Source organism: Taurulus bubalis (assembly GCF_910589615.1).
Source record: "Taurulus bubalis genome assembly, chromosome: 14".
Lineage (NCBI taxonomy): Eukaryota > Metazoa > Chordata > Actinopteri > Perciformes > Cottidae > Taurulus > Taurulus bubalis.
Window position 1 is genome coordinate 15,574,486 of NC_136602.1, and position 144,179 is coordinate 15,718,664.

General features: G+C 40.0%; 5 protein-coding genes across 5 annotated transcripts in view; 2 read left to right on the forward strand and 3 right to left on the reverse strand.

The window, feature by feature from the left end:
* Positions 1-1,444, reverse strand: part of thbs2a (thrombospondin 2a) — a 17,192-nt gene extending 15,748 nt beyond the window's left edge. Inside the window, exons 1-3 of the mRNA XM_079229401.1 lie at positions 1,408-1,444; positions 998-1,069; positions 172-725 (exon numbers count right to left, since the gene is read on the reverse strand). Of these exons, the coding sequence (XP_079085527.1) occupies positions 172-725; positions 998-1,064 (621 nt within the window). The 5' untranslated portion in view covers positions 1,065-1,069; positions 1,408-1,444. The remainder of the gene's footprint in view (positions 1-171; positions 726-997; positions 1,070-1,407) is intronic.
* Positions 1,445-20,171: 18,727 nt separating this feature from the next.
* Positions 20,172-59,697, reverse strand: wdr27 (WD repeat domain 27; the record flags this gene model as incomplete). The annotated part of the gene is made up of 24 exons (XM_079229703.1): positions 20,172-20,285; positions 30,440-30,538; positions 33,494-33,596; positions 40,610-40,707; positions 42,737-42,858; positions 43,664-43,761; positions 44,790-44,923; positions 46,359-46,480; positions 47,299-47,388; positions 47,964-48,067; positions 48,158-48,226; positions 48,447-48,516; positions 52,690-52,763; positions 53,797-53,909; positions 54,415-54,479; positions 54,684-54,775; positions 56,721-56,823; positions 56,996-57,110; positions 57,189-57,259; positions 57,466-57,517; positions 57,642-57,755; positions 58,068-58,192; positions 58,847-58,988; positions 59,560-59,697. 24 exons carry the CDS (start codon positions 59,695-59,697, stop codon positions 20,172-20,174), a joined length of 2,427 nt encoding a protein of 808 aa, XP_079085829.1.
* Positions 59,698-61,182: 1,485 nt separating this feature from the next.
* On the forward strand, positions 61,183-84,724 carry psme4a (proteasome activator subunit 4a; the record flags this gene model as incomplete). The annotated part of the gene is made up of 48 exons (XM_079229726.1): positions 61,183-61,379; positions 62,452-62,592; positions 62,836-62,952; positions 64,243-64,299; positions 65,694-65,738; positions 66,700-66,849; positions 67,498-67,561; positions 67,647-67,721; positions 68,102-68,224; positions 68,325-68,417; positions 69,663-69,928; positions 70,092-70,278; positions 70,391-70,480; positions 70,572-70,636; positions 71,168-71,318; positions 71,400-71,498; positions 71,596-71,665; positions 71,782-71,849; positions 71,956-72,171; positions 73,779-73,936; positions 74,026-74,121; positions 74,333-74,388; positions 74,506-74,562; positions 74,699-74,754; positions 75,172-75,270; positions 75,444-75,506; positions 75,586-75,681; positions 75,850-75,981; positions 76,095-76,304; positions 77,485-77,621; positions 77,828-77,881; positions 77,963-78,092; positions 78,214-78,295; positions 78,393-78,546; positions 78,688-78,757; positions 78,880-79,005; positions 79,100-79,252; positions 79,431-79,535; positions 79,626-79,717; positions 79,800-79,931; positions 80,048-80,256; positions 80,428-80,513; positions 80,614-80,742; positions 81,355-81,510; positions 82,849-83,011; positions 83,097-83,230; positions 83,391-83,530; positions 83,660-84,724. 47 exons carry the CDS (start codon positions 61,183-61,185, stop codon positions 83,523-83,525), a joined length of 5,544 nt encoding a protein of 1,847 aa, XP_079085852.1. The 3' UTR covers positions 83,526-83,530; positions 83,660-84,724.
* A 1,441-nt stretch (positions 84,725-86,165) lies between these two features.
* On the forward strand, positions 86,166-87,809 carry gpr75 (G protein-coupled receptor 75; the record flags this gene model as incomplete). Its single annotated transcript, XM_079230034.1, has 1 exon — positions 86,166-87,809. The coding sequence occupies one exon, from the start codon at positions 86,166-86,168 to the stop codon at positions 87,807-87,809; it is 1,644 nt and encodes a 547-aa protein (XP_079086160.1).
* Positions 87,810-89,483: 1,674 nt separating this feature from the next.
* erlec1 (endoplasmic reticulum lectin 1) lies at positions 89,484-94,278 on the reverse strand (the record flags this gene model as incomplete). Its single annotated transcript, XM_079230176.1, has 14 exons — positions 89,484-90,194; positions 90,811-90,886; positions 91,023-91,100; positions 91,196-91,320; positions 91,770-91,829; positions 91,914-92,075; positions 92,159-92,300; positions 92,437-92,660; positions 92,767-92,813; positions 92,914-92,977; positions 93,077-93,154; positions 93,348-93,428; positions 93,874-93,978; positions 94,141-94,278. The coding sequence occupies 14 exons, from the start codon at positions 94,276-94,278 to the stop codon at positions 90,123-90,125; spliced, it is 1,452 nt and encodes a 483-aa protein (XP_079086302.1). The 3' UTR covers positions 89,484-90,122.
* Positions 94,279-144,179: the final 49,901 nt, after the last annotated feature.

Genomic DNA, 144,179 nt, shown 5'->3' on the forward strand with positions numbered 1-144,179 from the left:
GTTGTTTAAAATTAGCTTTTGTAACTTCGTTAAACAGTTTCTTGAAAATGATCAGAAGTGACACAATATTGTTGGGCCATTAAACTCACAAAAGCACTGGAGGGGAAAGACTTAAGTTTCCAGATCCTGGTACATTCTTGTCCTACCCATAATCCATAGTCTTTGTCTTACCCTGAAGTGGTTCTCCCGAATGGATCCCTTTGCAACATACATGCGGCTTCCCTCAGCCGTCAGGTGCTCGTAAAAAGGCTCATCCAGGATGAAGCTGTCTATCAGGCTACAGCCCACAAACAGGTTTGCATTTTCCCCATGAACATGAAGTGTGATATTCTTCCACTGGGAGTCAGACAGGTCCACATCCTCAAAGGAAACCACATTTTGAGAGCCGTCCACCCAGTATACCAGGTCCAGAGTGTTGGCCCGTCCATTGGACACAATCTCAAACTGCCGGCGGCCATCCGGGCCCTCCAAACCAATCAGGGTGCCCCGCGAGGTGCGGTCTTGGCGCATGCTGGCCACAAACACAAAGCCCTCATTGTTTTGAATCTGACGTAGTATTTGCTTTAATATGGGGGGGCTCACTGGGGGCAGGTGGTCAAAGCGAATGAAGCGATAAGCGGGGGCATCTGAGTTTTGGCCCCGAAACTGTTTGGCCCCGAGTGTCTTGCGAGTGATCTGGGTGATTTCAAACAAGTCGAATGACGTCTCGTCCTCCTGCTCACCATCTAAAATTAAAACCAGAGGAAATGCAAATAGACAGTTACTTCAGGGCAAAAAAGAATAAGAGTCAATAAGCTCTATTGTTCTTTCAATAAAATAAGTATTTTCAAAACAAAGAACAAGGGCAAATGGCAAATATATTTAGAGGATTTAAAAACTTCACTGGAAGTTAGTGGGGCTTCTAGCATTGATTTAGTTGCAATATTAATAATACAAATCTAGTCAAAAACCTTTATTATTAGTCAGCATTAGAATTATTTACAAGTTCTCCACTTACCTTGAGGTAATGCGTGGAGGAAATTACAAGATAGGAGCAGCAAGAAGAGACTTCTCCTGAGTATCATATCTCCTTTAAAAAAAACAGGAATGTGTTTTTCATTAGTTTTCATGTCCCTTTTTTCGACATCATTGATCCATCTCAAATGTATTATATTTTGTTTCACTTGATCCTCAGTGAATATTTAAAATAAACAAACAAATCCAGCTTTTCAGCTACAATACGCTGTTTACAGCCTCAAATGCATATTCGCTTTTAATGCCAGCAATCGTTTAATTGCTCTGAAAAGTGTTTTCATCATCAGGTAATGAATTACTTAAAGTGCTGAGGTAAACTCCTCTCGTACCGTATACCTGCTCTCCACACAGAAAAGTTCCACGATAAATAGGCTACGGTGCCGCGTAACTTACCTGACGAATGCAGTCTTTATTTTGCAAATCAATCAGATATCCGACAAACAAGAGAATGTGAAAGAATGAAATCAGAATAAAAGGCCGATGATTAAATGAAAGAGAAGTGGTATCTCCTGCACACCTCGTGCGTAAAAAAGCGTAAAGTCCACTTTGGTTCACTGCATCCACAGTCCGCAGGACGTTATGCACAACAGTGACTGAGGCACCCACGTCCCTCCTCTTATATAGAGAGCATGTCAATCAAACTATTTTGGGTATGAACCGTTTGCAGCCGGTTGTTAAGAGACAGAGTTATATAATTATCTTCCGATGGCGTAATTTTCTTATCCGTGCTCGCGCACAGAGGCTTGGTGGAGCGGGGGTAGAGGGGTTGTGACGCCTCCCCTTCTCTCTCTCACTCTGTGATGCCCACCATCCCCTCCCGATAAAACCCACCTACTGTGTTTGGAGTGTATTCACTTTGGGGAAGAGAGATGGAGGAAAGTGGGTTGTTTTACACTGGAGGGACAAAGTCATGATGAAAAAGAAACCAAACATATGTTTAATTGCTATAGCAGATGTAGGTGCACTTGAAAAATACAACCACACAGTAGAACAATGTATACATTCAGAGATGTGTGATGTATTAAAACAGAGCTTTATAATAGATACTTTGGATGCTTTCACTTTGCTGGCAAGTAGTGTCGTGTGCGCCTGAAGTCAGTCCGGTTTTTGCCAAGGTTTCCCTCTGCGGTGTCAGGGAAAGAAAAGCTGACACAACCTCTTATTCTTGGAGCCCTGTAGTGGGATCACAGCTTTGGCAGAGGGCAGACCGTTGTGTACCAATAGGATCGTTTCCAGGATGGTTTGCGTATGTGCATTCCACTTCAAGGAAACAAGGGGGTGAAGAATAGACAGTGTCTTACCACATGGGGCAATTGCCTGTATCAACAACATGGGTCATTAACCTGACAGTAATTAGAAACAGTAGTGAACAGTTAGCTCATTACTGACGATGCTCGCTGATGATAAAAGCATTCTGCAGTGACCAGAGAACATCAGATTAAAACTGTCAGGGGTGGAAAAAGTAGAAATGCTCCACAGACTTGCACTCATTAAATGTGGTAGTGCAGCTGTCAATTGTAATCTCTCAAAATGGGTTTTAATCAGATTTCTTAAAATGTTTCTTTTAAGTCAATAATAATCAAAGTTATATGGGCTATGGAAGCACAACTTATTCAATGGCTGTTTTACTATAAATCTATTATATAAGCATTTAGTATTTACAGCTTTTAGTATGAACTAATCTTTCTATACAATGAGCATTATTAAATTAATGTAAATACTATCATCATAGAGCACCCACCTCTCATTTCTCAATTCTACATCCACCCACTATTACTATTACTACTTCAAACAGTAGTTCTCTGTATTGAGGCTACCAGAGGAGTTCAGATAAAAAGTCAACTTTGTGGGCAGAGTGCAGAGCAGAGCTACTGTTGGAAGTGAAATCATCATGTATTTTTATCCCTGCAAATTTAAGTAATATTTATATATGGGAGGAGAGGAATAAATGGCAGCAACAAATTCATGTCAGACATGTTTATACCAAACTGTGACATAAACAGAGCATCAAGAACACACTGGCCGAACATCTTGCTCAATACACCGAATTTGCACAGTCCAGGTTTCCATTACTTTTATGATATCACTGAACACTTTCTGGGTTGTTTGAACCACACGACAATCCAAGGCTTATTACGCAGCAGAGATCCACACATAAACCTGCTCCTCTTTTGATGCTACGAACACTAGAGATCTGGATGAGTCATGAAATGAAGATGATGGATGTCTGTTTGGTTGATAAACAACTAGTTTCCAGCTCTCTTCTCCAAGCTGTGACTTCACCGTAGAGGTTTATGTGTTTTTAACACAAAAAATGGGTTCAGTGTGACTCAGGAGCACAATCCAAAAAGGAAATCTGGCAACTGAAATGTTTAAAGTACTGAGAACTGGAGAGAGTGACACTTTTCAAAATCCACGTCCTCTGTAAAATACAATAGTTCTGGGAATGACAACAATACAGAGGTTGGCCTTTTCAGTTAGGATTCATTTAAAATAGCCAATTTAAATTGGTCATGCCAAAAGTTGAGTAATGGCAATGAAACAAATTGGACCAGAACAGCTGGCATTGTAAAACATCATAATCTCCCAAATGGAATGACATCTCTGTTTGCACGGTAATGTATATTATGCATTTAATACCAGGGGGGCTGCTGCATCTTCTTGGGATGTTACTGCTCTCATTTGCTCATTACTTACTATAGTAGAGTACCTTTGTAGTTAGAAATCACAAGCTTGTTTGCTTGTGGTTATGGTAATGGAAATGGCAGTGTTGTTCAGTAGGCCCATCACCGACTGTAGGAACTGACTTTTCCGGTAGTGCCACCTTGAGGTTGACAAGTGTTGTTTTAGGTGAAGTTCCTTGACAACTATCGAATAGATTGCCATATCATTTTGTTCACACAATTTTCTCCCTTCAGGATGAATTGTAATAACGTCTAGCGCCATCACCAGGACAAAAAATAAATGTGTCCAATGCTTTAGTTTATGACCAAATACCTGCAAAACTAATGCCATTCCCATCAGCCTCAGCTGCAGTTTGTGTTATGTGCTGATAAGCAAATGTTAGCATGCTTCCACAGTAAACTAAGAAGATGAATAATGGTAAACATGATACCTGCTAAACATCAGCTTGATAGCGTTGCCATTGTGGGCATGTTAACATGCTTAAATTTGCATTTAGCTAAAAGCACAACTTTGCTGTGAGTCCAGCCACACAAAGTTGCTAGCATGGATGTAGACAATTGTTCAGTGATGCTGCCCAAAAAAGAAAGACTGGAGTTTCAGACGTTTTTTCAAGAGTAGAGGAGCAATTTTCACTGTCAAAATATTTCAGTGTTTCCTTTGCCAAACACAGGTCACTTAAATGTCAGTCACTGACTTCCTTTGTTTTTGTCTCTTCCCTGAATCTAAACACTTGTGTGAGCTAGCTTATTTTCTTTCTGCAAACTATAGACAAGATTTATCCTCCTACCATGCATTGTAATTATTATAGCTGATGTATGGAACCACATCAGAGCAACCATCAATCAAAGCCTCTGGGCCGCAGAAACACATGGAAAACAGAGGCCGTTCTTGTGCAGAAGTAGCAATGTTGTTGTTTGTCACTTTGCATGACATAAGTGCCAAATGTTTGCATTCATTGGCTCCTGTTGTTATTATTGAATACGTCAGCCTCAGCTGTTCTTGCATAAAATGACACCATATGATATATCCCCTCGGCTTATGCCTAAATATCCCCTGAATGTTCTGCCTAAAATCCTGACAGAAATTCTAGTTCTTATTTCAAATGAAGGACAGAGCATTCCTTCTCATGCTGAGATGGATTGTTACAGGTAGTATTTCACATTTTACAGAACAGAGCACCATGAATTGTTCTGAGGCAACTGAGAAGTCGACAGGGGAGCAAGAAAATTGCGGAAAACATTCAAGCTGATCTGTACAAACTGTTAATCATTAAAATCCGACGCTGCAGGACTTCCAGTTTGACTTTCTAGCTTCACAGTAAGTTCTAACTGGGTATTGACACACAATGCAGTCCACTAGTCAGTATACACTTTCAACAAACCAGCATCATCAAAGTGTGCACTTTTACAGTATAACAACTTGCAAAAAGAGTACTTGTTTCCAGGAAACCACCTGTTTGTTCTCCAAATAAAAATAAAAATAAAATAAAAATGTCTCACACACCTTGGCTAAGAAAAGGAATGACATCAAAGTGAGATAACCAGTGTTTAACTTATAACTTATTTATGTGAGTGGGATTTGTTGATACATGATTTGTAAATTCAACACAACATAATATTCCCTGGGTGATATTAAGCATGATCATAACAGCTTCAGGGGAGCACTCCAATGTTATTGCCACAAAGAGTACAAAATCTCAAATTGTCGATTTGCCAAACCTTTGTTTATGTGCTTCGCCAATATCATAAGCGGAAGGATGAACAGAGGGAATCTTGTTGCTTTGTTGCCTGCAGGAACGTTGGAGGATGGCAGGCTGTGAGAACCCCATTAATTGCCTGCTGGCTGTTTATGTTTAGTGAGGGTCAAATGCTGCCAGCTTTATGCAAAAATGCTTGTGATGGTGATGTAATCAGGCCTCCAGTCAATCGTAGTGGGCTACGATGTTTCCCCAGATGTGTATTTGGACTTGTAACTGTTAGACACACGCAAAATGTCCTCAACTTAAAAGTCTGAAAAATGAAGTTGAGGTTGAGTTCTGAACTTGAAATAATTGTGAGATGCTTTATGAAATTAAAGAAAGTACTTGTCTTATGAATGTTTCCCTACATTTAATTTGACTCCTACTTATCTACATTTAGGTTAAGGGTAACGTTATTCACCATTTCACTTCCACCCTCTTTTCTCACAATTGCATTTTCATTTCTGAGATGGAATCATTTGGTAATGACTTCCAGATTCCCATTTTCCGTCTTGTGCTGATGAGACGTGTAGAGTTATGGCGGAGCAGTAAGATATAGTGAGCAAATTTATAAGAGTTCAAGAACTGGGAGAATTTGGGCCTATTTTACAGAAAACGTGCGCAAGTATGAAATCTAGAGGGAACGAGAGAGAGAGAGAGAGAGAGAGAGAGAGAGAGAGAGAGAGAGAGAGAGAGAGAGAGAGAGCTCTTCAGCGTAGAGGAGAGGAAGAGGAGGAGGAGCTCTGGCCTTGGGTCCCTGGGCACAGAAGGTGCTGCAACATAGCTGGAGCTCCACTGCCGACAAACTCTGAACTTAACATGTATTGTTCACGTTAATATGTTCCAGTACAACATCTATTTCACATCAAAGCTCCCTGCACCAGTGATGGAGGTGCTTTATACTTTTACTTGCCTACATTTCAGAGGTACATTATACTTTTTACTCTTATGGACAGTTGACTTTTCAAATTAAAATTTCAAAACAATCTTCTTCTTCTTTTTTTTACAGTAAATAGGTAAAGTAACCATTTGTCTATTATTTGACCTAATGAGTCGTGCTAATGTTGCTCTGTATCTGCTAGCTATGTCAATAAGCAACTTTTATGAACGTATAAAATTCACAAGGTGTAAATGTTGTGTTTTCAGCTTGTTGGGCTGCCACTAGGTGGTCAATAAATCAATTAATAAAGGTTTAAGTCTTGTACATTTTACAGCTCAACCCATTGCTCATCCCTCTGACATACACAGGATCCAACCCACTGGTCAGCTCCACGGCGCCCATGGAATAAATGCACAACTGCTAGAGTGATCAAGTCAGGAAACTACCTATGATTACCTAAACCACTACTTACCAGCTCATATTCAAACCAAATTCTGACTAAATTCTGTCAGAAAGGCAATTCATTTTGATGAAAATAAAGTTACCTCTTACCAGTCAACGGCCATACTGAGCAAATTTCAAAATCAGCCTGCCATCACCTTAACAATATATCAAGAAGATTTGTGTCTCAGAAGGATTTAGAAAGACTTAAATTCCTCTCCTGTAATGCAGTCAGCTCGATCAGACAGGTGCTTTTAAATCAGAGTCCTCGCTAAGACCACTCTGATGGTTTTCACATTGAGAGGGTCACATCATATAAATATCTTGGCATCTGGCTTAATAGGAAAATCACATTTAAATATCACATAGCGATGTTTAAATGCTATGCCAGAAGCTTGGCTTGTTGTGCAGAAACAAACGTATTTTCCCCCGGTTCTGCATTATGAGATGCCATATATCAAAAAGGAATATCATCAGACTTATTCTTTAGAGGTATTCATTATCATTTCTGACCATGAATCCAAGCGATGATGGCATGAATGTATTGTTTTAACAGACTTTACTGTTGGCACACATTGAAGCACCTGCTTGTACGTATTGTCAAATTGAGAAAAGAATGCACTTTGTTCTTTGATACAAGTACACAATCATTGAAAACTCACTGAGGATAGGTGCAGGAATGACATGCTGAAGAATACCAAATGTTCCAAAGGCGAATTTCCTGCTCATTATTAACTCCAGGTTTTGTGGCTGGCATCCTTTCTCTCTCTGTACACCGAGAGTTTTAAGCACTAAATGAGTGTGATGCAGCCATGGTGAAGGAATAACATTTGTCTTCATCACTTTAATATCCAGATATAGAGACATTTTCCTTGCTGCTGAATTGGAGTTCATTTGAGGGTATGAAAACCTGGCACAATATGAAATAGAGTAATGCCACAACCTTAAGTTATTCTTCAAATTTAAGTTAGTCAGGCAGGTGATAGCCATGGTTGGTTGGCAACCACACAACCTGAAAACTAAGTTGAAGTACAGAATCATAGTTGATATATTTGGGATATTATATTGCTCACTTTGATGCATTTTCAAATGCTGCCAGCACTCTAAACTTGAGGATGAAGTCGGATCACATCGTTCTCTTCACAGCTTCTTTTGTTTGCAAGTTTTATCACGAAAGTAAAATATTAAGAACCAAAGCTACATTTTACGTAACACCAGCAATACACAGAGACATGCGTACCAATCACAATCATAAACTGAAGTGAAGCCCAACGCAACCACATGTGCTGTTATTTCTCTAGCATGGTTAAACATGATTAGAGAGGAAAACATTACCTCTTTGAGGAATTGAATGTAGTCGTAAAAACAAAGGAATTTGCTAATGGTAGAGAGGTTGATGTTGAAATGCTATCTTTGGGTCAGAGAGAGGTTGGTTTAGGTTGATGGGGAGAGTCGATGGACCTGAGAAATGTGGAGTGATTTGATGGTTTATACTCAGATGACAAACTATCATCTCATCTCACCCTTGCACCTCGGCTTAATGGAGCTGATTAATTGTCTAAACCTTATGAAGACTTTGAAAGTCTGTGCACTTAGCAAAGTGGTTCTTTGACTCAAATGAAAACTTATCAAAAAAAAAAAATATCATCAAACTGCATTTGTTTGGCTTGGATGGGTATTTGCCAAAGATGACGAAAAGAGGGTCAGAAATGAATGGAGCAAACTTATTATTGTATTTTACTTTTACCTTTAAAAAAAAGATTTAAAAAGTTACTATTTGAAAGGATTTCAAAAGCCCAACAGGGTTCCTGGCCCCCATTCTCGTTGGAGCGCAACATATTTTTTGCTCCTGGCTTTTCCCTGTTTCTTCACTAACTCCATGAGTGTCTTATGTTGATTTATCTGAGTGTTAAGAATTCAAATGTTTATCTCTTGGACTCTGGATGACACCATCTGCTGCTAATCTGTATTTCCGTTGTTGTCTGCACACAGCATCCCAGAACAGCTCGGGACAGTCGAGTCAAGTACAAAGACACTGGTTTCCCGGTTTGACTCTTCCCGTGTGGCTCCATCTGGATATTTCAGTATTTACCAGTCACTCTAACAACGTACTATCCATGTTCATCCTCTACAGCTATCTTGTACACTTTAGTCAAAAAGAGCAACTGAAAGAGTTACTAAACACAGGGCATTTGCTTCATCATTTCAGCCCAAAATAAGACCGTGTAATTTGAGGACCACATAAGGAGAAACCCAGGCCGGTTAATACATGAGCTGTCTCTTCAAGATGTAATAACATATTCACAAAGAAATGTAGTAACACCACCAATGCGAATGGTAAGAAGAGGGAAAATATTCTACAAGCAGACATATAAGGAGAATACATTCATATTTGTGTTCTTCTACCTCCCTGTTACTCATGTAAATTGATGCACAGCAATAAACTAAACAGTGTTTCTGTTAAAAGGAAGGTTATAATAATTATAAACGCACAAACCCACTGAAAGCAATAATTGACACGGCTCACTTGATCTTTTGACACCCATCGCCCACTGCATTTGGAAATACCAAAACCACAGAATCAGCAGCAGTATTTAAGGAAAAGGTTCCTATTTAGGCAATATTTTTGTATACCTTTAAGTACCTCTTAATCTTTTTCTGCATATATTTTTTCATAGTTTCCGGGGGGCTAGAGTCGATCCCAGCTGACACTGCGCAACGGCAGGGTACACACAGGTCGCAGGGCTATAGTATCCAGCAATTTTGTCACTACACCGTGTAGCCATCTTAATCTTTTGACATGTTCTAAATAAGTAAGGTCCTGGTTCAAGACTAGTTGAAGTAGTTGAAGTTGATTGAGATACAATTACTGATATGATATAGATGAAAGTAGATAAGGTCAAATTGCCATCACACGGTATGCTCGATCGAATAAGTATGACTCTGATGGAGTTGTTGGGATTACAACACATTGCAAGGGAAGCTTCTACCTCACTGACCCTGATGTTTGGCTGACACCATCCTGCAGAGAGCACAACAACTGACAGCAGTAGAGTTGTATTTTGGTCTGCCATCAAGTTACAAATATATAAAGTACCGGTAGTCCAAGTAACGGCTGATGTGCCCTACTGCCAGCAATGATTGTCATTTTAACCAGTGAAGACAACAGTATTATTATTGTAAACTAGACAATTCCGCAAGAAATTTTGATGGTGTGGCTGCTACTACTGTAAGACGTTGCAATACATATATACACCAATATTATTAATAATATTAATAATAATACATTTTATTTGTATAGCGCTTTAAACGGTAATCAAGGGACTTTACATGGTAAAGACAAACAATCGAAGCAACAACAAAACAAGAAAGATGACAGTAGTACCAGCAGTATGTATGTGCATGTATGTATATATCTGTATTTATGTATAAGAAAAACTAAAGAGACGCTTTATTTATACATATAAAACAATTTCAATTTTATAAATATTTTTTTAACAGTTTGGGAATTACTGTTCGGGGCCTAATTTAGATAGTGGAGTAAATCATATGCAGTAAATAATACAAAAGAATATCTGCAACACAATCATTTATTTTTATTGTTGTTATTTTAGTCTAATTTAATCATTAAATGTAAGTCTGAAAAGGGAATATCACTGCTTGAGCTGACAAACACAAAATGTCATAAATGCACTGTGACGAGTCACAGGTTAAATAAAAAGAGGAAACCAAGGCTCTATATGAGTCAGACTTTATTGAAACAAATGTAAACATATTAAAAACGTTAGCTAAATATACATGGATGAGAGTAAAAAATGTTATTAGACTCATAATTTAAAATCACAAACTTATTTCCTAACATTCAAAGTTGGAGTTGAAAGTGAATATTTGTTTTCTTTTTGTGGGAGGAAACCTGAGTACCAGGGGAAAACCCACGCAGACACAGAGAGAATATACAAACTCCACAAAGACAGAAAGAGGAAATAATCTGTGTATGGAGCCAAATCCAGGAAAAAAAAAGGTTTTGATCATTTGAAAAAATTATTTTAACCTGAAAAATCAAGTTTTTTAAAAATGTAACAGAAAGAAAAATAAGTGTATTACCCCAAACAGTTTGGGCGGTTAAATGTATGTTTTATTTTATTTTTTTGAAGAAAAATATATTTTTTCATTTTTCAGTTGCAGATTTTATATTTTCAAATTTGAATCTTTTTATAGTTTGGAATCTTGTTTTTTCATTTTCAGATGTTTTCACGTTCAGATTGTATTTATTTGTATTGTCTGAAAGTAAATAAAAATACAATCTGAAAGTGAAAAAAAGATTTGAAACTGGAAAAATTATTTGAACCTGGAATAAAAAGATTAAAAAAACTGCAAAAAAAATAAAAAATAAAAAAGATCAACATTTTAAAATATAAAATATGTAACTGAAAAATAAAAAATAAAAAAATATTCTAAAGAAATCATGCACTGAATCTAAATGATATTTAACCCCAAAAAACTTTTTATACACTTATATTGAATACCTTGTTGAATTTCAAGACCAAAACTTGAATTTTCAGGTTACATTTATTTAGTAAAAGGATCAAAACTATTGCCCTGAATTTGGCTCCATATCTGTGAGGCTGCAGCGCTAACCACTGGGCCACTGTGTCGCCCGGAAGGAGGGAGAGAGGGACATAGAGGGGGAGGGGGATAGAGGGAGGAAAGATGGATAGAGCGATACACAACGTATTGACAATGGGTCCTTGTCGATATGTTGTTTTTACCTGACTCAACAGAGGTCCAAGACAGACCAGGGATGAGGATCTGGCTCCTCCAGTCCTGCCAGCAGGGCTTCCACTTCTTTGGCCCATTCAAGCAAATCATCGTCCAACTGAAATGTATTGAACCAGAGAGGCAGAAACACAGAACATTTATTTGATGTTTAATTTTTTGTATTGAATCTTTGGAGATTGAGGGACAGACCTGAGGACCAGGCGAAAACCCTTTCATGATTCTGATTGATAATCTAGAGTTTCCAATGAGCCTAAAGTGAATATTTTTCCTAAGTACCAGGAAAAAACCCACACAGACACAGAATATACAAACCTCGTCATCCGACTCCGCTGGGGAAACAAGGGCCACCCTCTCTGGGGGCGTTGGCTTGTCATCGATCAGCTCGACGGTAAGATGGAGTTCTTTGACCTCGGCCAACTCATTGAAGTCCAACCAGAAGGACTCAACGTCGTCCTTTAGAGTGGCTAAAACATCTGTGTCAGGACTCAGCAAAGGGATGGTCTGCAGGTTGGATGGCTCCGTCACAAATGTGTTTGTGGGAGCCTCCACCACGTCTGTGGACACTGATGCCACACAACGCTTCTTGGCCTGTTGGGTGACCTCTCCTGATGTAGATGCTGCAGTACAAACAAACAAAAACACTGATCGATCCTCTATAACTTGGTAGAACATGGTAAAAGCTTCTTCTATATATTTTGACTATCTAGGATCTATCTTAGTCCAATATGAGCATGTCATTTCAGTTTACATCCCATTTCACATGAAAACAAGCTGTGATCCTAAGACAGAAATATTGTCTTACCTTAAAAACAAGACTCTTTCAGTGACTTTGCTTCATAAACTCTAGTATTCTGGCGTTAACATGAGTTGTACATACGTAATTGCTGCCGGGGGTCCAGCCCGGGTGGCACTGAGCGTGGCGGTGTTTCTCTCCGTCGGCCTGCTCGTAGTATTTGGCCTGCTCATCTTTGGACAGAGAGTTTCACTGTGGAAAGAGGACAACATTAATGAGAGCGGGCTCCCACAAACTCTCACGGTGCATTTGTGTGGTAACAATTTGCATTAAAACATGTTCTCTAGTTATTAGACAATAACTGAAAATCATCAAAAGTTGCTGTCAAGATGTGAAGATTTAGAGTTAGAGGAAAACGTTTTCTTGGACACAGATCATTGAAGAACAAGCACATCTGCAGAGTCTTCTACCAAACTATCATGAAGGTTGTGTAGCATTGAGTGTCTCACAGAGCAAACACATGTACCACTGCACACCCGCTGGTCTTCATTTCGGCCGCATAATTCGGCATCTGCTCCTTCATGAATAGGGTGAAGGCGTTGGGCGGCTTCTTTATGTAAGGCCCATCATGGTGCTGCTCCACACACTTTCTCTTTCTGTGGGAATACAGAACAGAAACGGAAGCATTTTAGGAAGAAACACTAAAGTGATCAGAATGATACAATACATGGGGGGAAATGCACCCTTGTCTGTGCTGTTGTTCATTAAAAAAAGACTATTATAAAAGACTATTATAATAATACTCATGCATTAATCTTGGAAGACAAATAATAGACACTTCAATCTAAATAAAAGGTGAATGTGGCCAAAACAGCAGAGATCACTTACTTTGTCTTCACGGTGGTCGGTTCAGCCTTCACGGTGGTCGGTGCAGGGAGCAGGTACACCGCCTGTCCATCTGGCCTAGTTCAAAGAAACATTGTGTTTGAAGAAACAAACACAAGCTCAATATCTGTGTGTGTGTGTGTGTGTGTGTGTGTGTGTGTGTGTGTGTTTGTTTGTATTCACATGTGTGTTACTTACAGGTATCCAAAAAGAGGCCGGTTCTGGATCTGCTGTGCTGGAACATTGTTATACTGGAGACACAAACACACACAGAGCAAATGGTTAGATAAGCTGCAACAGTGTCACCAGGAGACACCACTAAAGAAGATCTTACTGGTTCACTGATCAAATTAAGCTTATGTTGAATTACAAGTTGAATTTGAGCTCAGCCTGACAAGTGTAACTCTGACACAGACAGTTCATACATGTATGAATACATAACAAATAAATGCATCTTACTGGCTGAGGAGGAGCTGCAGGGTAACCGGTTGCTGCTGCACTCAGAACGTGCTGGTCAATAGGCTGCTTCTGTGAAGAGAGGGAAGGTTAGCCAGCCATTAAACACTCATCTCAAATGTATGGAAACACATAACAGTAAAACCAATCAAGTAGTATTCTGTTAAGACAATAGTTTGTCATTCCTCAAGAAAAAATAATAACTTGGGACAAACATTCTCTAATTCCAGTTTTCAATAAACCAGTTTTAGATCGACATAAAATGTATGGACTAATCCTTTCAGCTCTGAATGATATCTCTCCCTAACCTCTTCTGAGTATCTTACCTGTCCCTGCCTGTAGGAAGCTGCCTGACTGTACAGGGGACCTGGCTGCATGGGTCCATCATCCTGTCTCTGAGGAGCCATTAATGTGACTGGCAGCTGGACAATAGGAGGTGGAGGTGGAGGTGGATCACCATTCACGTCTCCAGAGATGGACAACAGGTCGTTCAGATCAATTGTTGACATTGAAGTCATGTTGTCTCTCACTTTCAGAAACATTTCTTTTTCTGAAGTAAACTGGGTTCCTGTGACAAATATTAAGAAGACTAATAATGACTAATTACTATAATTATAATAAAATAATAATAATAGCTGAATTTGAACTATCAGTAAAGTAAACGCACAGCTACACAATATCAATCTGTTACTGGCAGAATAATAAAATCACTATGTCTGGAGGGAAAGTTGCCACTGTAAAATACAATGTTTTTTCTACTTCTACATTAGAAGTAGAAAAAAAACTGTTCAAAGGAACACACTGTTCACTTTACTTCACTACACTTATTTGACAGCTACAGTACCTACTTACTTGCAGAGAAACATTTTACACAACATATTTAACGCGTTACTTTTACAAAACATGAAGCATTTTTAAAGAGTGAACAAAGATACCCAACACTACACAGTGTATATTTACTTTCACCTGCACAGCATGCTACATTTAAATACAGCTCACATGTTGATGAATCAGTATAAATACTCCAATATTATAAAATATGATATAGAACTTTGAAATCTGAATGATACGTATTTATTTGACAGTTATTGTACTGATAATACTTCTGAACCTGAGTTTCTTTACTTTATTCAACAAAAGTTGAACAATTTGACAATTCACAGACCAGAGGAAATATGTTTCAGTAAAGTTTAGAGATGATAAAATCAACTTCATGAGTGTTTAACTTGGACTCTGGGTGAAAACACACATTATTGGCTAATAAGCTGGTTGAGACCTTACCTCGTTGTGCACTGAGGGTTGAGTTAGGTTAGCTTGCTAGCTTAGTTGTTGAAGTGGTTTTCTTCAGGAGAAAGTTAGGCAAGCTGTTATCTCTGTGGGGTCTTCAAGTGCAATGAGGAGAAAAGAGGGATTATTATTATTATGGATCTCCACAATGCATAGACCACTAGTCCAATGCATTATAATTAATATTAGAACATTTCACAAGAAATGTTGTTGGTGTGGCGGCTACTGCCTGTAAGACGTTGCATATATATATATATATATATATATATATATATATATATATATTTTTTTTTATATATATATATATATATATATATATATATATATATATATATATATATATTGAGAGCAGCTATTGCTTCATAGACACAGGTCACTGGTTACCATGGTGATTGGGGCACCAGGGTGAAGGGGCAGACAAGATCTTAAGACTGGGAGTGGATTGTCTACAAAACCATCTGTTAAACCCCGGCTTCTGAGGCAAAAACACGGTCAAATGGGAGGCAAAAATCATCCAGCTGTATAACCCTACAGCTCAAATAACTTCTTATATTCTAAAGGAACAAAGGTGGACGTTTGGTTTGAGAGTAGTCTCTCTGCAGTCGCCACGAAGCATCAAGCAACTGGTGTGCATCGACGGGGTGCTTACATTACACTCTTTATTAGCTGAGGTCAGTGCAAGCAGCAGAGCAGTCTTATATGACAACGCCTTCAGAGAGGAGTGCTGCAGAGGCTCGAAGGGATGCTTCATCAAGGCCTGGAAAACAAATAGCAGTTCACATTGAGGCGTGGAGGCATGGATCACTGGGGTGTCCCAGATGTTGCCTCTGTTGACTTGCACGATAACACACTACATGGGATAAGATGAGCAATTGTTTTTTTAATTTTTTTATTCCTGATGCTTCATATCATTCATGGCAGGCCATTAAAGGCATTTAAAAACTTGTTGAAAAGATTGACTATAAGCTGTATCACTGTCAGCAAAACAAACATGCGTCATGTCAAACATTATCACTTGAATATAGTCTGTCTGCTTATTTCGTTTAAATAATTCTATGATTTGCACAAGACCAAGTCACATCTCTATAACAGCAGTTCTTGACATGTGCAGACATATTTGCCTCCCTGAATTATGGGTTCTTGAAAACAAAAGAGCAGAGATCTTCAGAGGTCTTCAGAGGTCTTCAGGGATCATTAAAATACACGTACTTCATGATGTACATCTTGGTTTTCTTTATTTAGAGAGGAAAAGTGAAGCATTTAGAGATTAGGCCACAGACACTTTAAAGCCCCATGCAGACATTATTTGAGATGTAGATGATGCAGGGATGCAAAATGAAGAACTAACTTGTGAGTTCTGCACTATATCTTCCCCCAACGTGACACAGTGTTCTGTTCAGTGCTGACATACAGAGACCTAGTACTCTGCAAAGTTGGACGCAGACTAAGTTCTCTGTGTCAAATTGAATGGCAGAGTATTGTAAACATCAAACTTTGGATCAGATTGCGCTATGATGTATGGGTGTGGCTATCCTGGAAATCCCTTTATTTGCAAATATAAATACATCATTCTTTACTGGTGATATCAATGCAGGGAGTGCCCCAAAAAGTGACCTCACACAGACAAGAAATGTGCGCGCACACACACACACACACACACACACACACACACACACACACACACACACACACACACACACACACTAAATTGGAGGAGGAACAGGGCTACATAAATTTATTTCAAATTACAATTCATTATGTTTTGTTCCAGTAGATCTCTGGTTGTCTCTTCTGCCTTCAGGAACAGTAAAGCTCATTATGACAGGGCATACTCAACCGTGCCAATATATACCTATATTTGTGGTATAAATGTATTCATACTTACATGCATAATGTGGTATATGACCCCACAAATATGTATCACCTCATTAATCCTAGGCAGCCTCAGCTCTGCTTTCTTTATTGTGTAACATCAGTTTTTTTTTATAGGAAACCTGGCAGCTAATATTGTGCAACTTCAAAGCTATATTTTATCTGGCCGAGCTAAGGTTGGTGGTGAGCAGAGAACAATCTTTACAGGCAGTCTGCCTGCCTTGGTAATAATTAAAGTACACCGTCCAAAAAGACAGAGTCAATCAAACACAGGACATTGGACAGGGGATACAAAAAAAAGATGAGCAGTCTTCTGAAAATGTGTCTCTGTCTGAGGGAGTAAAGGCAGCCTATCAGTGTATTTATTGTTCTATCGTCAGCGTCAGATAATGCGTCAAATACAATATGTTTTTCTAATGGATGGGGGGATGAGTGACGCTTGGAATTTCATTCCATTGCAGATAGGTAAAGTTTTCCTTCAGCCTTTTTTGAGACAGCTGTGGGTTAGAACATGTCGTCAGCGATAATAGCAGCGTAGTGGGAAAAAGTAGGAGTTCTTTTCTGTTCATGAAAAAATCATGCCCAGATCCATAAACGTTAAAGAAAATAAAGTGGTTGCCAGTGAAATGTTCCCAAAATATATCAATTAGTTATTAACTGTGGAGCTATACTTACGAAACTAAGAAGTAAAAAAGATTAATATTGAAGCTGAAAGCATATACAATGTACTCTTAAGGTATGTATAGCTTTGGTAACGCATACACTTTTTGATTGATGACATTGTCTCAACCACAAAAAAAAAAGACAAAAACAATTATTATAGTCTATTTTACTTTAAATGGGACCATCATTTACAAATGAAGATAATGTGCATGGAAGAAGATTTGAAACTAGTGATTGAGACCAGAAGATAATAAATAGATAAATATATAGCGAGACTAGCTCTGTGAATATCTAGAGTCCATCCAGATCCATCGAAATAAAAATACTCTCTCATTAACATCTCTGCACGGAGATGTTGAAATGTTGTTTTGCTTCCCGGCATCATTTATTAATCTAGAAGCTTTTTATAAGATTTATTTAGCCAATAACACTGTGTTGTTTTATTTCGAATGAGAGACAACTGTGTACATGCAGAGCAGATGGGATTAAGACAGTTTTCTCAAATGTGCTTTGAAATGAATGTGTGGAAGCAAACCGCATGTTCTGACTGTGCAGTCCTGAAGCTGGAAAACGCACTCGCCAGTTTGTTGAAGATTATTCAAAACGGCAAAGTCAGTTTGGGCCTTTTGTTGTTTCCATGTGTTGAAGGCGTCTCTGCAAATCAAAATAGATGCTTCTTTATTATCTATTAATTCTTATGAGGTGTAGCTAAATGTCACTTGTAGAGAGTTTGATGAGAGGATCCCAACTAGAACAGGAATTATCACCGTGTAGCCATAAACTGATGCAGTGAGGTCATACATGGTAGAGGGTGTGACCCCCACAGCCAACAATGTCAAAGTCCTCAGCTGATTTCTTTTCAACGTTAGGGACTGTGAAGGTTTTGTGGCAGCTGTCTCACTTATAGTGCATGCCATAGATCCACTGTCTACTAATGCTCTGAGAACATGACCGCCATCAGTAGTCACATCTATGTAGAAGAGGCTGTCAGTCTTTGAGAGTTGAGCAAGCCTTGCACAATCAGTGTTTTTTGTGTGATGGCGCTATGCTGCTGTAGGTGTGATACAATGTTTTATAATCATCAATGTCTGTCAAACCAAAGGTGGGAGACTCCCTCACTTGATCTGCGCTGTCCTCCGCTGCTCGCGGATCCTTCAGTTTCCCTGCTGACCGTAGAGAGAAGGACGTCTTCCCTCTGGGTTGCGTCTTGGATGGCCAGGTAAGTGACACAGGAAACAGTCTGTTCTCTCGACAGTGTGTGAGGGCAGAGTGAGAGCCGTCTTTACATAATGTTCCATATTATGGAACACGGCGTCTCATTTAATCCCTCAACTTTTGGAAGCCTATTGTTGTATTGTGGCTTTTTGTTGGCTGGAGCTTAACACTGCTCTTCAAGACAACTCACAGCAACATCAGCAGCTCGGTTCAGTCTACAACCCGTATGGATCCTCCTGTTCTTTTGGCATGGTGGAATAAAAGTCAGCCAGAGGCACAGAGGATGTCTGCGCAGGAGTCCAGAGATGTCCTGGGGGTTATGCTGGACATCAACTTCACCCTTTCTTATTCCACATCTCACAATGTCCTTTGCTCTGCCTCTCCCAGTCAATCCAGTAGACCCAGATATTTAATTTGATCAACTTTTTGGAGAGAGCTACCGTCTTGACAAACTAAAACAAAAAACTTTAAGTGGGAGTTGAGGTTCTGTCTCATACCAAAGACCATTTTGTAAGACTTAGTTTCAATGTATACATCGTAGTACATACAATAGTATGATGGTAAATAATGACAATCAGAAAAAAAAAAAACTATCAGAAATATAAACAAAAAACAGAAACGGTCCTAAAGTAAAACCTGAGACACACCTGACATGTTTCCAAAACAAAAAGACAGTAACACAGCCACATACCTTGTAGAAAACAACAAACAGACAAAAGATTTAACAAAATGGAATTTCCACAAGAATGTAACTATGATATACCAAGTTACTTATACTTGACGTATTACCAATACTGCCCTTTTAATCGTACATTTCACAGTGTCAGAGTCCTACTTTTGTATTCTGTTCTATTACAGTTGCATAGTTGATATCAATTGTGGCTTAAATGTTGTTGCGTTTGTGGGTGACAAGAGTAAATGTACAGCTTAAACAATGCGGATGGGTGTGTCGGTATGAACAGTAGTAGCATCTGTGTGTCTGGCAGCCAAATAGGTTGCACCCAGCTGATGTCATCGCTCCGTGTACTGATCTGTTAAGTAGTTGTCCCAGCCCGTGATGGAGAAGTACATCTGTTCCACGGACTGAACAAAGAAAATGTGATGCTCCGCCATCCAGAATGTGGACGGACAGATGGGAATAACCGCTGATAAAATTGTTTTTGGCAAATGTATATGTAATTATCTGTAATTGAGTACATATCACCATCGTCATCTCATGACAATAATGTGGTTCAATAAATCTGATGAAATATCCCTTTGAATCTCAGTCAAAAGTAAAGTGGTGTAATGATACACAGACCTGAACTTTTACATTAATGAGCTGAAATTAAGCGCAGAGGTTGAAGAACAAAACAGACACATATAACAATAAAAACCAAAACTCTTTAAACTTGTGTCTATTTTTGTTCCTCATTGACAACTAAAAGCAAAACCCTTATTTCTTTTATCCCACTACGATCCTAGCCAGAGGGTTGGAACTGCTTTAATGAAACCTGCATGGTCTTTGCAGCAGCTTGCTGTAATTACACAGTCATGGTGGGGACACTATGCACAGCAGCACTGGTGTCATGAGACAGACGGGCCCCACTCAGGGACTGAAACAGTCTCAGCTTCCCATCCAGGGTCCCAGTTAGCAGCTATGAGAGACAGAGAAGAAAAAAAAACAAGACATTACGTTTAGCTTTTACTCTTGTGGTTCAAACTCACACAGGCTCCGCCTTTTACTAGACCCTCTGAGGTGTTCAGTAGACACCTGCCAGGCCTGCCCAGATTTAATACCAGCAACAGTTTGATCACTTCCCACGCTTTGTTGCGATGCGTCGCTTTGATGAGAGCGAGCCAGAGCTCGAAATCCACACCATCGAGATCCCCCGTCCCTACTGTCGGCTCTCAACGTGTGGCTGGGATTGCACTCCTTAAAACCTGCATTGTCTCTACTGACCAGCAGGGGGCGATGCTTCGGTTAAAAAAATGACTGTACTTCTCACTTGATTTATTAGCTCAGCAAACATTGTGAACATGAGTTTATGGTCTCAATCTCAAGTCTTCTTTAATACAGCATGATGTTCATTTAGTAAATCATGGTCCCTTTTAGAATAAAATAGACCATAAGCAGAGTATGTTTTAGGATGGCCGCTACCAGAGACGTATATTCCTACGCATCTAAATATGGTCAATTCCAAATACCAACATGGCGACAGCCGTAATCCAAGATGGAGACTTTTCATTTAACTTTTCGTTCTATATGGCTGGAATTGTGGAAGACTAACAGTCCTACTGGCCGTAAAAGAAGAACAGTCCAGCGTAAACTCTGCTCTGGTAGCGGCTTCTGTGTTTGCATCCCTAGGTTCATTAAAAACAGTCAAAGTTGATGGACAAAACCAACATGTCTTGTGATGTATATTATAACTAAATATAATGTAGTGTTAAGTGAATCCCTTTTCTTTTAAAACTATTGAGTACTATACTTCCTTTTGTTCAGAAGGAGGATTTTCCATTCAATTCTATCATACAAGTAAGCAGAAATATCTAAAGCATGACTCCCAAAAAATACATTCCCTTCCCTGCATTATTCTCTGCTCGGGTGGACATTACTCCACTATATTGTTACTTAGATAGAATGTTAAACAAAGCTCATTCAAGAAAAAACACAGTATACGAAATGATCAGCGGAGCCCTTCAACGAGGGGGCCCTGTATACACCGCTCGCTGACTGTGGTGTAGGATAGCAGACAGCGGTGTGTGCAGCAGTATATACTGTGGGGTCTGCACGTATTTGGGTAACCTGATCACCTGATTGGCTGGCTACACTTATGCAGATTTCCGGTCGAGGGTTCCGAACTAGAGTTCAAGTATGGTAACCTTCAATATTTTCCAGGAACTGCAGGGGCACTCATCACTCTTGTTTTTACGACTCTATTTAGAGGACCAAGTTGCATAACAGCTTTTTCTTTCTCAAAGAAGACAAGCATCACCAAGGTCAAGATCCATACTGTGTTTCTCGAACAAATTCTTTGAGACTTTCTATACCTGCAATATATCACAGAAAAACAGGAAGCCTCATGGCCTGAACTTTGTAAAATATCTGTTTATTCTCGAGGTTCCTGCCAGTGATAGTCATGGTGAGTCAAATGTTTACACATTAATAAGGCAAAATAAGCTAACATCAACCCACACCCTGCACAGCTATTTAAGCAACACGCACGCAAACACACACACACACACACACACACACACACACACACACACACACACACACACACACACACACACACACACACACACACACTGTAACGGACATGTGGAACAAGCACATACGTACAGAATAATTTCTTCACTATTTCTTTGCGAGAATGGAGCATTATCTCATCTGCTCCCATCAGCCAGAAGAGAAAATATGGGAGAGGGAGCATTACCTCAAAAATCTGACAGCCGCAATAACAACAGGAAACCCTCCATTTGGGGTTCGGAACGAGGCTCATGATATTATCATATTCATATCTGCAGCTGCTCAAAGTAGAGAATATGTCATTATTCAAGACAGTTCTTCACAAACAGCTCTATTTTCCATGTATTTCCAACCTTACGTGTCTTGTAAGAACAGGGAGTGTGACAAACCATTTCAAATCAATTTCCTCCTACTTCAAGCCGAGTTTGTTTGTACGACACTTAATCCCATTTGAAGCCTTGAAGGACTTCACAAATCCTTCGTGATGAAAACTTAAGTGAAAACAACCCCAACAAGTTGCAAACTAAAGGCAATGCTTAGCTAAATGTCCAGATGTGCCGTGGAGCATCAGTCATTTATGGTGATTTGTAGGTGGATATTAAAAAGTTTCTTTTTTAAGTATACTAACAGCGGGAATCTTGGAAAACAGCAATTTGCCAAACAGTGATAAAAAACACATTTGGCACAATAGTCTAACATTTTTTCCAACATACTAAAGCTGTTTTATGCAGGAGGAATCTTTTTTTTTTACCAACAAGCAGATGCCTTTGCGAGGACAGGGAGTCACAATGGCTCAGGGCTGAGGATGACTCAAACACACAAGAGATTAAACACAGGTGAAACTCATCGTCTTTTGACAAGTGAATGTTGCAGCCTCTCTCCGATGGACACACAGAAGATTTGTAAGTGTGTGTGTGTGTGTGTGTGTGTGTGTGTGTGTGTGTGTGTGTGTGTGTGTGTGTGTGTGTGTGTGTGTGTGTGTGTGTGTGTGTGTGTGTGTGTGTGGAGCCTATAAGATATGAGGGGTTGCAAATAGGTAGCCACATTACACCTACAAAAGCATGTGTTAATCTAGTATTTGTTCGCATATAAAAGTGTTTGACGTCTCCCATGAAACAAACCGTTTGACAGCTCATTTCACTGGCTTTTCTATTCTCACGAAGTCTTCTTTCTCCATGACCTCCTGCTTAATGACCTTAACCAACAATAGCCAAGCTGTCTGGGTCTTGCCAGCAAGCTTCTAAAATAGCTACTTAAATCTTAAGAGGGTCAGAGAGCAGCTCCATTAGAAACCATAGCTCTATTCATCAAATACCGTCTCAATGAAAACATGCACTGTAGAGTTGAAGCTACATTATAGATTTTCCAAAAAAGCCGTAACATAAATGGATTTTTAACACCATACGCTAGTAGCAAACATCTGTAATCCGACACATTCCATCTCTGCAACCTTCAGCCTTTGTTCAGTGAGGCTGAGGCAAGCTAAGCTGATGAGGACTGAGGGTTTTGGGTGACCTCGAAGGTCAGAAGTCACTACTTCTTGCGAGCTGATTCACTGCAGACGTGTAGCAAGGTGTCATGCTGGGCCATCACAAGTGAGTTATTTGTCTTTCCTCAACATCCACTTCTAGGAAACAGTCTTCCTAGATTTCTCAGTTTGAAGATGTTTTCACAATGTCAGATGTTCTTATGCATCATTTGACTTTTGACCATTTATTCATAGGTCATGCATGAGAAACACAGCAGACATGTGGGCTGCATCCTATTTTATGAGCTTTTTGTTTATTTGAAGGTCTGTTTAATATATTGAAATCTCATTCAAAACATTATTGCAACTCAGGGATCGTAAATCAGGTTGCAACTTTGCATGACGTGTCTCAAATGTCACATAATCTAAGTTATTGTAAGGCGTGCTGGTTTAAAACCACAGTGGAAAAAAAGACCACAAATCAATAGTTCAAAGCAGGAATGAAAATGACGATTATGAATACAATCTGGGTTGGACTGTGTGTCAAATATTGGCATTCTGGACAACAGAAAGTGACCGTTTGCAGAAACTGATGACAAAAGCTGAGGCTTTGAAGATATGAGGAGCGATGTGTTTCTCTTCCAAAAGGATATCATTCATCAGCGCAGACTGAACAAATGCCAGCATACCAGGATGTTTTGTACTGTACATACTGAGAGCTGAAGGAGGGTCCACATGAGTGATGGAAAAAGGAGCAGACGGTCACAAGGGTCACCTGTTTGATAAGCGTACCAGTACATGTCAGTGTAAAGGAAAGTAAAGTCTGTTACTAGTGATAGTATTGGTGGTGACTTGTGCACAGAGTCTCTCTTTAACCTCCTATACATCATTATTCACAGTGTCCACTATCAACTAACACCAAATAACCATGACCAACTGGGAAAACGCTGTCGACTACATGTCAAAGGCTTGAAAGATTCCTCCTATAACTTTGCAACTGGACCCGAACTCTTTATTTCCTCACTTCCTGTTCCTTGCCGTCCAGCTGTGTTGAACCCGGGCCAGTTGATTTCAGAAAGGCTGTCTCAGCTCAGTCTGTGTCTCACTCTAATGAGACATTCTGGAGCAGACGGCAGAGTCCACCTCTGTATTTGCTGTCTGGCCGCTACAGTTTGAAGAGAACGTTTTGCTCTCTCGGGTCCGGCAAAAAAGGAAACAAAGAGATAAAATATTAAAAAGGCTTCGGGTGTGTGGATAGCTTTTTCTAATGCCAAATGGCCTCAAATGAGAAGATACAGTAAAAAGGTCTAGTGGGAATGCCAGCTGCATGTTATGCCTGCTCGCAAAGAGCAAAGATGACACGTGCTGACATATGGAGACAAGAGTAGCACTGCTTGAAAGCCTGTGAGATGATTCACTCTTTGTTCATCTTTCTAGTTTGGAAGATGGAACACGTTAACTTTTAGAGACAGCTGCGGTCACAGTTCTGCACTCAGCACATGAATTGCAAATGAGGTCTTAAGTATTTTGAGGGGAAAAGTTCTGAAACTTGTCCCTTAATCAGAAGACTGAAACTGACAAATTATATAATAGTTCTTATTTCATTTGGATGCTATTTTTGAAAAATACTAAGAGTAGTGGATTTTGTTTATTATTTATTTTATTTTGTTTATATCCCCTTCCAACAAACACAGACTTTAATAATTCTGTAGTGGGGTTTCTGGGTTAGAGGAGAGTTCAGTTTATTGCTCAAGGATACTTTCGCAGAGACAAACACACTTGTTAAACAACAGGAAACCTTGCCCACCACAAACACAATTTATAGTTGGACATTTTTTACATCAGATTCCAAAAACTTTTGTTCAAATCTTAAGTCTCTTGTGATCTGAGCACACTTTGAGCCACATAATCTTCATCAATCATCAAATGATCTTTTAATAAACCAAACCAAAAAGAGAATATTTTTTTTGTATATCTTTTTGTCAGTCCTGCCAGCACACAGTAAACTGAAATTGCCAAATGAAGATGATGACAACATCATTCAGCTAACATTGGAACTCAAGTTTTTTTTAAACTCTGTCTGAAACAAGCACACCTGGTTTAGGATTGCTCAAAGCAAAACCTTTGTTTTCAATTGATGGCTCTGGCTTGTAAATGTCTCCTACTGCTCCTTTTTGTTCAGCTGGAAGTTACAACTCTTACAAATTGTCCAACTTGTAAGGTATGAGCTGGTCTAATAAAGGCTGAAACAAATATAAAGACTCTCTCTTTCCTTTTGAATCTGTTTAATTACGTGAAGTGACTCTTTGTCTTCTTCTGTTTGTATTTCATTTAATACAAAGATTTGTTTTAAAGAGTCTAGAGAACGATTCCTTTTAGGTCTGCTTTTCAAAGTCTCTGAAGACGTAACATCTCTTCTGACACAAAGAAGGTGGTAGAAACTCAAGAGCATACAAAGAACAGTTATATATAAGGGCATTACTATTTCTGACTGATCTCAGTGCGCATGAAAAAGGCATCCTTTCAATCAAAGACACAAAATGTAACAAAAACAAGCCCTTTTTTAGTCAAGAAGGAGGAGTTTCTAAGAGAAAAAGCCTATGTCAGATTTAGTTTTTCACATATTGCTCATTGTGATGCTTAAATGTAAAAAATCACCAATTAAAACTCCAAGGTGTCAGAATGAAGAAACACAATACTTAAACAATTGAAATAACAATGGAAAGTGGTTTCAACCACTTTTCTTTTCCTTTATAATAAATAAAAATGTAATAATAGTTTTATCAGCATTCAAGGAATAAGGAAGGACACTCCACTGTCCCTTAAAATAAATCCACTTCTAATAAGCTGACCTTAAGCAAATCCTACAAAGACATTTCCACTGCTGATGGGGAACAATGTAATTGGAGTGATCGACAGCTTGGGATGAGACAATAAAGGAATCCGCCTCACCCAAACAGAGCCAGCCTCATGAAATCTATTTTTCTAGTCTGACCTAGTAACCTGTTTTTCTGAAGTCATTGTTGATTCGCCTCTAGCTACAGCATTTGTCTTTGCCTTTACTTATAATCCTGAAGCTTTAAAGTCCTAAAATCATTGGATGAAGCTACAGATTCAGAACTACCACTGCCTTGTTTCCAGGCTCTACTCAAATTGGACACAGCTTATTTTGCCTTCCGCAACTTTAATCTAAAAATAAAAAGAGAGCAACCCTATGTGTTGAACCAGCAGAGACACAATTACCCCTGTTGCAAGTGATAAAATACTTTGCAAGTACAATTTGCAAGTCTACATTTATGGTAGCACATGTAGGTCCAACACAGGAGCGCATACAGCACGTTACTGAGGTATGCCATGTGGAATCCCACAAGATTTTACAAGACAACAAAGTGAAGAGACAGTAAACGTTGGAATCATTCATTACAGCCCAAAGTACAGGAATACACTTGAGGGAATGAACCCTGGAGGTAGATCTGCCGGTTTGATGGTCTTTTAAGTTTCAGGATGGAAAGCATAAGTGAAAAATGGGTGGAAAATATGCATCGCATTATCTGTCTGTGCCTTGCATTGGAGGGTTCTCACAGCAGTAAATATGTAGAACATCTGGATCTCCAATGTGGCTGAAAAGCAAGTTGAGCACAGGTTGGGGACACTTTTTGCGAGCATTTTTTTCATGTTTTGTAGAAAGTGCAGGCTCAGGAAATAAGGCAATGTTACCATTATGATATCACTTGAACTTCTTGAACTTTATCCATTTTACAAAACTACACAATGTATCCTGCTCTGCTGATCCATTGTTTTTATTTATATGTCAACTTTGCAGGTTGACTAATATTTGAAAAAACATTGCATACTAATGCAACTTAACTTGACATTGAGTCATTGAAGCTATCCATTAAAATACAAATGATATAATTATGCATATGTAATACGAATATATAAGTATTATCCAAAGTAAAACCAAATGTCAATGATAGGAGTTTATATATGATGTCAGGATAGATTTAATTGGTCATAGAGATGTATGTCTTTAACCAATGCATCTGCATGAAATGACAAATGAGCAAATAAAAAACTGTTTTGGAAAATGCTAGCAAGTGGACTTTGAGTTGGGATTATTTTGTTAGACTACTTTTGCCAAGATAAAGTCTGAGGTGAAGAATGAAGAATTAACTTGTCATAAAACTGTTGCGGATGGAATCATGAAATTTACTGAGCGCACATGTCAACTGATCCATCTCTATGATAACTGAGCAAACTCCCTCCACTAATGAACACTGTGTGATACGGTTGAAAACTCAGTAGTCGACCGCAGGTTGAGATTATTTTGTCAAACCTCACTGAAATAAAATATGACAAAGTTCGGTCACAGGATGTGAATCTTTCAATTTCATGCAGTTTTATCTCAATTTGCTGAGAATTTCAGAGGTCGTCCCTCCTCGAGGAGGTCCTGAGAAAGATAGGCCCCAGTGAATGTTGATTTCAGTCACTGATCAAGAACAGCTCTTTCCCTTCGGGTAGACAGACACAAAAGTAGCTGTGCAGCGGTGAACGAGTATGAATGTGCAGCTGTGTGCTAATTACATTCCGGAACATTGGAGCAGACAGTTAATGCAGTTAGTATGAGGAGGCATGCGTATTACTTCACGAGAAACTATTTCTGTGATTAAAATGATAATTTCAATGAGACAGACAACTACCAAAGAAAACATGAAGCCTGAATAAATAGTAAGGGTATATTGAAAGCTATTGGAATTATAATCACACACAAGGCCCAGGTACTGCATTGTACCAATATGTCTTCTATGTTATTCTAATTATTTATGCTTCAACTCTCACTCAGTCAATATGTGTCAACACAACATAAATCGTATGTTAGGAACATATAACTTACATCATGCTTTTATTTTCAAAGTAGGAACACTTATCATGGTTATTTATTTTCCTGCAGAAGTGGAGCCCTCCAATTTTTCACATATTTGTGAATTGTACGACTTGTAAAATATTGGCCGGTTCACGTGGTTATGACACAAATCTGAGTGATGGCCAATAAGAGATGAGCTCATGAAAAATATCTGATTGATCAATAAGGGATGAGCTCATGAAAAAGATCTGATTGATCAATAAGAGATGAGCTCATGAAAAAGATCTGATTGATACGAGTGTTACTGCAACTATAGTAAATCTTCACAGTTGTGTTCTAATTGAGCATAAACATTTTCTTTTTTTTAGAGTTTCTGCCTTGCATGTCCTATCAAACTAAACACAATATGCAGAAGAGCTGATGGGGAGCGAGCGTGCTCTCAGCTGGATGATGAAGTGTGTCTTTAAACTCTGCAGCTTACTGCTTTCAGCCAGTAAATGGCCACGGATCCAACTTTCCACTTTCAAACTTGGAAATGTGAACGCATCATTGTGCTGCAAGGTTTAACTGAATGGAGTTACACAGATGTACATGAACATTTAAAACATGTGTCTCAAGTCAAAAGACAACAAGAAGTCTCACAAGACATCTAGCAGAGGTTGTGATGTTATATTCTAAAACGCTTCTTTAAAAAAAATCTATTTGCTTAGAGAAGTTCCAGAGGAAAATAATCAAGTGACCAATAAAACATTTCCAAAGATAATGTTGCTCCATAAGAAATGCTCTGGATATTTTGAAAGGATGCTGGTACAAAATAGAGCTGTAAACTTTGATTTCTTATTTCCCTGGGATGGCAATTCAAGATAGATGCATATCTTTGTCCTGTGTTAAGCTCTACTTTATGATTTCCTTGGTGAGACCATACAGTTCCTGAATTTCTATGTATATATATCAGTTTAAATTGATATCATGCCAATAGTGTTGAATTAATTATGGAAATTAGGGAAGACCTGAAATAAAGAGATCACAAACTGAAGCATTCATGCCTCCTCATTTAAAGCATTTCCACATTTCACACAGTGCCTTCAATATTGATTATGGTCTCTGCCGCATCCCTTAAGATACAGCAAAACAATATAAAACTACAATGGATCCATATGGGAGTTGCAGAGTTGAGTTAAATGGTAAATGGACCTGTACTTGTATCGTGCTTTTCTATTCTTCTGACCACTCAAAGCGCTTTAACACTACATGACATCATTCACCCATTCACACACGGATGGGAGGAGCTACCATGCAAGGTTCCACCTGCCCACCAGAACGAACTAACATTCACACACATTCACACCCCGTAGGCACTGCCACAAGAGCAATTTAAAATTTGTTTTAGCTTCATTAAACCTTCTGTGAGGTCACTGACATGCAAGTCCACCTACCCTGACCTTTGGGATGGTCTCAAAAAACCTGCTATGTGACCTCAGCCTGAGGACATCATTCCTTTATAACAAAGACTTGTGAATTTACACACAGTTGGAGTTCAGAGCAAACTGAGCTGGTTCAGACCTGTTTAACTAACTGACTTTGAAATATTAGTCAAAATTATATATGACTTTTAAACCATGTGATTTCAATTTTGATTTGAATCAGAAGAAGAACGCAAAAAAAACAGCCTCCTAATATTTGTACTTGTTAATTATCACAAAGTGCTCTATGTATTTGTACTGTATCCTGAGATTCTATATTCGCTGAAAATGTGCCTTTTACAACATTTCCGAAGTGAAATTCAAGAAAAAAGACTTAACAGGTGAATCAATTTCTTGGATTAAAGAAAGCATGACCTCTGATTGATGCTGCTTTTCACCGTGACCTCTTATCTTTGCTTTTGGACATTCTCCTGTCATACCTGATTTAGATATTTGAGATATCGATTAAACTGATGTGCAAACATAATCAGGGGAGGAATAGAGGGTAAACCCAGATTAACACTTTCACCTGTATGCGTGTCCCCTGGAGTGTTTATGCAAAATTAAGTTACTGTAGGTCAACATCTGGAAAATAAAAACAATCTCTGGTTTCTGATATCTGATGTACATTTATTGACTATGGTCAATAGCTTACTGAGATGTAGGGAACATGCCTGTATTTCAGATGAGATGTTTCTGTTCTGGGAATGTTTCAGGAGTAACAAGAGACAGGAAATTAAAAAAACACAAAGACAAAAAGTTCTTACCTCTGGTGTGGCGGGGTTGAAAGTCACACTGAGCACTGTGTCTGAGTGTTTTGGAAGTCTGTGGAGGTAGCTGCTGCTGCGTATGTCATAAATGTATGCCTGAAATAAATGAGATAGACTACATTAACAAAAGCAGGTATGAACTGTAACCATGACGTACCAATATAAAACATATATATAATTAGTTAACTTGACCTTCATAGACCTCTATATATACATAATACATACAATATGCAAGTGTGTATGGACTGAACAAGATGCCCAAATTAAATATGGGAAACTACAGACAAAGTTTACCAAAAGACTCGACCAGAAAGATGAACAGATATGGATTTACTTTAGGGATCATTTCAACTTTAAGGAAACGTTTAGGGTTTCTGTTTAAGTGTTCCGTGTTTGAGCTCCAGTATATATATACAAGAGCCCACATATGCAGTGAGTTTGTGTACAGCAAACATCCATACTACGTCCATTGGTTGTTTGGGAAGAATAATAGAGTATTCTGTCACCTGTACTTTAATCATATTTCCTGCCTGGTGAAGCATGCCTCCTTTCTGCATTGGGAACTGCCATTTGCTCTACAGGCCTTGGTAAAGGATCCCTTTGAGCTTCTGGAGTGCTACTATCTGAAGGCATCATTCAAGACAGCTGTGCTGCTTGCATTGACCTCAGCCAAGAGTTAAGTGTGAACTAACCACCCTGCCAGTGCATCCCAGTTTCTGGATGCGTGGTGACCGCAGCGAGGCTACTCTCAAACCAAATTCCTCCTATACTAATCGGGACTCAAGGACTTCTTTCAGGTTGAGAGTTATACAGCAGGATGCTCTTTGTTTTCCACCCCATGCAGGGAAATTGGCATGTAATGTTGAAGGCACAGCCCCCATTTTACCAAGCCCATAAGCAGGTGGGAAAAGACCCTCCCACTGTGGACCATGCACACTCTAAAAGCAGCGTGACAGAGTTGGCAGTTTTGTTCAGTGGGGTGATAGTCAAGGACATATGTACGATGGCAGCGGGGTCAACGTGGGTTGTGTCCTTTTGTGTTGCACCAGACTGCTCTTTGGGCAGGATACAGCTGTATGTTCCTGTGCTCCTTGATGACCCAGGGAATGTGGTGTGCCGCCTGTGTTTATGCACATTTTCAGTGGGCGAATGCCAGCTTGTGAGTGGAAGAACGAGGGTTACAATATTGTAACCTTCATTTCACATCATTTGTTATAGAGTTGCAGAAAGGCGTTGTTCGAAAGTCTTACGTGAGTTATATTCAGCACCTAGCATTCATTTAAGTTAGTTTGCTGTTATGCACCAAGTAACCATTGAAACCAATAAACAATCCTAATGAACCCTTGCGGACACATAACAGTTATTTTCTGTTTTGAGGTAGTAAAAGCTGTACTTTTTATTAATTTACTTGTAGGTGTTGAATTTACACTTGGTATTGGGTGCACAATAACACATGTGTACATTGCTTGTGTAGACATCAAAGAATCAAAGCTTCGAAATTTTAGAAAACTGTAGATCTAATGTAAATACAATCAGTGAGTTTTAAGACCGATTTGTGTGCTTTAGTGCCATGAGTACAGATAAAAACAGATGCGGGGATGTTTGTTACCAGACGACGACTCATCAGATTCCTGCAGCTGTTTTGTATTATGTTTCCCTGAAAAACGCTTCAAAAAAATGGGCTCTGTCAAACGGTCCATGGGTAGAGTGTCTCCTGTCTGAGGCATATGACGTGTGTGGCAACATGCTGGGTATTAGATACTTAGAAGAAAGAAGTTCTTTCAGGAATGCTTAAATATCACATGGATTCCCAGATGTATCAGCTTATATCAACTGTAACTGAAGCTGAGAGCAAGGATAATACTGAACGAATAACAGGTTAATATTGACCACATTGAAATAATATTCCACTTGGATTGTTGCTGGCCTTATGTTTTTTGGAAAATGTGTAATATGATCTAGGGAGTCATTTTAAAGTATTTGCGTTCCTTTTTTCCATGATTGCTTTTTGATATATTAAGACAAGTACAAATGTGTCTGGCTTATGGAAGTCTCAGGGCAGCTACAAATAAATACGGTGTAGCTAACTACCATCTACTCTCCCGATTTCCAAGAAATGTCCAATCTCGACAGAGATGCTCTCAAATGTCCGTGCTGTGCTGAATCCCCATAATTAATAATAACCAGCGGCATGCATATATTATTCCACTGCTTTCAATAAGCACGTACACCAGAAGAAAAGAGAGATGGATAAGGAAAAGGGAGGCAGTCTTCTGAAAATGTCTCGAAATCAAGTACAAAGCGCTGTCTGGAAAAGCAATTAAATAATTCTGCTTCAACATGAATGTTGAATTTGACTTGGAAAAAGGGTTGAGTCCAAATAAAAATCTCTAAGTCAAGCACAAACAATCCTCACCTTAAATGGAGGTGAAACTGATAAATACATGATGCTGTTTTCCTGCTGTCCTTTACAAGTCTGAGTAAGACATTAACAATATAAAGTGCATCCCATATGATGTATTGTAGTCAGAATACGTTGCCACTTAAGCCTCTGGTTCAAGTTCAACTACAATGAAACAAATTATAATAGTATGTATAATACATTCATACAGGGCATATCTAACCCTTTGCATGATGGTAGTCTGATTTAACAGTAAAGACTTTATGAAAATATCTCAAGCTGCTATATTTTGTTGCTTTATTAATGGCAGATACACCACTCTGTAAACTGGCCAGACACTGATACACAGTGACACATGATCATGATATATAGCCAATCTTATTGAAGCGTTTAAAATATCACAGTAGCTATCAACTTTTTGCAACTTTGTAAAAACCACTGCTCTGAACTCATAAAACCAACCAGTTTATAGGTAGGTGACTTTGATCGGCAGAATTAATTAATTAAACCAAATTCAATTTTCCAAAAATTAAGAAAAAAATCGTTATCTTGTCAAATTGTGCTTAAAAACAAAAAAGACAGTCTGAGACACAGTTTGTATAGAGAAGTTTACACACAATGTAAAAGGAAAGACAGATATCACAACTTACACAGTTATCCTCGGAGCCTGAGGCGATGAACCGGCCACATGGCGATATGGCTGAAGAGCACGGATGGCAGCGATTTAGATGGTTCTCATAGCGCCGCACACACCTGAGAAAGAGACACACACAGTGGTGAGATAGGAGGAAGTTTACAAACTCAAACCAGCCTGAATATTTGACTGGTAATGTCATAACACAATCTTAGTTGTTCTGGGTCCCATTGGAATTAAAAATATATCATTTCAGGTTTGTTTCATCACAATGGTCATATTAGGAGCTCATAACATATATACTTCATATAAAACAATATAATGTAACTAATTGGAAATTATTTTACCCTGAACTCTGTGTGCCAAGACAAACTCTAAAATAGAAAGGGACAAAAAACTGTGGAATAGATGAAAAAACACTGCTTGAAAGTGAGTGATCTTTGGAATGGAAATGAAAAGCATTTCACACACGAGTGCAGCCATCTTTTGTGATATGTTGGGATGTGGTGTGATGTTAGATGAGGATGCAAAGTCTATACAGTATGCTGACTTCTGGCAGGAATTACCAAGGAGCAGAATGCCACAGCCTGCAGACTTCCGGTTTTACAAATATCTGAACCAGCAGAAGACAAGTACTTGAGCATGACTCCAGCAAAACCAAGGAAAGAGAAGGTTGATGATGAATGGCCCCCTCGTGCAACTTCTGTGCTGTTTCTTTTGCTTTGCAACAGCATGTAATGTCTTTACAATGCAACTAACAGCTCTCTGAGCTAGGGTCTCTGTATGGGCTGGCATGTTGGCAGGGCTGTGACAGGATATGGTGAGAGCATGTCTTTGACATTCACATGCTAATGTCATTAAGCTGGGCTAAAAGTAGGTCATATTCACTGTGTTCATAAAGACATTTGATATACCAAGTACAGTGAGCAAGTTAAATAAAAGCAAGTAATAGAAACTAACGTTATGAAATGTATAATGTTGGAGGGGTCTGAAGGTGAATGGCGGTAAAGCAACCCTTGACTGTAGAGATGATTGACTAGTGCTAAACCCTTTGCAAAACAATATTTAAACGGAAATTATTTTCTAATGTTTGAATTAATGTCATTTTGTGAATACTAAATTTCTCGAGGTTAGCTTGAATATACAGCATACCCAACAGGGTTATATTATCTCTTGTGTGAGAGCTACATGACACATATAGTGAACACCTCTTTTCATGTTGATGCATAGGAAGATGGATGAGAAGCATATCACACACACACACACACACACACACACACACACACACACACACACACACACACACACACACACACACACACACTCTGTGTTGTGTGAGTGATGACTATACTGCATTTTCTTGATGAATAACACAGACTGCTGATTCTCTTGAGTGGAGGTCTGTACGGTTCCTGACTCCACCTGGGTATTCAGTGTCAGTCATCAAGATAATCAGCAGGCCAATCATAGCTCTTTATTTGCGGCCAATATATTTCACCCAATTTAACTGTGCCTAAGCAAATATGGCGAAAGCAGCTCTTTCTTGTACATTTTGACATTATTTAACACAAATACATTATTGATATATTTAGTCACAACGTTAATTTATGAGATGATGGCAATTTCCTCCCAATTTAAAGGGAATACATCACTGGACTAAAGAGACACATCTGTTGGGTTTATCTTTATAATTAGTAGGGACTGATTTTAAACTATCCTAAACTGCTGTGTAGACCCCTAAAGTTGAACCTTGCACACATTTAAAAAATGTAAAGGGTGAGTGAAGGCTTTTAAAAATAACTGGTTCCAATCCAAAGTGGCTTACATCACATACAAACCTCTTTCTTTAAGTGTTGCGCACTTTCATAAACCATTATCGACCTTAAATCTTCTATGGATACACATGGGCAGGAAGGAGCACAAAGTGCTGGGGGGATTTTCATGTGAGAGAGCAAAACAAAATTACGATTGAGTTTCAGAAGTTTCCACTGAGGGAAATGTACATTTCTCCTATATGATTGACAACAAAATACAGTATTAACCCCCGATTTGTTCCAACTGAGAGTTTCTGTCTGGAGTTGTGTGTCAGAATCGGAAAATTGTTTATTGCCAAGTACGTTACACAAGGACAGGAATGTGGCTAGGTGATTGGTGCGTAACAGTAAACACAGTATAATAATAGAAGACATAATTCAAAAATCGAAAATATGAAAATGTACAATAAATATGGTAAACAAACAAACAAATTAGTTAAAACAAGTATGTTATGAAAGTTTCATGTGTATACTAATAGATAAAAGATGTACAAGGGTGTGCAACTGTAATAAATTGTCCTGAGAGTTAAGTGTCTTGGTCCCGGGCTTTTTTAATGAACCCAACTGCAGATAAGAAGAAACTGTTTTTGTGGTGCGAGGCCTTGGTCCTGATGGACCGTAGCCTCCTGCCAGAGGGAGGGACTCGAAGACTCCATTAACTGTTCTGTAGCTGGGTTAAAGAACCCACAGTCATCCATCAGCAGTGTTTAGGGACAAGCACGATAAAGTCATAAAATAACTCTGTTAATGACTGATGGCAAAACCATTTGGCAGTGATCCTACACAAATTGCGGATGTCGAACGGAACATTACTGCTTATTTAATCAGTCTAGTGAGATAATGTCTGTTTTCATTGATTTCCTTTGTGATGTTATGTAACTCTCTGCCTGCCAGCCAAATTTATACACTTATATTAGACTGAGGAAAAGGCATTACGGTTCAGTGTAAATTAACGGCTTGAAGACAAAATCATCGTGCTGAGGTTAAGAGATATTTTCTTCTGAAACTTCTGCCACCATTACAATATGAGAAAAAATAAAAAATCTTTTTGATAATCAAATAATCCTGAAATTATATTCAATTTATATTTATTATATATCCGGTCGAAACAATTAGCGTGTGTGTGACGGTAAGTATGAGGTCAGCGTAACATTACAGCTGTGAATGTAAAAATGCAGTGTGTTTAATTTATTTCTCAGTAAATAAATGCTTACACTCAGAAAATACAAGCTTTTACCGTTTCTTGCTTTTCAACCAGCTGATGATTAAAGTGATGGGGGTTAGCCCAAAGTTAGCAACAGCTCCGGCCGAAGACACGTTTTAAAAGTTATTTTTCTAACTGTATTAGTATTATTAATCATTTATATTGATACTCGGAAAGTACTCAAATGTAAGTACTTGTACAAAGTATTGTTCCAATGAAAAGAAAAAGCAATACTAAATAAAAAACTGATTATTATGAGGACCAGCCACATGAGCACCTTATGTAAGGTTCACTCATGCAATTCATTGTTCCAAGAACTTTTTTACTGCCTTGTTATATCAAAAAGAGATTCTGGTAAGCATAAAACTTAGAATTGACTTAACTACTTCCATTAGCGGCAATCTTCAGATAAAAATAAATACATTTAAGGGAGCGGGAACAGTTTTTGTGGTTCGTAATAACAGACAAGTAAGGTTTATCAAAGAGGGAACCCAAAGTAAAAGGGCCCACAAAATAAAATAAATAAACAACCTGCTTTTACATATTGTTTTCTTTCATCCATATGTATACTCCAGAGGACCTGCATCTGCTGAGGGATGCTTGATGACCGCACTAAGAACCAAAAGTTGACCTGGAAACCAGGTACAAATATTTATCAGATAGAAATACGGTTTTGATTGAAACTGGGGGGAGGAGTTAAACATGAAAGCAGGCTCAGACATGAAGGAATGAAACACTCAAAAATGTCTTCTACTGGGCCAAAAAGAACATTTGGAAATCCTACTTGAATTATCCGCCTTTTATGGAGCAAAAAAATCCTCAGCTACGTACTTTGGAAAATTAACAATTGCAGATTCAATCATCGACTGAGGAATGTTTGTTTAAGAAATGTTTTATGTAATTCAAATGTAAGGTCATTTTGCACTCCTAGGAATAGCAAAGGGAAAAAGCAATATCGGTTTCTTTCTTAATGTATGGACATGTATAACCTTTGGAAAATTTGACAGATGAAGCAACCAACCCTTCAGCCAGTGTGAGTAGCGATTGAGAGCGTAAAGCCAGTTTCATTAAAGTCAATCATCACAGTAAATATAATAATTACAAAAAAATACATACAGTACATGATTATCACAATGTTTATCTGTTATAGAGGTTTAATTCAGGTATTCAAAATGTTTTTGAATTCAGTGAAAAATGAAAGTAATTTTACAATTGTATGCCACTCGTTTCGGGTTAACACTAATAGCCAAGTTTCCAAAAACTCATGTCACAGTTCAGCTCCACACCTTCCTCTTCTTACTAGTTGTTTTCATCCTGTCTGCCTGTTTACTAACTCTCATGTCATTTCAGATCCTGCTAGTCACTCCCTCCTCGTTAGCCATCATTCCCTTCACCTGGCCCTCCTGCCTGTCTCACCTGCAGCCCATTCCCTCATTAGTCCCTCACTACTTAGGTTCACTCACTTGCACCGGTCCTCTGCCAGATTGTCTCCTCCAGGACTTGTTCGTTTCCAGGACTCTGAAGCGAGCTAGGACGATTGTAGCTGACCCCTCTCACCCTGGACACCAACTGTTTGAGTCCCTTCCCTCTGGCAGGAGGCAGAGGTCCATCAGGATCAAGACCTCACGCCACACTAACAGTTTTTTCCCGTCGGCAGTCGGGCTCATCAACATGGCCCGGGTCCCCCACTTGACTGACTGTCACCCCCAGGACTATTTTTTTTTTCTTCTTACCGGTCACACCCCTGCACACTGTATTTAAACACACATGTCACTTTAACATACACTTACATTAACGTTATGTTTGTCTGAGCACTTCATCTTAACTTAAGTTAATACCCATTGCACTGTTGTTGTCGTTGATTGTTGTTTGTCTCGTCTAATGTATGCACCTTCCACATAGAAAACTTCCTCGTTTGTGTAAACATTCCTGGCAAATAAACGGATTCTGATCTCTTCTGCCTTTGAGTTGCTGCGGGGGGCTACCATCTTCACCAAGCTAGACCTGCGTAACGCCTATCACTTGGTCCAGATCTGAGAGTAGGAAGACAGCTTTCAACATCCCCACTGGACATTATGAATACCTGGTTATGCCCTTCGGTCTGACTAATGCTCCAGCCGTCTTCCAGGCCCTGGTGAATGATGTGCTCAGAGACATGTTAAACAAGCAGGTGTTTGTCTACCTAGACAACATTCTTATTTTCTCGAGGTCCCGAGAGGAGCACATTCACCATGTCCAAGCAGTCCTTCAACACCTCCTGAGGAATTCTCTGTCCGTTAAGGCGGAGAAGTGTGAATTCCACGCCACGACCCTGAGGTCCGAGGTCCTGCAGTGGGCCCATAGCTCCAAACTCACTTGCCACCCTGGGAGCAGCGTACTAGGGATGCTTTGCAGCAGAGGTTCTGGTGGGCTACTCTGGAGAAGGGCAACCAGTAGTTCGTCAACGCCTGTCCGGTCTGCAACCAGCACAAACATCCCACCAGGCTCCCGCTGGTTTCCTGCAACCTATGTCTGTGCCCCATCGGCCCTCGTCTCACATCTCCCTGGACTTTGTTACTGGTCTCCCACTGTCCAACAAACATACCACCATCCTAACAGTGGTAGATTGGTTCAGTAAGATGGCCCACTTTGTGCCTTTGCCCAAGCGCCCCTCGGCCAAGGAGACTGCTGAGCTGGTTCTGCTGCATGTCTTCCGGCTTCAAGGTCTTCCGGCTTCAAGGTCTCCCGACGGACGTAGTCTCTGACTGGGGTCCTCAGTTTACATCAGTATTCTGGAGGGAGTTCTGCACACTCATCGGGGCCACAGCCAGCCTGTCATCTGGATTCCACCCACAGTCTAATGGCCAGACTGAGCGCAAGAACCAGGAGATGGAGACGGCTCTACGGTGTTTGGGTCCGAGACTCCAGCATCCTGGTCCCAGCAGTGCCTGTGGGTGGAGTATGCCCACAACATCCTGACCAGCTCTGCCACTGGAATGTCCCCCAGTGTGCCCACGGGTTTCAACCTCAACTGTTTCGGCTCTCAATCCAGGCTTTCGTCCGCCGCTGCCACCTTACCTGGGCCAAGGACAGAGTTGCGCTCGGCCAACCGGCACCGCTTCAAAGCCTCAATCTACCAGGTTGGCCAGAAGGTGTGGCTATTGACCAGGGACCTAGCCTTGCGAGTAGAGGCGAAGAAGTTGGCACCCAGGTTCATCGGACCATTCGAGGTCCTGGAGGTCATCAATCCTGCAGCGGTGAGGCTCAAACTGCCCCGGACCATGCAGGTCCAGCCGTCTTTTCACGTCTCCAGAGTGAAGCCGGTTCGGGAGTGTTCACTGGCCCCTGCTGTACAGCCGCCACTGCGGTTCATCGATGGAGGCCTTACCTACACGGTTCCCGCCGTCGTGGGAGAGGGCTACAATACCTGGTTGACTGGGAGGGCTACGGCCCAGAGGAGAGATGCTGGGTTCCGGCTCGACACACTCTGGATGCCCCTCTCATCAGACAGTTTCACCGCAGCTACCCTGACCAGCCCTTCAAGGGCTCTGTGCCCACGGGGGCTACCCAGCCAGACTCTGCTCCCTCTCCCTTCGGTAGCGTCAGACATCGGGGAGGGTGAGGAGAAGCAGTCTTCCGATCAGGACAACTTACCCGCCGATGAGGAGAGGGGGGAGATGTCTGAGGAATATTAGCCCTCCCTCAGATCCCCTCCGCCCACCCGGCTTGGCGATTGTTTTTGGGACATCAGGAGCCGTCCCTTAGAGGGGGATTCTGTCACAGTTCAGCTCCACACCTTCCTCTTCTTACTAGTTGTTTTCATCCTGTCTGCCTGTTTATTAACTCATGTCATTTCAGATCCTGCTAGTCACTCCCTCCTCGTCAGCCCTCATTCCCTTCACCTGGTTATCGCACCGTGACAGTATAGGAATCGATACTTTCTTGTTTTGGTTGCCATACACCATCCATGCATCAATGTTGTGTTTGGGGGGATTTGAACATTATTTTCAAAAGCCTAAAGACATTGAAGCAGTATTTCATAAATGTGAATATACAGACGGATATTTCCTGATTTTTCACATTTGAATTTCATTGAATACAAATCCGACAGAATAAACTATATTTAAAAACAAACCTCATTGTACGGAGGTCCCACATCTTCACACCATCCGTGATTGCACTGGTGAGGAAGAGGTTGTATAAATCCGGCGCTTGTGTGCTGAACATGGAGCCCTGTGAAATACACAAATAAAATGAAGACTCGTCAGCACATGCTTGAGTTAAATGTTGTAAATCTTCCATTGTTGACCAGTAATGGAAATGTTTGTCGCTGTATATCTACTATTAGCAATACGTTTTCACATTACTATTGCTGGTTGCATTATTAGAACCTAAATGTAGACCGTGACATTGAAGACAATATAAGCCTATTCAGTCTGGAAGGAAAACTGTAATGAAAGCAAAATTGTTGTTAATTTGTCTTGGTGTCATTTTCCATCTTTTATGCACGACACTGAGATATGCTTCAGCTATAGACATATAGACCTTCCAGTGCACATCTATACATACATTCTATGTATGACTTTCACACTAAGTTATGAGAGAGAGAGAGAGACATTTTTTTTGTTTAGACTTCCATTAAGAGTGTGAGAACGGGAGTCTGAGAGGGCATTTCCAGTTCCATTTTTCCGAGAAGTCCCCTGCTCTGATGAGTTCCAGCTGAATTTTGCAGAAGAGGCGATGGAAATTTGAAGTGAGAAAAGCTGCTTCACAAGCTGCAGTTCCTGATGTTTGGTCCACCTCTCGACAAGAAGGCAAAGAGTGGAGGGAAGGCTGATGTTATGTGTGCAGTCTCCAGGCAGGGGCAATCCCTCTGATCCGCAGGTATTAATCCTGCAGCATCCAAAGGCCCTCGGGCACCGGGGCAGAGGACCCCACATTGACGCAATAGCCAAGCTGAAACAACAGACTGCAGGCTTTCCATAGTTGAGGGCACACAATAGCTGGCGTGACAATGAACAGGCACCTCTTGGTCAAAGGAGTATAGTCAGCTGTGTGTAAGAGTGCATCACAGTTGAATGAGTTGATGCATTTAATCCATGCCACTAGCTGCAGTGTGTGCAGCTAATCCAGGCCTTGAGTGTCAAGTATGCACAGGTCAACACCCCAGGGTCACTGGGTACAAGCCTCTCTCACTCTCACTTTCTCTCTCAAATATATACTTTTTTTGTGTTCCAATAAGTTATATTAGCATCTGTAAGATTTCCATATTTTTATGATCAGAATGAATGGTGCTGTTGCAATTACGAAGCTGGCAAACATCAATATGACTATATAAGAAGAGAAATAGGACCTTTATTTAATAGCTGCAAAGAAATGTTAAAAATATGCAGAAAACTTAGACTGGTATTTTAATGTATTACTATTATTATATTTAGAGTTTTATTTTGAGTGATGCGATATTTCATTCTTCATACCACTATAATGAATGTCGATACAGGCCCAAGCTGTCTACTTATTAGACACCAGCAAATTGGGCCCGCGTTGGTCCAAGACCGGGAAGTGGGAGTCAGGCCACATAAACCCAAACTGCATCATGGAACAGCATTACTCCAAGGCCAGCATTCATATGCTCTCCTCCTGCCATCTCGTATGGCAGTCTTAATCCTGATGCACCAGGGATTTATGTTTAAACACTCAGCAAGATGAATGATAGTGATGATAGCATGTCCTGTCCATCTGTCATGGAAACTTTTGGGTATTTCTATGCTGTTTTTTTCACACCACAAACTAACACTTTTATTCCCCCAAAGATGATCTGTGCCTTATGTAACTCACCGATACTCATAGAAGTCTTACGTAAGGCTGTGACATCTGCCAAATAGTTGACCCTTCAAGAGGAAGATGGAAGATGGGGCTCACACAAACAATTGATGGCAAACAAAATCTTTGCTCTGTGGGTCAGATCTAAATGTCACTTAGTCAGTCTTAGGAGTGATGACATGTCTTTGAGTCGATCCATTGACCAAGGTTAGAGTTGATTTAACACAATTTCCACCTCACATATTCTGTCATTTGACAGACAGAAAGAAGGCAGGGACATACAGACAGACTGTAAACTGTAGAGTTGTAGATCAGGTATGGATCAGATATTTGGATAATGTTTTAGTGTCTATGAATATAATAAAGATAAGATAATATATTGGTGATAGAGCTTTTTGAATTCCTATTTGGGCAGTCAGGAATGTTTAAATGGTCTTACCTTGTTCTGTGTAATGCAGTGGACGGCTCGGCTGTGGGCTTCAGGCAGCATTGAGGCAACTGCACCCTTTTTCATGTCAAATACTTGAAGAGATCGATCTGAACCACACACCAGAACAATGTCTGAGGCAGCTTTTAAGAAAAGTTATGAGATTTATTATTTACAAACTATAGGCGTGCAATAGAGGAGATGCGGGATATGTAAGTGTTTATGATGTTACAGTTAAAAATCACTGTTCTAGGTATAGAACTTATGTAAAGATTAGCAACTTTTCATAGCGACATACATCATTTTGATTTCTTGCAGCCAGCTTTATATATAAAAATAAATAAATAAAAGCTTGCTGCAAGAAATCAAAATGATATCACAATTATATATATATCATTTACATATTGTGATTATGATTTTTGATCTTCTTATAAATAGCAGTAGTTGTCTGGAAAGGTTGTAAATTGTTGTATTTAACACAGTTCATTTGTTTTTAAGAGACCGTCTTCCTTTGCATAGTTTCCAAGTATACTCTTTCATATTACTTCTAAAAACTATATATCTCTAAATGTGTTTTTAATATGCAAAGTGATCGTTAATTCACATCGAAAATCTGACACGTTTTTTACTGTCATCAATGTGCATCCATTTTCAACTCCCAAGCATGGTATAGCATGGTAAATGTAACTCGAGTCAGGATTTCGCTCATCCCAACGCAGCTCACCTTAGTGGATTTATTGGAAAGTAAATGCATTGTAAACCCTAACAAGGGGCTGGAATGCAGACATTCTTTAAAATTAAAGACCTAAATGATTTACAGGTAAAGTTGTCAGTGGAAGCCCCGAGGCAACTCGTGTTCACTTTGCCCTCCACAGCATCAGGCAGTCTGAACTAAAACACTTCCTGCAGCAAGAACAATCATGACGCCAAAAAGGATACAAGAGAAGAAATCATTGATTGCAGACAAGGTAGTGATGTCTGTTGCTGATGTCGTCGTAAAGCATCTGGTCAATTTGACGATACTTCGTTGGTGATATCTAACAAGAAAAAAAGAAGCGGCATCATATTCTCAACCAGTAAAGGTGACTATATCAAAATTTAAATTAGAATATAATCCCTTTGCACACCTATCATTCTTTATCTCTGTCTGAGCTATACGGCTGTGAAAGAGTATTCGCTACACTTTAGCACTCATTTTTTATTTAGTTTTTTTCTGTTCATATGTTTCCATTCACAAGACGTATCACATATATAACTACATAAAGAGGAAAAAGATTAATCAGCAGCATGCACTGCTTAAACATAGCATTTACATCTAACATTTCCCTGGTCTCCACCATAAGCCCTGACATTTTACAGGACACAGCCAAGCAATTTAGGTGGTAATGAGTGTTAGTAGTGTGAAATGTGTGGTAGCAGCTAAATAAAGCCAGACCCTTGTCAAACCAGTAACAAAGCTTGCTTAGGCAACAACACCCAACATAAGTCTCAGAAAAGATCAATCCTTTGATCTATAATATACGGGTGACTGGAAGTGAAAAGTGGCAAATGATTGGTTTAAAATCACTGAAGAATGCTCTTACTACCCTGCAATCATTGTTAACCCTCAATGTGTCAGAGTTACTGTTTAGAGGCCAACAAGAAAGTGGTCATAATGTGCATCGTTGAGGTTTGATTGCATGCCAATGTGATTGTATAACACAATTCAATATAGCATTATGTAATGATACTTCTCTACCAGGCCAGTGCAATGCCCTACATTTCTTTCAGCTTTATTCTCCCTATGGCTTCCAGATTATTAATAAATAATATAATACAAGAAGCACAAGCAGTATATACAGTTTTGATATAGAAATTGGAATATTATTTAAAAAAAACTTGTTTCTTGTAAACGATGTTTGTATAGACCAAGAGTAAATTTTGAGATAATTTAGTACAATGTGACATGAGTGAAACAACGAATGACATGCATAAGTAAAACCAATTTAAAAACCTGTGGCTAGTATATGCAGCACTATCAAGTACACATGCTAAACTGTTCTGCAGAATGATCCCTTGTAATTACCTTTTTATGGTGTCGCGCGTGATATCCACATTGTACAGGTACAAGCAGAGAGAGGGTCCAGATGCCACAAGCAGGAATTTGTCAAGGTAATAAAACTGAGCACCTCTAATAGGTTTGGAGAACATGCTGTCCCCCTAAAGGAGGAAAGACAGGAGACAGGAGACAGAAATCTGAAATATTGAGACACTCATGATGCAAGAAAATGTATCACTAAAATAAAAATATATCCTAATAAAATGTTATAGGAAGAATAATTGAAAATAATAAATTTTATTCCCTCCTAATTTACGTTTTTTAAGAATTTAGAACATCACTGAAGTAAAAAAAAAAGAAGCCAAAAACCTTGAAAAAATAGTTCTGTCTAACTTTGTACTCCATGTTGTCTGAAGGGGATTCAAAGCAAAGCCACGGCTGAATGCTTAAAGCAATAAAACGCTTTAATAGTAAGTGCTGTACACCATTATAGCTGTTTAATTGCTCAAAATGACACATGCAACACCCTCTATTGGAGGGAGAGAGAGAAACCCATGAGAACAAACATGACTGTTTGCTCTAACACTAACCACCACCCTCATTTTTTGTCTTTATAGTTCATATTTCTTTCTAGAGCTTTCACGTATAACTGTGCAAAGCTATTTGTAACTCTGGCTCACCCCGACAGAACTCTTGTCCCTGAAATGACATTTGTTGCCAAATGCTTTCACAAGAACACCAACCAGTCAAAGGCTGCAGACCCGGCCAAGCTCAAAACAACCTCAGTGAAGCAAAGCTTCAGCTATGGGGAGACCCCAGATTTAGTTTGCACTTGGCAAGAGGAAATAGACACACTGACTGTCCCGTTAAATGTGATATCCAATGAAGTAAGGAGAGCCTGCGTATGATCAGAGTTTTGGATGCTACAAGTCCAGGAGATGCTTTGAATGATCAAGTCACTATCCATGAGCCAAGAAACACACTATTTCATCATCCCAATTAATTCTTTTTTTGTATTTAGGATAATTGCATTAGAAGGAAGACATTTAAGTTTTGTTATCAATATGTCAAAGATATACTTTGAACATGAAACAGAAATCCTCCCGCAGAAGCTTTGTTACAAAAGTGCTAAATTAGAGAATGTTCATCATAACATCTCTTACCTGCATTTCACCACTATATAATATATAGTTAACCTTTTCATCACCCTTATTACACATCATATGTAACGTAGTCACAAAATTAAAAACTGAGACATTATATAATTAAAACATATACAACAAATGAAAACATTGTGGATACAGCTGAAACAACCCTTTTTTTATAATGAGTGAAAAATACATACGCCATGTGTCTGTCGTAATTGTTTTACACTTCTAAATCAATTTGAGTTTTAGACCTTCAGAGAGAGGATATGAGGTCACTCAGGCTGGTCCTCAATTTACAGTTTTTTTTGTGAATAGGTCTTGAGGGAAGTCATGTTTGATATAGACTTAAATTAGGGTATGTAGTGGTTAGGTATGATAGGGGCTGAATGAAATCCATAAAAAAAGACATTAGTCCAAGGTTACACTTGTGAATGCACGAGTATTTTACCATGATAATGGCTGGCTCTGGACTGCCATGGGTCCAGATTCGTACCGACTGGTCTTCTGACGCACTCAACCACCACTTTCTGCTGAGGCTCCAGCTCACACTGCTCACTGGCTTGTCATGCCCTGCTTATAAAAAGGGAGGTTTGAAATTATCCTGAAAACAGCGTGTGGCTGCAACATTAACTTTTATGGTGCTGCTCAGAGTCAGTGTGAAGAGAAGAGGCACATGGTGACCTACTGGTCACCTCCACTTTTGTCCTCTTATCTCTGCTGCCCCTTTGTGGAGACTGTGCTCCCACTGCACGTAAGCCATCAAGTGCAAAAGACATGCTTGCCAATGATAATTATCCTTTCTTTGCTTGTCTGCGTTTACTTTACTGCTTAGGATCACTGCGTGGCAGACATAATACATTTGTGATACTGTTTAATATTGTAAGACATGATATCAGTTCAAACCTAGTTGTTTCAGAACCGTGACCTTTACATCATTTTTTTTCTATCATCACTTAGGTTTTATTGTCTGGCAAAAACAAAAAAGACATTCCTGCGTTGGAATATAACCAAATCCTGCTATTTCTGGTAAAAGAGAACTCTGTATCTACTATTTTGACAGTGATAGCTAATAAAGTGAATAGTTTGAAATGTGTGGAGTCTTTCATCTTAAGCCATGGATCCATTTTAAAGTATGTTAAGTAGGCTGAGCTAAATCCAAGCTGAGGATGAACTTCTTAGTATTGTCATCCTCCACATCTTCAGGGGTAAGATCTTAACCTTGGATGAACGTGTCAATTAATAAAGCCCCATCATAAAATATATTATGGCTCGTGCATAAAATGAATATTTCAAATACACTGCTGGCAATAACACTGAGGTGACTGAGAGCAAATACTGAATAACCCGCATGTGTTTTAGGGATGGATATTCGTGACCTCTTCATGCACCTGTGTAGACAGTTGGATTGCCAGCGAGGGAGGTCTTGTACAATAACACTGAGCTGTCTCCAAGACCACACAGTATTTGTTTCCCGTCACCTGGGAGAGACAAGGAAACACAGAATCATTTTATTAGGATTTTTCAGTTAACATCCAATTTATCATTACCAGAAAACTAGAAGTCTGTTTTTAAACGTAGTGGGGAAGTTAGGTGTTTTGTTTGAAACAGGAGCACTTATCCTTAAAAATGTTATATAAGTCACTAAACGTAACAATTAACTGGCCTTTTTACAACCAATTATATTTCATAAATGATTGTTTTACCTTCATTCACCCTTCCAGTAGACTAGAGGATGGACAAAACTGGATGCAGTATATTACTCTTTTCTTTTTGCATTGCAATGCTTCAAACTACAAGTTCAGGATCCAACGGATCTTCATAATCCGAATAAATGTCAAATGACATCATTTAATGCCATCATGTTGTCGTATCATGGAGGACCATTCTACAGCCTTGACGCATAATCATGGGACAGTTCTAAGTGTGCAACTGAGGGCTCAAATGACATTCAAGTAGTTAAACCTTTACACAGACGTAATCAAGATCTAGGACGTGTATCATTGTATTCTGTTTCAGAAACTATGGTCAGTATGCAGCAGCTACATTGTCTCACCTGAATATTGAAGGCAGTGGACTGGCTTATTGGCAATGCTGAGATGAATGCGTGAAATAGTAGGTGCTGCAATGTCTGCTGGATAATCTCTGAGGAGTGAACCTCTAAATGACAAACAATACATTTATGTTAATATCAACAATAACATTGGAAAACTTTCTCAACATTGTATTTTAAATGATGGGACTGCTTACATATGTTTGTTAGCCTTTTTAGAGGAGGGATTCTTCTGGCTATTTGTTTTAGGTGAAAACATCTTATTTCTGAAAAACAAAAACAAAATCAAAATATTCCTGTGATGTCATCAAACCTCATTTCATACTTCATGTTTTGGATACAATGCGTTTAACTTCATTTTTCATTCTAATCTTCCTCTCACTTGAATTTAAAATAAAGTTGCTATTAAACCTCATCCCCAATTTTTGACTGCAATGAAGTGTCATTTGATTTCCTCTGAGGTAAAACATTACTCTCTAAACCTACCTCGGGGCACTGGTGTATCCAGATGACTTCACATTTGAGTGGAAAACCAGAGGCTGCTCCTTTATTCCTCCTTTGTAAAAATGATAAGGTGGTCCATTATACATAATATTCACACAGTGAAAGTATGTTCATGAGTATAAATGATCTATTCTACTGTCTATATGATGCGCAAAACAAAAATAAAAGACGATTAAAAAGAGTCCCATTTACAAATGAGTAGATGTAACAATATGAGGCAAAACATGAAGGAAAAGATTCATTAGTTTCCATAATTACTCATTCTACTGTGGTGGCTTTTCATGCATTATACGAGGAAAGGAAGCTACACTATTATTGGGTGACCACTCCGTGCTGTGAGCATGAAGTACATCAGCCGCAAGCTGTGGGATGGTTCATTCGGCTCCCTGTTCACTGTCAGTGCCTTTACTATATTACAATGAGCTCACTTTTTCCACAACCATTAAAATGTGTGAGGCTTTCCAAAAGCTGCTCTCATGTCAAATACAGGCAAAGCAAGGAAAAGTCACATAATGCCAATTTACTATAACCATTTGGTTTACAGCGTTGACTTCAATTCAACACTAGTTATCACTAGCAGACATTTCCAAAGGACTTCATTCATCAAATTAGTTGACAAACAAAACTAAGTAAACACAGACAAGTCAACTGTGTATTTGAGCTTTTAAGATACAGCACTTGAATTTATTTTCATGCAATTATATATTTTACACATCTATTGTTTTTTTCAGTGACAATATTGAATCAATTGTTTAAGCTGCTGCTGTTTAGTAACAGAGTGCTATTGAACATGAATTTGATTAAAGATTGAGTGAAGATTGATTGGTACTGTAGTCCAATCTGGTCTCACATATGTTTACAGTAGTAGTTTATAGACTATATCTAAAAATGTTGAATAACATTTGAATTATTCTATAAGATTTTAGAAAAGGAAACCTGATAACAGAATCGCTGATGAGAGTCGATAACAAGAAGACATGGTTGATGACTTTATAACCACTCAGCAATGGACATACCTGTTCATGTTCATAGTTTTAATATGCTAATATATTATTACAGTTACAAACCCTGAACAGCTTAACCTGGCTGTGAACCATGTACCTGTGTTTGAGCGGTAGTTGTCCTTCATAAGCTCTCGGACAACTCTGTGTCGGCACGTTTCCAACACAATAATACATTTAATACAAGTGAAACCAACCAGTCAAAATCAAAAAGGAAGCGCATCTGGATATTTGATCAGTAGTGACAATGTTCACTACACGTTTGGCTTGAAGGTTTTTTTTCATGTAAAGTATACTTGACAACTTCTGAACAACTACTATGTTCCCTTTTTCTTTGGATGTTGAAGTGAAATGAGTTTGTCTAGGTACTCTTTTTTTTTTTCAGCTGTCCGGCCTTGAAGGATAACTTTGATGAAACGAATCATCCTGTGTTGCCTCCTTGAAAGCAGAAGTCGTATTTCTTATTTCAAGAGGTCGTCACTGTACCAGGAGTTGACAAAGCAAATGTAGAAGCTTTCGTGAACCATTTGTTTAACTTGGGTTGAATTGGCATTGTATGTGGTATAGTATCAATCAGCAAAAAGTACATAAGAAATGCTTTTTCGACTTTACTGGTCGCTCATATGGCGCCTTCCTCCACTATGTTGTGCGTAAGGCACTGGAAGTAACTTTTGATCCAGAACAGATTACATACAGGACATTTTAGGCAAATTACCTGGCAACACAATCACTTGGCATTGCTCAAGAGACATATTAACCCCCTGTTGATATATAATGGTCATTTAGTTTCATAGGGCAGTAAAAATCTCATAATTTACGCTGACTTCACATTAGACGCTATTTGAAGTCGAGTCATATCTGCGTAAAATCCCAGCAGTTTGCTGCATGCTCTTTTTACAGCACTCATTATGTTAGACCCAAACTGTCTTAAACCATGACAGCAAACACGTGTAATAATAATGAAATGTATCAGTCTAGCTCAAAACATTAGGATATTTAGCTACTGATGCAACGACGAAAGGAGCAACACATGATTTATGTTACAATAAAGTTCCATCTGCTGCTTCCAGACCAAACACCCTTAGTGGTTGTTAATATTAACATGACTTAAAATATACTTCACATGTTTGATTTCTGTGATTTTAAGAAGTGACAATGACTTGTTTTATAGTTTTCTCTTTCTGCATTAGAAGGGACAAGGCTCCAGCCAGCCCTGGAATTTATTCTAAAATAAACTACTCACTCTGGTTCTCAGAAGATGGGAAAACTCAGACCTCCCTCTGAGTTAGCTGTTGAGTGTGGCCCAAGAAAAAGAAAAGGAAATAATTCAAGCTTCTAAAAATGTATAAACCATAGCAGGTACATATGTCTCTGGGATATTATTTTGACTGTAACACGAGTCTCTGGTATGAGTTATTGCCTTACTGACCTTTAAAAAGTGGGTCACATAGTAGGAGAAAGGATAACTCAAAAGGTATCAGAGGTACAGTAACTGGAGACTGAAAGGAATCACAAATATGGAGCCAAACTAAGGGTCTGACAGCAAGATCAATCATGAAGCGCCTGCAGAATATACTGCCTATGTGGAACATACTGGGAGGAAATGATCAAAGAGGACAAAGAATATACTACTACATGTTTTATTGTGAATAAAATACTATAATACTACAATATCAAACTTTAATAGACAGCTAGATGTGACATTGTGAACTGCATTTACTAAACAATAAGGCACTCTATGCTGTAGTTGCTGTGAAGCAGTGACTAATGGCAAAACAGTCAGAAGCATGAAACACGTTCCAGTTTACTGGACTAGTCAAGGCCTCTTTTTCAATCTCACTCTACCCAAAAAGAATTGATGCTCGATGTCCAAATAAACTGATGCCCGGAAGCAGTCATTCAGATGCTAACAGTATTTTTATTATTGCCTCTCTTTTGAAATTTCAGACATTGGTAACATCTGAGGACAAAGAAGGCATCCCTTTTCTATAAAGTGACATATTCCTCATGAAGAAAAACTTTGAAATGGTAATGTATTAAATTCATCAGTATTTTGATGTTAACAGTTATTACTGTTTTGATCACTTTCTACTGAAGACTGAGTTACATTCAAAGTCAGGTCTGAAATTGCAATCAAGACCATGCAATGCCGATTGTTTCTTTAATAGTCCCCTGATATCCAAACTATAAAACAACATTGTTTGCGCTCAGGCATTGCGCTTCAGAAAAGTGACATCATGCTAAATGTAATGGCAGCAGATTATCATCATCTTTAAAAAGCCAAGGGTCCTGGTTCACTTCATGATTATGTAATGTGGCGGTGAGGCGCGACAACAGAGATCTAATCTGCACTCACTGTTCTTTTGAAAAAGCTGCACCAGACCTACAATTGAAAAACGTTTTCCTTTCTAGGAATTGCAGAGGTTTATAGTGTAACTTGTATACAATTCTACGGATATCCTTTAGAATATAAAGCTGCATGAGGGCAGCATGGTGGGTTGCACTGGTCTGTAAATGTTGGCGGTTATTGGTTTGACGCTGCATTCATGCAGCAACTCTGGACTCCCCTGAAGAACCCCTACATCGTCTGGCACTGGCAGTTCCCTTCACTCCAGCTGTGGGGAGCCTGGCTAATACTGCTCAGCAGTAACTCTCAGTAAGAGCAACATGTAAACCGCAGTATATTGTATGTAGGTCTCTAGCAGAATTCTTTCAAGCTGCCAGATCCTAATGATACTCCAAAGAACCAGAAATAGGCTCGCTTTAAAAAGGAATCCACGACTGCAAGAAACAAGCGTACGACAAGCTAAGCTAATTAATGAGAATGTATATGTCTAAATGTGTTGTACTCTTGCTGTTGCATAACTTGTAGCACCTGCCTATGTGGCACATGAAAACTCAAGTATACCTGACTAATTATGAATGCCACGTCTACACTGCCCACAATGCAAAGTATGGAATATTTTTCCCCTTCCATACTTTCAGATAATGAAGAGGTTCTCAGTAGCTCTTGAAGTTGCCAGAAACACTTTTCATAAACCTACAATAAGTCAAATGTAAGAGAATTTTCTGTGTCCAAGCAAAACAGACAAAGAGCCAGATATGGAGTGAACTATTAATGGGTCATTCTTTTCAGTCTGAGAGTCGTCAAACAGCGGTAGCTCCCTTTTTTATTTTATGTGCATGAGCATAAGGGAGAGAGGAGTGAGGGTTCAGAGGCTGACCTTTCTTTTTAGGATGCTCAGGCTCCCTCTTCTTTAACTCGGCATTCAGAGGAGATTCAAGCAGTGGAGGAGAGCTGAAAACAAAAAAGGAGGGGTGAAATGGTGGAAAAGAGTTACGGGAAATGAAGGAGCAAAGCATTTTCCAGCATTGTGGATTATTAGTCCTTCTAATTCTCAGTACCATATCGTTGACGCATGAAAAACCAGATGGCAAGAATAGTTATAATGTGCCAAGTTACTATGGAAGAGTCAGAGGGAGTTACAGGCAGAAGGCCAACTGAAAAACATACCACACTTGTGTATATGTACTGCTGCTGGTGAGGTCAGCTGACCGGTGTCTAAGAGAGAGCAACAAAAGCCTGCAACTGCACTGTCTTTGCACGTTTTAACAAGCTGACGTTATTGTTTTTTGGCTCATAAATCGCAAATTTGTTAAAGCAGAAAAACACATGTTGATGAAATTATCAGTGTTTATTTGTGCTGCTGGATTTTGCTAAATAATCATTTATGGAGGTATAGGTAATACCTGAATGAATTGTATTCCTTTCCCAGAGCACTTTCTTTTTAATTCTTGGCCTTTATAAAGCAATGTTATTGTGAAAGTAATAAGAATGATTTTCTGGATTAATTTGGTACATCCAGTACAGACAGCTTTATTAACCCATGTGGATTTAAATGCTAAAACGTATAAAACATGTAGACAGAGTTTAGTCATTCATTAAGCAGCGAGGCTTCAGGCAGGAGCCAAACGATCACATGAGCTACAGAAAGCAGTTGTTTTCTCTTGTACTAGTGCCTCTAAATAATATTATCATGTACTAGTGATCCTGCATGAACTAATTACACAATAACAAAATATAATTTACAATACAAGTTGCTGAAATACATACTATACTGGTATTTAGCAGGTTGTTCCTTATCAATAATCTTATCAAGCCTGGGTTCCAGCCTGTGTGTACAGTATACTAGATTATGGGAGGACCAAGTGTCCATGACTTTACGAGCTGATTTGTTACTTAGACCTATTGATTCAAGAGAGCAAGCCAAAAGGACAATTTGTCTTCTAGGGAGTCAACATACCAATACAAACCAATGCAGCATCCTTACCTGGGAAATATTGAAAAACCTTCACCACAAGCCCAGGTCCTCTGTAGGTCACAGAGGCGTAACTCCAACAGGACCACACATGGAGTAAACAAAGAGCTCACTAAAAACACCATCTGTGTGACAAGGAATTTGAAAATTAGTTCATATTAAAACAATTGTGTCTGTACATTATTATTTCTAAAATGATCAAATAAAACTGTACCTTCATGAATAATGTTGAGGGAAATAGAGACAATGATATGTCAGGGTGTTTTACCCTGAATTATAATGTATAATTGCTTCTCCTAGAGGTGAAAAGGTTCAAGATACTAACAAGGGACTGACTTCAGTGGTTCATTCTATAGTGACAAGGTCATTTATATAAATGCAGTAGTTGAACTTGGCTTTACAAAAAAAATAGCTTTTATCATCTTAAACTAACAATATTCACCAGAAATGACAGAAGCAGCCGGATCGCCTGACTCAAAGGGTCAGTTGCAACATGAGAAAAATCTGATTCAAGATTTATTACAATCTTCTTTTAGTCCATACAATATCATGGAGCAAGTGAATGATAGCAATTTCATTTCCGCAAAATGTCTTACTGTGGTTATTCAAGACATTATTTCCATTACTCACAGAGTTATCCCAGCCTGGAGACATTGACCAGGACCCAGCCAGTGTGATGCTCAAGCTGGGGCAGTCTAGAGGAACGAACATCAGTCATGAGTTTGGTGTCTGTAAATTCCCTTTAGATTTAAAAACCAATCAGTTTTTCTTTGAAAGAAAGATGCTCTTGTATAATCTTTGCTAAAGTAGAGTAATGGTGCACTGGTTGTGCATAGATGCTTAAAATATATCACAGCGGTACAGTAGCAATAGAAGAAGCCACACCACCACCAGCATACCTTTGAAATATATTGCTGTTCGGAGTTCTGAGCTAGCCAGATCAACCACATACAGGCCATCAATGCTTCCAATACATAACCAGCTGCTGTCCCTGCAGGAGCCCACAAAAAAAAAGTATGGGAAAACACTGTTACAGGAGTCCCCTTAAAAACATTTTTTTTCAGATAATTCGAGGAAGGACAATGTAACCACATACTCAAGAAAAACATACTGGTGTGGTGGAGTGGCGGGGCACGCACACCATAGGACGAGAGGTTTTTGTTCAAGTTTCCTTTCACTTCATGTAGTCTAAACTATGTACACTCAGCGAGATGGAAACTGCTGCCAGTGGAAACTTAGCTTGAAGGATCCTTTTCATGCACTTCCTGAGCTACATGCTGAGGCTGTAATAGTGTCCACAAAATGTTGTATTTTAGTGTATCATTATTTTCATGCTGAGCCTGTGCTTCTGTACAGGATGGAGACAATTAAAGCCATTGTATGAGGATGTTTATGTGATAATTGCACCATTACAATTGATAATTTGTGCAGTAGAGTTCATTGCTTATGCAAAATGTTTTTCTTGTTTTTCTACCAATGGGGGCGCCAAATACATTATTCTAATTTCTACACATAATGGCTTCAACAATAAAACATTAGCACTGGACCTGTTAGTATTTTTTGATTGATGTGCTGTGTAAATGTTTAAATTATAAAGACTCACACAAAAGTAGACTGAAAATGTCCTGTTATTTGATAGTGTAGTTATATTATATAAATAAATAATTGTTTTAAAAACAATGACTAATTTGAAACATCAGAACCATTTTTAGTCCTATTATGCACTGATACTGTGATACTACATTTCAACAGTAAGTTACTCTTCCAGCTGCACATTTATCACACACCTAAGCAAAATTGTTTTGTTAAATCCAATCATATGGAAGCCAGTAAAACAGGGTTGCAGACAGACTTCAAGCACTGTATGAACAAGCTGAAAAGTAAAGATTATGTAGACGCTGCTCTGAGATCATGTGTTTTCCTTCGGGCAATAAGGAATCAACGTCTATTTCCTTCCAGTGGTCCACTAAATAAACAGAAAGTTATGTCAGGGCTTTTTAAGTGCCTGCTTCCTGTCATAACATCACGTTTTAACAGCATGACACAGATTATGCTACGAGCCTGCAAAGTTTCCTGTGATGTGAGAAGTTTCCTTTGACGTGTGCTGTGACTGCGTGGACACGTGCAGCAAGCAGCCCATTAAGATGTGGCATTTAGTTCAGGATTTCTTTCCAGGCCTTTTCTGACAATATGACATATAAGAAGTGTTACTGGCAGAAAAGTGCAGCTATTTTATTTTCATAACTGTGTTTGCATTGCTTTTGGAAAAAAATGTCCTGGATCACATAGAATGTGGAAATAAGAACAAATTGAGCTCATGAGAATGGCAGCAGTGTTGACCATATCATGTCTCGCTTCAACGTTAAGATTCCTTGTCACAAATGAAGTAAAGCAGTTCTTCCTTGTGGCAAAGTGAAATATTAAGGTCCATACATCATTTTTGACCCCTTTAGACTGAGACTGGACTCAATGCTGACACTATGAAATTCACCTTGGACAATTTGAGTTCCCCTCTATCTATGCATCCAACCATCTTGGAAAAAAGGTTATGATATTGTAACCGTAGGTCTATACAAGCGCAGGTAGAGCCCTCTACTGGACACTATGGATAACATTCTCCTCCAATCACTAATATGCATTCGCCCCCTGAACGTTTGTACAAGTGTAGCCGGCCACTTGGACGTGCCTACCCGAATATGTGTGGACCCCACAGTTTATATATAAGGCCGCTGCCTGATTGTTTCTTTTTTTCTCTTCAGCGCTCGTTACTGAGGACCAACAACAACACCATGATGGCTTACATGCACAGACAAACATGGGCTGTCTGGGATGCCACGAGTGCAGTGCTGAGTCAGGAGACTCCATGACCCAGAAATCATGGACATACTATAAACATTTCACACTGTTTATCAATGGTATGGAGATCATGCACTTACTTTTTATTCTCACTACTGGCGTCAGTGAATGAGTTACATAAAGCCATTCTGAGGACAGGTTTTGAAGTCTCCACTTTATCCTCAGCTGATTGTTCTGCGGATCCTGCAAAGAAATATCAAAATAGCAGTGTAGAATTCATTCTAATTGATTTTCTCTTTCAGCCATGTAGTTGAAAAAAGGTATAGTCTTTATGAAAAATCATTTAATCAAGTGTCCACAAAGTCAGTACTAGATATTCTCTGTCATTGATGGTTCAATAGATGAGTAACGTCACCTGCTTGATCTCTCACAGTTCCTTGGTGCATTTGATGTCTTTTTTCCACCTTTCGAAGGTCTATTTTGGTCACCAGGTGACACTTGTAGTCATCGGGAAGAGAAAAGCACCACAGCTAAAGCAAACAGGTACAGGTGTGTTACACAGCTTGTGAAATGGAATCCTCTAATAGTGAGTATGAGCGGTCACTAACCTGTCCATCAGTTGAGCCAGTGATAATGTGCCTGTTCTCCTCTAGGAGGAGCACACTGAGCAGTGGAGAGGCTAAAGAAAGGAATAATATTGGCTTTAGGTATGTTTCAATCATTCTGCAAGCCCCGACTCCTTTATAGCAACCACTTTACAAAACATGCTATTTCAAGATAAGCCTTGACACTATATTTGGACACTTGTAGCTCAGGCATATCCTAAGAGATCCTGATTTTCAATACATTCCACTGATAATAGTGACACTGATAGTAATACCAAACCTGAAAGCACAAAAGACTGGTAGCAAACGACTTCAGTTTTTAAATCCCACACCTGAAAAGAGACAGGAAAAATAACTTTCTAGTTATTAAAACTCAATTACAGTGTGTGTAATGTTTGTATAAATCAAGAGTGTGATACATGTTTACTCTATCATTTGCTAATCTTAATTCAGTACTTTGAAAGTGCGGTCCTCTGATGTGGTGACAAGAATGTCTTTATTCCAGGGACAGAACTCTGCTGATGTTAAAGGTCCGAGGTGGCAGGTCAACGTGGAGATCACTTCATGTCTCTGATGTGGAAAACAACAATACAACTTGGATAAGATAAAGTGATAACCAACTCAACCATTTGCAGAAACAATATTACACATCTTATATTAGAGATGTGTAGGGCTGCGCCCTCTTAGTTGACTAGCGGTCATTTGTCTTTTTTACGGGTTTTTTATGCCGAATGACTAATTTCCAAGAAACTTATGAGCACATCTCGTGCTATATTGTACATACTGAGTCAACCTATAGTGCCAAGCCATGACCTCCAATGTATTCAGAAAGTGTGTATATATGCACCGAGGGAAACTGTGAAAATGTGCATCATCTTGTACCTGTGAGCTGAGAATATATACAGTTGCTCCTGAGCACGCTGCCACTCGTTCATCAGAGAAACAGAATGAAAGATGGACCACTTCACCCAGTAAAGTCCCGATAACTGTTCCAGCTGCAACTTTACCTGCAAACAAATCAAATAGTCTGTTTAGTAGTGCAGTATTTCACCAAATGGCAGGTTTGTTAAGATGATTTTACAGAATGTGATATATGTGCAACAAGGATGCTCCACAAGTAAGCAGGTTGTAGGAGCCATTTATCATGTTTATTTATTTTTTCTAGATATAGTTGGGTATGCTTATGGACTACAGCATTTTCACCACTAGATGGTACTATGCATAACTAGTCTATGAGGTGGTGTTTTAAGGTTACAGGTGAACAGGAAGATGGGTGAGCGTAGGTGGAGGAAACTTTTTTAAACAGACATTAGAATTGTAAATGTTATCATGTCACTCGGCTTAACAGCACATACTCTGGATTACTTCAGTCATGTTCATCTCATCACAGCAATCTATGTATGTCTGTCACATCATCTTTCTGCATTAAATGGGACCCTCACCCAAATATATGTTCCTGTTTGGACATTCACTCACTGGATATGTGTCAAGAACAAGGAATTAAACTGGTAAGGCGGAATTATAATGAAAGTTATGGGGGAAATATTGAGTTTGGAACTAAATAAACAGCACTAATGTTGAAAACAACGGACCAGCCTCTGATCAGGGGAGCAACATTGCAGTGCAATGCATTGCACATACACACATCAATATGTTCTCACCCTCATGTGTTCTCTTCTGGCACAATTCAATATCCCAGACAATGATATAGTCAGCAGAGGCAGAGCAGAGGAGAACAGGACTGCTTCGTTTTCCAAAAGTCATGGCACTGACCTCACCATGGTGGCCAGTGAGCAGCAGGGGCTGTGGACCAACATGAGAGTAATACACAATACATTTAAACAATCTCCTTTTGTGGCTCCTGGGTGATGGATTATAGATTAATCGTGTGCTTCTCTCTCTAAAAAACAACATAAATGATATGATTAGATGTTATTTTGTCTTACCAGGTAGTATTCCAAAATAAATCCTGAAATGTTGTTACATACAGCAGTGGTTTTCAACCTTTTTTCAGTGATGTACCACCTGTGGAACATTGTTTCAGCCAAGTACCCCCTAACCGGCACAAAGCATTTTGGGTTTAAAACCCAATGTAATACACAGTGCTGTGCCATCAGTGTCTGATTTAATATAAAATATATACAATTCAGTTTAAGAACTTACACTTATGTTATTGAATATTTATTAAATATAATATAATAATGTATGCTAATGTATATCTTTTAAATCTCAAGTACCCTCATGGGTACCATTTGAGAACCACTGACATACAGTAATGTTACAGCCGGACTAACGCTAGCTCACGACATTCTTGAAAAAATAACAATTAAAGACTGGTTTTGTGCAAGCAAGTAACTCAACTCTGTGAACAAACCTTCTGCTGTGTGTCCATGTGGCTGTAGATCCGCATGTCCTTGCCATGCAGTGGTACACCGCAATAGGAGCGACAACATGCGAGTTGTCGGTGTGACTGAAGCACATCACACGTTAAACTGATCTTTTCAATCACCATGACACACAGAAACCGTTTGTGTCTCGTGTTGCGTAGATAACACTAATTAGTTTCCGTTCAACTTTATAAACAGCGACATTAAAGTTAAATGATGTTTGCTGGCGTTAAACGAAGGAGCTTTATTTCTGTCTTCTTTCAGTTTCCAGGTGCACGGATGTTGCTGGTTGCTAGGACAATAGTTCCGTGACAAAAGATTGTCTATGAAAAGAAACGTTTCACACACAACAAAAAAACTAACCTTGTTATCGTAAATATGCGCTTTCCCTCTTCATTTCATACACTAGCTAGGCATTGTAAACATGCCTATTATGTTAGAATCTCTGAACCTTACAATTGTCTGGGCGTAAGTGGTACATTTATTCGTTTTTTATATCGACTATACATTAATTGACCGCAGTAGTACTTGGAAGTAGAGTCAGAGTGGGATGTCTGTTGTATTAGATCCATGAGTTCTCTTGTACCGCTGCCTTTAACCACACGATGGCGATCACAGCTCACTTCAGTTATTAGAAAGTATTAATCATGTAATGACAAATGAAAGATAAATTATGAATAATATGAATTAATAATATATATTGATATGAACAATTACGAAAAGTATTATACATAGATAAGTACATTATACGTTAATTAATATGTATGTATATATATATATATATATATATATATATATATATATATATATATATATATATATATATATATATATATATATATATATATAGCCTATGGACTAATTAGGCAATTGTAAAAGTTATAATAGCAGTCATGAATAATTCATCTCCAGTCAAATGTCCAGCAACGGATTAACGTTACTGCAGTAGAAAACACACCAGAGGGCACGTGGTCTTTGGTTCGTGGATCTTAAATGATTCTGTTTGAGTGGCTGAAGGATAAGTAGTTATAAAAAGCATGAATGGAGAGGGGCATGCTGGGAAGTGTAGTTCCCCCCAGTGGCTAGCGGATATGACGGGTGCATTGTTTAGCTTGTAGCTCGGTGTCTTCTGCTCTGCCGTAGTTGGATGAATCAGTCGACGTTGACACTCCTTGGGATATGACTGTGCTTTTGTAGTGGAGAGCTAACTTTAGCCAAACGTTAGCTTGTTGTCAGGTTTTTTAGGATCACGTCAGCCGAGAAGGAGGTATTCGCGTGCCAACGCGCTGTCTTGACCCAAACTTGTGCTTTTCGTTCGCCTTAATATTTGTTAAAGATGACATTAGTAGCGGTAATGTCTTCCGGTGAAGGAAGCTAACTTAACTTAAGCTAGATGGTTAGCTAGCGTGTCATCAACTTGTGCATCTCCTAACTTAGTCCTCGCGTGAGCCGTAATTGCCTTTCACGAGCCCTCCCGGACGAGGTGCGGAGCTGGTTACTAGTCGACATCTTGGCCGGGTAGCAACGCAACTTGACCCGAGAGTCCGACCGAAGTTTACCGGGACTACCGTGTGCTAGCTCGGTGAAGCTAGCCAGTCGGAGTTTGTGTCATGTCAAAGACGCAGTCTGACACGCTGGGGTTTGTTCCTCAAAAAGACGTCGTATACAACAAACTCCTGCCGTACGCGGACCGGCTGGATGAAGAATCCAACGATATTCTGAGTAAGATAAAGGGCAACCTGTGCCGAGCTGTTCAGTTGCGAGAGATATGGCCCGGTGTGTTGTTCTGGACGAGGAAACTTTCCACGTAAGTAACATTTAACGTCAAATAATCTCTGGTATCAACGGTGACAGTTGTTGTTCACGGCACAATGTTTTCAGTCATGAGACTTTTGAAGTCGCCAAACTCACGTAACGTGTTGTGCAACATTTATTTGTATACTTCTTGTATGTGGCTGTTGGGCAACATCGAATAATGCAACTTACTGTTTGCTCACAGTTTGTACTCTGGTCAATGTCAAGCTCAGAGAGCCGCATGTAAACAGCCTTTATTGTTTAATAGCCTGGTATGGTTTTATGGTTTTACGTTAAGTGTGTATGCCTTGATACACACTGTAGTCCCTGTGTATCGGATTAGTGATGGCTGGGTTTCGTAAACAAGGCAATAGTGTGTCAAATACACAACCTGACAGCTCGATAGGAGGCCATTGTCATTCATGTTGTGCTCGGTTGGCTTTGACCATCTTTATTTTAAACCAGCGAGTCAGGTGACAAACTCACCTGATAAAAATATGAATAACACGGTCAACCTTTATGGACTTCCTTATGAAGTTTCCTGTGAAGTCGTTTAAATACATTTAGTTTACAACCAGCTTTTGATTAGCAGTGTAACGTTTGCAGAGGTTATCGTCATCATTCAAGTCGTACCTGTTCATTCTAACTTCACGAGAAGACATCACATCATAGTATTATATCTGTCACCCCCTTTTGCATATATCTTTCAGTAAGACAATCTCACAATGAGATGCTTTGCGTCAGCATAATACATGACTCGATATGACTGTAGTTTCATGTGCTGTTTAATTTGGTTGTACTTGGTTGCTGTGCTGTCCTTAATCCATTTCAGTGCCCAGTGTTGGCTCACTGCTCTGTTCTTGAGTGACTCACTTCCGGCTCAGAGAGATGGAAAGTTTACTGTGGGGTTGACCCAGATTCTGTTTACTTGTATAAGTTTTTCAACTTTGGTTGTGTCAATAAAAAAATGACATGTGCTTTATTTTTGTTATGATGTTATTGCTTATATGCCTGAAAGAACATACGCACCTTTTTTTTTTTCTCCAATTGGAGAAATTATCCCTAAACCTGTACTTCTTATTTAGATACATACGACTGTATGGGCGAAAGTTCAGCAAAGAAGACCATGTGCTGTTCATCAAATTGCTCTATGAACTAGTGACGATCCCCAAACTGGAGATCAGCATGATGCAGGGCCTCGCACGGCTTCTTATCAACCTTCTCAAGTAAGAATGACCCCACTTTTTCTTCTCAGCAACTTGTACACATGTTTAAGACACAATTATTCAAAATGTCACAGTAAAAGATAAATGTAAGTGTTTCTGTTTTCTCAATGAGCTAAGTTAGATGCTAGAAAAGGCTGCAATCAAATAATGTAATTGATTTTCTTTTCCCCCAGGGTAAGGCTGAGATGAGATAGGATCTGTGTCTTTATTCTTATCTATCTGCATGTCTGATTCCTCTAACAGGAAGAGGGAACTACTGTCGAGGGAGGACCTTGAATTGAGGTGGCGACCACTGTATGAGCTCCATGACAGGATTCTTTTCTCCAAGACAGAGCATCTGGGCCTCAACTGGTTTCCCAAGTATGCCTCTGTTCTTTGCTGTTGATCATGAGTTTTTTTAAAGCATGCTTAATCATACTATTTCTGAAGTGCCATGGATATATCCAATGAGGAGGGAACATTCACTACATATAAAGGGTACAGATTTGGTGTTTTTATTTTCTTCCATTACACCCTCAGTTGCCCTCAAGCTCCAGCAGAAACTCAGGATTTTTTTTTTTTTTTGGTCCCCCTTCCAATTTCAATTTCTCCGATTTTTATGATAGTTAGGTAATTATTGTAGAACAATACTGCAGAAAACAGAACAATAATTTGGGCACATCTGTACTTTCCTACACAGAAAATGGAACATATCAAGTTGATATGAGTAAGACTGAAATCACTAAAAAGTATATGTTGTAGTGCGTACAATTTATTTACTATTGGAGCTGAACCTTGCCTTCACTATCAACCAATACATTGCTGAGCATTTTCTAATTGCTTTGGAGTGTAACACAAATACTCATTCAATGTAACTTGGTTTAGTTGCCTTCTCATTCAATTACAAAAGTCCTGTTCCAAGTTAACCAAATGTGTTAATGTAATTAATCCACTACCAATCACTTGAAATATTGAATTAAAAAGCTAGGATAATATTTTAAGAGTCTAATCAATGTTAAAACAAATAAGGTTATACAGTGTTAACTAGGTCGCTTTGGGCTTTGACAACTTAACTTTTCCATGAAATGTGCACAGTTTTTTTTAGTCATCATAGATAAGTAGATATATTTGTATATCAAGGGAAATAGTTCCATAAGCCAATCTTAACTTTGACTATACTCTTAGGTTATAGGTTTTTGTAGTTTGAATATAATCTAATTGTGTTTGCGTAATTGGACAAGTTGTTGGAGAACAAGAGAAACATATTGTGCGCCCCATCCCTTTTTAATAACTGTACTTTTACAAAGAACCTTTACACTATGCGCAGTTTTGGAGAGAAGCTTAAATGTCACTTTTCCCTGTGCAACATCCTTAGAAATTCCTTGTGAAACAGCAAGCAGTGCGAGGTGCTCTTTTATGGTGCTATGGGAACATTGTACATTTATCACATAAATGCCATGCAAGCACATCACGTCTATGTTACAGCTGATGAAAGCAAGCTACTTGCGAGCTCACCTCTTTCAAAACTATACTAATGCATACAAAACACAACACTCTGATTACATAATTAATTGTATAAGGTGAAGCATAGTATGTTAATATTTTTTGAGTGATTGGCACTTTTCACGTGCTGAATGTATTCTTTATGCCTTTGTCTCCTTTCACATTCAGTTCTCCACGGCCTCGTTCATCCTCTAAACTCATAATGATAAAATTGGTTCAGAGGTGGTAAGGACAATACTTCTCTTTGTGTTTTACCTTGAAATCATCATTTGAGGGACTTGTTTTATTTTATTTCATTTATTTTTATACATTGCATGTGAAAACAAACACTGGACACCCCACATTGAGATGGATGAAAAATCACGACTTAAGCAATGTTAACATTTCACTCATATTGGAGACTGTCGCACTGCAGCTAACAGATTTCTTTGTACTCTTCTGATATCCCCTGTATAAACAATGAGAGAATGATATTAGACTGTAGTTTCTTTCTTTCTATTGACTATGTGGAAGCAATATTGTAGCAAGAAGATAATGACCGTATTAGGAAATAATAGTTTCTAATTTTGATATAACATGAATTACTCCATAGGCTAATGGCATTGGGTTTGGTGTTAAGGATCTTACAACAATATTCTATAATTTGGCCCATGTTCAGGGCAGTTTTTGCTGTTACATATCCCTGCTGAGACATACCTGCACGACATGGAGGAGCACAGGCTCTTGTCATGTTTCCGCCCCTCCTGGAATGCACTGGAGTGAACGTGAAGGTTCACTTCAACTCTGACGCAAAGGTCGTAACGTGTAGTCTGGGGTTCCTTCTGCCTGAGTGTCAGAGCGCTTTGTAATACGACACTCAGTTTAATTAGATCTTGTTGTTGTTGAATTTGCAGTGCATGAGTTTGACCCTGGTCTGTGGCCTGTGTGTTGTGGGCTAAACATTGGGCTAGATCCATGTAGATAGTTGCAGTTGAGTGTCACCCATAAATGTGCTGTTGTTAAGAGTATTACATGTTGAATGATTTGGAAATAAGTGACCAGTTGTTGAGTAGCAGGGCATTTCCACCAAGGCATGGCTTGAGCTCGCATGTGAGCAAATCGGTGGGATTGTGGGAGGGGAGCTCAAAAGCTGTGGTTATATCTGTCTGGAGCTTTCACCACTGTTATGTGACCACAGCCCTGCGTTTGCAGTCTATATGTGAAGATAATCATGTCAGGAGTTTGTGATGTGTAAGACATTTTATTTTTAGTTATAAATCCCAAACCACCTCTATTTACAAAGTGTTACGGCAGCGATTTAATTCAAAGTGTCGTGTTATGAATGAACAGGTAGGGAAAGTGTATATATACATCTGTATATTGGCATGAGGCCAACAAGGACGCTTACCCACTATTGATTCAAATGAGTAGCATTTTTAGTGAATTGATTACAATCCGTTTATTACAATTTCTTCAGTACACACCAGATCCTAAGATTTTCTTTTTCACTCTACATCAGTCAGGCGTCTTACGAAGTTTCTGTCTGCATGCGGTCAAAGTCACGGTGCATTGGTGTGAAGATTGTTTAAGGGTTTTCTTTTAAATGTCATGAAATTTGTCTTTCGTTTTTTTTCCCTTAGCTCTGTGGAAAGTGTGCTGAAAACACTTGTGAAAAGCTGCAGACCGTAAGTATATCTCAATCATTCATGTATGTGTCTCTTCTTTTTAATTTTAGGCTCCTGGAGGGTATTCATATGTTTCTGAGAATTGCCTTTTTTTCAAAATTAGAGGTTTATCAGTCTGAGAATTCATTGTTTTTAATCAACATAGATTTTAGTAAATTGACAAGACATTTAACGATTTATGAGTAATGTATAAAAATATTTGAAGCTAAGCTGATTGGAAAGTAACCCCCTTAATGTTGGTTATATTTTGGATGCGGTAGTGGATAAAGAGTCCCTGATTGTTTTCACCCTAGTTGTGCGCATGCAGATTTCTGAGCCCTTGGACTCGTCCCTCAGTTTACACTTAGGCAGATAATCCTATTATCTCATCTAATTCTGTCTTGTGTGTGAGAAGGGAAAGTGATTTGTGGTCAGCTGCTGAGACTCTGTGGATCAGCTGTGAGGCAGAGGGACGTAGCCTTGGTTGGAAGTGACAATGGATGTGGGATTGCTGAGGAGATGATGTGACCTGAAATAACCTGCAGAGTTTACACATGCACATTATGAACCATCAAAATCCCCACGTGGGACTACTCTCCCTAGTGGACCCGCAGGATTTATCCTCACAGATACAAATGTACGAGGTGTAGGACTTGTAAATTGACTTGAAACATTGCACTCCAAAATTGACATTTCTTAGCTGCTGGTTCATACAGATGGTCTCAATGATTGAAAACCCAGAGTGAAAACAGTTGTATGCTTTTGTTTTGAAGTAATCATTATGTTTTACATTTTATGATTCCTAAGAGACTTAAGATAATCTTTGTAACGCTCTTAAGATGCTCTGCTGGTTGGGAGGCTTCGAGTGTCCATAGTAATACCTAAATATTATGATATTAATGACATTCTTGCCCATCACCTGGCATTTGCTTGATTTTACAAAATAAAAATCTAATTTGAAATGCTTTCTCTGTTCATACAGATACTTTGCCGAGTCTGCTACTCAGGAGATGCTGGATGAATGGAGACCACTCCTCTGTCCCTTTGATGTCACAATGCAAAGAGCAATCAGCTACTTTGAACTCTTTCTTCCCACGACTCTGCCTCCTGAGCTGCACGACAAGGGGTTCAAGTAAGAAACTCATCGTCTCCTACGTGTGGTTGAGTTTCAAGATTGCTCCTGTCTGAAGACCGTTTAGCTAGTTAGCCTTGAGCATAGCTTGGCTTCTGAAGCGAGAACAAATTAATGAATGATGAGCAACTTTCTGTCAGCCATATATGCAGTATATGCAGAGGATCCTGACTCAGATGTGATGACTGCCAGCTGGCATTATAATAAAAAAAAAAAGTGCCACTAAATATGTGAGGGGTGTAGAGATGTAGTGAGTGATAATTTTTTTCCTAGGCCTGTTAGTACTGACCTTAACAATGTTGCAGACTACTGACCAGATGCATCCCTTTATTGCCACTAGATATGCTTCTAAAACATACATGTACACTTGCACCAAGAGAACAAAGCAAGTGATCACACTAATGCCTCATTTCCACTGCATGATACAGCCTAACTTGACTTTACTCATAATGGCAGTGTGGGAAACTGCCGAGACTTCATCTCTACACAACACAGCTCTCACTGGGTCCTTTTATCAGCATCCAACCTATTAAACTAGCCAGTGAGGAGTGTAACGGAGACAAAACTGCATCCCTTGATGATAAATGTCCCATGTATGTACTTAGTGCGGTTTCCTTCTGCTTTTGTAACCATTTGTTTGTCTGACAGGTTGTGGTTTGATGAGTTGATCAGCTTATGGTTGTCTGTGCAAAATCTTCCAAGCTGGGAAATGGTGAGTAATTTGTTTAAAAGATGTCTGAATGTACTGTCTGTACTTCTGTCAACCCAGTGTGACATGTTTTCCTCCATCTTTGCAGCATCTGGTTAACGTCTTTGCTCGCTTGGCCAATGACAACATTGGCTACATTGATTGGGACCCTTACATCCCTAAGGTTTGTTGCTTTAAAAATATATATATATATATTTCCACTACGCAGTTTGATACTTGTTTGTTTTAGAGTTTTGTGGCACATGCTCTCATGTGGCATGGTGTGTATTTCATGGCATTGCTGCTTATCAGAGAAGCAAACTATCAAGTTTCTTTGTTGCTCCTGGTCACAGATGGGAAGTGACTTGCATAATGCCTCAGTTTCATTTCAGTGGCTGTTTTGAGCCATGCTTTTTGACAACACTTGCTTGAGTTACTGATGTATATAAACTCCTGACGTGTTAAGTCCAATTAAATGTTATGGACTTTTACAACACATGAAGTCCACATCAAAAATAATTGACATGGAATATTTGACAATTGTTTTGTTGTTCACATTTCCAGATTTTCACCAGAATCTTGAGGAGTTTGAATCTCCCTGTGGGGACCAGTCATATGATGGTATCTCGATATGTCACTAATGCCTATGACATTAGCCATGTGGTGCTTTGGATCTCATCCCTTCTGGTTAGTGCATTGTTAATCAAATGATGTCTTTGGTAAATACTTGCAATCACAGTTAGTGTAAAGATTATTGTCACGTTAACCCTTAATGTGTCAATTTCAGGGAGGACCCAGCAAAGAAGCTCAAGCGCAGCTCAGTGGCCTTTTCAACAGTATAACATCCTTCTTCCACCCATCAAACCATGGCCGCTGGTTGGTGAGTCTCTTCTTTCTTCTTTTGGATTACTGTGGAAAAGAAGAAGCAGTAAAGGATGGGAACTGCTTCATTAGACCGTCCATTAGAAGAAGTGTGTTCTGGAGCAGACATTCAATATGTGACCGCTCAGCATTGACAACTTTCTTTAGTGACGCAATAGCATCAACAGATCAGGCATTTACGTATTTTGGTAATTATTTACCAAATAGCTCTTAAGTAGAGGAAAATAGACTTATTTATACATGGCAATAAATATTTATGCCTAAATAAGCAAAAATCTAAGTTAAAGTTTGAACTACTACTCCGCTTCACTGAAGCTGTGTCGGTGTAGTTTGATCAGATTTTAGTGACAGTGGCGGAAACAAGAGCAAAAGTAATTTTAAACTTTCATCACATTTTGATTAAAATGTACCTAAACTCTTATTGGTGCATGGAAATACATGACATCATGTTTTCCCAACTGAGGTTCAAGTAAATCAAACAAACAAAAAATGATCATGAGTTATGATGCTTTGACAGCAAGCAGTGAGTTTAGGTGCATCACTCATCCCGCTGGTTCCAACGTTAATTCCTAGTTGAGACCGCATACCATGGAACTCAGCGGCAGGACAATGACAGAGTGCGTAGTTACTCGTCATAGTTTTTCTGGGAAGCTTCCAGAATCTCCGTATCAACTTCATAAATAACAAGAGGACACGTGAGTGAGATTGCTGCAACGCTATTAAAGGTCACTGGGAGCAAGGCCAAATGCCTTTCTGTTTGGGGATCCCGCTGCACTAGTTCTGAAGCAGCAAGAGCAGCAACGTGTACTCGTACACAAACCTTTAATTTTGGCTGGGGGGTTTGTGTGTATTCTAGGATGTTGCTTGGGAACACGTGAGAGGGTCATCCACTTAGCTCTGTTTTCATTCCATGTAAACAGTGTTTTGTAATCAACTAAGAGTTAAAAAAAAATACCACTAAAGTATGTTCATAATATATTGTTCATGTCTGTTTAGAGCCTCAGCTTACCCAGTTCTAAAGGAAAAGTGGAAATCATAACTCAAGTCACTTTGTAACAAAATACAATTTTGTCTTTGCCTGATGAAATTCCAATAATCAAACCCGAGTGATTTGACTGGACTGAAGTGAGCCCATAATTTGTGCGTCCAAGTTGATAAAGCTGTGTTCAGTGTCTTGGTCTGTGTTTGTATGTCCGTTACATTATCTTTGTCATGCGTCTGTCTTTCTGTCCCTGATGTCCAGATGAAGCTCATGAAGCTGCTCCAACGTCTCCCAGCCAGCGTGGTACGGCGGCTGCACCGAGAGCGCTACAGAAAGCCCACATGGCTGACACCAATACCAGACAGTCACAAGCTCACAGAAGAGGATATCACAGGCTTTGTGGAAAGCATGATGCAGCCGGTGCTGCTGGCCATGTTCAGCAAGACGGGCAGTCTCGATGCAGCCCAGGCCCTGCAAAACCTCGCTCTAATGAGGCCCGAGTTGGTCATTCCCCCTGTGCTGGAGAAGTAAGTCTGTGCTGAACTAGAGAATCTCAGGGATAAATCTTCAATCCAAGTTCCGTTTCTTAAGACTCTTGAGAAATGTTTCTAGCTTTGCTCTTCCGGCAAGAGACAAGGCCACATTATGAAATATACACAACGGTCTAATTGTTCTCCTTGTCTACGATAGAACATACCCTGCTCTGGAGACTTTAACAGAGCCCCACCAGCTGACAGCCACTCTGAGCTGCATGATTGGTGTGGCACGGAGCCTAGTGTCAGGTGGGCAGCGCTATCCTGAGGGGCCCACTCACATGCTGCCCCTACTCATGAGGGCTTTGCCGGGGGTTGACCCAAATGACTTCAGCAAGTGCATGGTGCGCGCCACTATTGTTCATGTCTATCTTCTTACGCCACACCTTATTGTAGTTATGTTTTGTTTTTGTTGAACTTCTAAAAATTGAAAAGCAAACATTTCTGTCCCCACAGATCACGTTCCAATTTATTGCTACGTTTGTGACTCTTGTGCCTTTGGTGGATTGTTCGTCTGCCCTACATGAAAGAACTGACTTGACGCAGGTTAATCATCATTATTCGTCCTCGCCTTGTCAAACCATAAATCCGAGGTGTTAAATGCGTATAGATTTGATATATTTTGTCTGACTTTCAGGTGGAAAGGGAGATGTGCTCCGCTTCAGCTGAGTTTGAAGACTTTGTGCTTCTGTTCATGGACAGGTAAGTTGAGTTTTGATGAAGAATTTAAAAAGACGAGTCATTCTTCAGCAGCAGTTGTGATGGGATATCATTTATTTGGTCAACTTATTAACACATCTGAACCAAAATACGGGTCACAAGTGTATTGCCTAAAACAAGATGTCCTGTTAACTGCATGTGACAAACTCTGAGTAAATCTCAGCAGAAATATTTTCCTCTTTTGAAAAAGATACAGCAAAAGTTCTGTTCTGTAAAACGGAAAGCTTTTTTTTTTAACACACTTTGATAAAAATTGTTCCTGACTCGAGAAGAAATGAAACACTTTATCATATTTTGGCAGAGTAATTTCATCCCTATCATAGGAACAAATCAAATTGTGGTTTCAGATTTTGTTATTGGTGTGCTCAGAGTTATGAGGGGGAGAAAAGAAAATATATATTTTAAAAAACAGCATTGTTGAGACCTGTTTAAGTGGATGAAGCATCATAGCAAATGGTATTTAATCTATTCAGTATTTGAGTATTTTAACTTTTGTCTGTTTTGTCTGCACAGATGCTTTGCCCTGATAGACAGCAGCACTCTGGAACAAACTCGGGAGGAAACAGAAACGGAGAAAATGACTCATTTGGAGAGTCTGGTGGAGCTCGGCCTGTCTTCCACCTTTAGCACCATTCTCACACAGTGCTCCTTGGACATCTTTAAGGTAAAGGCTTTTGTCTCAGTCCACATTTTTCATTCTTTAATTTAAATAAAATTTTTAACACTTATCACATTGTTTTCACAGGTGGCTCTGGAAAAGGTGTTCAATTTTGCAACCACCAACATCTTTGAGACGCGTGTAGCTGGGAGAATGGTGTCTGACATGTGCAGAGCTGCTTCCAAGGTGAGTCCACTCAGACTTCTTCATGTGGGCCCAAATCATCAATTTCTTGTAGCTTTTAACTTCATAATCTTAATCCTCGCTGTGTGTCTGTTTTCAGTGTCACCCTGCAGAGTCGCTCAAGGCGTTTGTGCCACACTGCTGCAACATCATAAACCAAATCGCTGTCAGTAAGTGCTCACCACACAGGAATAAACATTTCTAAAGGAGGAGGTTTTCAAAGGCATGACTTGAGTTTTCTTCTGAGTCTTTGTCATTTGCCTGACACACACTTTTTTTTAAACAGATGAGGAAGTGTTGAATGAGGAGGAGCTTGACAAGGAGTTGTTGTGGAATCTCCAGCTTCTGTCTGAGGTGATTTAGACCGCTTGTGATTTACTAAGTTGCCCCCTAAGTTCCTGTATTTACCAATGCCTTCTATTTATACTTCACTTTTTCCTCTTTGCGGTTCGCACCTCAGGTGACCCGTGTGGATGGGGACAAGGTCCTACCTTATCGATCTGACCTGGTTCAGATTTTGCAGTTGACGCTTCACCTCAAGTGTAAGCAGGGCTACATTCTAGCTTGCAACCTGCTGCATCACATCCTTCGCTCCGCGGCCCTCATCTACCCCACAGAGTACTGCAGTATGCCAGGAGGCTTCCACCAACCAATCAGTGACTACTTACCCATCAAGGTACTAATACCGTTTGGTCGTACATTTCAGAAGCTTAATCAAATCAGTATAAAATGTTCTTTAACATGGACACAATAGTCTTACTTTGTCCCATACACTTGCAGTTACAGCCATTTGTCTTTCTGCCTTACACCTCTATGTTGCTCTCATTGTGACCTGGTTTGATTAATTGTCCAATCCCCTCTTTAGACAGTCAGCCAGCCCGTTCTTTGATCTCATTAAGTTGCTTCCTTGGTGGAGGCATACATAGTAGATCACTTTGCTCCTTCTCTGTTTTCTGCTCAACAAGAGATAAGATGTGTCACTTGTGGTCCACACCCTTAACAGCAGTAGTGCATGACTGGAGGAATGTGTGATGAGTTGTCCTCGTCTTTAAGTGGTCTTTAATGAATGCCATATACATTATGTATTTCTAAAATAGGTAGCTCAAATCAAGCAATCTCATTGGGTCATAGCCTTGATATAATAATCACATACCACTGCTATTGCATCTAATTCCTTTTCACATCAGTATCACTTTCCCCCACAAATAACGGTACAGATACAAAGTATCAAAGCTAGCTGCTTATACCTGCAAAAAAATGAAAGCGTTTGAGGTTCACTTCTATGGAGGTACGATTTAGCATTGTCCATCTCCAGGCTGCTAAACAAAATACAGAGCTACATAAAGAGGAGGTTTAGCAATGTTGCCTAGAATTTGCAAGCAAGCAGGAACCTAGTAAAAGTACACTAAGCACTGCCTCCGCAGAACCATTCAGAATATATCTGATGTGGGTCTTACCACGAGAGAGGTTATGTCCATAAGTGGCCACAAGGGTAAAACTTCCCTGCAAAGCTATTGGCAACCAAAACTGAGGGACCGGAGAAAGTTGAGGAGCTTCCTCGCCATGACAAACAAATGACAAACAAATTTAAATATTCTCAACTTTTAAGCGCAAGGCGCTGAGTCGCACAGGTCATCAATGCCAGTGTGTATCGCCCGGTTGCCCACACAGGCCCGCTCCACAGGCGCACTGGGCTGTTTTGCCCGGCGCGTTTTTTTGCCAAGGCGCTTTTGAAGCGGCTGCACTTTTAAAAGTCGCGTCTGGTGTGATCGGCCCCTTAGCTGTGATATAATCACAACATACCACAGCCTGTTGGGATCTATTGCTTAAATATATTTAATACAATGATATATTATACACTATATCTAGCCACATGTGATGTATATTTAATTTACCCTTGGCCACTAAACACACACAGAATGGTGTCGATAGCAATGCAGTTTTATAAATCATGATTTGATTCAGTAACTTTTAGCCAAAGTTGTATTACGATGAATAAACACATGTCTGTGTCTTATGTCTGTGCTTTTTACTGGAGGGGAAAGAAAGTGCTGTTTATCCAACGAGCAAGTTTGTGTGTTGAGATTAAGTTTCATTGGCAGAAATTCAGGTCCTATTTGTAAATTACCAGATATGAACCATATCTGAAAACGCCAAATTCTGTGTGCTTATTTCCTCATTAATTATTAATTGTGGATATCAGGAAAAACCTAATTGACATTTTATCTAATGAGTGCATGAATATAACGTATAAGCTTTACTGATTGTCTTTATCCCACGCAGGACTGGAGTCGTCCTGGGGACTTGTGGAATTTGGATATCCGATGGCATGTGCCCAGTGTGGAAGAGACCTCCTTTGTTTTTTATCTACTGGACCTGATGCTCCAGCCAGAACTTCAGCGCCTTCAGAGATTTGCACAGGGAGAACAGGACATGAGCAGGTATGTAGTGTTTACTTCTGCACCCGACAGTAGTTACATTATTATTTCTACTAAAGTCACTTGATGTTTGTTGATTTCGTTTTTTTCAGAGACGACGTCCTACAGAGCCTGACCATTATTCAACACTGCCTCCTAGGAGCTGGGAGTCTGATGCCTCCACTGAAAGGAGAGCTCATCAATGAACTGTGAGCTCTTATATTTACATACTACTCTGGTTTTCTTGCTCCCCATTTCATGTATGAGTTACTTAATCATTTTGTATTGTTGTTGCTAAGGACTATATAATGGACTTCATATTGGACAGATGTTTTAGGCACATTTTAATTTCACAAAATTTGTTTTCAGACTATTTTAAATTTTAAGTTAACTTTGCCTCGAACCGGCTTTTTCACCCAGGGTTCATAGTATGGTGAATCTAGATGAGACCAATCTCTACACCGCAGCAAAGTATGGTACGCAAGTCTCTTTTTAAGAACTGTCATGGTGACAAAAATGTTGCTCACAATGCATGTAAATCATAGGGTTTGTTGGCAAATAATCAGACTCTGTAATATTTTCTCAAACTACAGATGAGTCCAGAGAGAACTACAGAGATGCTATCTGTAGAGTGATGAGACAGCTGCTGCGTAAGTCTTGTGGTCTTATTTTGTTCTCTCACCACATCTCTAACCAAGTTGTAGTCGCATTCAATGTAACGGACAAGCTCACAATACACTGACGGTCTCTGTCCTGCCATCTGAGTTCCTCTACTTCTTCTGACAGATTACATCCTGGAGCATTCTGAAGATGACACCAAGTCTCTCTTCTCCATCATCAAGGTAGGCTGGCAGTAACATGATGGCTTCTTTGTTTGCAATGAATAATATGCCAATACACTACCAGGGTTCAGGCTGTAGAGCAAATTAGCCCGGTTGCACTTTGCCAGTCCCAACCAGCATTTGCTGATATATTTGGCTCATGTCTACAATACTGCTGTTTACCACTGTATCATAAATCCGTCAAACAAACAAACAAACAAACACTCACATGAGATCTTTTGTAAAGCCACAGTGGAGCAGTGCGTGTAATGTTTCACATGCTGCGTGGGACATTGTGTAGGCATAGGTCATCCCTGACTTTTTTTTTTTAATTATGTTTTTTTTTATCTTGAATCATACACAGGCTTTTGCCAGTAGCTAATGTATTGATCCTATCGCCCAACACTAATCAATATTTTTGTCTATGATACCTGTCAGATTATCAGCGACCTGATGCACTTCAAAGGTTCTCACAAACATGAGTTTGACTCTCGCTGGAAGAGCTTCAACCTTGTGAAGAAATCAATGGAAAACAGAGTGAGAAATCAAAACATTTCATTGTGCTTTTGTTACCTTTGTACCACTGTTGTCCTACAGAGGGAGTTCAAGCCATGCACTCTCCCCCATGCTTACATTAGTGCTACTGATATTACACCCTGTTTTTAAGAATGAATGGTGAATAAAACTGTGTGACGCCGTTGTATTTGCAGCTTCATGGCAGAAAGCAGCACATCAGAGCTCTGCTCATAGACAGAGTCATGCTCCAGCATGAGGTAAGTCCTTCATAGACAAATTACCTCGTTGGGTATCATTTTAGCTTCAGATTTTTAACTTTGAAACTTGTTTTATCAGATGCGAAAGCTGACGGTGGAAGGCTTTCAGTACAGGAGCATTCACCAGGAGCTCATGAAAGATCTTCTGAGGCTTTCTACAAGCACCTACAGTCAAGTGAGTTCCATGGGACACTCCATCATATTAAGGCATTTATTAGCTTCCAATTTTTTTTTAATCACAGAATAGCCATTACACAGCATGAATCAAAAATACATTTGTGGAGTGTTCTTAATGCACCTGTAGAAAATAAAACCTTAACTGAGACTTGTTATTACCTTCCAGGTTCGCAGCAGAGCTCAAAGCGTGTTGTACACCGCACTGGGAACCTACAATTTCTGCTGCAGAGATCTGATCCCCCATGTCCTAGAGTTTCTCAACCCGGACAACAGCACTGTCACACAGCAGCAGTTCAAAGTATGTTTGGCCTCTCAGGCATCTCTCTGTCGTGCTCTACAACATAGAAACTAAGTACTTTTCAAGTACTTCAATTTCATATTTTTTCATTAACGTTCTCTTTATGTCCCCAGGGTGCCTTGTACTGTCTCCTGGGTACTCACAGTGGAGTGTGCCTGGCCAATTTGCACGACTGGGACTGCATTGCTGTCACATGGCCCGCCATTGTACGCTCTGGCCTCAGCTCAGCCATGTCTCTAGAGAAGCCCTCCATTGTGCGGCTCTTCGATGACCTTGCAGACAAAATTCATCGCCAGTATGAGACCATCGGTGTCGACTTTTCTGTAAGAAAAACACTAAGAACACTTTCACTTTCTTCATAGGATTAAAGGCTATTTTGATATCTGCCTACCTACGATAGTTGAAACCCAATAACTACAGATACCTTGTAGCTTTGAGTGACATAATCTATATCGAAAGTCAATCTTGTATGTTTTCCAGTTGAAAAGATGTGGTGAAATTGTATTCATTCCAGAATATTAAGCCATGAAAACGGTAACATTTTTAAATTATTTTATATGTATATATATTTTTTTTATATATATATATATATATATATGCGCCCAATTAAAATTGATTCATATTGATATTTTAGCATTACAATAACACTATCACTCTCTCTACCTTTGCCTTTGCTTATTGAAGCGACCAGAATTGTATTCGAAGTATTGTGACAAGGTTTTATCAGACATGGCCTTTCAGTAGCAGGATAAGTTACAATGCAGCTCGTGTGGTACTGCTTTGTCGTTCCCCCTGCTAACAGTAACCTGTTTCCTCGCTATACCTGTCAGTCAGCCTCTTTGACTGCCAGGCACGTATGGTTTCAGACAATTAAAACACTTAATTTAGAAGAAAGAAAAAAACATGGCCTTTCAAACCTTACACTTGCTCTGTTGCTCATAAGAATGGGTCCTTAGAAACTTGACGAAGGAAGACCGACTCTCTGGTCAGTCTCTGATGTCTTGAATGAATGTATTTATTTAAGTTCTGGCACGAGGAAGCTGTACTCTGGACAGCCTCTGACGTGTGGAGTCTGTTTATTAATTCCTGTCCCCACCACCTGAGTTCTAGCAAAGCTGCAAAGAAAACAAGGTCATCAGAGAGGTGTTTATGGCTCCTCTCAGCCGTCTTGTATTCTTCTCTAAACAAATCTACTCGGAACCAGTTTCATACCAAGTATATTTCAGAGGATTGAGACATCCCACTGCCTTCTAATCTTTACAACTTGATAGTCTGAACTTTCTCTCACGTCAAAGGTTGCAAAGTCCCTTCTGAGTTATTCAACAATGATTCAACAATTTTACATGTACATTTCATTAGTTTTCTACCTAACCGTGTCTGCTCTCCTTCTCTGTTTAACAGATCACTCCCTTCTTTTGGAGCTTCCTTTAAGTTTAGTTCCCTCCCACATGTTTGGACAAAGTGTCTGACAATTTTTTTTTTTAAATCTTTTTATCCTTTTAGATCCCTGGTGAGTGCTGTGCTGTGGCCAAACAACTTATGATTGCTGGAAATCCTGTTCCCAAGGAGCCTGTTTCTCCAGAGGAAGAAGCAGCAGAGGCTTTGAAGAGGCAGGAGCTCAAGAACCTTGAGTCTGTTGAGTAAGTTCACATCAGCAACGAGACAAACAAACATCACCACTCCAAGGGCCTTGACTTGACTTCGGCGCCTAATGTTTGAGCAACTGCTTTGATATAAAATGACTGAACTTTGAGTCTCCAGTTCACATCATGGTCTTTCGGCCAAACGGAATGATAAAGTGCTTAAAAACAGGTGCAAATATTAATAATGCTCTACTTTGTTGTAGGAAATACAAACATCTCATTGGTGATCTGCTGGACTTCCTCAATAACAGGAACATGTATGTTTATTTAATATTTACTTCATCATATCCTGCTTTTATTTATTTATTATTTAGTAACACCTTTGTTAAACATTCCAGGCCTTGGAAGTTCGAACACATTGCGATTGGCTTTCTGTCGTTGCTGCTGAGAGATGACCACCAACTCCCACCACCTGCTGTGACGTTCTTTGTGAAAAGCCTCAACCATGACTCTCTCTATGTTCGCAAGGTGTGGCATAAACACAAATTATACGACATTATAGTAGCCGTGCTGTGTTACTACAGCAGATGGAGGCACTCCAGTCTTTCCTTATGGCATTTTGTTTGAAATGTCTCGCTTTCTCCATTAGGTGGCGATATCAGCTGTGGCAGGGATAATGAAACAAATAAAGAGACCGCATAAGAAAATCCCCGTCAGCCCCTCTGAGCTTTGTAAGCATCATACGTTTTTCTTTGTCTAGTTGTCTTGCGTATGAAGATTACAGTTCTTGTGATTCTAATTACAGTTTCTGTAACTCATCTTTGGTAGGTGGAGGGAAGGAGCTGAGTGGTATTGTTGCAGGGGACCGACTGGACAACAAGTGGCTCCAGTACAATGGCAGCAGCCTGCCACGCACACAGCAAGACTGGGATGGCTGTGTGTTTGTGGAAAAGACTCACTGGGGATACTACTGTTGGCCAAGGTTCACATTTACTGTCTTATTTTCTTTACTTGACTGTCTTTTGCTCTTTTGAGAGAGAGAGATTTATTTATTTTGTGTTATGTGTCAAACAACGTCTTGAACCTTGCTTTTATTTACCATCACTTTATTTTCGTTCTTAAGAAAAATGATGATGTATGCACCAATGGAGGAGCAACCCAAACAGAACCTGACCAGAGAGGAAATGACAGAGGTTTGTACACAATCATGCACAGCCCCTAGGAAAAATATATTTAAATATATAACCATTCAATAATGTAAACGCCTTTTTTAACTGCATCTAAGTAAAATACATGTTCATGCCCTTCCTAACAGCGGGAACAGATCATCTTTGACCACTTCTCGGACCCGGTATTCATTAACCAGTTCATCGAGTTCCTCTCTCTTGAGGACCGTAAGGGCAAGGACAAGTTTAGCCCTCGCAGGTTCTGCTTGTTCAAGGTGAGATTCCCAGAGGATCGTGTTTTTATGCAGAAAGCAAACTAAAGTTAACCAATAAAGAAATTAATTTAATCCCGTCTCCTGATCTCTCCAGGGATTGTTCCGCAATTTCAGCGACGTCTTCCTTCCCGTGCTACGGCCACACATGGAGCGCCTAGTGGCCGACACCCATGAGAGCAAGCAGCGTTGTGTTGCAGAGATCATGTCTGGACTGATCCGAGGCAGCAAGCACTGGAAATACTCAAAGGTATGAAATTTAAACTCTACGTTAGTAAGGATAGTACACATTGAAAAGGCACATCAGGATTTGTACAACATTGCAGAGAAACACTACTTATAGTTTGACAATGTGCTGGCTTCTGATTTTGTGAACATGTATCTTCAAATGAGAACAAACCAGTACATACACTTGTTCTCCGTTACAGGTTGAGAGCCTTTGGGAGTTGTTGTGTCCACTGCTCCGTACGGCCCTGTCCAACATCACGATAGAAACGTATGCGGACTGGGGCACCTGCATCGCCACAGCCTGCGTAAGTCGTTTATTCCCATCATGTCTTTCGCCTTCCTTTCATTAAACTTGTGTCACTTATCCTCAACTCTGTTGTTTCTGTCTCGTACAGGAGAGTAGAGATCCACGCAAGCTCTACTGGCTGTTTGAGATGCTAATGGAGTCTCCAGTCAACGGAGAGGGGGGCTCCTTTGTCGATGCCTGGTGAGTAGAAGGGTCGCTGCCTGAAGCAGATGTTTATGTGATTGACATACTGTGATGATTGTGCTTCTTTTTTCCTTTTCAGTCGTCTCTATGTGCTGCAGGGTGGCCTGGCTCAGCAGGAGTGGCGTGTTCCAGAGCTCCTCCACAGGTTGCTGCAATACCTGGAGCCCAAACTCACACAGGTCTACAAGAATGTACGGGAACGCATTGGAAGGTGAGGTCCTTTTTCACATCAGTGAATGCACTATTTGTGATCATTCCCTTTTTTATTAAACTCTTTCTTCATTTTTGTGTGTTCTCTTATCCTCTCTGATTTGCGATCCCTTCCAGTGTGCTCACGTACATCTTCATGATTGATGTCAACTTGCCATACACTCAACCAACTACCTCCCCCCGCATCTCGGCCTTCACGGAGCGAATTCTGTTGCAGCTGAAGCCTCTTACCGAGGGTGATGAGGAGATCCAGAACCACGTGGTTGAGGAGAATGACGTGGGAGAGCAGGATGAAAGAACGCAAGCCATCAAGCTTCTCAAAACAGGTTGGTCACCGGTCTGTCATTGTCACTATGAATGCTGGTTATTGTAGGAATGTTTATAACAATCGGGAGTTACTTTTTAAGCAGGAAATTAATCTATTTTGACAAACACCTGCAATTAAAGCAGAAGATTATTCTTTAAGTATCGAAATATCTGTCTTCAAATGTCTGCAGTGCTTAAGTGGCTTATTGCAAGTGCTGGTCGTTCCTTCTCCACTGCTGTCCCAGAACATCTGCTGTTGCTTCCCCTGCTCTTCAAGGTGAAACACTTGTCACTACCAACTTTTATATTTTGACGCTTCAAGTGTACACCATACTGGTTTTAAAAGGACACCTCCTTATCGCTGTCCTCTGTTCCAGATTGCGCCAGTTGAGAACGATGACAGTTACGATGAACTGAAGAGGGATGCAAAGACCTGTCTGTCTCTGATGTCTCAGGGACTCCTTTACACAGAACAGATCCCCATGGTCCTCAGTGCTCTGCAGGAGGTGAGTCATCAGGCAGCTGTGGCTGTTTTTTCCACTTTTCACCTGCATCACACATGACTGGGCTTTTTACAGACCCTCACATCCTATAACCTACAAGGTTAATAAGCAAAAAGATGAACGGCTCAAAGGGAATGAGATTTTTGATTCAGCCCTGTTAAACGTTCACTCTTAAATATACCTGTTACATATTATATTGTGTGAGTACAATAGTGTACAGCTCCCTGCTGGAGAACCTGGAAAAAAAGGTATAATAATAATAATTATTAATAATAATTATATTAATTATATAATAATAATATTTTGGAGACAACTTTCTGATGTGCAATTGTCAACAACATATGCAAGGACGAATAACTAACAATTATAAAACTGAACTGTTCCAAGCTGTGAACTGGTATGACACGCATGCACATATCGATGGTAGAACCCATTTGATATTGTGTACATTTTGTCTTCAAAATGAGTAGCATTCCCTAAAAAAAAAAAAGGAGCTCCATTATAGAAGAAATACTAAATGGAGGGGTTATTCAGGGCATGGTTAGTTCCTCTTGTGAAACAAATGCTCAGGGTATGTTATTGATGTGGAATGTGGCTTATTATCGTGTGTTGCAGATTGCCGGCAGCAGCTCCTGGCACGCTCGCTACACGGTGCTCACATACCTCCAGGTAATGGTTTTCTATAACCTGTTCACCTTCATGAGCGAACAGAAAGCAGTGAATGGCGTCCGGGCTCTGGTGGTACGACTGCTTGAGGATGAACAGCTGGAGGTAAAAACAACCTTGCATTTACAACTGTTTGACGTTAAAATCATTAAAAAAAAAAAAAGTAAAGCTTCAACGTCACTGCAAGATGAGAGGAAGAAGAGCAAACTGATTATATTATAAGGTTCGCCAAGATATTGGACAATACATGCTTGTATATGCTAGCGTGTCATTCAGCTCGACTATAGTGATTCAGCAATCTCCTCCTCTAGTCCTCTAGCTGTTGCTATGGAAACCACAGGCTGCAGTAATCTGTTGCTATGGAGATAATGTTCAGATTGAAGGAGGATGAGAGGGAGAGGGATGGTGTGGAGACAAAGGAGAAGTGGGGGATGGATGGAAGTAGCCATTTTTATTTGGCCTCTTAAACTAAGCTTGGTTTTATAGGCCTTTAGCTATAGGACGGTTTCATTGCTCTCATTTCTTCAGGATCACCTTCATTAGAAAAATACATGTGTTCACAGAATTTGATGAGCTGACACTGGTGCCAAGATGCATTTAATGCAAGAAGTGACCCCTTACTTTTATTATATTGTTAAATTACCCATGTCACACAAAACACCAGGTTTAACTCAAGAGGAATCTACCTTCCTTTTAAGACACAATATGTTATATATTGTTGATACAAAACAGGTACCCTTTGAAGTTATAATGTTTTCTAAGAAGAAGGCTATGACCTCTTCGTCCTCCTGGTCCTACATAATCTTGAAAAAAAGCTGAAGCTGTTCCTCTAGACTAGGCTGCTCAAAAGTTTGCATAATACCCATTTCAAAGTTTACCTTTTTTGCCTAGAATGTGCAAAAGACTATTTAAACGTACATAATAGACACACACGCGTACACATGCATATATCTACCCCCAGTCCCCTAGCTGGCAGCTATTTCCATCCAGCTGGCCAGTGTACACACTAGTGGCACACCCTGCCTAATGACATTTTTGCTATGGTATGTCTTATACAGTGCACAAAGAGGCTGTCAGTAAGGCCAGTGAAGTATAGCAGACAGAGGTGCTGCGCTCGTTAGCTTGTGCCATGACGGCCATAATATAGGACGACTTTTAGAATCTGTGAGCGTATGGTTCACACATGGAGGAGGAACAATTTAGTATCAAATATATTTTTCAAGTATCCAATTAACCGACAATGTAAGCAATGGCTGGTTTAGCTTTTTCTTTTTTGCTTCTACGTGCCATTTTAGGACATTATTTTAATTACCACCAGCAAGTTCCAGAATAATCAGCTATGTTATCCATGTACATTATAATGTGTGTTGTATTTAACACTGCACTGTAGTGACACAATACTTCAACTTCCCATCTACTCTTTCTGCCTTTTTTGTTTTCTAGGTAAGAGAAATGGCTGCAACGACACTCAGTGGCTTCCTTCAGTGCAATTTCCTGTCCATGGACGCCCCCATGCAGACACATTTTGAGGCTCTCTGCAAGACATGCTTGCCTAAGAAGAGGAAGAGGGAGCTCGGCTCGACAGTGGACACTATACCGTCTGCTGGTCAGTAACTTGTCTGGAATATGTGATTATGCACTCGATATGAGGTTCTTATTTTAATGGTATTTCTCCTGTTGTGTTTTTGTAGACCTGGTGCGGCGTCATGCAGGTGTTCTCGGGTTGAGTGCTTGTATTCTCTCCAGCCCGTATGATGTTCCCATCTGGATGCCTCAGCTGTTGATGGACCTGAGTGCTCACCTCAATGACACACAACCCATTGAAGTATGTGTAATTGCCTACTTTCCACTTTGATACTGGTGCCGTGGGGTTATTTTTCAGCCTTTTTGGTGTCAACAAAACCTGTGTGTGCTATGTCAACTATTTAGTGGATTATTTTTATTTCCTGAAAGAAATCCCATAACTTGTGTTTGTGGTCCACTAGATGACTGTGAAGAAAACTCTGTCAAACTTTCGACGGACTCACCATGACAACTGGCAGCAACATAAGCAACATTTTACAGATGACCAGCTGCTGGTCCTGACTGACTTACTAGTCTCCCCTTGTTACTATGCCTAAACCAGGTAGAGCATTTTAACTGCATACTGTTCTTGAAGCATAAATATTACTGAATGTGTTCACATCCACAAGCCATTTAACTTGATTATTGTTCATAAGTGGCTTTGTGCTATTTTTTTCTGTGTCAAACAAAGCTGCTGGAGGGATCATTTATTTAACGACCCCGGACTGTAGAAACCACCCTGCATTTGGAAGGAGGCTCCTGTTCTTGATGAAAGATACAGCATCACCCTGGAAAAAGAGTGACACACAAAGCAACCGAGTTGTGGCTCAAGGAAGGATTGAAAAGTTGTGTATTCATGTATTTAGCTCATTTACATTTCTACTATACTTAATATTTAAGGATCAATCATAGCAGGGATGAATGACCTGCAGTTTGTAATATTACTGTACTGTACTCTGTGTGTGTGTGTGTGTGTGTGTGTGTGTGTGTGTGTGTGTGTGTGTGTGTGTGTGTGTGTGTGTGTGTGTGTGTGTGTGTGTGTGTGTTGACATCTGCCAGTGTCCCATTTCTCAGGATTCTATCTGAAGTATCAACTCTGAGCCAACACGATGTCCAGGGTGGGACACGCTCTTTGCTGTCTCCCGATAGCAAAGGGTTTGTTTCAACAATGGTCTCTTCAGATCATTAAACCTGCAACACACAATGTTTGTATGGCTGTTTGATCTATATATGATTTATATGCATCATGCATGTACATATATCATGGTAGAGAAAATATGCACAAACATATTTATTTATTTATTTGACTTTTTGAAGTGCTAAGTTTTAATTTTTTCATAAAACGTATTACTGAGATAAAGTAGATGGCTGAGCTTTTAGCAATGGAGCCTGTTGTCATTTACTCTTGCAAAGAAAGGGAGAGGGCAAGCTCCCCACCGCTGTGTTGTGTGATGCGTTTGCTGTGAGGAACTGCGAACCGTTTGATCACCTTTTCATGTGTCTCAAAAGAAATACCAAACCGCCTGTCCATAATTGTGACCTCTTGCCTCTTATCCCTGAAATCATTTACCTTTTTTCTAAAACCCACTGAGATTTTGGTTTGCTTTCCCCTGATGACTTGAACTCAGTCAACGCATTGACGCATTTAGTACCTCACTTATGTATAGTGTAGTGCCAAAACTGCAGTGACTATTTTCTTTTCTTTTTCTAGATGTACTGTTTGCTTATTGATTGAGATGTCAATAAATTGTTTGTAAAAAAAAAACACAATTCTTTCTTTTCTTGTTTTTGTTCGTTTAACTGAAGTAGTCTGAATAACATTATGTAGTAAATAAAGCAACTCCAAATTCACCATTTTAGTTTTTCCAGACGTTTTTGAAAGTGATCGGAAAAAACACATTACTTTGCAAAATGTCAACTTAAAAGGATGTTACACTGGTAGGAAACAATGTGACTGTCAAAATGGTGAATATATATTTCTTCTTCAGTAGAGTCAGACCCTATGAGTCGACTGTTGGGCGCCATATTGGACCTCCATGCTCAGCCTCCATCATCCATGCGTGTCGCCTAGCAACGGTTGTTAAACTGCTGTTCTCAAGGACGGCAATGAAAAGCGGGAAATAAAATAATACAATAATTTGTATGTTTAATTGAGTGTGTCATACCAAGCCTCTAGTTGAGTATGTGGTAATGGGTGTAACCGTACCCCGTAATATGACCATTGTAAATATTGTCGGGCCACCATGTTTCTCCAGCACCACGGGGAGGGGGAGAGGGGGCTACAGGCTGATCTGGAGTCAGAATATGGCGTAACAGCCTTTTCTTTCAAATCGCGTGACCCTGGAGTAAAACTGAAACACGGCGTTTCTCGCCGTTGTGTTGTCCTGGATGGGGGAAGAGCGGAGAGTTCCTCCAGACGGAATACCTGGATGCGGTGCTTGTGCCCAGATACGTAGGCAGTGACTTCATACTCGTGTTGCGGCGCAAGTCCAGTGGCTGTCGTTCCGGTGTAAGGATGGATACATCGCCGAGAAAACGAATACGCGATCATCCAAAAAATTAACACAGACATTTAAGAAAACGTATTTTATTTAATTATTTGTCAATTTGCCGCTTTTTGGATGATCTGCGTTTCTTTCCCCCCCGAAGCCGCGGTGCGTTCACTTACTATCGGATTGCTTTAAAATCAAGATGGGCTGTATCAAATGATGTTGATGATGGACGCACGATCGATTACAGATGGTAGGTTATATTTTCTCATCGTATTGATTATCCAAGCCATGTAACTTAAAATCTTGGTGTGTGTGTGGGTGGGTGGGGGGGAGGGAGGGGGTGTAAGGTATAATTGGCCAAATGCAGAGGTGCATGGTTAATAGCCCACTGTAGCTTGTGTCTAACATGTACTCTAGTGTATCACAGCTCATTAAGAAATGTATCTATTTGCTGTCAATGGTAAATGAACTGTGAATTGATCCCTTTCATCAATCATGAGTGTGTTGATCATGAATGAATCAAATGTGATCTAGTGCACAATATATAGCTAATCTATGACTTGTATCCTTTTGTAGCACTCCCCCCAAGGTGGCAGCAATGGCGCCAGCAGCAGCAGCTACTGTGATCATCATGTACCTCTTCCACAAAGAGGAATAATGCTGACATTGATGACTGTGGGATCCTTATAAATTGTTAATAATACAATGAACACCTCTGTTACACCATCAGACCTGGTGGATGTGCCAAGACAGCAGAACTTCAATGGCACCCTGGGCACACACACCCCATCCAGTTGGGCTGTGATCCACACTGCTACCTTGACCTTTTGCTCTCTCCTCCTCATCTTCATTTTCTTCCTGGGCTCTTATGGCAACCTTGTGGTGTTCCTGTCCTTTTTTGACCCGGTGTTTCGCAAGTTCCGCACCAACTTTGACTTCATGATCCTCAACTTGTCCTTCTGCGACTTGTTCATTTGTTGCGTGACCGCTCCCATGTTTGCACTGGTGCTCTTCCTGGACGCAGGTGGAGGGGATGGCGTGTCGAAGAGCTTCTGCTTCGCCTTCCACTTGACTAGCTCGGGCTTCATCATCATGTCCCTGGAGACGGTCGCTGTCATCGCTTTGCATCGACTGCGCATGGTTTTGGGGCAGCAGCCCAACCGCACCGCCTCTTTCCCCTGCACGCTGGCCCTCACCGCCCTGCTGTGGACGTCGAGCTTCACCATGGCTGCCCTCCTCACCATGCGAGCATACCCACGTCGAGATGGGCCCTGCTTGCCCCACTTTGGCCTTGGAGGTGGACAGGCCAGGGTAGTGTTGTACGTCTACCTGGCGGACTTTGCCTTTTGTGTGGCTGTGGTGTCGGTGTCCTATCTGATGATTGCTCAGACACTGAGGAAGAATGCACAAGTGAGGAAATGTCCTGTCATCACCGTAGATGCCACATGCCCTCCACCCCCACCGCCTCTCATCGCAGCCGGCTTTGAGAGCATGCAGTGTGCCGTCCAAGACCAGTCTCTGTACCGTAACCAGACTTACCACAAAGTGCAGAAAGTTCAGACACACTCTTATGTCAACAAGACCAGCCAGCCTCTGGTTCCAGGGGCCGCCCAAGGGGCCACCTGCTGTCAGCTGGTATCAACAGTCAACTTGGCCACAGCCAAAGACTCCAAAGCAGTTGTCACCTGTGTGGTCATAGTGTTCTCTGTGCTGCTGTGCTGCTTGCCGATGGGAGTTTCACTGGCACAAGATGTTTTGTCACCAGAGAGCAGCTTTGCACATTACCAGTTTGAACTGTGCGGCTTTGTGCTCATTTTTCTCAAGTCGGGCATCAATCCCTTTGTGTACTCGCGCAACAGTGCAGGCCTCCGCCGCCGCGTACTCTGGTGTATTCAGTGGGCGGCGCTTGGCTTTCTCTGTTGCAAGCAAAAGACTCGGTTGCATGCAATGGGGAAGGGCAGCCTGGAAGTCAATCGCAATAAATCCTCCCACCATGAGACCAACTCGGCCTATGTACTGTCACCCAAGCCACAGAGGAGGCTGGTTGACCAGGCTTGCGGGCCCAGTCACTCCAGGGATTGTGCTGGTAGTCCAAGGGCCACAGGTGGGCGCAAGCCCCGCCCCCCGAGTACCTCTACACCGATCAACACCCGCATTGAGCCCTACTATAGTATATACAACAGCAGTCCCTCTGCAGGACCCAGCTCCCCGACCAGCCTGCAGCCCGTCAGCTCTCAGACGTTTGCCTTTGCCAAGTCGTACGTAGCCATGCACTACCACACTCACCAAGACGCACTGCAAGACTTTGAAAGCACCTCAGTGCACCAGATTCCCATTCCCTCAGTCTAATAGAAGATCAGACTAGGTGTGTACAATCTCTCCATGGCTTTAAATCAAATGTGAATCAAAAGAGGAACACAAACACAGCCCATGTTATGTATTTGGAATCTGTATTAACCTTTTCTCTTTTGCATTGGAAATACAAGTTTTCTTGATTGGAAAAAATTAAAGATCCAGTATTATAAACCTTGCCATGAAAGTAAAAAAAGAGCAATAGATTTGTTATGAAAGTGTCTTATCCAAAAGGCCTTTATTGTTATTGACTTGTTTTTCCTTTACAGATGCATTTTCACGTTAATCTGCCCCCGCCCCATGCATGTGCCATTATAACCCGATACTCTGTAGGTTTTCATCGCAGCCAAAGACTGCAGTTGCAAAATCACTGCTGTTTCCTCTGTGGCTCAAGTTGCTGAGCTCTGATATACGCTGCTGAAGTGTCGGGCTGCTGTGAATCCCTGCACACGTGCACACGTGCACATGTGGCTACGTGGCTGTCGATGGCATGTGGTTGCTATTTGATGAACTTTTGCTTCTTAAGAGAAATGTATTTGTGAACCTCATACACTTTTCAACACAATAAATGTTTGGCAAGAACAGTACGGATCTCAGTTTTCAGTTTGTTTTTTTAATCTCGAGCCTAAACAATCAATTAGTTGATTCACACAAATGTACTATATTTTGATAATTCATAGTTTTGCTTTTGCTGGTTCCGGATTTTCAAATGTGAGAATTTGATGCTTTGCTTTGTCACATACTGTATATCATATGTACTTATTATCTTTGATTTAGCTGTTGATCGGAGAAATTCATTTTGAAGATGTGACATGTGGCTCTTAAGGGGCATTTCCCCCCTATTTCCTGACATGAGAGAAAACAAATGTAGAAAGTAAGGCAGATTATTCAATAATACAAATATTTGTTACTAATAATTGTTACTTGTGGGTTACATTTCTGTAATGCTGGTTGATTGGTAGTATATTAGGCCTGCTGGGGTTGAACACCTGTCATTGTGCTCATGTTATTAATGTGAACATAACATATGGGTTATCTTATAACTATATAGGAATGATAACTCAGAGCAACAAAACTATTTGAGTTGGTGTTTTCTCATAATAAGAAAACATAATTATCTTCTGATATATTCATGTCTTTTTTTTAAAAACAAAAATAATAGAATACAAATTGCTGCAGTGGCTCCTGTTCTACACCTCAGTGTAAAATGTACCTTAAATTGTGAGTTATGTTACACATGCTCAGCCTCAGCACCCCCTGGTGGCCATTACTGTGCATAGCAACTTACTACAATAGATGTCCTCCAATGGAGAATCCTAATACTTTGTTCTTTCCAGGAGGGACTTTTTAAGGGTTCATTTAAATGCCACATTAACAAATGAGGTCACTTAATAAATAAGAAAAACACTAAATTAAAAATACTTTTGTAGAGGCAATGACAACTAACTAGACATCCATACACACGTAATAAGACATTTATTACAACAATGTCCTTATATCTCTGTCAAGTCAAATGCTTGTTTTTCCTTTCCTGTTCGGTAATGCAACACTATAATTGAGATTCCATGTTTTAGTTTTATTCTTTGCTGCAAGGCTTGTATCCCTGTGATACAGCATTGATTGGGATTCCAGTGTGCATCGACATAAAACCACAGACTTTCTGTACATCCATCAAACTTAAAAGGAAATTTTAATCAACCATTCACTTTTGTTGCTATTCCACAGCATCGAATAATTCATAAGTTACACTCACTCATCCTGTAAATGAACAAAATACACATTCTCACTGCTGCAAAAAAACACACTTTGCTTCCCCCCTATCTACAAGTACAAAGTGTCAGTCAAGCAGCTAATTATTCACACACACACACAAACAAACAAATAAAACTATGAATAATGTGATTCCCCTGATGTTAACAAATCCCCTGATTCAAAACTCTTGTTTGCAACTAATCAACAGAAAGTGAAGCATCGATATGGAGTACAGGCAGTGAACCCACTGCCTTGTGGAGTGAGGCGTCTGCACCAATTCACTGTGTCATCACAAAGTCTGAGCCGGCCTGCTGGATGTAGCATTGCCCATTGCGAATATCAGGACATGGTCTGAGGCTGTGCTCCTCTAGGCTAAGTGAAGTCCAGCCTCAAGTTTAACTTTGATTTGGGCTTTCAGCGCAGTGTCATGGGCATCTCTCTTCCTCCACCAAACAGGCTTCTGCTCTACAATAAATGTCCTCTCTTCAAGTGCATCTCTCTCTGTCCATCCTCTCCTTGTCCTTCATGTCCTGTTGCCGTTATATGAACCTTGTTAATTTAGCTGGAGATTGACAGAAGTCCCTGTTCATCAGCAGTGTCAAGAATTCGGCATATGACCGGGGACTCAACCTAGGGGGAGAAAAATAAACAAATGTCAATCATCTGAATCATCTAGACTGACCTATCTGCACACACCCAGTATGGTTTGATTTACTGAAGAGTTTCAATGGCTGATATAAGAACCATAGTTCGGAGCAGAAAAAAAGACTTAAGCTAATTAATATGCAGATACCCTATCAAGAGCTGATAGTCTTGCGTTATATATTCCAGTGATATCTTTTGTGGGGAGAAACATAATGAAAACAGGTTCAATGTGACACCAATACAACTTGCAAGCTCGCTGTAAGATCAGCCGTTTCTGGGACGGAAAAGTTTTATCCCACATTTTCTAACCATATCACAAGAATAGTGCGTTGAATGTTTTTTTTAATGGAGAGAAGCAGAATAACTCAAACGATCTAAATAAAACAAATCTAAAACGCAAATTAAAGTCAGTTGTACATTTATGCCAGCCCCCCGCCCCTTGTGTTGCGTGATAGATTCAAGAGATTTTTGTTGGACTTTCCTTTTATTCAAGTCTCCAAATCGGGGGAAGCGCTCTACCTAAAGTTCAGCATTAACGCGATACAGTTACTTAGTATACGCTTCTTCTGCAGTGGCTGTAGCTGGTTACGAGAGAACTTACCCCAAGGATGTACTGACAAGACTGAGGCTCCAGCATATAGACAGTGACAGCATGGGGAGACTCTGACTCCTTACATCTGACAGAGAGAAGAGAAACAAGATAAGTGACTCAACTGGGAAGCATCAGGGGATTGTCTTATTCATGTGTTGACCCACGGCAGTGACACCAAGCCGGGGCTTCGGTTCCTCGCCCGCCGACGGCTGTTCACTCACTTGAGCTTGACAAGGACCTGTCTGGGCTTCCCTGTCAGATCACACACATCCCCGTGGCCATAAAAGTGGGAAACCAACCTGTCACGAAGCAGAAGAATTAATATGATGTGAAATCAACTACAATCTTCGTTTATTTTGCATCCAGGTTAGTCTTCAAAGTATGAATGGCCTACTTGACTTTCTGCACTCCATCATCTTTGAGCTGGTAGGATCGGGCGACGTTCTTCTTGGCCCACTCGCTGTGCTCCACGGCGTTCCAGTTCCCGACCACCACGGTGTTCTTTCCCTGCTCTTTATCCTGGAGGATCATTTTAAATCACTGTACCAAACAATCTCACAGCCTGGATTCAAATAAAAGTGTTAAAGTAAAGTTGAATCATTACTCCAAAGATCCATTCGCAGGAAATTAATTGCCACCTATTTTGAGAACTGAATAATCAGTTTTCAAGCAGATATGGCAAAAGTTACCTACTGTAGTTCTAGCTCCTCAATTGTGAGAATTTGCTACATTTCTTTGTGCTATGTAATAATCTGCATAGCTTTGGGTTTTGGTCCAACAAAATAAGTAATTTGTAGGCAGCCCCTTTCTTCTTCATTTTATAGACCAAATGATTAATCTGCAAACTGATAATTAATGAAAATATGTTTTAGTTGCAGCCCTACAGTAATACAAAATCCAAGAGCTTAAATTGATACTAGAAGTAGATTTGCTTCCACACAGACACACTAGCCAGTAGAAACCTTTACCTCATGGTACTGATGGACATGCTTGCCGTAACAGAATTCATATTTCCACCACCCTACCCCCTGGAACACACACATTAAAAGGGTTATATGTCACCGAGTTGTATATTAAAACTCTTCAGGGGATACTGATGGAACATGCCTCACCCCATGCAGACAGTATGAGCCACTAAGGAACTCCATGATCAGCTGATCGTCCGTCAAACGAGAGATGTGAGTGGTGCCGACGGTGACCTGAGATTGCCCTCCAACCGTCATGGGTTTGTGAGTGGAGGAGAAGGCCTCCTCTCGCATCGGTGGCTTCTCTTCCTGTAACACGTCACAGACATACATGAGCCAGGCAACGTCGGCACACGGACTCCCCTCCCCCCTCTTGTCATTTGATGTCTCACCTCTCTGGTCCCAGAGGTGGCGCTGAAAGGTGGTTTAAGCTGCTCCTCTTGCTCCTTATCCAGCTGGATGAGCCGCCGAGGCCGCAAAGGAGAATCTGCCAGAGCCTGGCAGAAGATGGCGTTCACCGGGGAGGACTTGAACCTGTAAGGAATCAATGTCGAGTTTAGAAACCGTTTGATAAGGACAATGCATTTCAGTAGAACCCTGACCCACAGGATAAACACGTACTTCTACTACTAAGGTGTATTCATTTGAGCACAATATTTAACAGATTTACCTGTATTTTGGGTGTGCGCAGAGCAGCGGTGTCAACACCACCACCTCATATTCACAGGTAGTGAGCTCAGCGATGGACAAGATTTCATGCTTGGCCTCTGGATGACAGACGTACAGCACAGACGTTGCACGAGCCTCGTTCAGTCTCAGCCCACAAGGGGTCCCGTTTCCCATCTCCAACGAGAAGAAGGGAGTCAGCTGACCTTCTATGTTCTTAGTGGGCACCTGGACACCAGTGGACAGTGAAGGAAACAGTAAGACACAACATGTGAGTATTGAGAGCCAGGCAAAGGCAACCAGGCAAATATGGTTGTTTTGTTAATATACCTACTTCCATTTCAGCTGCTGATTTGACATTCTCTGCCTCTTCAACAGTATCTGAAAAAAAAAAAACAATTCAGCTTTAGCACAATAAGGCAAAGCCTAAATAACATTTTAAATAAAAATATCATTAAATTACATTCACAAATGAACTCACCTGTCTCGGTTGGCTGGCTCTTCTGTGCCATATTCCCCAAGATGTACTCTTGAACACTAATCTTCTGGGGAAATACACATGATTACCTTCAGTACACAATGCACTACGTGCTGCCTACTCATTCATGCCATCTGAAAAATATTTTACCCCCACAAACACTGACCTGGCCCGTCTCCTTCTCTTCATGGTACTGTCGTATATGCTTTCCATGGCATACTTCATATGTCCAGTATGACTCAATCTGAAAATGTTGCCAAACAGAACAAGTTTAGAGTTATTTGCATTCTTGACAAAACCCCCTCAGGAAGCAGACAAATGGCGTCACATGTTTCATCATGCTCTGCTCATGCTCCATCGGAGCACAGTTTCAGTCTCTCCGGCGACAGCAGTAAGGGAATGAAATTAAAATATAAGTTCAATGTGAGAAGTCTCACTCTGTAGGAGCAGCTGCTTCGTTTGAATAGCGGCTCCAGCAGTTCACCCGGACTGGGCCCGGTGTAGTCCTTATCGTCATCCTGAGTCAACAAAAGAAGACCAACAAAGGCGTTCGGAGTTAGGGAGATAAGGCAGCCGAGTCAGTGAACACAGTACTAATAAACAAAATGACATCTGTTCGATGTGGAATCTTGCTGCGTGACCCTTTTTTATGACAGTCACGTCTTTTTTCAGTCTCAGTTTCACCTGTTCACGCTCCTTGCCTCCCTCAAAATGAAAAGCTGAGATAAGATAGTCTAACAGAGTGTTTAAAACACGTCACATCTGATGAGAGTTAATGTTGCCCCAGTGTGTTTTTATTGACATGCTATAACTGTTTCTGTAGACAAATCAAAGATATGAATGGTGGTCAAAGATGAAATATGACACAAACTGCAGCTAATTAAATGGAAGATCTGGTCTTGTCTTTACAATTAAAGATACTGCACATTCAAGTTCACCTCTTAACTTTTTGTAAACACTTACCTCATCTCCAGATGTCAGGGAGGGCAGGAGGCATTTGTACTTCTCCTTCTCTGTTGTAGTCATGATGACAAAGTCATCTTCTCTGTAAAGTCCCCCTGTAGCTGGCTGAAATCCACAGACAGGAATGTTGTGTAGAAAGTAACGTGCAGTGTGAAAGACTGAGGTTAACTAAACATATTGCAGGTTCACTTCACAGCTCACGTTACACGGGTTGACAGCAACGTCTCCACAATAATATTCATAATCATAATAACGGAGGAGACTTACCAACGAGAATTCAGCGCCTGGCCAGGTGATTTTGAAAGGGATTTCGTCGGTAAAAGTGGGATATCCTCCTCTGTTTGCGGAGACTCCGCAGCAGACCTCCAGCCACCCCCCGAGAAGCACCAGCAGCAGCCCAACCATTGTGCCTCCTGTCCGGCTGCTGACCCGCTACAGCCCGCTCACCTCACACCGACGGCGGCCCGTGGGATGAATTAAACCATACTACAAAGTCCGAGGAAGTCTGGGTTTGACAGTCGTCAATACGGCACACAATACCGGAAGTGAACTGTTTACTTGCCACGTCGTGTTCCGCTTGTGCGCTGCGCTGAAATACCAGCAGCGCCCTCTGGCGGCGACGTGTACACATTACATTTGAGTTTTTAACGTTTGAAGGAATATATGCATGAAAGATAACCCGGAAGTAAGAGTATTTCAATACAAAAGTCAAGGCACTATAATGACACTATGCAAGACATTCTTATAGTATATGGTGCAAGCATAATATTAGAAGAAATATAAATACATCAGAATCAGAATCAGCTTTATTGGCCATGTCTGTGTGCACAGACATGGAATTTGGCTCCGGTTTCACATAGCTCTCATCGTACATATATACATATTATGTACAATAAACAAGATAAATATAAAAAAGACAATTAAAGACAACAGAGTAGTCAGAGTATGAGTAAATAAATACACCTGCATTGATGAGAGTATGTTAGCAGTAAAAGCCAATTATTTCTTTGATCGTCAGTGTTGCTGACGTGACTTTTGCTGACGTGTTAGTTTTAGCAACTTGTATGAAACATAAATGTAAAAAGAAATCAAGTACCTATCATAGTATACTATGCCATGATAGTCATACAAAAATAGTCATGATATAGTATGCCATAAGAAATTATGATATTAAATCAAAAAGTGATTTGCCACAAACAGAGATTGCCACAAAACCAGAAAACAAACGAGCAGGCTGCTAACTAGAAGCAATTTATATTGAACAAACCATGAATGTAAAGTTATGATGTGCATGTATGGATGCATGTACGGCAGTGTGGACCAATATACCAAACTAAAACATAAACCACAGCAACTGTGTCATGCCAGTGACACAGAGGATCTCGTCCCCCAGACAGACAGGCTGCCAAATGAAGAAGGTCTTAAGGCCACACGGCTCAGGTGTGGCTCATCCAGCTAATAATACTCCAATCAGCACCTGCAACAGACAACCCAAAACAACAGGGACACCTATGAAGAAGATATTGACGAGGTTCAGGACTATGCAGAGGAGTCTGAGGAAAGCATTATGGAGGAGGTTCAGGAGCAGCCCTCTGTCTCCAACAGCAGAGACAACTACAGCTACACTTCCATCAGTGAGTTAAGAAATAAAAGGAGAAAGTCAGATAATGCAGCTGATAGTTCTGGTGCACGCCGTGATCAGCTGTTAAACTATACAGACAGAGCAGGCGTAGATACCAAATCCATGGCCCGCCACTGGATTCATGTGAACCAACTACTCGCCTCCAAGAACAAAAGGCTACAAAGTGAACTTGCAGCTGCGCTTAAACAGAGGCAGCTTCATCGAAAGCAGCTTCAAGATGACCAAGAAGCTTGCAGCAGACATGGGGAGGCCATTGAGAAGGAGAAGGCTCTGTCCTTGAGAGTGTTGAAAAAGATCGCGATCCAAGAGAATGAGCTCTCTGAGAGGACCCTGGCTATGGAAAAGAGCCTGATCGGTGGAAAATTCTTAAGGTCTTCCCTCAGAAGTGAGCAGAAGTGCTTTGATCAGATGATCTTGGAAAAGCAGGCTTTAGTGGAACGTCTAGAAATCCTCCATAACCAGCTGAGAGACGCATCTGCAGGCTCAGAGAGTCTGATGGACAACATGCAGACTTTAAGGGTGGAGAATGCAGACATCAGGCCCACATTCCACGTCATGGAGACCAAATATGACAGAGTCAGATCTAAACACCGCTCTCTCTCTGAGCACCATGAAGAGATGACGTCAAAGAAAAATTATACCATCTCTGAGAACCAAATTACCATCTGCTGTCGACAAAGTGCCAGGTGTGAGAAGCAGCGTGTCGAGGAAGCTTTGACCCAGCAAGTTGAAACACTGAAGGTGAAGCAGACACTGGTCGGGGCTTACAGAAACCCCGGACGACGTCTCCAAGCTTTAGGGACAGCTGGCAGAGTCAAACGTTCAGCTCAGACACATCAGTGACACTGAGCTCAGGCTCAACCAGCAGAGAAATGCACTGGATGAGGGCACAAAGGCTCTGCACCACATGCAACGGGAATACACAGATCTAGGGAGGAGACACAGACATTTAATTCTGACTATTGTGAGCTGCTTAAAATTTATAGCGCACTCCAAATGAAATATGAGAGGCTCTGCTACGCGCACGGAAAGCCCTGACCGTATGTCAGCCTACCTCAGTTCAGTCTAACTGTAATCTTTCTCCATCACATGTAATTTTTTGAAGTTTTTTTCCTTCTCATCTGTGACAAGGGACTGTAAGGACATAATGTGTTTTGTGATTGTAAATATTTGATTTGTTTTACTGGATATGTAAAAACTGCCAAAGAAGAAAAATAATAAACTTCACTTTGTACAGCCAATTATGTTTCCTTTGCCTTTTTGTGATTAAAAAGTTGGGTTCAAAGGCATATGGACACAATGTTCAAATATTTTTTTATATCAAACCTACTCTCAGGTGGGGCACATATTATCAATCAGTACTATTAGCTTTTGGAATATGAGTACAGTAAAAATTCAATAGATGGCTTTCGCCATCACTGAAAATAATATATTACAAATAACGCACAGATCAGCTTGCTGGTTTGAAATAAAGGCAGCTGTTTTTTTAATGTATTTTATCATTTTATTTTGAAGGCTAAATGACCCAACATCTGTTCGTAGTTGCGTAGTTATGTAACTTTACGCAACAGGGTGGGGAGGCACGAGACGGTCTTTCTAGACAATGGATGGTGGCAGTGATGGAGGCCATTTTTTAACAAAATAATTATTAAAGTAAAAGTTTAAGACGGTAATATTAATCAATAAACTTCTGGTATTGCTACTACTACTACTCCAAACATTGTAGTGTTTAACACATAAGCCATCTTGTGTTCAGGATTCATACAGTTGCAAGAAGCTGTTTTCTTTTGGCTTTATTTCTAAAGCATATTTCATGAATGTAATAGACCGCACCATGTATCACAACACAAATCCCAATGTAATACTGTTAACATTACCATTGCTGAGATATGATACTAATAATAAAAAATTCTGCACGTTACTTTGTACTAACATAACGACGTAACCATTTACACAAAAGTACAGGCATTTCGCCATATATTTATTGACATAGTATGTGATATGATATGCTATAGTATTTCATAAAAATATAAATAAATGACAACTATGTGATGTCATACAATTGGCCTTAACAATATGAAAACAGACATAGTATGTTGTGTCATTAAAATATAATACAATTACATAGAGGAGAGTTAGCACCTCCAAATTTGAGGCCATGGTGCTCTGCCGGAAACCGGTGGATTGCTCCCTCCAGGTGGGGACAAACTGCCTACCCCAAGCGAAGGAGTTCAAGTATATCGGGGTCTTGTTCACGAGTGAGGGTAAGGTGGAGCGGGAGATCGACAGGTGGATCGGTGCGGCTGCAGCAGTAAAACAGGCGCTGTACCGGTCCGTCTTGGTGAAGAGGGAGCTGAGCCGGAAGGCAAAGCTCTCCATTTACTGGTCGGTCTATGTTCCAACCCTCACCTTTGGCCACGAACTCTAGGCCGTGACCGAAAGAACGAGATCTCGGATACAAGCGGCCGAAATGAGCTTCCTCCGCAGGGTGGCCGGGCTCAGCCTTAGAGATAGGGTAAGGAGCTCGGACATCAGGGGGGAGCTTGGAGTCGAGCCGCTGCTCCTTCGTGTCGAAAGGAGTCAGCTGAGGTTGTTCGGGCATCTAGTCAGGATGCCTCCTGGACGCCTCCCATTAGAGGTTTTCCAGGCACGTCCAACTGGTAGGAGACCCCGGGGAAGACCGAGGACACGCTGGAGGGATTGTATCTCCCGGCTGGCCTTGGAACGCCTTGGGATCCCCCAGAATGAGCTGGAAAGTGTTGCAGGTGAGAGGGAAGCCTGGGTCGGCCTGCTGAACCTGCTGCCACCGCGACCCGACCCCGGATAAGCGGTTGAAAATGGATGGATGGATGGACAATTACATAGTATAGTTAGTATATCATAAAAATGCCATAACAATGTAATTGTATAGTATGCCATAAAAATGTCAAACAGCATAGCATAACATAAAGTATAACATGCCATACATGATCATAGAAAATGTCATTGTATTTCACCAATGAACCCCCTTAATGTTACACAGTGTTACTTTAATGCAGAAAAGAGGGATTCTGTATAAATACTGTTGAAAATGTCCAGCTGATTAGGCCTGATGCCTTATGTATGTTACATATTTACAAATCGATGGCTGAACAGAGATGTCTGAAATTATCCCTGGTTACTATTTCATTTCCTGGGTTTGTATTAACACCAAAGTCCTGCCACCCAGGGGTTGAGGCTTATTATTCTCATTAATTTCTGTCACAGAACACATACTTCTTTGTCTACTTCCAATAAAAATCTCAAAGGAGCAGCTTGTCTGGAGTGCCTTCTAACCGACGCCCCCTGGCGGCCACAACCTTTATTTACCAGTCAAATGATATTCCTTCCACCTCAGGTTATCAAGGGAGCTAGTCTGACCTCCTGACATCTAGCTCGACGCCCTTACACACACTTTACCTGTGTCTAGTTATTGGATACTGAGAACAAATACAAAGTCGGTTCATTCAAATGTCTGTCATCTGTCTTTTAATCTAACTACATCACAGCCACCAATGAAAAAATAAATGTATGAAATATATTTCGTTGTGAAACTGCTTCGAGCCGGATTTGAACCCAGTCGAGCAAAAATAATCCACCGTATTTAAATGTGTCTTTGCATAAGTAGCCACTTGAACTCTCACGCATTCCTTCAGTACTGTGTTGTGGGGGGAACTTGCTTGTATTATACTCTTCGTGTGGCTCAGTGTGAGCAAGGATTTTATTTTGAGGGTATTGTCTGAATGCCATGTTTAAAAGTCATAAGGCCTCGTAGAAGGCTGAAAACATGACTGTAGCCTCCAGGGAAAAAAACAAACAAGTTTGGGTTTCAAAGATATGGTCAAGGTAACCAGTTCAACCCCAAACAAAAATGCTACCTGAATGCAGATGCGGAACTTGGCAAAACAAGAGGGAGGTGGACTGCATAAATCTGAAGCAATATGTTTTGTGTACTGTTGGATGTATATGTTTTCTTAAATAAAGAGATTTTAAAAGAATAAATAAAAGGGCAGTTTTCCCCCATAGTTTTCTTTTTGGTTTGAAACATAGCACAAAAAATATATAAATATTATATATTACAAATGAATAACGTATTATCCAACAATACACTGTATCCCCAACTTGCCAAGCCCTCCTCTAGCCCACCAGAAGAATGTCAATAATGTAAATATTTCAGAGATCTTTGAAAGGCACATTTACTCCTCGTAGAGTATGGAGTGAAACACAATTTTACCCGTGTCTGGCTAAACCCAACCACAGCCTCTTGTGCTGATAATAGTATTCATCAAGCCGTTATTGAACGCAGAATACATCTTGCCTGAACCAGTTTGCTCCTTTTGAGTTGAAATGCTTGGGAGAGGTTTTCAGATCCTGTGTGCACAAAACAAGGGCAGATTGCCTCATCGCTGCCTCCCAGTGGATGGATTTGGAAGTTGTATTGTGTCAGTGTGTGTGCTGAAAACACAGAGCTGATGTTTTAGTGTGTCTCACAGTTTCTATTATTATAAGGATTTCATGCAGAACTGAAAATGAAAAGCAGTATGAACATACAACGTATAATAGATCCTGTTGAGCTGATTTACGGAGCATTACCTGGATATTATGTTTGTTGAATTATATGCAGGCAATGACGAGAGCAGCTTTGAGCCAATGTGCAATGTCCTTACTCTTTTATCCCGTGACTCTGTTGATTCAGCAGTGCTGTGTGTTGAATGACAATAAATTATTTTCCGCATCGCAACAGTTCACATGGAAACAGCTCTCAGTTAACAGGGAATTTAAAGCATGGACCTTGAAAATATGCACTGTGGCATTTCACTGTCGGGGGGAAATGTGGAGAGAGCCTTGGACCGATGGTGCTTAAACCTGAGATGGGCATTTTTCCACCTGTTGGTGGAGCTGTTGATGTGAGAATGTGCAGCACAGGCAGCGAGAGACAGGAGAGAGAGATTTTTCCAGAGATTTGGAGACAAAGAGTGAGAGGATTAGGAGGAGAGAGGGATATGGAGGAACAGGGAAGATACAAGTGAGAGAACATCCCGCTATCATCCATCCTCTACAACCTCTGCTCATACACAGCTTCTACTCACACTCTGCTCTATATGTGGACATATATGTACTGTATGTGTGTTTATGATAGATAGATTGATAGCGCGATGGAATTATTTAATTTCTATGGTAACTGTTATTTTGTCATTGAATTGTGATGTATTGACAGCATTTTCTTCATGTCCGTTCTTGTTTCCTCTTAATCTGATGGTCAACACAGGTGAGAGTGATCATACTTCTGTTGAATTCTATAGATACAATTACTTTTCTATCTGGGAAACTAGTTTTAGATACACTTAATAGGTTATTTAGCTTTCAACAGCATCTCACAATCTTCGGAGATGGAGTTTAGCTTGCTCAATTGTCAATGGACATAATAACTGAACTCCATCTCCACAGGAAGACATACAATGCTGTTGAAAGCTCTAGAATAAGCTAATGAATTAACCATGCTTTGATCATTTCTTATTAAAGCAATAGTTCAACATTTCTGATTATCGGCCTATACAAAGTGGAAACAGCTATCGTGGCGTTGTTAAACAGTAAATTGATGTTTTTACACTTCAGTTGTTGTATTAACAAGATGCACCATTGATTAATGAGCTGAGTAGACTGATAGAGCCTTGCTCCTCCCATATTATGATAAACATGATAAAATAACATTGTTATCATACAGACACAAGAGTGGCCCAACTGATGAAATGATTCTCGGCAGCAATGCCATCATGGGCTAGTAGTGTAGATGAAAGAAACTGTTAGTGGCCAAAATATCACGTCTCCAGTGAACAGTGCTCCAAATGATAAGTTGCCCCATTTAGCATCCCTGCTTTCCCGGGTGACTGGGAAGGCGGTGCAATGCCAAACAGAAACGGCACGGCTAAACTCAAAATATGCGTAATTTTACAGCCGATGTCTGAACATTTAGTGTGGGCTAAACTGCCTGCATCTCTGCAGTAGGAAGTACGGTCCTCATCGAACCCACCCAGTCCAAGGTCTGCACAGATTTTGGTGGGGAGAGTTGTTACTTTCTGATGGGGAGATGGTTGGGTTCCAGTCAAAATAGTAAACCCCACTGACAAACCTCTCACCAATAAAAAAAATGCATCCAATCCAGTGTGCAATACACACAGTGCTCACCACCTGCACTACGGTCGGAAGAGGAGATATCTCGCATCCTCACTCATGGGCCTGCAGGATGTGGACCTCTCATCTTGTGAAGTTTCCATTGAGTGGAAGGATAAGCTGCTGCGGTCCATTGGACAGTATGAGTCCACCTTTTCGAGGCACAAAATGGACTGTGGTGGGGCGACAGATTTTGTCCACAGAATCCGCTTAGTGGATGACAAGCTTCGGACAGCTCTGAATGAAATGGAGGAATTGGGGATAATTTGTAAATCTCAGAGTGAGTATTCATCTCCTCTCGTCCTGGTTGTTAAGCCGACTGCTGATCTTCGCATCTGCAATGACTTCAGGTGGTCAACCAGATTGATTTGCTACCAAGGAGTGAACTGGTTAATCTGCAAGAGCAGGATGATGCATTAGGCTGTCATCTGTTGTTGACCATAATGAGTTTGTCTCTTGCTTGAAACGTAACCTGTTTGAAGCTGTACGCATTGCCCGGATGAACAGTCGGACAGAACAGGCTCGTCAGGTGGAGAACTACAACCGCAAAGAAAAAGGGTCAACCCTCGCTGTTGGCGACAGAGTCTTGCTTGCAAATCGTGAAGAGAGAGAGAGAGAGAGAGAGAGAGAGAGAGAGAGAGAGAGAGAGAGAGAGGCAAGAGGAAAATAGCAGATACAGTGGAGTCCACAGTTTATGAAGTGGCATCTGTGAGGCCTGGAATCAATGTGTCAGCCTCAGAGGTCCTGTGACAACAAGGGAAACAGTTGTTCATAGAAACCTCCTACTCCCTGTGACTTTTCTCCCTATGGGAGGTGACGACGCCTTGGAGTCGAGCTGCTCTTCAGTTGCTGGAAGTGGACACTGTGAGCCAGTGGTTCCTGTTGCTGTACAGAACAGTTTGACAAAGACAATTGACTGGCTCCTACAAATAGATGATGCAAGTGGCGGGGACGCTACAGCCAGCCAATCCGATTGTTCTCCTGTTGTGGCTGTGAGCGCCCCATCCTCAGAGACTGGAGTGACTGTGGTCCCACATGCTGTGTGTGAGGTTTTGAATACCTCAGATCCTTCAGTACAAGCTGCACAGTTGCCTTCCCCTAGGCGCCCTGTTGTGTGGTGTCCCAGGATGCACCCTCCCCGCCCTCAGCAGAGGAATCTCCACATATCTCCTCCCCTTAAACAGGCAACTGACACACTAAGTGCACTCACACAGGGCCATGTAGTTTACACACAGCCGTCTCCACTTTGCACCAGGGCTGCTAGACCCGTTAGAGTTGTTTTACACAGTTGTCCATGTCATAGCGCAGTGTTTACAAAATGAGGTGTAAACGGCATCTTTTGTGTCTATGTTGGTAAGGGGATTGACCAATCCCTTGTTGACTTAATTCCAAGTGAAAAGTTTCGAACTGACTTGAACTGGTTATGCTCTTATGACAACGCAACTGGAGTTTTGTCAAATTTATCTTTTGTGTTTTTCTCATTCAATATGCCCCAATTTAGCAGGATTTAACGGGGGTGCATTTAACATTGTTGAAAAGGTTCAGGTTAAATCGTGCTAAATGGGAAAACTATGCTACCTGCTGTTGTACATTTGTACCTGAACTGAATAGGAGATGCAAAGGATTATGGATAATCCTCAAAGCAACAGAGGACTCACTATTAGGTAATGTGTCTGTGAATGTCTGTGGACAATATAATGTTAACCAACTTGAAAAGTATATACATGTTGAGCTGGCTTTATTTATTTGGATATCATTTGTCTTAGATTATATTTGCCATGTTTCCATTAAGTTAACCATTCGTTTTGTATGTGTTTTATTGCCAGTAAAAATGTCTCCAGTATAGAGAGCTAACGCTAACGTGACGTCGTCTGTCTAGACAGAGCATGCGCTGTTGTCCACAAGAGATGACCATGTTGTCCTTTGTCATAAATGCAGGATTGTTACAGTATGCTGTTCTATCGACTGTGGTCATATTTTTTACTGAGTTGCACAATTTTTATAAACAAATGAGATGATAAATCTGTATTTCTACATTTTTGATTATATATTTTTTGTATTTCTACATTTAAGAGAGTGATAGTTTCTGTTATATTTCATTTGTTTTATTCACATGCATTTAAACCCACTATACGATCACTGTATAATTATGCCACTTTACTAGTGTATTTAAAAAGGGTACAGATATTCAAAAAGGTAATCCTCAAAGCAACGGAGGATTCGCTAGACAGCATGCGCTATTGTCCACAAGAGATGACCATTCTACGATATTGTCTTACATCACAAGCCTGACCAGCTCCATGATACTCATTTAGCCAGGAGACATCTCACAGCACAGAGGTTACATTGGTGCTGTGACTCGTCCATGCCAGATGGACTGGCCAGATGTCTTCTCACCACTGCATCGTTTTGTTGCTGCAATTCTGTCTTCGTTGTATCTGACTGTCAGGTTTATTTAGCTAACAACAGCCTTATTATCTTGAGACTGTATGAGACTGAGACTGAATGAGTATTTTGCTGTCAAGTATGAGTCTCATCAAATGTGGTACCTTGGATATGACTCCTTTCAGTTTGGGCAGGGTAGGTAGGGGCCTGTGTGTCACGTCAGTTCCATTTTCACTAGGTGACCATCAGGTGGGGGATAAAACAGCTTTTGGTGAGGATTCAGTGCACAGTCCTTTCAGATGTAGGGACGGAGTGACACCTCAGAGTCAGCCTGTAGTTGAGTTACATCCACCATAGTGCACTAGGACATCAGTTCCAGACCCTCCTCTTAATGAGGTGAGACTAGTTGACCAAATGAGCACTATTGTGCAGTAGATAGGGCAGCAGCTAGCTGACAGCATTATGTCACCCTCTACACATCAAGGCCTACAGCTTCTCTGCATACTAGTCGTGAAAGAAAAAAAAAGACTCTCACTGGATCGCTTCCAAGTCCAGCTTGTAACTCAGAGAGGAGTCAATGACCCACATGTATTCCTAAGGGGAGAGTTCGGATACGCTGGCTGTTGAAGAATTCGAGGAATCAATGAAAAATCACATCAAAAAGAGGCATTCAGTGACACACTAAGTTCTTTGAGAATCTTCGAGAATCAAGCTGAGGACATTCTCATCCACCTGAGAGGCAGAGCAAAGGATGTTGTGAAATGTGGAATAAGAAAGGGTGAAGTTGATGTCCAGCATAACCCACAGGACATCTCTGGACTCCTGCGCAGACATCCTCTGTGCCTCTGGCTGACTTTTATTCCACCATGCCAAAAGAACAGGAACAGGTGCTTTTCAAGCACAGTTGTCTTGAAGAGCAGTGTTAAGCTCCAGCCAACAAAAAGCCACAATACAACAATAGACTTCCAAAAGTTGAGGGATTAAATGAGACGCCGTGTTCCATAATATGGAACATTATGTAAAGACGGCTCTCACTCTGCCCTCACACACTGTCGAGAGAACAGACTGTTTCCTGTGTCACTTACCTGGCCATCCAAGACGCAACCCAGAGGGAAGACGTCCTTCTCTCTACGGTCAGCAGGGAAACTGAAGGATCCGCGAGCAGCGGAGGACAGCGCAGATCAAGTGAGGGAGTCTCCCACCTTGGGTTTGACAGACATTGATGATTATAAAACATTGTATCACACCTACAGCAGCATAGCGCCATCACACAAAAAACACTGATTGTGCAAGGCTTGCTCAACTCTCAAAGACTGACAGCCTCTTCTACATAGATGTGACTACTGATGGCGGGCATGTTCTCAGAGCATTAGTAGACAGCAGTGGCGGGCCGTGGATTTTCTACTTGCGGCTTCAGTCGGAGTCAGCTGTTCAACAGTTGGGATCCTCTCATCAAACTCTCTACAAATATGTGGCATATAGCTAGACCTCATAATAATTAATGGATAATAAAAGAAGTATCTATTTTCCAAAGCACACCAGAGCACAGTTTTTTGTTGTCTGTTTTTGTGAATCAAAATTACAAAAAAAAAAGAATTGCGTGTCCGGAGATTTCAAAAGACTTGCTAGCTGAGACAAAACCAGCCGAAATGAGTCAAATCTTCTCTCGTGTCTCTTCCTTTGTGGTTGTTCACAAACTTTTCCGGAGCCACTGGAACTTACCTGAACCCACTTTGAAATGAACATTTTTATTTATTTCACTGCCATCGATGGGGTGAATTGGATTTGCATAGATGCCTTCCACACACCCTCACCTTATGCATAATTGATACAACTGTCATCTCCCCAACGATAATAACATCATTCCAAAGGGAGCAGATAGAAATTAATGTTGGCATTTGAATGTCTCGAGGGAGATTAAGATATCTCCTGAGCTGTCACCCAAAAATACACATATGCATTTCTAAGTAAGTACATCACAAGTGTGTCAGATGTCAGATCAATAATGCCACTTGTGCTGGATTTTCTTAATGACATTCAATATTGATTTAAGTCAATCATTTGTACATGTTGTATTTCTTTTGAAATTTATACACCTTAGATTTCCCATACTTTCGTCCCTAACATTTCCCTTTTGACTCTAAATCCATACAGCATGTCTAATCAATGATTGTTCATTGTAGTGTTCACATTAACTCTGCACACTTGTCAAACCTATTAACATTATATTATGCCCATTTTTTTAACTACATTTTGTTGACGTGATGGAAAGACCAAAAGGCCCAAACTGATTTTGCCGTTGAATAATCTTCAACAAACTGGCAAGTGTGTTTTCCAGCTTCAGGACTAAAGAGTCAGAACATGCGGTTTGCTTCCCCACATTCATTTTAAAGCACATTTGAGAAAACTCTCTTAATCCCGTCTGCTGTGCATGTACACAGTTGTCTCTCATGTGCCTGTTGTCTTTTAGTCAAAATAAAACAACACAGTGTTATTGGCTAAATAAATCTTGTAAAGAAGCTTCTAGATTAATAAATGATGCCAGAAAGTGAAACAAGTCGGTGGAACATGAGAGAAATGGAGTTCAACCATGCCAGTGGATCAGAGTGCTGCTCTCCACATCCCTGCAGAGATGTTAATGAGAGAGTATTTTTATTTCGATGGATCTGGATGGACTCCAGATATTCACAGAGGTAGTCCCGCTATATTTCCTTGGGTTTGAGGCTTGCCTCCTATATTCCTACAGTATCAAAGAGGGGTCAGTGGAGACACATCATGCCAGAGTCCCTGAATGAATCATACTGGTACAGAGCCCACAATTACATGTATACAGTATTAACCAAAGGCGAATGTTTACAATAATACAAGCTTAATTATATGGGCCTGATCATTTGTGTTATGTGTCATGTGTGTCTGTGTTTTCTTCCAGAAAGCTCCCAGCTCTGAGAAACCTCCAGTTACAGTTTCATCATAACTAAAGCATCCCATCCGACCATGACCGGCCTCAAAGGTGACCATGGATGTTTATGTAAATGCATTTTGCATTGTCTGAGACTTTGAGCCGTTTCACAGAGTCTTTAAGACGCTATACACTCGGATACAAAATCCAATCCCCAGAAGTATGTTTTGTCTATAAACAAGAACAGTAAGTGGGTTAACTACTTGAAAATGCATCCTAAGCAGTGTGCATAAGCTAGGAGAGCTTACGGAGCGAGGAAGACTTTGAGATTGAAAGTCATTTTTGTGGTTCTTCACAGTTTGGAAGTAAATGGCACAAATATTGCATGGTAAACAGAGCTCTTGATGAACTGGGCGAAGAAAGGAAACTTCCTGCTAAAGGTGTCTCCAGGACATGATGACAACAATACTAGTCACTCGCTGTCATGGCTGGTGCCAGATACATTCCTTGCAAAACAGTTACTTATCTTGCCCATGAGAAGTATGTATTGCATCTGCTGAGTCATTTATATCTGACTGGCTGCTCTTGTGTTATTGATGCAAAGAAACACAACAATCCATCATCATTTGAATGCTGTCACAAGATTTCTTTGGCACCAATTTGTACCATAGATGGTCTAATTGGCTGAGATAAGTGTGAGTCGATTGCTTCTTCCATTTTATGTATGAGTACACAGTATAGCACCTAACTGACAGGCAAAGCATTAACTACAGCACCCTTATGGATGACAACTGAGAGAAAACAAGTAAAGCTAATAGTTTAATGTGTGTTCTTGGAAAAAAAGCAGCAACAAAATAGATATTCATATTAAATATTCAAAGCAGCAATTCCACATGATTGAACATAAATGATTAAACCAGCCTCACCTAACCAAACCATGCAGCATAACAATATCATGTGGATTGTATTTGCTCTTTCAGATTGTGTCACATTTGATGAACTGTAATAGTGCACTGCCTGTTCAAAACATGCCTGTTCAGAACGGCCCAATATTTGGCCTGTGGTGTTGCTACTTGCAGCTTTCTCGAGAACCACTCATACAAACAACTTCACACACTTCCTTTGGTCCTGAGCAATACACCCGCCATGACAGAGTAGTGTCACACACCCAAGCCATTATTCTGGTTCACGGGAAGAAACACCCGGGGTCAGACCTTACTGTGAGGTAGGCAACATGGGCCCCAAACAGCTGTAGATGTATCATGATGTATAGATATGAAAAGTATTGCAACTTTTCTAACTCATTGTATGACAACATTTTCAAAAGGCCCCTAAAAAAACTAAATATGAAACTCACCTGTATAGCCTTTTACTTACGGTGTACTTCTACTTTAGAGGAAAACATAGTAGAACTACATTTACCTGAAAAAAAATGCTACTGATTCAGATTTCACAAAATATAACAGATAAAATAATAAAATATGATGCATTATTATTGATTAAACTATCGGGCTTCACCTTGAACAGACTTTCAGTACATTGCGTTGACAATGCTTCTCATTCATTCTTCGCTTGAATACAAAATTCAAATGCAGGACTTTGGACAGGACTGATGTTTTATTATTAGTAGTAAATTGATTTACTTCAGAAAAAAAGTTTTAGGTAGGCCTATTTCTACCATTGCAAATATCAACATTCCCAGTTAGAGAAAGCATGAAAAGTAAAGCAAGTCGGTGTTTGCCTAGGCAGGACCTTCAGATCACTAAAGGGCCCCTGAAAAACACACTCAAGTTGTGTTTACTCGCACCACTGCTGTTATAAAGTAGAGCATGGATTTAATTAGCAGAGGTATTTTGCTGGTAACGTTATCAGTGTTATAAATTAGTATCAAGTCATACACAAGGGGAAATGTTAAACTCTCGTACCAGAGGTTTAAAATATTTGATGTGAGTCATAATCCCGAAAACAAATTGGTGTAAATGTGTAATTTAACGAAACCCATATTTAAACAACTTTTTTAACTTGTGTGACATGTGTCCGTGAGTCCGTTCTTCAAATGAGCGTGAAGCCGCCATGTTTGCAGATTTTATTCATCTACATCATAACCTACACCAAGCATGATTGGCTGGAAGAGGACACGTCAAACAAACAGACAGAGTCCTTGCTTTTAAGTTTGCTGTATGCATGTCACATAATGTGAGCAATCAGTAATCATTGTGCTTAGTATGCAGGGCATTCCCTTCTGTTACACTTTGTTTTGATGTTCTTTATTTGTTTACATACTTAATTTCTGTTCAACACCAGAACACAAAACACAGAAATGGCGTGTTTAATTTTCATGTAGTGTTGCAGCTGTAATATTATTTTATTGTCCGTTTCATTCAACATTGCACCTTTTTCTCTTTAGCCTCCACAGTGTTTCTAACCACTTCCCTGTTTGCCAGCCTTTGTGCACTCACAGTAAACTATTTGGTAAACAATGTGTGGTCTTAACACTCAGATGAAAAAGACATGCTGAAATTATATTGGCAGGTTGGTATCACACTGCCTCTTTTCCAAATGGCACAATGAGTCTGACCTTTCCCTGATCTCAGCGCTGTCAAAAGATGACCTTTGTGTACAGCATCACACAGTCAATGTGTACGAGTTAGTCTCTAGACACGGCACCAACCTCGCCTTTTCATAATCACTTGTCAAAAGCAACAGTGTGAGCGAAACAATTAAAAAAAATAGTATTTCGCATATTTTGACCATAATCTAAAAGTTAGAGTCTGGTTTGTATGAACATATTTAGGTGTTAATGAGTTTTGGTTAAAGTCACACAATTGGTTCAGAGAAAAACTTACTCCCAGTTCTTTGGCATTGATGGAGGCAGCGACTGAATCCCGAGTGAATAAAAGAAAACTCAATTCAAACACCCACATACAATCTGTTAATGTTTTTTTTAAAGACTTTCTCACACCTCTTTTTTCGGTAAGTTAAGAAACTTAGTGAATCAATAAACTTCTGTTACACTTCTTGGTTTGTGGCTGTAACCGGAGGGAATAGCAGGAGGAGGAGGTTAAGAATGGGCAGCTTGGCTTCCCTGGTGGGTCAAGGTGAGTCTGTTAGCCTGATGGCTTGTTCACTCTGCAGATGTCACCTGGTCATTATCCTGAGGCAGCCATCTGCCAGTTGGTCCTGCAGGGCCTGGCCACTCTGTCTTCTGGGCCCCGTGTGACTGGCAGGATCCATGCTGCTTTCTCTTCTGTCCTGACCTGCTACTCTACCTGCCTCCAGTATCCAAAAGGCCAGGCTGATCAGAGGGAAAACTGAGGACACACACAGAGAAACAAAAAAAGCAAGCTTTGAACTCTCTGCCACAATGTAAACTGGGATAAATTAATGATGCATCTGCAGTTTTTACCTGGGCTCCCCTCACAGCTGACTGCTTGGCTTCTCACCCTCAGCACTGCTGGGATGCAGAGGTACGCTGCCAAAATAAACTCCAGCCTCCCCAATCAGCTCACCCATTTCACTTGCCGGTGGTTTTACCTAGAAAGTGCTCGACACGATTATTCTATTTCTTAAAATGATCTATTGAGGGAATTCTCAGATACTAAAGCCAATGAAGGGAGTCATTATATCAGAAAGTTAATTGTCTTAAATCTTCCAGAAAGTGTCTCACGGCGGGATAATTATCTTGAAAAATTAGAGCATTACTTTTAGATACACTGAATCTTGCCCTCCTTCAAGGTGTTGGATTTGGCTGTGACTTCTGCTTTTAAGATGTAATTTTGACTTGAAAGGGTTTTAGGTTAACCTCCTCGGCTCATTACAATGAGAATTCATTTCTGAATTGAGGAATCTTTTTGCACATCACGGAGAATCTTCTTAATTTTTTGCCCATAGGCCTGTTAAACAGATGAACATACTACGATAACATAGTTGGTTAAATGTGATGAGACGGTGGAAAATATATTTCCAAGAGCAAAGTGGCCCTGTCCAGTCTTTATGCTACGCTAAGCGGCCTCCAAGCTTCATTTTTGTTTTTGTTAATTAAAATGCCTTGTCCGCTATTAAATCTCAGTTTCTTGTCACATGTAACAACGGTGCAGGTCACCTGCCAGCAACATTACTGTTCGGTGCGCGCCGAACAACATCCCGTCATGCGCATATTTATGTATACGATACCAGACAGCAGGAAATGCATGGCCCGCCACTGCATTACTTTGATTTTGTAGTATTTTCATCTTGTAAAAGTTATTTTTCTCTTTTACCTGTTTCTTCCTTAAACAGTGAACTTTGTGTAGGTCCTGCACTCCTTTTTTTTTCTTTTACATCCTACTGGTGGTGTCAAACATGCTGAGAGCAAAGACTATTTTAGGACATATTTACAGATAAACCAGTTCAACCCACCTGCCTGCCAGTAATGTCCAGGAGGCTTTCAATTTTTTATTATCTCTGCACTTTCATCATTTTTACTGACCACAAAATACCGTCACTCGCTAACACACACACACACACACACACACACACACACACACACACTTGTACACCTTTGATCTCGTAGCCTCAGTAATTCTGATATTTCATCCTTGACCCACTTTGAACTCGGGAACTGCAGTAATATGCTGGACATGAATGGCTGCATGGGCAATCTGCTCCTCCTTCCCTTCTGTTGTTTTTTTGGATCAATTATGCTGTTGTGGAGGACAGCACACCACAACTTGAGGCTTGGCTGTGTTTCCAGCCCCTGGTATATAAAGGAGAACCATGGTTGTGGGAGGCCCTCTAACCTGCCTGGACCCCTGGCAGCCAGGATGGGCCAGCTGGTACTGTCAGCAACCGTGATAGATGACCTGCTGAGCGGATACTTTTAGCTTGTGATTCACCCATCATTATATAAACGTACTGTATAATGTACAATGTACTAAAATTAAGTTGTTGCGGTATATCTTTCTCATTTCTGACCGTGTACAATGCAGTTAAATATATATACATATATATTACATTAATGTTATTGTCATGTCTGAAAACCTGAACAAAAGAGAATCAAAAATGCCCACTTACACAATTTGCGCCAATTTTAAGTAATCATGCAGGCAGGAATCCATTGCTGGAGAGGAAGAGATTTCAGACACTAGCCACAAACATAACTCATAATGTAGCCACAAGTCACGATGTGTTTCAGGGGTAAAAACAATGTATCGCAATGTGTTGTGCACACTGCAGATTGCAGACTGATTACATACAGTAGCAGTGTCTTTTTATTTATTTAAATGTTAAATTGTTTCTGTCCTCCTGTCCTCAAAAACTAGAACCTCTTTCTGTCGGACAAAATAAAGGATTAAAGAAGAAGTTATTTTTAAAACAGTTTGTAATATTGACATTCTCTTGTTGCCACAACCATACATATTCATGATAGATCTTATGTTTTCATAATTTCTCCTACATTCATAAATCCTAATAACACCTTTGTTCTAGTATTCAAACTATATGAATGCATATAGTGTGAAAACAGAGATAACCTAACATTGAAATTTAATTGTATTACATTTTTACAAGTGTCAATCCAATTAACACTTAACTAATTGCAAATGCTCAAGTGTATTGCACTGCTTGTATCCTGTCTGGTCTGTTCAGCAGCCATGAATTTAAATAATGTACAGTCTATTTTTATGATGTGATTTGACACTTACAGTATATGAACAGTGATCAGTGTGTGTGCAGAATGAATCTGAATTTCATAAATCTGAATTCATCAAGCTTATACTGAGCAACTGAATTAAACATGTCTTGAATACAGCAATTTGAAATTGAAAGCAAATACTTGAAATTGAATGTGACATTTAGTGAAATTAAACAGCGTACCAACAATTACAGTTAATTTCCCAATTCATATTTAAATTTCTCTACTTCGGAGTGAGCTCTGAGCACCCGAACATCTGGAAGGAACTGTGGTTCCCTGAGTGACTGGAAGACAGCTGCCTCCTCCAAGGCTACCGACAGTGGCCTGACACTCTTCACTTAGCAAACTGCAAGCCATGTGGCACTGTGCCTCTCTCGTCTCCTCTGCCAATGAACAAGGATTCTTCACAGTTGGTGAAAGGGATGCAAATTGCGTCTTAAAACTGCTAATACTGTGGTGAACGGAACACTCTTATGGGTTTGTTGTCTTGCATATAAAACTGCGGCCTGACCCTTTGCAGGTGCACAGCTTTTGTGGCATTACGTTTGTGCAGAAAAGAGTGGATTTCTCTGACAAAGTGTCAACAAAAAATAACATTATAGGCTTCACAAACCTGCAGGGCAAATCAACTGGACGGCTTTTATTGAACAGGTATTCATGCTATGGTTTCACAGCCTATGTTCCAAACATTGTCACAGTGAAACCACTCATATGTTTACAAAAATACAACAAAGACACACTAGTTGTACATTTTTTACCAATTAGACAAGACAATTGTTGGCTGAGAAGATGGGTGAGGCTCAATGACACATGTCTCGAGGTTGGCTAAATAGCGTTAGCTCAAAGTTGGCAACCTTGGAGGAAGAAGACGCCTTCAAGTCTACTTTAATAGCTGCCATAATGTGAAGCCAAAAAGGTGATGAAAGGATCCCTTTTTGGCTCGAGCTGTCAGTCCAGCGGCTGGCTGCTGGGACCCAGGAATGTAATCTCTTTATAATAATCTGCTGCTCGTACTACGGGGAATGCAAAGTAAAGTCACAACACTTGACTGAAGGGGACATAATACTAAAGCCTCCACTCAAAATGCAACATAAATGCAAGCACAACAGACAGTTTAGAGCAAATAAATGTGTAAGAAGCTAACAGAGGTGACAGTGGGATGAATGCAGGCTTGTTTGAGATGAATATGAAGGATATAAAGGTTCTTAGTTAAGAATATTCTCTTTCATAGTTGTGAGCGAGATATATTCTCATTTGTGTCAAAGAAGACACAGCATTTATTTTGCTTGCAAAATCAATAATATATATATATATATATATATATATATATATATATATATATATATATATATATATATATATATATATATATGTTTTAATCTATAAACTCCTTATGTTAGAATTAGACAGATACACAGTACAGTACTGTCATCATGTATCATCATTTTAGGTTTCACAATAATCCATTCTTAAGTAAAAAAAAAAGATGTGTTGTTTTCCTTTGACTTCCTGAAAGCCTTCTTTGGTTTGCCAAATTAAGTGTTTATTGTATACCTGCTGATATTTTAATAGATAATTTACTCACATGTACAATAAAGACGGGCCTTAAATGCATTTGTTCAGGTGTTTAGATATTTATATGGATGTAGGATGCAGTGAATAATAAATGACAGCAGCACCCCAGTTAAACCACACAACAATTATTTAGATTAGTATCTAAAGGTTGTTTGATAGGATACAAATAGTTTCCTCTTTAGAAAGATCTGCATGTTGAAAACTCACTGAAGTCAAAGAATCAATAACAGAATTGTTAAATACACCCAGGAACAATTTATTATTGTCGAGCTTTCCAAGAGCCCAAGGATAGTTTCTAAAGTGCTAATTGTATCCCAGTTGTATGGAGCCTAAGCAAGTGTCAGCAACATGAAAGCAACTGTCGGGAAAATCCTACACATAGAAGCTGTGGCTCGCAACTTGGAACATTGCTCATTTGCTTCTCTAAGGAGATGAGGACGTCCACAACATCTGTGAGCACATACCCCGCATATGTAGCAAAGATGATCTCAGTATGGAAGCTATTGTCGTGGTTTTCTACAGTAATGCAGGAAAGTTTATCTTCATACTGCATAAAGGTACATCAATTATGTTAAATGCAAAAAATACACATTATATAGATGTACATTTATAACCGTAAAGGATATTTCAAAACAACTGCATGTGGTTTACTTTCACTGTGCTACTCGGGTGTTAAAAACAATGAATTCATGTTTTGTTGTATAGCATCAGCGAGCCGCCTCCTAAGTCCGTGTGTGGACAGTTCCAGACTGCCTGATGTATGAGCACACGCTGGGCAGTGCTTTCAGTGCTGCACATGGTATAAAGAGTCACACACTGTAATTCCCTTAAGCACTGTGCTTTACAAAAGGCTTTATCAAGGAAAACCTCCGGCGACGCATCAGGACAAACAAAGCTCAGAATGAAGAAGAGCTGCTTAAAAACCAAACAATACAAGAGGGACTTTAATGAATAAGATATGCCAGTGTAGTCACACTGGTCAACAATGGGCCCTTTTGCTATGTTGAATTGGGCTCTGAATTTAAAGGGAGAATAAATAATAAATCTTATTTGAGCTGTAGTGTAAATTCTACCAGCATTACACAGTATGCCCCCAACACTCCCTCTCACTGGAAAATCCCTCTCTTAGTGGCTGAGCACGAGGGAATTTTCTCTCCTTGTACCTTTGGTATAGTCTGTTTTCAACATTATCATAAAAAACATCAATACAATACACACACAAGCACACAACCCTGTCACAAAAACATAGGGAGTATTTACTCCTATGTTCCTTGTTGGTAATTGTAGCATTGCATTTCAACATTGTAGTTCTGCAACATGAGATGGGAGATTTGTCTATTATGGAGAGACTCAACATCTGTATCATCAGGCTTGGAGAGAATACATTGTGACAACGTCTCTATTAGTATGAAGAAATGAAATAGCATACAAAACTCAAGACATTGATATGTTCGGGGTGGTGCCGCTTTGTCTTGAATGAGCCAATCAGTTAATTTAAAGTAAAGTTCAATGTGTTCTATTTTCCTTCTAATAATATGAAGGTAATGGGACCCAGTAGTGATTCAGTATCTCCATGAGGTGTCCCCAAAAGCTACATGTCTCTTGTACATTAGTAGGGTGCATTATCCAAAGGATTTGACATTTGAAATTTGAACTCACTGTCAAATTGCACTTCTATCATATCTGATGGAAGGGGAATTTTGACAGCCCTAACACTTCATCGTCACTACCCGGCTAACAGAGAGAATACAGAATCTATTTGAGCAGCCAAACATTTGGAGTACATATGATGAAATATGTTTATAATAGTAATATCACCACAGGCTGCAACTGAACTCTTAATCCAACTTAATTTATACAAGTGCTTTGCTGAGACTTCAGATATATCAACACCATCTTACTTCCACCTGTTGCACCTCCTTCACCACCTTAGTTTCCATTCCCCATGAAGCTGATTTCATGACTTATATTACATTAATAATATAATGATTTGTATGTATATTAATTGGATGCTACTCTATTCTTGTCTAAGGCTCGGTTCCAAGCTGCCCCAACTAGCACGTCCAGTTTATGGCTTTGAGAAAAGCACGTTTAAAAACTGTGGTAGTGTTCAGGACAACTCACCTCTCTTAAATAGAGAACCTGTTCAGACGGACACCAAGAGAGGACTCTGCGCCGACTTGAGGGTTTTAGTCTAACATCAAAGAAATCAAATCATGGCTAAAATCTTGTAATCTGCACAGCCAGCAATAAAAGCACTGTGGATGTCAAAGCTCCCTCACAAGAAATGTCATAAAAAGTCATCATGTACATACATGGATCATGTCCATGTATGTTTGTAGACACCGTTCATGGACACCAAAAGGAATGTCTGAAAACAGATCCCTGAAAAACTTTTTTTCATTTTCATCTCAGCCGCTTTAAAAACAGATTTCCGACAGACGAGTCGACCATTTCGATGGGTGTCAGGAGTTTGATCAGCGCGGCTGCTTTCACAAAGAATGATGAAGCTCACTTACTGAACAAGTTCATTTAAGGACAAAACCTCACTTTGAAAAACTTTTGACAAAAAGCAATTTTTACATGTAGCTACTTTTCATATCCTCCAAGGTAGGACTTGCCTTCAGATATATATTTTTGTATTATTGTTGGGTGAAGGAAAATATGAACCAATATGTGGAGAGAAGAAAGATACCCACAAGGTCCATGGAGCTGTCTGGTGTGATTGGCCCCATTAAACATACTTTAATTCTGTTACATGTTTCATAAATCATTCATCATTGTATGTTCTGTATTCTAACCTTGTCACTTTGTCTTGCTCACTCATGCAGAGTAGGCTACATGTTAACATGCAGAGTAGGCTACATGTTAACATGCAGAGTAGGCTACATGTTAACATACAGAGTAGGCTACATGTTAACATACAGAGTAGGCTACATGTTAACATACAGAGTAGGCTACATGTTAACATACAGAGTAGGCTACATGTTAACATACAGAGTTGGCTACATGTTAACTCCGTCTATTTCCAATTTGACCTTTAATATAAATAGAGTTAGACTGAAAGATTGAATATCAGTTCAGACCGCAAGACATAGAATTTAAATCCCTGTCCATATACATTTGGATGACATATATATATATCCATTTGATGTGTAGTTCACTACACAGGATGAGAGACCACTTTTCCCTGTCACTTTTTTCCATTTTATCTCCATCAAAGAATGCAACAAACAAAGCGCTGACCAAAACCATGCGGCGCATCATAAAGGGCTGTAGAAATCCGTCTTATCACTAGCTACAGGATATGTCTCTCACTGCTGTTACAATGTCATATTGAATGAGGACGATATAAGTCAGATAGTAGGATTAACATTAAAGTTGACAAAATATATGAAAAAAATCCCTACAAAGAGACAGTTCTCCAATATTTATCTGTAATGACTCACTGTTTGAGAGGAGCTTTGAGGTCACTTCTTTGAAAACTTTCCAACTCAAAGTTTCAGTGATGCAAGTATTTCATTCATATGATGATATGGTATGAGATACAAAATTAAACTTTGTTTGCTTCAAATTCATGAAGTTTAGAGGGAACACATCAGATCACTGTTTGAGTCATTCACAGAACCACAGGATATAGTTTTTAGAAAGAAAAAACAATTTAGCAATTTCCATATTGACAAAAAAGGCTTGGCTTCGTGCAAAGATTACAAAATATAAATAAATATCAGTACCTCTTAAGCACACCAATTAACACACTATTACTTTTATTATCTTTTAAGAGAGCCAGAGGAGCCGTTCCCCCCTTTTTCTAGTCTTAATGCTAAGCTAACATGCTGCTGGCTTTAGCCTCATATTTAGTTGTATCAATCTCCTCCTCTAACTGCAACAAGCCTATATCCCAAACTGGGAACTGTCTTAAAGAATCAGTGATAATTAAGAAACAATTTTATCCATCTAAATCACAAATCCGTGGATGAATACAGACTTCTAGTATTATTCATGATGCTGCATATAAGGTGGAAACTATAGTTTGGTTGCTTACTGTAGGGAAAGATAATAGTTAATTAATTAGTTTAGAGGGGTTTGGAAATATTGAACTGATAAATAATTACATTCATATCCTCTTATGGCTGAACATCAGTGATACAATATGTATATATATATATATATATATATATATATATATATATATATATATATATATATATATATGTAACAAGCAGCAAGGAAGGATTTGAATCTGAAATACACGTTTACTTGTTGTTGCCGCAGGGCTGCCGATGTGTAAAATATACAGAATGACAATTTAACTTTCCTAAGACCGGCTTCATCAGTCAATCTGCTTGGGCGGGTTGAGGACTAATATTGGAGGAATTGTTACAATTGTCATACTTGACAGCATTGGTAGCTGAGAAAGCTGTCTGCTCCACCGAAAATGTGAAGGCTCGCCGAGATGCAGCTACCCGGAAGAACAGTCTGTTGTTGTGGTACAAACCTGTCAGCATCAAAGCCCCAAACACTAACTGCAATCGTCACTCCCTGGCATCACAGTGTTGCTCAGGTATAAAAAGTAGCAACATTGCATTAAATGTTCACAAAGCCTCAACTCCAGAATCTCCTCTCACTCTTACACCAACAAATACAGTAAGTAGGTGCATAAGCAGGCGAGTTCAAAGAAAGAGACAACTCACACATGATGGTAAAGAGGCTGAAATCCAGCAACACGGTCAAAGAATGAGGGTCAAATAAACAAGTATAAATGAAATATTCAGAAAGATAAATCACCAGCAGTGAGTCAGAATTAATATTAATTATAATTAACTATACTAATAAACTATGTTTTGATCAAATGTGAAAAATGCACGTCTGAAATATTTATATGTTAGATCAAATAGAATGTGATATCCAATGTGTAGTGATTTGTTTGTTTCAAAAGTCCTTGTACTCCAGGGGCTGTTCCTAAGATGCTTTGTTATCTGTGCTAACGCAAGATGGAAAAAACTAGTGAGCCGTGCAGAAAAAATAATGACATCATGCGGTCTGAAAAGTAACTTGTGAGAGCCTCATATATTCATATACATATATACAAAAATGTGGTTAAATGTAAGGCTGTTAGCTGTGGCAATAACCTGTGAGTGAGCAGCAGTGACACAGCTACTGAACAAAACATTCATTAAACATGCGCTGATTAGAGCTGGTTTGGCAATTTACTAATTTATAAGCACTTTCTGTCAAAAAGATACAAACTTGGAAGGTGAAAAAAAATAAGATCAATTAAAGAAAGGTTCATGAATCCATATGTGAACATTTGGAGGCCACTGCGGTTCTTTTATTGCCAGGAGAGCCTTGGCCTCGATTTCATCATTGGGGAACGGTCGGAGAAGAAGCAGGCTCCGGGAGCAGCAGACCCAATCGATGCCGATTTGATCGCCTGCTCTCCTTTCCCCTGCCTCAGCTCACCAGGGGGGAAACAGGCTTCTTCATCTGAATTGTAACCGTCACAAATGGCTTTGGTGTGGTGTTGGTAAGCTGCTGGTTCAGTCTCCAACCTTACTGATTTTGAGCACACAACCACTCTCTGCTCTCTCTTTCATGAAGCTCAGAACGACAGGGATCCCTCTAAGTATACGTGCATCAAAACGTAGTTGTGGTCTGCTGCTGCCAGGGGAATATATGTGTCATCTACAGTCGCTGCAATCCAGAATGACATTTGTCTGAAAAGATTGCCCCTGAGCAAACATGCCATGTTGGTTTACACATGAATAACCCATCATTAACATGCCAGTTCATTACGTCAGCCCCAGCTATTGAACCATATACAGGTTATACCTCCTACAGGAAAGGCTGTTTAGTCTTTTGCTTTCTACAGATGTACTGGATAAATAAAGCATTGTCTGACACTGTCTGAACAACAGAGTCCATTCATTTAAGTCTTCTGTTAGCAGGTACTTTATCAAATCAATTAATACATAAATGAAGTGATCTTCAATCAATTATTCTCAAATGATCTTTTAACGCTAACAGCTAATTAAGCTGTTTTATTGTTACGTTACTTCCACATTTGACAAAAGTAGGAGTCAAAATATGTTGCACAAGGTAAAATGCTTTCTATTGTTTTCCTACTTGAATAGCTCTATCATCCACTGGCTGATATGCAAATTCCTGGGCTGATGTATATTTTTATTTTCCTAGCCTCAGTCTGGCGTGCCCTCAGGCAGACTGTGTTGTTCCTTCACTGTTATTTGCAACCTGTTTTTCCTCATCTGGAAAGTGAAGTGCTCATAATTCTGCGAATCTTGAGTATCATGAATTTTACTGATGTGAAATAGAGCCCACCATTCAACTCCATCCTGATCTCATTTGTTGGCCATTAATTATAATCCTCTTACTAGCTGTACATACTTTGTTAGTCATTCATGCTTCCTTCAGGGATAAGGCTGGTATATATTTGGCATTCATGTCAACAACTTGTGGAACTCTGACCCAAGCCCATTTGTTCCTATTTGAGACATTCATCTGTGCATTAACTTATCATTATAAAGTAAATGTTGAGACACAATGCAATGGCTATAGAATAATGACACCACGAGCATTTCAATTTGTTTCCTATAAGTTTCACTTGACTGAAGGCTCAATTTACGGCACAAGGGGAAGTGTGTCAACCACTGGACAACCAGAACAGGGAGAGGTTAGCGCTTTGGTTTTCTCTGCTTGGTATCAGTCACTATCCCAAATCCCAAATGTCAGTTCTTGAAAGTAACTATTCCCAGTACTACGACTAGGTTCTAAGGAAATAATGCTACTTGGAGGCACTGTTTATTATCACTTTAAATGGGAGTAAAGAGGGCATTTAGAGCTGTGAATTGACACATATTTGGTACACCAGTGAATGTTTACAGCAGCAGACTAGTGTTTGTGTGAGACTCAAAATAACTATTACAGATTACTATTAACAGACTATTAAGGAACATGTTACTCAGAGCAACAGAGTGGTTTTATATGCTTTTGGACAACTATGGAGGTCAATGTCAAGGAGGAATAAGCTGCATTGGGCATTTATACATAGACAACACTATGTATAAAGCATTGATTCAACACAAGGATGAAAGGAATTGCTCGTTTTAGGCTTTTGATGGCATTTGTTGACAATAAGAAAAACATACAAACTATTCATCTACAATTTAATACATTGATAAGGAGTGTAGCAAGTAAAGGAAAACATAAATCATAAATTGAACAAAGATTCTGACACATCAAAAGACAAAGTGACAAGATATTAACATCATACATTAATAATCAAATATCCCCATTATATCATGGGATACGCTCAATTATCTGTTAAGCATCAAATGATAAAAAAAACAAGCATTATATAGTTAGTAATCTATTAATTACTGTTTATCAAGGATAGTACTACAAAGTAATACTCAGTGAATGCTGTGTGTCAGTGGAGGGTAAATTAATAATGAAATATAAATATCACTAATGCAGTGATTGTCAACCACTGTGACCACTGATCTATCGCGGCACACCAGTGTGCCGCAATAGATCGTCAGGTGTGCCGTGAGAAAATTTCCAATTTCACTTAATTGGTCCAAAAAAATATTATTTAGCTGCTGCAAATAATTTTCCATTGTTGAGCGTCTGAGCCTGCAATATAATGGCTGGCCCAGTAGCTTCCTATAGAACAGGTCTGCACCTTGTTCTGCTATTAAACAAACTAAACGGCCGTATGCTATTGATCGTACACGACAGCTTGTAATTTCTGGGTCGCGTCTACAACTCTTTCCGCCCCGATGCGATGCACACAGGAGAGCACACAGCGGCGAAAAATATGTCGCGTGCTTTTCACAATGGGATTTGCTGCTTTAAGCTATCACTATTTTAAGCTATGAGCTCTCATGTTTAAAGCCCAACAGTTAAGGTATTTGTAGGTCAAGACAAACATCCAACAGGCTGCAGCCTGGCGCTCCATCAATGACGTTTCTGATGTTTCTGAGGCTCTGGAAATATTCTTCCAAAAGCCCGAAAAACACACTCAAGTGACAAAGCCTGCTCACTTTGTGGTCATCATTAAAATAAATGAACAATATGTTTCCTTTAAGTCAGTATTTATCAAACTGGGGCGTATTACAGGTGGGGCGCAAGAGGAAATGCTGATTTTACCGTACGCCGTTAATAAGTCAGATGCGCATGTACGACTCGCCGATTCTTGCCATTTCGCCAAAAGCCGATCTTTATGAGATCTTCGTGAGGTTGTCTTTTCTGCTGTTGCGTCGCTCAACATGGAGCATGAATTGAGAACGGCTGTATCAAATCTACCTCGTTTTAAAAAGAGTTGTAGAGGAAAGCAGCTCACTGCAGCCACTATTAATGATACAACGTTATGCTCACACATCTGCACCCATTCTGTTTTGCAAAAAAATAGCTTGTTGTTTTCCACAATAAGCTATTTAGTTGTAACTAAATATTAGTTACCCCCCCCCCCCCCCCCCCCCCCCCCCCTAAAGCTGTAAACCTAGGGGAAACACTGAATACTGTGACATTCTGTAACTTTTTGGGTTGTTGGTGTGCCGCGGGATTTTTTTATTGTAGAAAATGTGCCGCGGCTCAAAAAAGGTTGAAAAACACTGCACTAATGTACATGAACTGTGTATGTTAATCAGCAACAATTAGGCTATTAATATAGAATATAGATATTTGAGGGAAAGTGTTGAAATCTACATTACATCCAGAAGTGTTACCAAACACTGTAGGTGAAACATCAGCCTTTAACACCATTACAGTTTAATTTGGTAGTTGATTCTCGCAAACACACACATGCAGAGAGACACAACATGGCAGAATGTAGGCATTAAAAAGGAGCACATGATATGTACATTCCTGTTACTCTGAAATGAGGAAGAGTCGGTGAACTGAATCTTTACTTGTCTTGCCTCCAGGCACCACAGTTCATTAAAAAAAATAGCTGTCTGCAATTTAAATAACAATTCAAATTGTTTGCAATCATGGGGATATCTCTTTTGTATTTGCAGCTTGTGATTTATGTGAGATCAAATGAAGATCCCTGCTCCTGCCTGTGGCAGTATGTGCTCATAGCCAATGGCGTGTCTCTTACATCCATGTAAAAGAGTCTTCGGTGGGCTAATTTCTCAGGTTGGGGTGACTCTTCTGCTTTTGCAAATAGCCATTGTGCTGGGTTCAGTGGAGTTGAAAGTATATCAGATTTAATTGATGGAGACCCTCCAGAACCAATGAGGCTAGGAAAACAGGACAGCCCCTCTCTTCGGCAAGCCAGGAGGCCGTCAGTGGGGGAGGCAGGATGAGGCCTGTGTGTGATGTTCATGCGTGAACCTGGGGCTTCAGAGTAATGATGTGTGTCTGCCCCGGTGCCACGCCACATAAACTTAGGACCTCCCTGTCAGATCCAAACACAGGGCCTACAGCAATGCACAGGAGGAGTCTACAACGGATAGACTCAACATCAAATGCTTATTTGGGTGTCACAATTAGGACACATGCTATGTCACAAAAACTTTACCAACATGTTTACTTTATATAAATCAAGCCTTTCTTGTGCTGGTGTGCCTTGCCTTCATTTTTATCAGAAGGCTAAATTACTTTCAGTTAAACTAACATTACGGGAATGCTGTTTTTGTACATTATATTCGCACCTTATATAATAATAGTATATGGATAGCATTATGTAAAATTAGTGTCCTTTAAACTTTAATGAACCATAGTGGATGGTGTGAAGTCTCATTTATCTTGCTACTGTGAGTCTCTAAATGTCCAAGAAGAACAAATGGTGAGCGGAGGGCTTCCGACAAACGCTAAATTGAGTGAATTACAAAATGAGCACAATCATCTGCTCTGCTTAGACGGCCAACAAGCAGCACCGCCAGTATTCTCAAAGCTCCTCACTGCAGCATCAGCAGTGTCAATGGACTGGGCCCAGTCTCAACATGGAGCATCTGGATAGCCAGTCACACCACTTCAGAATGATCAACGAGCAGCCTCGACACACCAGAAACCGAACCTGTTTTACAAAGAGTGATCGATCAAGAACTGGAATCAAATATGTATCTGTCTGTCTGAGACCCTGGGAAAAAATATTTGACAAAGTTGCTTAAATGTGCTCCTTTACTGTTCTGGGAGAGCTGCCTACACAATTGGACTGTAAAACTACCTTAATTTAAAGGATTCATTGTATGCTAATGTGGAGGTTCATAACCGTATTTGAGTGTTCTGCTACAACACAAGCCTTGACAAGCCTTGATGTTAAAAAACATTTCCTCATACTGTCTGCCTGAACAGACAAATATTTACACACCCTGTCTGAAAAGCTCTGGTTCAGCGGCTGTCTCTTTAAGCTGCACTCCAAAAAAAAAGAAATCTCAGTCTGCTCTGATCACTCAGTGTTTCAGAGTCCCCTGCATTTGTGCTGTCCAAGGCCTCAGAAAGAGCACCGGGCTTTGAAGCAAAATGTTGATGTGTGATTGTGAGATGTGCACACACACAGGGTGAAAAAACAAACAAAGCAGGATGACTGAAAGCTTAGGGAATGATAAACATTCCTTAAACTGCACAAATATTGCAAAAGTAACTGCTGGAAAATTAACAATATCCCAGGAAGAAAACATCCTCTTTCGTCTTAGCATAATTAGCTATTAGCATCAAGTCATTCAACATTAGGTTTTGCAGTAATGGGGTACAACACAACTATGTTTTGATTGATAAACAGTCAGATTTTCCAAGCTAATATTGCTCAAAAGTTAACTTTTAACCCATGCTGCCTGATGATGGTTTGAGATTATAGCCTCTATATTTTGTTAAACCATCACAGTTAAAATCTCTGGTATATTATGTTGCTTGCAGGGAAGAATGAGTTAACTACTGTATATGCATGACATCTGGAATTACCATACCATGGGCCTGAGGCTGACATAGAGCATGTATAATCACCTGTCTGCAATGTAGCTGGTACAACAGCCACAAGGGACACTGGTGTATTAGGAAAGTCAGTAAAGTAGCATTGAAAGAGAAAATACCGGAACAGTGTATGCCAAGGCCAACTGTTTGATAAAGTCAAAGGAAATGCAAGAAATGAAGCTGAAACCCAGATGGCAATCAGGAATAAATCAACCTTATTTGTTACCCTCTCCGTGAAGCCGACCAACCTCCATACCTGATCAGCATCACTCACATACAAGCATCCAGTGGCACAGCAATCTGCAACAGAACCAAGCCAGCTGTTTGGGAACATCTCTTACAAGGAGACTTAAGCCTTCAGATGAATGTACTATTAATTTGTTCACGTCTGCATAAGCAGATTTACGTGTTGTTCAAATAGAATCTGCTGTTATTTTTAGACAACTTCAAATGAATGTTTCTGCATGTCATGAATTACATTTACATAAAACTGAAATGTCTGAAAACCTTCCCCGACCTCACCGCCGCCTCTCTGAGTGGGTAGACACATATACCCAACCTCTGCATTGCCAGAGGTGCTCCTGAGGTTGAGCTTAATGTATAAAGATGGGGGATGTGGAGAGCATGTAGGATGAGATGTTCCTGAGTTGTACTGGGCACATAAATAAGGGAGCAGCACAAAGCTATCCCCCAGGACTGCTGTCAGTTGGCATCTTAACACGCTGGATACTAATGAGAAACAATGCTGCATCACGCACCTTATGCAACATGCAACACCCAGATGGATTGGGTCTTTTTTACAGACGTACAGTAAGATGGAGGTCTGCAACATCTTGCAAATAATCAACATGCATTCAGTCACCAAGTCAACTTGGTATTATTCATAAGAACTAGATTGCAAGATCACAGTTCATATGAAGTTTATTATCTGTTGAAAATCAACACAAAAACAGAAAAAACCCAAACCGTAACTTTCGTCAAAACTGCAATGCTACAGAAGTTGGAGTTACATTTGAATACAAAAGACAAAGTTTATAATTTATTTGCATGTCTCAAATATGATTTCTGCTGTTTTAGACGGCTGAGGAGTATAAGTTCTACTGGCTTCCCGGCACAATAACACAGAGACAGCTCAACCAGCTTCAACTGTGTAAATGACCTGGTGATGGTAGGTGGCCCCTTCCTTTCCTGGACATAGGTAATAGCGACACTCTGCATGCATTCACTTAAACTATGTTTGACCTTGTTTCCAAATGCAGCTGAACCCAGAAGAGAACGTTGTGCATAAGATGAGGTTTGTTCTGCGCCCTGACCGAGTCAGTCTCAGTTGACGAAGCTTCAACTGCGGCGCCTGTGATCAAATCGGACAAGGGTGCAGTCTCTAGTCCCTCTGACTTCGCTAACGCCCACGTCGGCTCTGATGGAGTCTCAGCCACGGGTCCAGAAACCGGCAGGCAAAAAGGGTCTGAAGATTCTTTGGCAGGATGTTTAAGGCTCTGTGCTGCTGCTGCGGCTGTCTGTAAGCAAGTGGTCGTACTCACAAAATGTCATCAATTTATCTACTTACTGTTTTTATAATCTCGTGGTTTATTTTAATCCAGGATATATGATTAAACACCTCTTAACATAAATGTTAACGCCCGGTATTGTAAACTCTTAAGTACATTTGATCAAGTAGTTCATAATTACTGTAAAAATAAGGATGCTACTTTCACTTCATCACTGCAGACACTGAAGACTGTGTCAAGCTTTTTTTTTCACCATTCTTGTTTTCTTTTTATCTTGACCATGAGGATAAACATGATTTTTCCCCATCAGCATTTCAGTCCTTTCACAATCTGGACTCTCAAAACTGTAGTTCAGTATTTGATGGATTATTGTTTAGTTTTTTTCTGTTTTTTTTTTCCGTTTTGGCGATCCAACAAATGTACAACAGACAACCTTGTTATTGGGAATGCTGAAACAAACTTTGACGCTACCTATATAGAAGCAAAAAACTATTCAGTTTTACCGTGTAAAGTAAATCTCCCATTCGTATCCAGCAATCCCACAATTCCCACTGTTCCTTTCACTGCGAGGGGAGAGCCATAGAACCCGCCGCGACACATGATGGATGTGTTGCGCCTTATCGTGCGTTTGTTACGTATCTGAGGTTTTGCATGCTCTTGTTCACTCTCTGGTAGAGAGTGATGGCAATGATGCAGTTTGCATGGCTCTGCTGTATCACAAAGTACTAATTTAGCTCACATTACAGAAAAGGTGAAGATTACTTATTTTCTGACCTGCTTTTTCAGGAGAGGAAATTGCTTCTAGGTGTCGGTGAAGTTAATAGTCTTCTCGATGAGCAACCGCTGCTACTGGATGTATGTAAGTGACAGTCCTTACAGTCTCTCACGCCGCACCGTTGCATTATTAAATGCTTGTGTTTTTAGCTGTGGCCCCTTCATGTGCACGTCTCCCACAAACTAGCGTTACATCCTTAAGCTGGTTTATTTCACATCTGCATTTATGACTATGGACAACATCGTAGAATGGTCATCTCTTTTGGAAATAAAGTGGTAGGCTAAAATGTTTAACCACAGATGACGAACATTTTAGCTACATTTTAGTACTGCCTCGAGTACCTTATTGCTTTTATAATACAGGTACATGCGACTTTATAAATAGTAATAGTAAGCTCCCTTTCAGCACAAAATAGTTGTAGCCACCAAACGTTGTGTATCGCATTTCAGCGACAGAGAAAATAGTCCCGTATGTGTATGGCGCATACGGGACGCACATACAGGACTATAAAACTGACTGCCGGTTGAAAGCAGGGTGGAGAAAAAAAACTTTATTTCATTTTTATATTTTATTTATTTTATTAATGCCACAGTGGGGATATTATTATCTGCATTCTACCCATCCTTAGTAATTAAGAAGCAGTGTGCTGCTGTGAAGCTCTGGGGCTTCAGTGTCTTATCAAGGACGCTTCAACATGAAACTATGGGGAGAACAGGGATGAACCGCTACCTTGTGGTTTCAGGATGACCACTCTCCCCATGAACATGATAACTTTACATATTTCAAAAGTACTAAGTACACGGGCATACAACCTCATTAATAAATATATGGCGAAATGCCTGTACTTTCATGGAAATGTTTATGTTACGCCGTTAACAGGTTACGCTTGTGCATGCGTCTCAAAACAGAATATAGATCTAAACTCAACATTAATTGAGAGCGGCCGTATCAAATCTACAATATAAATATGTGTAGAGCACACAGCGGACAGCGAGAGAGAGAGAGAGAGAGAGAGAGAGAGAGAGAGAGAGAGCGACAGAGCGAGAGAGAGAGAGAGGAACAAAATATATGTTGCGTGCTTTTCACAATGGGATTTGCTGCTTTAAGCTATTGTGACAAGTTGAAAGATGTGGAAATTAGAATTTTTAGCTTTAAAATGGGCAATCACTGATTATTTGTACTATGCTCCAACCTTCACTGTGTATAGTGATAACAATCCACTCACATACGTCCTGTCCACTGCAAGATTGAATGCGACCACTTCCAGGTGGGTTGCAGAGTTGGCCGACTTCTGCTTTACAATAAAGTACAGGCCAGGAAAAGAAAATGGGGACGCAGATGCTTTGTCAAGGATGCCACTGGATGCAGAGTTATTGATGGGAGAATGTTCTGAGGAGCTGCCATCTGATATCATCGCTGCCACAATCCAAGCAGTTGAGGTACAACAAAAGTCTCCGGAAATGTTGTCATTTTCAGCTGCATCCATGTCACTCTCAGTTGCAGATAAGTTTGCATCAGTCAACCCCATTCCAAAAGATCAATTAAGAGAGGCACAACAATCAGACTCATATATCTGCCCATTGCTACAATGCAAACTGTCAGGTTCCAAACCGCCTGTTAAGGAGCTAAAGACATTCAGTTCAAAAACAAAATGCCTGTTCAGAGAATGGGACAAATTAACAATTGACACTGATGGTGTTTTGTATAAAAACTACCAGAGCCCGCAGGCAGTTGGTCCTACCAGACCGGTACAAAAGAAAGGTGCTGGAAGAGCTGCACGATAACATGGGACACCAAGGTGCAGACCGCACTGTATCTTTAGTACGAGACTGCTTCTTCTGGCCATATATGCAATCTGACACTGAGCACTATGTGACTAAAGTTTGTACCTGTCTCAAGAAAAAAAAAACATCCCATGAAACAAGAGCTCCCCTGACAAATATCGTGACAACACAGCCCTTTGAACTGGTTTCAATTGATTTCCTACATCTCGATCAATGCAAAGGTGGATATGAGTACATCCTTGTGATTGTGGACCATTTCACACGTTTTGTTCAAGCATATGCCACCACCTCAAAGTGAGGAAAAACTGCTGCAAATCTCATCAAGTTTGGGTTCCCCTCTCGCATCCACCATGACCAAGGGAGAGAATTTAAAAATCAGTTGTTAACTCAGTTGAAAAACCTCAGTGGCATGGCGGGATCTAGGACGACACCCTATCACCCGATGGGAAATGGTCAAGTGGAGCGAATGAACAGGACTTTGTTGCAGATGCTTAAGACACTGACTGAAACACAGAAATCAAACTGGAAGGATTCTCTTAACAAACTGTTATGTGCCTATAACTGTACCCGATGTGAAGTGACAGGTTATTCACCGTTTTACCTCCTTTTTGGGAGATCACCTAGGCTTCCAGTTGATCTGCTGTTTGGATTGTACACAGAGTCACGATCCAGTGACCAGCGAGACTATGTGGAGAAATGGAAAAAAGGTATGGAGGAAGCATATGCCATTGCAAATGAGAATGCTCAAAAAGCTCTCTACTGAGAGAAACTGCATAATCACTCTCGTGATCATTTCTCCCCCTGTTTCAGGGGTGTAACACTATCAGTATTTTAAGCTATCAGCGATCACTTGTAAAGCCTAACAGTTCATGTATTTGCAGGTCAAGACAAACAGCCTGCGGAGCTCCATAAATGACGTTTCTGACTTCGCATATCGAGGCTCTAGAAATATTCTTCCAAAAGCGTGAAAAACACTGCAGTGACAAAGCCTTAACACTTTGTGGTTGTCATTACAACTAAATATTAGTTTTTTTTTTCCTTTTTCTAACAAAGTGATAACACTTTTTGTTTTCCTACCATCATTGTCGTGGAAATTATTGTTAATAATTATTGTGAGGAATAATTAACATTGATATGTGATCAGACAGTCACCTATACTAGTGGCACCTCTAGTAGTGGCACCTATACTAGTGGCACCTCTAGTAGTGGCATCTATACTAGTGGCACCTCTAGTAGTGGCACCTATACTAGTGGCACCTCTAGTAGTGGCACCTCTAGTAGTGGCACCTCTAGTAGTGGCACCTATACTAGTGGCACCTCTAGTAGTGGCACCTTTAGTAGTGGCACCTATACTAGTGGCACCTCTAGTAGTGGCACCTATACTAGTGGCACCTCTAATAGTGGCACCTATAGTAGTGGCACCTCTAGTAGTGGCACCTCTACTAGTGGCACCTCTACTAGTGGCACCTATACTAGTGGCACCTCTACTAGTGGCACCTATACTAGTGGCACCTCTAGTTGTGGCACCTATACTAGTGGCACCTCTAGTAGTGGCACCTATGCTAGTGGCACTAGTATAGGTGCCACTACTTTACGAGTATAGTATAGGTGCCACTACTATACGAGGTGCCGGTGCCATGATTAAGTTGTGGCAATGCCGCAAAGTTGTGGCAAGCTGCCACAAAAACTAGTGGCACCTCTCAAGTGCCACTAGTTCCTGTGGCACCTCTCAGGTATAGGAAGTGCCTATACGAGGTGCCGGTGCCACGATTTGAGCTTGCTCCTACTGGTAATAAGTAAACGTGTGTAAATGTGTTGCACGGAGACACAGATACACACACCCATTTGTGTCTTGTTTTCTCAATGTGCAAATTAAACTGATCAAATAGTAACAATGTAGTAGTGTCGTAAGCAAAAAGCAATTGTAAACAACAGAGATACAACAACAACAGATCAAGATTAATTCAATTTAAATGGAAGGCTTGGTTCAATGCAATTAGCATAACCTTAATGCTCTTGGTTTGATGGGCTCTCATAGGACCCGAATCGCTTCTTGAATTTTGTTATTTAGGATTTGGAAATTCCCCAGTGACGCACAGGCAATGCAAGAGCAATAACTGTTTTTCACAGCTTCAGATCAGTGCAGCTCTGACGTGTGAGATGACTGTGGAAGAGCGGGCTCGATGCTGGGAGGGGGCGAAGGCTGCTTAAAGGGCCGTCTGAGAATCAGACAGCAATAAATCACACCTGAGACTTTATAGACGAATGTTTGGTTAAATGTGAAGTTTACTTTGGTTTTGTGGCCAACGAGAGTCAAAGAGACAACATTCTGTACATCATATCAAAGCTTTGGTCTGTATGCTTTTGGATTTTTTTATATTAATTAGGAGTTTCCAGTTTTTCCATACATTTTAAATAATATTAAAGCATGCGTTTTCATTGATTAACATAATTGATGATTCATTCTCGTACGTTGGATTACTCATGTAAACCAGTGTTCTTGTATGTTACTGGTACATTGTTTATAGAATAATGATGAATCCTCCTTTTGTCAAAACAGGGATACCCGTCTGGTATTGATCTATCTTCATATTTCAGTTCCATGCTATCAATGCATTATTACTGATATCCTATAATATGAATTTCCATGTATGATCTAAAATGTGCTCTATCAATCGTCTGACTTGTGTATAAAGAGATACAGAGACTAGTACAAACAGCTAGGAAGAGCAGCTGCAGATCTCTGGATTTGTCTTTTTGGATGCAAACTTGCGCACTGCTAACCTTTATGTCTTTAAAGTGTAGTGACACAGAGAGATGGAGCCACTGGCAAAGACCAGCTTTTGCAAGAAGAGAGTTGCTGGATTGTGGGCTGCTGAGAGCAAATACATGACTACATGTGCAGTGACGCGTAATAAAGACATGTCGGAAAAAATGAATGTTAAATTTGATCACCAGATTCTGACACTGATGCTCATTTACTAATTAAATATAAAAGGATTTCCTTTTCTGCACATTACAGGGATTACAGAGTGCACTAGGCAGGCAATCAAATGGCAAATATAGCGGCCGTGTCAAAATAATCTGTAATCATCTGAACAATGCCAATAAACCTTTGCAAAAAATTAAAAAGACACCATCAATAAAGGGTTTTTATTTGTATAACAAATGATTGCACCTGTACTTGGAGTAATGCCTTCCTCAACTCAAACTATTCTCCTTCACTTTCATATCAGACACATGCGATCTATAACTGTCAGCAATTAAGAGAGCCATATTTTCTTTGAAAAAAACGTATCATTCCAGAGAACCCTAATGAGTTTTTGTTAATATGCAGTATGCAAAGAAAAATATACAGTGCGTCTCTTAACAGTTTCATATAATTTAAAGGTGTGCAACAGTGTGCAACATTTTGATGGAAATATTGTTGCGCCGCAAAGTTTCCACAGACAAACAAAACCCTGAGTCTACATGGGGCCATTTTAATGTCTACCTTTATAAATGAACAACTGGCATGTGCTCTCACACCATTAGTAATACATATGTGGAATACATTATTCATTATTATTGATTTAAAACATAACTCACAATTTCTTCAGCATTCACATATTCTTTGACATGTAACCATAAGCAAGAAAGCTATTCAGGGATGCCTCTTCTTTGTAGCTTGGTGAAGAAAAAAGAAGGAATGATGAAAGTTGAGGCTTGAATTGATTGTCAGCGTTGAGGAATGTCCCTCAAAGAAAAAAAAGAAAAAAATTACTAGATGAAAGGGATTTGTGTTAAAACTTGTCTAATGCTTCAAAGTGGAACGCCGGGAAAACACTTGAACATTTCAAGTTGAGGCCAAACGTAATGCTATTATAATACAGTGTCAAAAATGTACAACTTAAGCTGGTGAATCATCTGAATCTAATTTCCCCCAAAGTGATGACTTAATGCCATTATGTACTATTATTTAAAAAAGCAAGAGCTATCTCAGAGCGAAAAGAGGATTATTCTCTGGAATGATTTCTAATATTCAATGTAAACACATTTTTGTATCATCTAAGTCAGCTCTGCTACCTCATGACTACATTGACCAGAGGTGTCAAAAGTATTCACATTCATTACTCAAGTAGAAGTATAGATACTAGGGTTTAAAAATACTTCTGTAAAAGTTGAAGTATCAACTCAAGCTTTTTACTTAAGTAAAAGTGTAAAAGTACTGGTTTAAAAACTACTTAAAAGTATAAAAGTAAAAGTAATGTAAGGGGAATGTTTTTTTTCCATTAAGGACAAACTCTTTAGCCGCGTCTCAGGGGCCTATAGTGCACTACCCCACCTACCCCCAAAACAATAATTTTTATAAAGGCCATAATGACTATAATGTTTTAAAATGTTATGTTGAAAAATGTGGGATGCACTAGGCTACCCGTTTCAGCTGCATATATGCCCATTTAAAATGATCACATTTTATTACAATGCAAATACATTAAAGTACCACTACTACTTAGCACTACTGAGCATTAACATGCATTTCATGGAGCGGAAGACATGATAACTAGTTGCCTATAAGTATTGTAATAGTGCAAAAAAGGCGGCGGCGGCGACTCCGACACAAACACTTAAAGCTGTGGTTCTCAAACTTTTTCTGTAAATAACATAATTGTGTGACTCATTTGTGCTTTTATAAATAACAGAATAAAGAAAATTGCAATCACTTTCAAGTAAATCAGATTGCCCCATCAGACAATGTTTTGTGTAAGTTCTATCTGTGCAAAAAATTACTCATATTTAGTTACTACTAAATAGCTAATTGTGGAAAACAATAAGCGTTAAAAAAAATTGCCAAACAAAACAGAATGAGTGCAGATATGTGAACCATCACGTTGTATCAGTATTAGTGGCTGCAGTGACCTGCTTTCCTCGACACATGTTATAAACGAGGTTGTAGATTTGATTAGATTAGATTTGTTTTTTTAGTTTGAGAAACGCAACAGCAAGAAAAGACGAGCTCACGGAGCTCATGGCGTCGCGTCAAATCGCGCATGCGCAAGCGTAACCTGTTAATGGCGCACCGTAACCATTTACCTGAAAGTACAGGCATTTGTCAATGTATTTATTAATGACTTAGTTTTATATCCGTGTACTTTGTACTTTTGTAATATGTGAAGCCAGCAGCTCATTGTTGGTAGAAGACACGAGCACTTTGGCTCGTTTCACCTGGAGCAGGAGAGCTGCTCCGGGTTCAGAGAGCTGCTCCGGGTTCAGAGAGCTGCTCCGGTGCGAGGAGAACTCCGGTTGCTCCTCACATGAGAGCTGCTGTTGCATCTTCACCCTGGGAGCGTTTAAAACGCAGATATAGTGGTCTACTTTTCACGCGACATATTTTTCGACGCTCTCTGTCCGCTGCTGTGTGTGCTCAGCGCTCACCTGTGTGCACGCGCACGTATCTGTAGGCAACGGGGCGGAGAGGTTTTTTGTGTGTGTGTTTTTTTTTGAACGATGACAAGCCGGAGTGAAAACAAACCAAAATGAAATAGTAACGAGGCTATTTTTAAAATGTAGGGAGTAGAAAGTACAGATATTTGCGTGAAAATGTAAGGAGTAGAAGTAAAACGTCGTCTGAAAAATAAATACTCCAGTAAAGTATACATACCCAAAATTTATACTAAAGTAAGGTAACAAATTATTTGTACTTCGTTACTTGACACCTCTGACATTGACCCACTGTGACGTTTCTGGCTTGTGACTCAATCTAGATTCAACGTTTTCATCTTTCAACTTCCAGTAAATGGTTGTCTTTCTAATTATAGCACAGGAAAAAAAATCCTTGAATGTCTTTAAACACTATTTGAAATCGCAGTGGTGCGAATCCTTTTAATTACTTGGTTTCAGTTCATTACTCATTCATTTATTCATGTATTCACACTGTCTTTACCTGATAATTACTTTACTTGATATTAATGGGCATGTAGGAGCGAGTCAATCCCAGTGTGCATTGGACAGAAGGAAGGAAAGCCCTAGTTGACAGGTTGCCAGGCCGTTGCAGCAAATCACTGTTGATTGTGTAAACATAATGTAATCCATTTGACCGTGAACAAAAGTGTCTTCATATGTCGAGAAATAATGCTATGGTTTTGGTAATAACGCGTAATTCTTCCTTGAATTATTACCATGGAAATGAAAACGTTTGATTTGCACCACAGGGAGATGTACAGATACAAACACTGATACCTTCATCTCAGAACTTCTTCACTTCTATCTGACACAAAGGGCATTTTAGATCAAATAACAATGTCTCTCCCCTGATCACTAGGCAGAATGCACCACCCAGGAAGCTAACGATGTGACACCTGTCAGTGGCAATGCATGAACAGTGTCAGTAGCTGACTAGTTATAAGCCAATGGGATGTGAGAGCTGCTGCACCACCACGTTCTGGAGGCCTTTGATCAGTCTGCGTCCCTGGCCAGTCAGATGAACAGGCATCGAGGCAGAGCAGGCCCTTTGAAGATCTCAATCATCTGCTACTGATAAGGCTATTATGTTGCTGGTCTTTGCCTTAAAGGCCGTAATCAAATGTGACAGAGACTGCCCTGCTGCTGCTCCCACAGGGAGGCAATGATGTGTATAGCAGCAGGATGTTGACAGAGGGTGGGGACACCCGAAGAATTATGAGACGTTTTCATTTTGGTTGCAAAAATCTGGCAACAAGATGCAGTGCTATAGCAACCTATGGAAGCCCGTTTCCGCAACACAAAAAAAAAAAAAGGGATGAAAAAAAAAAAAAAAAAAAAAAAATCTCATAATTATGAGATAATAAAGTCGAAATTATGAGATAAAAGTCATAATAATGAGATAAAAAGTCATTATTATGAGATAAAAAGTCATAATAATGAGATAAAAAGTCATAATAATGAGATAAAAAGTCATTATTATGAGATAAAAAGTCATAATAATGAGATAAAAAGTCATTATTATGAGATAAAAAGTCATAATAATGAGATAAAAAGTCATTATTATGAGATAAAAAGTCATAATAATGAGATAAAAAGTCATAATAATGAGATAAAAAGTCATTATTATGAGATAAAAAGTCATAATAATGAGATAAAAAGTCATAATAATGAGATAAAAAGTCATTATTATGAGATAAAAACCACAACAGTCAGAAGCAGCTCTTTTGCATAGGTTACCCTCTGTTTGACATAGAAATGGATTGTGAGTACATTGAAGACTACTTTAAATGTGGCTTTACAACAGATGAAATACTTCAAATGCTTGCTAATTCACATGGGATTAAACTAAGCAAACGCACCCTAGAAAGGATTTTAAGAAAGAAGCAGCTCTGGCGTAGAAAGAATAAAACCGATGTGGCTGAGGTGGCCAACTTCATTGAACAGCAACTCGAAACATCTGGTCAGTGTCACGGTTACAGATGGATGCACCAAAAGTGTTGGTTACATGGAATTGTGACAGACAGAGAAACAGTTAGAATATTGCTAAAGCTATTGGATGGTGAAGGTGTTGATCTGAGGTCAAGAAACAGACTGCGAAGACGTGTTTACCACAGCTGTGGTCCAAACTATGTCTGGCACATTGATGGCTACGACAAGCTTAAGCCATTTGGAATTGCAATCAATGGATGCATTGATGGGTTTTCCAGAAAGATGATATGGCTTGAAGCTTACAAAACAAACAATGATCCAAAGATCATCGCTGGCTACTTCATGGATGCTGTGATCAATGCTGAGGGATGCCCTGCCAGACTCAGACTTGATTTAGGAACGGAAAATGGACATATGGCTGAAATGCAGAGGCTTTTGCATTTGTCAGAGAACCAAGCTGAGACAGACAGTGTAACCTTTGGTCCAAGCACTGGAAACCAGCGGATTGAGCGATGGTGGCTGACCTTGCGAAGTCAGTGTGCCCAGTTTTGGATGGACCTATTTGACAAACTGAGAGAAGATGGCTACTTCTCGGGCAACTTCTTGGACAAGTCCTTGATCCAGTTTTGTTTTCTTCAAACGATACAGGTAATTGACACATACTCTATACATACAGGTGATTGCCTAATACTAATACCACAAATTATCATGTGTAAGAAAGCCATTGCCTATGTTCTGTGCAAATAAATGTGTAATAAGTGGCATTCCATAATGATGGAAAAGACTCCTTTTATTTTTAAGTTCTTTAACTACGTTTTGATAGTTGTGAAATATGATTGCAACATCTGTTGCAATGCAGCAAATTACATTTGGCAGGTATTGTAGGAAAGGGGACACCTATCTCTGTAACTCTTTGTGACTGAATATTATTTCCCTCCTAGGAAGAACTTAATGCGGTTGTTTTGACTTGGAACAACCACAGAATCCGTCAAGTCCACAACTCACGATCACCTCATGGACGCCCCTCCATCCTGCATGCAGTCCCCCAGCTGTACGGAGGCAGAAATTGTTTGCACCCTGTGGACCTGGAGAAGGTTCAAGTCTGCCTTGAAGAGTGTGTGTTCAAGAATTTCCCATGTGATGAAGATGTGTTCCATATCTGTGTGGACCAAATGTTAGAATATAATCTAAAATTAACAAATGATGTGTTTGAAACAGTGAACCTGTATATCGAACTCAGACATCTGATAAACAATGAACTAGATCATTAACTTTTCTGGGCCTGTGTCTCATTTCATATTTCCGAAATTTTCTTTTGTTTTACCGTTTTATTCCAGGAGAGAAATGAAAACTGTCAAAATTACCGTTACAGCTGTGATAGATGCAAATATAATTGTAGCTAATATATTTACACACAAAGTACATTGTTATTGACTATTTTTAAAAACTGAGTAAAATGCAAAGTCCACACATTTATTAACTGAATTATTTATTCAGATATTTAAACAATCACAGTATACACAACTGCATATCTTTTCATTTTAACTGCATTTTGCTTAACTTGCAACAGTAAGAAGACTATAAAGTAACCCATCAATAGGTTTATGGCTGATTGCCAATGACAAGCTATATTTTGGTAAATAATAAAAGCACTTGAATATAAAACAGTGCTTGCAGTGTGCTTGCAATGTCAAATGAAAGGAAAACGAAAATGTACACAAGATTGGACTATGTGACTTGGATTTGTTTTGTTATATGAACAATAAATATTTACATATAAATGAAGGTATTGTAAAACCAAAGTGCTGAAATAACTTCTTCTGAAGTTAGCTTCACTAAGAAAATTACAAAAATATTGCTTAGATGTTTTAAAACTAGTGAAACAGATATAGTGCTTTTGGAGCAACAGTTATCTGAACATCAGGTAATGAAATACCAGTTTTTACAAATAAAAACAAATATATATGTAAACAGTCTTAGTATATTTTCCACAGCAAGATGCACTCTCTTTTCTCACATTTTCTTAAACTGAAAACAATGTTTAACAACATAAATTGGGCTAAAAGCAACTGAAAAATGTGGACCGCATGTTAAAGACACTTAATCAGGTAAACAAGATAGTTGTAGTACGTCCATATCCATAAGGCAAACATCTGGAAACCTACAAAGTTTGAACATTAGTCTCTGATGGCAGTCCAGTTCCTGTTGGCTAAAATCTTTAGCTTAGGCAATGTCCATTACCCACACGTTGCTTTCTAGAACTTTGTTAATTTCATGTCGAAAATCCGGGTAGTTGTCATAACTGACCGGCAACTCCAAGTAACAGCCACACGTGTGAGCAACCGGTCTTCTTTGAAATCCCTGAAGTTGTGTGAAGCTGACAGTGATGTTCTTTCCCGTGAACAAGTCTGATCCAGTGCAAAATCTAAGGAAAAGGGAGAGGTGGTGGTTGTCTGATTCTCTAAGGAATGCACTTACATACTTGACTATTAGTTTGTCCTGGGCATTCTGGGTACTGGGGTAAGTGATCGATCTCATGATCTTTCTTGCTGTTGGTTGTAGCTCTTCGTAGGCTGCTGCAATCCCTTTCAGCTCTGATTTAACAGGTGCAAGCATGTTCCTCCACTGTTCAATAACAAAAGCCGGTTCCTGAATTAGCTTCTGGTGAGCAAGCTCTCTCAAGATTTGCTCAATACTGTCTGCTGTTGGAACCCTACGGCAGCTGTGAGTATCCATTATTTCCAACAATTCTTCAAGGTCAACACTTTCGAAATCAGAACGGCAGGATTCCAAGATCACTCGCTCAGACTCTGATACATACTTGAAAAAGCAGTCCACAAGATCGCTCTCAACAAAGCCCAAAACAGTTTGCTCCAGAAGTACAGGAGCAAGTTTGATAGGAAGGTACTTCTCTTTTTGCCAGCCTAATCTGATTATTCGTCCTATGCTTTCCCATTCTTCCTTCCCAAAATCATGACGTAAGAACGGCACTTTGAAGCCATTCCCCATAGTGCACTGCTCATAAAAGTCTTTCCAGAATTCTGACAGTACATCCCTCAAAACACCACCATCATCCACAGCCTTTTCAAACTTTCCATCAGGAAGAATAATTTGAAAGTAGACATCATCCTCCATGATACATTCCTCTGAAAAAACTTGAATAAGTTCTCTAAGCATCTGTCCACGATGAAGAACAATAATTTTCTTCACTCTTTCTCTCTGATTGGCCTGTTCCTGCAACACATCCATGGAAGGAGGCAAGGCTGATGCAAAAGATGGTTCCTGAGAGAGAGGCAAGGTATCATCGAGACCAGAGTACTCCATCCCAGATATGCTTTCTGTGTGGAAAGTTACAATGCCACTATCCTCTAAAGCATCTACGTGATGTAATGTGTCAAGTTCTAGCAAACTATACGCATCCAGTGGGTCGTCTGTGGTGTAAAGACGGGTAACGCGCTCACTGCTTGCATTTGCAAATACTGTGCTACTTCCAACATAAATGATATCTGAAGTATGTATCTCCACAGCATCTGTTGCAGAAGTATCTGGAGAATGGAAAGCAGGTCTGTCATGTGTCTTTTCACCTTCTTGCGCAGTAGCATCCCTATTCTCCTCCTCAAGGTGTATGTCACTGACAAGGTCTTTCTTCTTGGTTGTTAAGTAGAAACGTAAAAGAGGTAACTTTGTCTTTTCATACAGTTCGCCGACTGTTATACTACTATCTAATGAATGCTGCTGAAAGTCAGTTACATCAATGTCAAAATCGGTGAGGCTCCCCTCTGCATTTGTTCCACCTGGGAAAAACAACAGGGCAGCCTTTTCAATCAAGTTCTGTTTTATACTGCCCTTCGGCACAGTCTCTTTTCTGGTACCCCCACCCTTTTTGGTGCGTACCTGAACAAATTCCCCTTCTCTAAAATTCATCCATCCAATCTCAATTTTTCTCTGATCCTTCTGAGCATTCTTTGGAGGTGCTTGATACTTTCTCTGAGTCACATGATCGTCTTGGTTTCTTGAGAGCTTTCCTCTAAGTCGCTCAAAGAGCTTTGACTTGCGACAGCTGGGTTCTTTTTCCTTCCGCCTGCAATATCCAAAAACAGCCAGTCGATCACCGTAGGATGGCAGGTACTCTTTAAGCTGGTCATCTGTCATAAGATGTATGACACTGGAATCAATCTACAATGAAGGAATACTTTATTATTAGTTTGGCCTATTAGTTTAGGCCAAGTGCATTCAATTATAACAGTGAACAACCTGCATAAGCTGCATCAGATATTTACAAAGATCTTCTAAAAGTCTTCCAAAAAGTCAAAATTAAGCATTTCTTATATTAGCTACCTTCTCCTGTTCCATTCGCTGTATGTCTCCCTCAGGCACATGTCGTGACCTTAAGTAGTCACTTAGGTCCTCCATTTTGTGACAGTTCAAAAAAACTCTGCACCTCTGTTGAATACAAGTATAGCTCAAATGTGACCTTAAATCAAACATACATCTATACAGTTTTATAAAATCTTTCTTTGTTTGTAGTTTTGGAATTCAAACTTATTCACAGTCAATTCATGTTTAAATATGACAAAACCCTTTACTGTCTTCTAAATTCCTCAAATTAGGAGAAAAAGAGCATTTTTTTAAATTTAATTTTTATATTTAATACTTTATATTTAGTACTACGACATAACAGGTTAATAATACACAGTCACTGTGGTCCAGCAGTTGAGCTGGAACCTTACATATTGTAGCAAACTGAGTGACGTGTAATGTTAACCTGTTATGTTAAAGTGTTATTGTGTTTACAGGAAGAAGTTCTAGTTCAAATAGGTTGTTGCAATTACTGAGTTCAGGAGGTCTGTGTAGCTGTAAAAAAACAACTGTCAATCATCCTAGCTACCTATGGGGGTGGGCGGGACATGAGCGTGTCTGCGATTAGCGCTGCGAATGAGGTGAGATGTGTTGCTGTTGAGAGCAGTGTTGCCGACTTTCCAAACCCTCTTGGAGACTTTTTTTTGTGAAAAGCGACTAGAGAGACTTTTTTTTGTGAAAAGCGACTAGAGAGACTTTTTTTGTGTGTAATTGGAGACTTCCTGGTGTCTTGGAGACTGACGAGAAAGCGCCGCACGTATCGTTCTGTCCTCAGCGAGCAGCGGGTGCTGCCGTGAGCCCCCTCCGCCGTCCCAAAGCACCCCAAAGCCTCACAGGAGCCGAGCGAGTCGCGCAGCAGCAGCGGCAGAGAGGAGAGACCCACACGTCTCCGCGTCCAGACTCAAAATGAATCGCGCAAAGCCGCCGCTGATCCCGCCACGGCTGGATGTAAATGTTTCTTCACTGTTACACTAAAATAAATGACCTCAGTCACCTCGTCCACTTTGTGTGCCTCTCTGTGACATCAGCTAAACATATAGTCATCATGTCTCAGTCTAACTGTACGCTCAAAAATACAGAAGGAGTGGGAATAAAACCCTGAATTCAAAGGCTGGCTGTAGCCGTTTATTGGAGATGATACACGGCCATACTGCCTGTACTGTGAAGCAGATGTATGTCACACTTTGTGTTATAAATAAACACATGACAACTAAAAAACATACTCAAAGGCAAAGCAGCTTAACAGTTCCACCCAAAGCAAGCTGCCATTAATGAGTAAAACAATTGCTATATCACTATATTCCTGTCTCCTATAGCTTCCATTACAATTATGCAAATTAGGCGATGCCGTCATTTAGCGACTTCTAGCGACTTTTAGGACAGCCAATAATGATTTTTCTTGCTGAGGAGTTGGCAACACTGGTTGAGAGTTGGTCTCGGACCGGGAGCGGAGTTTGTGTACGTTAAGAGAACGTTTAACGGTGTTGACTGTTGTTGGCGGAGCCTACGGCCCACAGTAGCCTGTGTTCTGTCCCCAAATAAACCACACAATGAGCAATATAACGTCTCGTAGCTTTCCTGACCAAGGGTCGCTACAATATACTTGAGACTCAATGTTGTTCTTCATTCTCTAGATGGTATTGTGCTAACACACTTTCCACTGCAATGCGCCTGTCTAAACGACAGAGGACAACTTTGTGCACAGTTACAATATGTGTGTTACTTGTCAACATACTGCATTAGCGTTAGTAGGACATTACGGCTGTGATGACACTTACCAAATCTTGATGAAAGGGCTGTGTGGAGTCTGTCGTTAAAAAACGTCAATAGTTACCATACCATGCATACCGTTTGCATGGACCGGCGAAGGGATGAAGAGACCTGTGAAGACAGCGACTGAGGCGCATGCGCAATTACTATCTCATTATTTCGACTTTTTATCTCATTATTATGACTTTTTATCTCATAATAATGACTTTTTATCTCATTATTATGACTTTTTATCTCATTATTATGACTTTTTATCTCATAATAATGACTTTTTATCTCATTATTATGACTTTTTATCTCATTATTATGACTTTTTATCTCATAATAATGACTTTTTATCTCATTATTATGACTTTTTATCTCATTATTATGACTTTTTATCTCATAATAATGACTTTTTATCTCATTATTATGACTTTTTATCTCATTATTATGACTTTTTATCTCATTATTATGACTTTTTATCTCATAATAATGACTTTTTATCTCATTATTATGACTTTTTATCTCATTATTATGACTTTTTATCTCATTATTATGACTTTTTATCTCATAATAATGACTTTTTATCTAATTATTATGACTTTTTATCTCATAATAATGACTTTTTATCTCATTATTATGACTTTTTATCTCATAATTTCGACTTTATTATCTCATAATTATGAGATTTTTTTTTTTTTTTTTTTTTTTCATCTCTTTTTTTTTTTTTTGTGTGGCGGAAACGGGCTTCCATAGCAACCAAATGATGCTTGTGTCTGGAGGCAAAATCTGGGAGTCAGACGGTGACAGTTTCACCGTCAGGTGTCACATATGGCAACAGAATGTCTGTATTCAGGCACTGCAAGATGATTTGATGTCAGATATGTGATATCCTCTTTCTGCTGTGCTGCAGGCTGTTTTGAAGGCAACAAGTGCAATGCATTTGAGCTCACACACACATACCATTATTTTTAATGCCGATGAAACTTTCCCTCTGACTTCACCTGTGGCTTTCTCCTGAACCCCAAATAATACCTTTCCTTCAGGTGAATCAAAGCCTTCTCCAGAGGGTTGGCTGTTTTTATATGACAGCTTGAATAAATCATGAAGCACTCTTAATGAATATGCCATACATGTGTCGGGAAACTTGTGCTCAGCTACTTTTAATGTGTTATTAGTTGTCTCTCAAATGAAGCCTTATGCATAATTATATCTGCTATGGCCAGCTTCTCGGTAAACATGAATCAAAATCAAACAAAATCAATCTGATTACCACTAATTACTGTCTGCTTCATTCTGACTGTGCAGTACTGCTTGTTGTATGTTCAGATATTATTTTAAAAATGGGAATTTTCTCCAGCTGGTGTAGAATACTGAACACATATTTCTTTTTGTTCATGTAGCTTCCGTGACGCTACGCTGAGCTCATTTCTCCTTCATCTTTTGTATATTAAAACAAAT